This window comes from Podarcis raffonei, chromosome 3, assembly GCF_027172205.1.
Source record: "Podarcis raffonei isolate rPodRaf1 chromosome 3, rPodRaf1.pri, whole genome shotgun sequence".
Classification (NCBI taxonomy): Eukaryota; Metazoa; Chordata; class Lepidosauria; order Squamata; family Lacertidae; genus Podarcis; species Podarcis raffonei.
Window position 1 is genome coordinate 17,228,834 of NC_070604.1, and position 144,179 is coordinate 17,373,012.

The 144,179-nt window shown below is 43.1% G+C and overlaps 1 protein-coding gene across 5 annotated transcripts; it reads left to right on the top strand.

Annotated features, from left to right (window-relative positions):
• The first annotated feature begins 15,682 nt into the window (after positions 1 to 15,682).
• Positions 15,683 to 97,211, top strand: FBXW11 (F-box and WD repeat domain containing 11). 5 transcript variants are annotated; one of them, XM_053380674.1, is made up of 15 exons: positions 15,683 to 16,000; positions 29,174 to 29,253; positions 44,340 to 44,441; positions 64,234 to 64,296; positions 66,813 to 67,038; positions 76,454 to 76,640; positions 77,636 to 77,726; positions 85,974 to 86,111; positions 87,723 to 87,841; positions 89,602 to 89,851; positions 90,667 to 90,785; positions 91,687 to 91,797; positions 91,912 to 91,990; positions 92,890 to 93,077; positions 97,105 to 97,211. In XM_053380674.1, exons 3-14 carry the CDS (start codon positions 44,391 to 44,393, stop codon positions 93,049 to 93,051), a joined length of 1,596 nt encoding a protein of 531 aa, XP_053236649.1. In that variant the 5' UTR covers positions 15,683 to 16,000; positions 29,174 to 29,253; positions 44,340 to 44,390; the 3' UTR covers positions 93,052 to 93,077; positions 97,105 to 97,211. The 5 variants fall into 5 exon arrangements, with proteins under 5 accessions (XP_053236649.1, XP_053236652.1, XP_053236648.1 ...); XM_053380677.1 differs by lacking the exon at positions 44,340 to 44,441; XM_053380673.1 differs by lacking the exon at positions 29,174 to 29,253.
• Positions 97,212 to 144,179: the final 46,968 nt, after the last annotated feature.

The window sequence follows — 144,179 nt, forward strand, 5'->3', positions numbered from 1 at the left end:
GACAGGTCCACCACATATGATAGAATGTATTTTTTTTCCTTTGCATTCCCAACATAGATTATCACTCTTATGGTAAATCTTTTCTAGTTTTACAGGGGTTAAGTACCATCTAGACATCATTTTCATAACATTTTCCTTTAACACTGTACATGCAGTGAACTTGACCCCTTTCTTCCACAACCTTTCCCAATCTTCAAACATTATGTCTGACATCTCTTGTCCAATCTATCATCACAGATTTCACTTGTTCATCCTTTGTGTGCCACTCCAACAATATCCCTTCCATTCTAGGCAAAATTTGAAAGCAAAACTCGCATCTGACTCCATTCTTCCCCTCCAAGTCTGGTGATGTCATAGTGGAGGGTTTATGACGGAGGGCAACCTCTCCTCTTGCTCAGTGGTTCTGAGCGCTTTCTGAAGGAAGGGGCCGGGTTGCTGCACTAAGGCTGGGTATGTCTTTCTGGGGTAAGGACTCGGCGGGTTGGGCTTGGATGGTGTATGAATCAGTTTTCAGAAAGGCATGGTTTGCCCTCTGTTTCTGACACTAGCCACTGAATCCAAAATAAGGAGCCATGTAAGAAATGGTTTCCCCAAGAAACCATATTTAAAGCTACCATATTTTTCACTCCATAAGATGCACCCGACTATAAGACGCACCTAGTTTTTAGAGGAAAACAAGGGGGGAAATACTGTGGTACCTTGGGTTACACACGCTTCAGGTTACATACGCTTCAGGTTACAGACTCCGCTTCAGGTTACAGACTCCGCTAACCCAGAAATAGTACCTCGGGGTAAGAACTTTGCTTCAGGATGAGAACAGAAATTGTGCGGTGGCAGCAGGAGGCCCCATTAGCTAAAGTGGTACCTCAGGTTAAGAACAGTTTCAGGTTAAGAACGGACCTCTGGAACGAATTAAGTACATTGGTTATGTACTTAATTCGTTCCAGAGATCCGTTCTTAACCTGAAACTGTTCTTAACCTGAGGTACCACTGTATTCTGAATGAAACAGTGGATGTATGATTTTTGTGGTTCATGCTGTGGCCACAGACATGTGATTTGATGGTGAGTTTGGGGTAGTCCAATGCAAAAATCCTGAGAATCCATGTGGATCCGTGCTTTGTAACCATGTTTTTATGCCATTGCATCTTATGGAGTGAAAAATACGGTAAGTCTGCTAGAAGGTATAATTGGGTTGGTTGGTTGGAGGCCTTACATCTGCAGTGTACCATAATTATGGTGGGGTTATCGTCCACAATTGTGCGGCTGTATGATCAGACTTTTCCAGCAAAGAGCTTTGGGGTTCTTGAGCAGTGATTCCTGCATTGCACTAGATGACCCTTTAGGTCCCTTCCAACTTTACAATTCTATGATCTGCATGATGATTTTTTCTTCTTCGTTAAATGATAGCAACGCAGTTTTTTGGGCATTATGCAAGTCCACAAGGCGGGCTCTTCTATAACTGTTCCACCTGCTTGTCCTTTATTTCTATGGTAGTTTCCAAAAGAGCATTGCTAGTTTCCCCCATTCTAGTTTTCAGAAGCTGTAGCTGATTGATACACAAAGTTCGCATGCAAGCTTTAAAAAATCACCACCACTCTTGTTTTAGGTTCAAAATCAGGAAATTGGGCTACCATCCTATTATCCACATATCTCGGAGTAAGCCCTGTTGAGTTCAGTGAGTTGATATGCAAAGGACTGCACGGCTGGTTTTCTGAAGGTTTATGCGATGCTTGCTTTTGTACCAAACTTAGCTGCTGAAATGTGTTGTTGTCTGAAGTCAACCCGTTCCTCAGGCAGAATAGATGACACAAAATAGAAGAGACTGAAGTTGACAACTAAGCCTGTTTTTTTTTTAGGACACAAAGTAGCTCTGAGATCGAAGACAAATTTCCCAGAGGAAAGAGCAAGATGTGTTTTGATCCATCTGGCTTACTTACTGGAAAGAAGGCTGAAAGGGTCAAATTGAGACAAATTTCAGAATATTTGCTCGGTTTTTCATTTCTTTCTCATTACCCAGATATGGATAAATAGTGCCTGAAAAGTTTGGGGTCAGGCTAGGCTACTATTAGGTAGAGACGAGCAGCAGGTGATACTGAGGGGACAGGAAATGGTTGTGAGAGAGCTGTGAGTGTGTCATGTTTGTGCCCCTAAAGCCAACTGGCTGCCCTCAGATGGTGGGTGCATCATTCTTCTCCCATCTTATCCTTACAACAACTCTGTGAGGCAGACCAGACTGATCCTCATCCTTTAGCGGTGAGTAAAAACTACTACAACAACAACAACAACAACAACAACAACAACAACAACAACAACAATTTGTTTATACCCTGCCCATCTGGCTGAGTTTCCCCAGCCACTCTGGGTGGCTCCCAATCGAGTTTTAAAAACAATACAGCATTAAATATTAAAAACTTCCCTAAATAGGGCTGCCTTCAGATGTCTTTTAAAGATAGGCTAGCTGCTTATTTCCTTCACATCTGAAGGGAGGGCGTTCCACAGGGCGGGCGCCACTACCGAGAAGGCCCTCTGTCTGGTTCCCTGTAACCTCACTTCTCGCAATGAGGGAACCGCCAGAAGGCTCTCGGCGCTGGATCTCAGTGTCTGGGCTGAACGATGGAGGTAGAGACGCTCCTTCAGGTATACAGGACCGAGGCCGTTTAGGACTTTAAAGGTCAGCACCAACACTTTGAATTGTGCTCGGAAACGTACTGGGAGCCAATGCAGATCTCTCAGGACCGGTGTTATGTGGTCCCGGCGGCCACTCCTAGTCACCAGTCTAGCTGCTGCATTTAAAAGAAGTGCTTCGTAAGTGTCTGTCCCCGGGTGCTAGCTCAGAGCAATATCTGCCGGTGATCTCTGGCCAGTGGCGTAGCGTGGGTTGTCAGCACCCGGGGCAAGGCAAGTAATTTGCGCCCCCTAACCTGTGGATTTGCGCACCCTAACCCTAACCCCCAGATGTTGCGCCCGGTGCGGCCGGCCCCCCCTGCACCCCCCACGCTACGCCACTGTCTCTGGCAATTCTTGAGGCCATCAGCACTTGCTATGTCGACGGCATCACATTTCCTCCCAAGTGACCTTGGCCGTTCATCGTAGCACCTGAACTTTTAATTGCCATCGGCTTCTCTCCCTATGCTTATGAATGCACCAATCCATCCAACAGCTTCTCTCGCTGCCAAGGCCCATCGGAGAGCAAGTTCAAGCTGTCAGCCTACATCACACTGATGGAACGGATAAAAGATCATGACTAGCTGGCTGGGAGCAGGAGCCGACAGCTATGTTAGCTGACGGGCGTTTGGGAAAACAAGTCTCTGCTAACAATGCACTTTGCAGCTTTCGAGATCAGATGGGGCCCGCCTGCCACAACCTTGCTGTCAATCTGTGCATCAGAATTTCCTGGTGAGTGTGCTTTGCTCAATGGATCCTTTCCTCTTTCATCCGGGAGCATTCCATTGATACTTAACCAAAGATCTCTACAAAACTCCCAGCACCAGGGGAAGCAAGTTTCTGGTGCCCTTGACATGGGCTTTCATTAGCAAAATGAGGTGTTAGAACGGACTGTCCCACTTAAACTGCTGGGCTCTGGAGCATAGGGATGAGAGAATCTGTCGTTTTCAGTTTCTCCAAGGTTCTCATTTTTCCAGCCAAAGTCAGTTCTCCATAATCCTTTGTGATTTATTTTTTTTAAACACCCTCATAAACCTCTAAGTGTGAATTCCTACTAATATACACGTTTTTGTCTGCAGTTTTGCCTTTTGCAAACCAATCCATGAAGCATGTTTTGTACGTTGCTTTCCCTAATGTGTTTCACTAGTACAGTAGTACCTCGGGTTACTGATGCTTCAGGTTACAAACGCTTCAGGTTACAGACTCCGCTAACCCAGAAATAGTACCTCGGGTTAAGAACTTTGCTTCAGGATGAGAACAGAAATCGTGCTCCGGCAGCGCGGCAGCAGCAGGAGGCCACATTAGCTAAAGTGGTGCTTCAGGTTAAGAACAGTTTCAGGTTAAGAACGGACCTCCGGAACGAATTAAGTACTTAACCCAAGGTACCACTGTATGTTACTTTCACAAGCCATTGTGGTGTAATGGTGAGAGTGTTGGACTAGGACCTGGGAGCGCAGGGTTCGAATCCCCACTCAGCCATGAATCCCACTGGGAGTGACCTTGGGCCAGTCACTATCTCTTAGCTTAACCTACCTTACAGGGTTGTTTGTTGTGAGGATGAAATGGGGAAGAGAAGAACCATTTGCACCACCTTCAGCTCCTTGGAAGATAAGGGTGGTATATAAATGTCAATAATAATAATTTGTATGCACACTTTAGTATATGCTCTTCTGTGCACATTAGTTGGGGGGGGAGACTTGCATTGCAAAATTCGAAAGTGTGCAAATTTCGAAGGCTGGCTGTGTTTCGGTTCACATGCTTTTCCAGAAAATGTGAACTAGGCATGTTCACCTTTAAATACAAACTGGCTTGATTTCTCCCCCATCTCTACTGGAGGATTTCTGAATGTTCCCTTATGTAAACAATGGGGTGGTGGTGGAAACCACACAATTCCTGTGTAAGTATCAAATTAGCACAGGACAGATTGAGCAGGATTCAAGCCTTTCTCCCTGATATGCCAGGCTTTCCCACACCCCTCTTTGGTGGGAAATATTTTACAGACAATAAAGGCACCCCATGCATAGTGGACCAGTCCATGGTTGTTGTTGTTTAGTCGTTTAGTCGTCTCCGACTCTTCGTGACCCCATGGACCAGAGCACGCCAGGCACTCCTGTCTTCCACTGCCTCCCGCAGTTTGGTCAAACTCATGCTGGTAGCTTCGAGAACACTGTCCAGCCATCTCGTCCTCTGTCGTCCGCTTCTCCTTGTGCCCTCCATCTTTCCCAACATCAGGGTCTTTTCCAGGGAGTCTTCTCTTCTCATGAGGTGGCCAAAGTATTGGAGCCTCAGCTTCACGATCTGTCCTTCCAGTGAGCACTCAGGGCTGATTTCCTTCAGAATGGATAGGTTTGATCTTCTTGCAGTCCATGGGACTCTCAAGAGTCTCCTCCAGCACCATAATTCAAAAGCATCAATTCTTCGGCGATCAGCCTTTTTTATGGTCCAACTCTCACTTCCATACATCAGTACTGGGAAAACCATAGCTTTAACTATACGGACCTTTGTTGGCAAGGTGATGTCTCTGCTTTTTAAGATGCTGTCTATGTTTGTCATTGCTTTCCTCCCAAGAAGCAGGCGTCTCTTAATTTCGTGACTGCTGTCAGCATCTACAGTGATCATGGAGCCCAAGAAAGTAAAATCTCTCACTGCCTCCATTTCTTCCCCTTCTATTTGTCAGGAGGTGATGGGCCCAGTGGCCATCATCTTCGTTTTTTTGATGTTGCGCTTCAAACCATATTTTGCGCTCTCCTCTTTCACCCTCATTAAGAGGTTCTTTAATTCCTCCTCACTTTCTGTCATCAAGGTTGTGTCATCCATGGTACAGGCCCCTCAAGTTTCTACCCCCTCATTATGCTACATGCATAGACCAGGTCTAAGCTAGGGGTATTTAAAACCACTGGTCTGAATTCTCCTGGGGAATCCCATTCCTTTACCAACTCTGTAGGAGAGGGTAGCTCAGAAGAAGTCACCACCAATCATATTAAGAGACTGGCAAGTGGTCTCTCTACTCTACAATGGAGTTGTTGAAGAGTTGGTTGGCAATCCTGCCCACAAGCTCAGTGGTGAAAACCCCTATTTTCATTCAAACCTTGGCCAAGAATGGAGACCAGATATATAGGATGGATGAGCATGCTATGTAAATTCACTGCAGTTATTATTATCCGCACAATATTTTAAATATACTGACAGATGGAACATCACTGAACGTAAAGGTTAACGTTGCTAAAGTTATAACCACCAGTGGAATCTCTTTTAAACAAATTAGGTATCGGTGTAGAATTCAGACACTGAGAAAACAGAAAAGCATACAAAACAAAGCAAAACTTTGCCTGGGTACTGATGGTAGTCAGTGCACAGGCAAGCTGCAGAGACCTTTAGTTGCTTTTGTAAAAGAATTCAAATCAAACAATTTAGTAAGAATTAGCTCTCCCCAGACAGACTCTCTGACCTACAAATTCAAAATGGACACCTGGGATCAGAGAAATACTAGACTAGTAAAAAGCAAATTAAAAAACAGAAAACAAAACAGATCAAAGCCCAAAGTCATGGGACAAACTTGAAAGAAAGAAAAAGATTAAATAAGGGAGGGGTGACATAATTTTTAGCTAACTCCAGACCTCAGTTCTCAGGGAGCCCCAGCGTTACTTGATCGTCTAAGATGTAAAGTAATTTCTTGAACAATGAAGAGCCTTGTGGTACCTTAAAGACTAATGAATTTATTGTGGCATAAGCTATTGTCTGGTGCATCTGAAGGGGTCTCTGGTCCATGAAAGCTTATGGCACCATAATAATTTTTTAGTCTTTAAGGTAGCACAAGACTCTCTTTTATTTCTGCTATAACAGACTAACATGGCTACGCCTCTGGAAGTAATTTCCTGCAGGAACTTCATAGGTAATAGGATTACATCTCTAACAAAGAAATAAGCAGGAACACTCTGGGTGGCAGGTTTAGCTACCAAGACTTACACAAAGGAAGGGCTCCGAATTTGATGGGCCATTGATTTGGGCAAAGGAGTCATTGTAATAACCAGGAAGAACCATTTACACTTGGCAAAAATCATAAAAGGATGTTAATTAAATTCTAACCTACATTTTTTTCTATAGAAAGCACTCCCCTCCCCCTGCTCTGAACCAGATACATCAGATCGCAGCAGCTGTGATGCTCATGGTATATTAGCCAATAATATACTACAACTGTAGAATAATATTCTGTAGACAATAATATTCCACAGAGTACAACTAGAATTCCTTCATAACATGAAATATTTTTATGACGTGGAGCTTAATCTCCTCTTTCGATAGCGCCATCCTATGCATGTCTTCTCAGAAGCAGGCTATATTGAATTAAGTGGTATTTATTCCAACCTAAGTGTGCACTGGCAAATTGGGGGTAGTTCAGCCATTCATCATGTCAGGGAACAAAAATTAATGTAACATTTTAGGGATTTAGTGCAACTAAGAATAGCAGTGGATATCTGAAAATGTTTTAGTTTAGATTAAATGTGAAGTTTAAAAACAGGTGGATAATTTCAAATAGTCATTGAATATGGATCCAAAACGGTCCATAGTAATTTCATTTGCCAGAGTAGGTATGGAAAAAGGTTCTTTTTTAAAAGCAGACTTACTGTTACTCTTTGTTGCCTCAGGGGTGTTGCTTTTTCCTTTGGAAAAAGCACATTCTTTTGAAACTGAAGGGAGAACTGATTTAACTTTACTCAGTCATGTGATTCTGTCTTAAAATACCAATGAACTCCATCCATAATGCAATTTTCTCCTTATTGTGTGCAGATGCCCTGAAACACAAATATTCTATATATAAACGATGAACAAGCTATAACCATATTAATCACAGTGTCTGGAAATGAATCATGTGAACAGGGCCTAAAAGTTAGGAGTGGGGCTTTTGTTCAGCTGGAACTCAGCGGAACACAGTTCCGGCACCTTTCAGGTGTGCGCCATTGCCATTCTAAGAGAAAAAGGGAGGTGTTCATGGTGGGTTTGGTTTTTCTAGAAAAATAGCACTGGGAGGCTGCTTTGCTCTTCCCGGCTCATTCTGCTTCTGTTCTGTACTGAACCAAGACATGGTTTTGCTTGAGTGTCATCTGATTGTGGGCTCATGGTTTAGCTCTCTGCGCTGTAACCAAGCCTTGTCCTGTGGTTTACACTGGCAGGGGTCGGCAAAGTTTTTGTGGCTTGGGCCGGTTCACGGTCCTGCAGACGCCACGGTGGGCCGGAGTGCGCATGCACACACGCACACATACGCAAATGCTATTTCCAGTGCTTCTTCTGGTGCGGAGGAGGCATGTGCAGCTTCCCATTGGCTGCAGGAGCTTCCTGAAGCCAATGGTAAGCTGGCTAGAATAATTGAAGACGGTCCGTGTTCTGCTCTGTGCCGGTTTAGTGCGGCGCACGGGAGCTGATCAAGCGGGCAGCAGGCGTCCCCGAGCAGGTGGTGGGGGTCCATGGGCCAGTTAAACGACCCCCATGGGCCGCTTGTGGCCCACAGACCTTAGGTTGCTGACCCGGTTTACAGTCTGGGAGTTGTCTAGTAGAGCTAAGCATGAGCCTGGGTTTGAATGACACACTAAGCCAAACCATAGCTTAGCTCAGTACTGTGCAGCAGCAAAATGATCTGGAGAGGAGCAAAGGAACCTCAATTGCCTCTTTGGGAGACATGGGTTGGCACAGAGCGACATGCAAACTGGGCCAGAGTTTGATCAGAGACAAACAAACACCTTCCATCAGATCTTAGGATACAGGCAGGATATGGGAAATGTGGCTACCCAGGTTTAAATTCCAGCTCTGTTATGGACCGATGATGCTGGGAACTGCCTCCCTGTAAGGTGGTTCTGGTTTTTTTTGCAAACTAAGGATGAGTCAGACATGGTAGTTTTAGTTTCAGTGACTGTTTCGAGAAAAACTTGCAACTGAGATGTGGCTCTCACTTGTGGGTGGATCCATGTCCTAGAATCCATGTGGACCAACATTTTAGCAGTCTAGAGTTTGATATTCAGTGGAAGACAAGAGTGCCTGGAGTGCTCTGGTCCATGGGGTCATGAAGAGTTTTAGACAACTAAACAACAAAAACAAAGCTTGATATTATTAATGCAGAAGCACAAGTGAAGAACAAGTTTCCTGTATGGTAGTATATGACAATACTCTTTTCTTGATTCATTTCAAGTGTGTATGTGTATCATAATTGGACCAGGTAACATAAGACTACTTAATATGTGAGACTCCTCCCCTTCCTCCTTTATAGTGCGAAGGAAAGACCTTTTTGGTGTGGCATCTCTGAAGTTCCTCCTGCCAAAGACCTTAAGAAGCATGCCAGTCACCTTCAATCTTTTCAGACCCTGGACCTGACGTTTAGCACAAATATTGAGACCCTTCTCTTATTTTTTTTACCATACATTTGATGGCAATAGGGCTGCTTTTGCACTCCATGTTAGAGGACAACACTGTCCAGTTCACTTCCTTCTTCTTTTGATAAATCCACCTTCACCAGGAGAGGGCCAGGCCGCTTTTTCTTCTTCTTCTTTCCAATATGGAGATTTCCGCAGCATTTTTCTTGTCACACTAAAGTCAACGCAAATTGACTGGTTACAGTGCACTCAGCCAGCCTGGTGAATGGTTCAGATTCCAGAGTTCTCTTAAACACACCATTAGAAATTTGGGTAAAACTGGGTGTTCACGAAATCTGAGAAAATAATGAGTTGAAAAAATTATGCAGATACAGCTCTGAAAAAATGTTAAAAAATAATTTTCAGAGCTATATTGATTGCCACTTCAGCCAGTTTTTTAGAACAGGTATTTTCAGACCCAGAAGTCACTTTTAACCCAAACAGGTATTTGGAGACACATTTATTAATCTTCTACCATTTCGTAGTGGTCTGGTCATGACCCATTTTGTTTTTTTTTAAATAAAATATTTATTAAAGTTTTCAGTATTAATACAATAAAAAGAAAATCAAAAAGAAAAATATATCAAAAATACAAAACAGAAAATACTTAAAAAACACAAAATTTCAATAGCTTATTCTTCATTAACTTATTTCCCAGACCTCCTCGTACCTCCCTTTTTTGTATCCCAATTCAATTGTTAGTTCAGCAAATCCTTATCAATGTTTTGACCTACTTCTAAACCTTTTTTCCATATTCTCTTAAAACGTTACAGCTGAAAACCACTTAAATTCTATCCGACATCACTCTAACGTTCATTAATTTTATAATATTTCTGTAGATAGTCTTTAAATTTCTTCCAGTCTTCTTCCGCTGACTCTTCTCCCTGGTCTCGGATTCTGCCGGTCATTTCTGCCAGTCTCATATAGTCTATCACCTTCATCTGCCATTCTTCCAGAGTGGGTAGATCCTGTGTCTTCCAGTACTTCGCAATAAGTATTCTTGCTGCTGTTGTAGCATACATAAAGAAAGTTCTATCCTTCTTTAACACCAATTGGCCGACCATGCCCAGGAGAAAGGCCTCTGGTTTCTTCAGGAAGGTATATTTAAATACCTTTTTCATTTCATTATATATCATTTCCCAGAAAGCCTTAATCCTTGGGCACGTCCACCAAAGGTGAAAGAATGTACCTTCATTTTCTTTACATTTCCAACATTTGATAAATGATAAATTTTTGCAAGCTTGACTGGGGTCATGTACCACCTGTAAATCATTTTCATAATATTCTCTCTTAAGGCATTACATGCCGTAAACTTCATACCTGTGGTCCATAACTGTTCCCAGTCAGCAAACATAATGTTATGTCCAACATCTTGTGCCCATTTAATCATAGCAGATTTCACCGTTTCATCCTGAGTGTTCCACTTCAACAGCAAGTTATACATCCTTGACAAAATCTTAGTTTTAGGTTCTAACAGCTCTGTTTCTAACTTTGATCTTTCCACCTGGAAGCCAATTTTCTTGCCCAAATTGAATGCCTCCATTATCTGGTAATAATGAAGCCAATCTCGCACTTTGTTTTTTAATTTCTCAAATCTCTGCAATTTCAATCTGTCTCCTTGTTCCAAAATTTCCCAATATTTTGGCCATTTGGCCTCCATATTGAGCTTTTTCTGAGCTTTTGCTTTCTTTATATCTTATCCAAACATTAAACAATGCTTTCCTGACAATATGGTTTTTAAATGCTTTATGTGCTTTGACCTTGTCGTACCATAAGTATGCATGCCATCCAAAAACATTGTTAAAACCTTCTAAATCCAAAATGTCTGTGTTCTCAAGAAGCAGCCAATCTTTCAACCAGCAGAATGCTGCTGATTCGTAGTAAAGTTTGAAGTCTGGCAGGGCAAATCCCCCTCTTTCCTTTACATCAGTTAATATCTTAAATTTTATTCTGGGCTTCTTGCCCTGCCAGACAAATCTAGAAATATCTTTCTGCCACTTCTTGAAACAGTCCATCTTGTCCACAATTTGCAGTGTCTGAAACAAAAACAACATTCTAGGCAATACATTCATCTTTATAACTGCAATTCGACCCAACAAGGAAAGCTTCAAATTTGACCAAATTTCTAAATCTTTTTTCACTTCCGTCCAACATTTTTCATAATTATCTTTAAATAAATTCCCATTTTTAGCTGTCATATTATCCCCAGGTATTTCACTTTCTTAACCACAGTCAAACCTGTTTCATTCTGAAACCTCTCTTTCAATTGATGTTAAATTTTTCTCTAAAACCTTAGTTTTTAACTTGTTCAGTTTAAATCCTGCCACTTGACCAAACTCTTGAATTAATTCCAACACCCTTTTCGTACTAGATTCTGGCTCCTGTAACGTCAATACTAAATCATCTGCAAATGCTCTCAGTTTGTACTGTTTAACTCCGACCTGTATACCTTTAACCAACCGGTCCCTTCTAATCATATTCAGCAGGACCTCTTTTCATATCGGTCCTGGTCACGACCCATTTTGGATCAGGACTCACACACCCAATTGAAAACCAGCGTTTTAGCAGACGTACTTCCTTCTTTTTGTTGCCTGGCATGACTCCAGGTAAATGCTGCCTAGGGATCGCTGTGCCAATCTCAGTTGTGAAGTCTTTTCCTTTTAAGAATTTTTTGTAAGCTATGCAGAGAGACTCTGGCTGGCCGCTCCTGAGAACATGATGCTGGAATGTGGCCTGAATCACTGGAGCTCTTCTTGTTCTTTTGGGGCCTTTAAAACAGGATTGGAATTGCTGTTGTTTCATGTTGCCATTGTGTTATGCATTGGATATTTTCATTTCAGATTTTTACGCTGTAAACCGCCCTGTGAACTTCCGCTGAAGAGCAGTATTTAAATTTGATTAATGAGGGTTATGTACAAACGGCATATACCCAACTCTTGCTGTGGAGCAACCCACCCTGGGCCACTTTCATTTTTTTTTAAAATAATATTTTTATTAAGTTTAACAATAGAAAAATAAGACAATAAAAACACAGAAAAACAATATAAAACACAACAATACAAACTTTCACAATACATAAAATACAAACATTTAACAAGAGAAAAAAAAGAACAATCAACACACAAAAAATAAAATAGGAAAAAACACAAATCACTCTTTTCTAGATTATTTATCTTCAATTAACTTATTTTCCTGACTTCCCCACGCCTCCCTTTTTTATATCCCTTTTTAACAATTAGTTCAGCAAATTCATCTACTACTTTGTCCTTATATATTTTACCTCCCAAATTTCAAATTTTTATCTCTTATTACTAGAACCCCTTCATTTTATTTCAATGTCATCAGCATTCATACATTTTACAATACTTCTGTAAATAAATTTTAAATTTCCTCCAGTCTTCTTCCACCAACTCTTCTCCCTGGTCTCGGATTCTGCCAGTCATCTCAGCCATTTCCATATAGTCGATTACTTGCATCTGCCATTCTTCCAAGGTGGGTAATTCTTGTGTCTTCCAATACTTTGCAATGAGTATTCTTGCTGCTGCTGTAGCGTACATAAAAAAAGTTCTATCCTTCTTTGGCACCAATTGGCCGACTATGCCCTGGAGAAAGGCCTCTGGTTTCTTCACAAAAGTATACTTAAATACCTTTTTTATTTCATTATAAATCATCTCCCAGAAAGCCTTAATCCTCGGGCACGTCCACCAAAGGTGAAAGAATGTACCTTCAATTTCTTTACATTTCCAACATTTATTATCGGGCAAATGGTATATTTTTGCAAGCTTGACTGGGGTCATGTACCACCTATACATCATTTTCATAATATTCTCTCTTAAAGCATTACATGCCGTAAATTTAATCCCAGTGGTCCACAACTGCTCCCAGTCAGCAAACATAATATTATGACCAATATCTTGTGCCCATTTAATCATAGCAGATTTTACCGTTTGTTCCTCAGTACTCCATTTCAACAGCAAATTATACATTCTTGATAATATCTTAGCATTGGGTTCTAACAATTCTGTTTCCAACTTTGATTTTTCCACCTGAAAGCCAATTTTTTTATCTTGATTGTAAACCTCTCTTATTTGAAAATAATGTAACCAGTCTCGCACCTTCCCTTTGAGCTTCTCATAACTCTGCAATTTCAGCTTGTCACCTTCCTGTTCCAAAATTTCACAATACTTTGGCCATTTTGCCTCCATATTAAGTTTTTTCATAGCTTTCGCTTCCATAGGTGATAACCACCTTGGGGTTTTATTCTCCAAAAAATCTTTATATCTTGTCCAGACATTAAATAGTGCTTTCCTGACAATATGGTTTTTGAATGCTTTATGCGCTTTAACCTTGCCATACAACAAATATGCATGCCACCCAAATACATTATCATAACCTTCAAGATGTAGGATATCAGTGTTCTCAAGAAGTAGCCATTCCTTCAACCAGCAAAAAGCTGCTGATTCATAATAAAGTTTAAAGTCCGGCAGGGCAAACCCCCCTCTGTCTTTAGCATCAGTAAGTATCTTAAATTTTATTCTGGGCTTTTTGCCCTGCCAGACAAATCTAGAGATATCTCTTTGCCACCTCTTGAAACAATCCATCTTGTCAATTATTTGTAATGATTGAAACAAAAACAACATTCTCGGCAATACATTCATCTTAATAACAGCAATCCGACCCAACAAGGAAAGCTTCAAATTCGGCCAAATCTCTAAATCCTTCTTCACTTCTGACCAACATTTCTCATAGTTATCTTTAAATAAATTTGCATTCTTAGCAGTCATATTCACCCCCAGGTATTTTACCTTCTTTACTAATGTCAGATCTGTCTCTTTCTGAAACCTCTCTCTCTCCATCGGTGTCAAGTTTTTCTCCAAAACCTTAGTTTTTAACTTACCTGGCAGGGGAGATACCATGACCACCCTGGGCCACTTTCAGACCCTCCCAAGTGTCCCTATTTTCCAGGGACAGTTCTGGATTTATAGAAGCCGTCCCAGTTTCTGATCTGATCCCGCTTTCCCTTAGGACATCCATATTTTCATCGGAGGGTAAAGCAAATAATTTACACAGTGCCTATATGATATCGAGCAACAGAATAATCTGGCCACAATAAGGAAATTTTGTCCATGGCATGATTATTTTCCACCTGGTCATTTTGACACTTTGGCACCGTTTGAAAAACACAGATGCGCTTTCATTTCGCAAGATTGAGGCTGTACTTGAGGGTCGATTTCAAAAAATTCCACTGGAAAACGGTTACGTCCATGTGGAGATGGCAGTATTGAGTCAGTGGCTCATTTGCTTCTGGCTTGCACTCTTTATAGATTTGAGGAGTGAGGTTATTACCTCTCTACTATTGTCCATGACGGGTTGCTCAACCATTGCTATTGTGTCCTTTCTTTTAGCAGATCAAGATGATCAGGTGACAGCAAAAACTTCAAACTGGGGGCAATTAGAATAAGAGGTATTATTTTATTATTGATGTAAACCCCAAAAATGTAGTTTTTACCTCTATCTTCAGTATTGTATTTTATTGCTATGGCTAGTGGCTGATGCAAATAAAAGATTCTTCTGCTGCATCAGAGGGTATGCAGTTTTGCGACCCTTGAGTAAAGGAGATAAGGGACTATATTAGAAGATGTCTGATGGCAGCCCTGCGTAGGGAATTTTTAAAGAAACGTTGAATGTTTTATTCTGTTTTTTCATATGTGTTGGAAGCTACCCAGAGTGGCTGTGGCAACCTAGTCAGATGGGCAGGGTATAAGTAATAATATTATTATGATGGAATAGACACCCCTATTTTCATGGGAGAATACCTGTAGCACAACATATATAAAAAAACATTAAAAATAGGTTATGTTTTATATATGCTGGAAGCTGCCCCGAGTGGCTGGGGCAACCCAGTGGAATGGGTGGGGTATAAATAACACAATTATTCGTATTATTATGGAATAGGATGTCCCCATTTTCATGGGAGAATAACTATCCCCACAGGCTTATGCTGCAAACAGTCCGGTGAGGACGAATATAAATGAAGTGAGCCGATAAACATACATTGAGAACCGGTAAATTACGGAAGGTGGGCGGTATACCAATGTAATACACAATAATAGCAATAATATTAAAGGGAATAGCAGCGCCCACCCTCTAGCGCTGCCATACACCAACGTGGGGCCCTCGGCGCCCTCACGCCTGAGGTAAAGGCGCCCACGACGGAGCCTTTTGTGAGGAAACAGTGGCCTGAGGCGCCATGAGGCAGCTCCACTGCGCCTGCGGCCTAGGCCTGCTTTCCCGCCCCCGTCGCCGGCAGCAACCGGGACCCCCAAAAAGGGCCTCGCCCCGGGCAGCTGGGAAGAAGCAAAGGCGCAGCACGTTCCTTCTAGCCAGGTCTTAAAAAAAATTAAAATAATCCGCCGTTGGGGGGCAAAAAACCCCTCCTCGCCACCGCTTTGCATGCCGGGAAACGTAGTTTCTTTAGCCGCTCCGCCGCGAGGAGCTCGAAGCTCTCCCCACCTCGGCGCTATGCATGCTGGGCCTTGTGGTTCTTTTTCCCGCCGGCCGGCGCAAAGCCTGCCGGGAGCCGTAGTGCCTCTCCTCCTCCCCCCCCCCTTGGTCGCGACGGCGGTTCCGACGCGGCTGCTGAGGGGGAAACGGTCGCCGCCGTTGCTAACGTTCGCCCGCCCGCGCCCCGCGTCGGCCTGCTGCGTCACTTCCTCTTCCGGGCGCGCGGCCGAGGAGGCGGCGGCGGGTCAGTCGGTCGATCTATCGGCAGCCGGCCTCCTCCTCTGAGGAAAAAGGAAAAGGTGGGGGGGTCGATACGGGCTTTTCTCTCCTCAGCCGCCGAGGAGGAGCCGCTGCCGCCGCCATTCCCGCCGCCGCCGCCGCCGCCATGGAGCCGGAGTCGGTGATCGAGGACAAGACCATCGAGTTGATGGTGAGTATGAGGGGGCCGAAACCGACGCCGGAGCCCTTTTCTTGCCGCCTTCTTCCCTCAGGCCCCAGAGGCGCGGGCGAGGCCTCGCGAGGAGAGGAGACGCCACAACCGGGCGGGGGGGGCGAGGGGGGAACCGGGAGAGAGAGAGAAAAGAGAAGGAACGGGAGGCGCCGGCGCGGTGGGAGCTGGTCTTTGTAGGCCTCGGGTTTCGCCTGCGCATCCTCCACTCCCTCCTTCCTTTTCTTCCGTCCCCGCAGTGGGGAGCGAGGGGTGGAGGAGGAGGAGGGGGCGGGCCGGCCGGCCGGCCTCGCACTTCCAGGCCAGGTTTCTTTCTCTCCTGCTCTTTCATTTGCAAAGGGATCCTCGGAAAGCCGCCTTTCGCCGCTGCCCGTTATGTGTCAGCTGGGGAAGATGGGTGGGGGGTGGGGAGAGATCGGCCCCTTTTGCCCCCCCCTTATTTTCCCCACCACCCCGACCTCCACACCCAGGGTGTTTCGCCACCCCCCCTCCTGTTGTAAGCCACCCAGAGTGGTTGGGGGCAACCCAGTCAAATGGACGGGAGTACAAATAATAAAAATAAAATTATTATTATTATTATTATTATGATTATTATTATTACTGTCCCAAGCAACCAGGACAAAAGCCACGCAAGGTGTTGGGCATCCGCGCAGGTGAAAGGCCTCTGGGTACATGTGTCGCTCCTCACCCCCTAAAAAGAGAGAGAATATGCTGAAGGTGACATTTGCAAGCCAAGTTGTCTCTCGCAGCATAAGAACCCAGTTTCACAAAGCAAGGGGCATGGTTTGGAGGGGCGATGCGCTTGGGCTGTTGCTGTGTGTACATTTCAGCATCCAGGCTCTTGAGGACTGCAAAGCTTTGATCAATCAATCAGGGCGATTGAACAGCTAGTGGGTTTGATTCGGCCCCTTCTCTCACCCCTCCGAAAAAGATCATTGTTGGGGTGGATGAAAGGCAAAGACGTTGGGCCTCAGGACTTCTAAGTGGCCTACTTGCCATGCAGAGAGGCTTGCACAGATGTGCTGGTTAAAGATGGCGGGTGACTTAAGATTTCATAATCATAAGTGACCATCTTCAAGAGATGCTGACCTCTTCCTTTAGAGTGACTTTATTGAATGTTGTTGATTGTGTGCACTTTCAATTGTAATTGGGTAATTAAAATTGGTCATCATATAAACATTAAGATGGTGATGCTGAATTGATTTTAAATCCTTTGTATCAGTTGATAGCCTTAGTTCTCTTTGGGTACATTTGTCTTGGATGACTACTGAACTGTGCTCTACCACCGTAGAAAGATAGCAAGCTAGTGTTCTTCTTGCTTACGTACTTATTTATTTTGGTACTTTGAGTTTTTTGTTTGTTTGCTTTTTAATGTAAAAGACTCGTAAGCAAGCAACACTTTGACACTTTTAGCCAAAAAGGGGAAATGTCTGTCATGGGATATTGTGGAGCCGTGTTGTATATGCGCAATATGCAGTGGATTGAAATGTGGCGTGCTCAACATACTGTGGAGCTCGCTCCCAGCCCTCGTGCAATATTTCTATGTCCCGAGGCGGACACAGAAGGTGGTTAGTTTTGCTCTGATCCTTGTAAATATGTGTCCTTAATGTCAGCTATACACCTTCTGAACACTGAAGAAGTTGGAGGTTTTCTGTTCGTTTTGTTTTACAATTAACATAATAATGAAAGGGCTTTAAAAGAAATCTGTTTTGAGTGGAATAATGTTTATACAAAACAATGAAATTTGTTATCTTACAAATCTGCCTTTGCTGATAGAGATTCCCTGGAGATAAGTTCGGGTTTTGTGAGTTCAAGTATGGATCACAACCAAAGAAGTCCTTAGTTGCAGTCATTCTTTGTCAGAAAAAGGTGTATAAAGAAACTTTCCATTTGTCTCTGTGGTGGGGACAACCCTTCACATATGTTCTGGAGCTATTAAACTGGGGCCAGTACCTGATTATTACATTTCTAGTCACTTTCCTGTTGTCATATATACAAACATGGTTGATAATGTGAAGAATGTGCTTATTTATTTTTTCTTGGAAATTTTGTTTCCTTTTGTGTGTCAATACTAAAGCAGAAGCTCCTTTTATGAACTTCAGAAAGTGTGCAGAATCAATGTAGAATGTTTAATTTGTTTATCTTCATTTTACATTAATGTGCTGAATTTTCCTCAGTAGAACCATTCATTTTACAAAAGCAGTATAATTTAGTGAAGTGCAAGGGCAAGACTGCTCAATTCTACATTGTTGGAAAAGCACATAGCAGATAAAATGGCCACAGGGAAAATGAAGAGGGTAACATTGCTGTAACAAACCCAAAGGCCCAATAGTAAAATTTGGTTAAGTAGAAACATTTTTTAAAAATAAGAATGGGGTGAAGTGACTTGGCAATGATCAGGAGAGTGCTATGAATTATATGTATATTTTATGTAGCCTTCTCTGTAATGAACATTTTACTGAATTGTTGACACTAAACACTGCACTTTGCTACAGTTGGGTTTTGACAGCAGTTGGGATTTATTTAAGTTGACAAGCAAACTGCTAGTTTTAGGAAACATGTAAACTCTGTCTTAAGAATTCTAATCATGGCCAAACATTACAGTAATATGATGGTTGTGTGTTCTTGCATTTCTTAATCCATTAGTGCTGGTCACTATGCTATAGTAGCAGTAGAGCACTTGCTTTGCACCCACAGAGTACCAGATTCGGTGTCTGGCATCATTATTAAAGCGATTTTAGGACTAGGAAATATCTGTATCTTAATACTTTGGAGAGCTGCTCTTAAACTATGCCCTCTGATGTGACTTGAGTTAAGCAAGCTAGCACCTTTCCCTTCCAGAAGGCTGTGGCAAGGTGGGTGGGAGGGACTGAATCCTAATACAGGTGACTTTTTTTATCCTGGCCTTTCTCACCCATTGGGATCAGTGTACTAGTACAACAACTTGCAGTAGTTACCTTATAAGGTCCAGTCTGTTTTCTGGACAGCAACCCTCCCACCTGGAGCAGCCTGGAAACCAATTGGACAAACGGGGTTTCATTGCTGGGTAATAGCTTTTTTTCCACTCCCAATAAATTCTGTACTGGCGCAACCCCCACCCCATCCAGATATGCTATTAAATGTCAGGAGAATGAGGAAATCCCAGTAAGTGAGTCATGACAGTGCCATAGGGAGGAGGAAGTTCTCTGTCCTGCTCTGAAAACTTTAATAGTCCTTTTTGCACATTATATCCGGGAAGTCATAGCTGTTTGACAACTCAAAGAAAAAAAATGTGTAAAATAAGTACTCACAAACAGCATTGCAGATTCAAAATAAGTGAACTGAATTATAGGGCAGTATGTTGAATTTTAGGGTAGTATGTTGTAGTGCGGATCAAACTTACACTACATAGATATTTCCTGTAAGCACAGCCACATTTTTGTGGTGTTCTTGGAGCAGATTTTCCCCACTTGCTTCTTTTGGGTATGATTTCTTTCAACTCTTGACTGGATATTTGGTGTGGGAGTTCAAAATCAGAACGATGAAAGAAAACATTAAGATAGGTAAGGTACTCAAACAGGCTCTGCATTTGTCTTGGACAGCAAGTCGAAAGCTCTTTTTGTAATATGAAATGTGACACTGGATCAAGGCATTGTTTTTTTCAGTCTTCAGTGAGTTTGTCAGATGGCTGCAGCATTTACTTTCAGTAATTGAATCATCAATATGAAGAATAATTTGTTGAAGTGTTTGAACTTTTGACAGTGTGGTGTTGTTGTTGACTGCTGCTCTTCAGTTTTGATAACATAGCAAAACTTTTTCTAAAAAGCGCCTCTGTGAAAACATGTACTGTAAAACTAGCGTAGACAGGTATGATGAATCAAGCAGCCAATTCCAGGTGGCTTAATTTTGCCATTATTAATCTTAAGCATTCAAGTTATTACAGTGGTGCCTCTGGATGCGAACGGGATCCGTTCCGGAGCCCTGTTCGCATCCTGAATAAAACGTAAGACACGACCGCATGCGCAAGTCGTGTTTTGCTGCTTCCGCACATGTGCGTTATGTCATTTTGAGCGTCTGTGCATGCGCGAGCGGCGAAACCCGGAAGTTACACGCTCCATTACTTCAGGGTTGCCGCGGAGCGTAGCTTGAAATGCTCAACCTGAAGCACATCTAACCTGAGGTATGACTGTATTCTAAAAGTGCCAAAAATTATAGGCTTGTGGTGATCTCCAATATTTTCATGCTTGGAGTAAACGCTTTTAAATCGAAGTCCATTAATTTCAGTGGCCCTATTCTGTGACTAACGTTAGATATCACCCATTGTTTTACTGTCTTTGGATTTTAGAAAGGTGAAAATCAAGTGTTTTGAACCTGATGTTCAGACATGATTTGTTTTTATACCAGCTTATTTATGGTACATTTGCTTGTTGTCTGTTGACTTTAAGGTGAAAGCTTTTTTTGGGAGAGAGGGGGAATGACTCTTTGATTAATTACTTTTACAGATGTTTATAATTAAAATCGACATTATTTTTGTTCTTAAGCTTACTTTCTAGCAAAGCAAAGGAAGGAAACCTCTGAGGTTTTTTTAGATTAATGGGTTTAGAGTTTTTAAAACATTTATTATATATGAGAGGCATAATGCAAATATACATGGAAATTCCATCTGACCTGCAAAATCAAGCATACGAACTACCTAGGTAGATCACCAAACATTAATGTTTTCAACTGTGGCTGGTCTTGTGCATGCAGCTTCTCTTTCGCCCGCCCGCCCGGTCTACCAATAAAGAATTGCTTAAACATTAATCTTGCTTTCTCCACCTCTCACATACTTCTTAAGAATTGCATTTCTGTAGTGTTCTTATCCAAGTGAATCCCATTCACTGCCTAGAGCCCCTCCAGTTAGAAAATGTGAGCTGGGTGCGTGAGTTTTGCTCCTCTGTCACCTGGTGCCCTTCCTATCACAAAGAATTTGTCCTAGAGATCCCCACAATGGCTATTTCCCATTTCCTGATCTTGCACTCCTTATAATCCCAGCAGAGGCACTTGTGATCTGTTGCTACCCAGCCCATCAGGAAATAAAGAATGCTTGGTTATCAAACTTGAGTGCCTGCTGTATTTGCTTAGGTAGAGCGAGCGAGCAAGAAACTTTCAAATGTGCAGGACTGCCTCAAAAGTCAGCAGATTTCTGAGGGGGAGGGCACTCCAATTATATGTGGCCAACATTTTGATTGAGCTAAATACTAAACTAATTTAAGTTATATCTAAAATAAAATCTAGACACTGAGAACGCTCAGTTCCCAGTGGATGCGTACACAGAAACAACACAGCATAAGCATTGTTTTGTAATGCAGAGCATACAAAAATGAGTCAAAATGGGAAAAGACAGTAACAGTATATTTAGGAAAATAATAACTGTAGCTCAACACAAGTCACTGTAAACTTTGCTACTGCTCATTAACCAGGGCCTAGATTCATTTCCCTAACACTCCCATCAAGCTGATTGTGTTGGTCATGTGCATGATGAGAATTGATATGTAGAATTCATGTGGCAGTGATTACTGGAGACCTAGGTAAAAGATTTTTGTACCATATTGTGCCACTCTTATTATATATGAGACCTTTCCCGGATGTTGATCTCCACATGGTAGTGTGTTTTTGCATGCAGATGGTCCTTAGTGTATTGGGCTGCCACACAAGAGCAACTATGAATCAAAGTGGCCCCAAGCTTGATAGAGGACTCCAGGCAGGTCCCCATTTGCACAGGGATTGTGTTCTTGGTCATTGCGTGCATCAGCAGGGTAGGCATAAGCCCGCCTCACCTTGTTCCGGGGCCAAAAACGGCGCATGTGTCAGGGGTCATGCATGTCTTCAGTGCGTGCAAAGTGGGATTGGTCTGTACTTAAAATAAGTACAGCAACTATTCCCCCCCCCATATGTTTGATGAACATTGTAGTTGACGTTATGACGTTGGTCTTGATTTCTGCTAAGCATTCTTTTTCATTTTGATAATTTTCTTGTTTCCAGATCTTTAATCAATACCATATTGTTTTTGTTGTCATTCAGCAAATCCTATGCAATATTGTTTTTCACTTGTATATTTGCCATAGCTTGCAGTAGCCTATATATTTCCATTAATTTTAAATTTTCCTCCATATTCTGTTAGGTTGCAATTCTGCATGAAGGCACTCTAACTGTAGCAAGAAAATGTACTGGTTTTTACCCAATATGTGTGCATAAGCAGAACAAAGTTGCAATTTCTATGTGGGATGTCGTCCCTCTGAAGCCTTCTCTCTATACCCCCAAAATCTGCTCTGAATGGTCCCCCAGCCCTCTGGAGCAGATCTGAAGGAGATGTGGGGATTGCAGGATGGGGGAGAGGAAGGAAAAGTCCCATTGCGTGCACAGAAGTGCACTAATTTGCATTAATATATACTTTAGCAATAAGCGAAAATGAACAGACTGTAGCAGAGCATATTTCCATTTTCTCAGGACTGAAATTCAACAGAATTCGATGACAGTAATATTATGACCTTAGTTTTTTTATATGTTTCACAAGTCTTTGCCATCTTGAACATCTTGCTGTCTGTATGAAATAAGGTTGGGGAGAAGGAGAGCTTTGGGAATATATGTAAAATGAACATTATATGAAGTTCTTACTTCTCTGTGTGTCTCTAAATCAGTTGAAGGTTGTTGCCCAGCAAGAATGTAATTAACAAATGTTTAAACAAATGAAAAACCATAACTGAAATGCCTTCTTCCGTGTACCCGTCTCCATCCTCCTCCTATCTTTCTGTCTGTCCAGCATTGGCGAGAAAATTGTTTTGCCAGTAACCAGAAAGGAGTTACTTTCAAAGACCAAACCTACATAATACGTTGTTCTTGTACATTGTATGTCAGTGAATAGCAACCTAGTTAAAACTATCAGAAAGAGCTGATAGTTGCAAAAAACAATTTACGGCTAGTCTGCCATTTTGTGGGTTTCTGAAATTCTGGGAACAGTGTTGCCTTTTTACAATGTGCTACCAAAAGCTGGCTACAGCATTCTGTACCAATTTTTTAATGATTGGCTGTTAACAGCTAATCCCATGTGGGGTTTGCAGGTAGTCTAGTATAAAGATAATTGATGCTAATCATGATGTGTACCTGAGAGTAAGGATCTTCTTTTATTGCTATCTCTATTTTGGATAAGTAGATGTGACAAGCTATTACTTGAATTTCTAGACAAAACAATGTTGCGAAGTCTCCATCAGTGGCTTAATTTTCTTGGTCTCTGTTAAAAGTTAAATGAGGGTGGCGGTGATAAATTTCCATGTCCTAGTAAGTTCTAATTCAGGTTTTGTATTACAGCAAAACTTAACCACACCTATGATGACCACATTTAAAGTTATGTGATATGGCAACTTAGTCCATGTTTCTTTTTTTTGTTACAATTAAAAATTCAGCTTAACTCTTGCTCAGACATAAAACAACTTAAGTTGGAGTAATATACATTAGTATGAGGCAATGAAAGTGAGACTTATTGAGACTCATTCAGGACCTGTGGATGCTGCAATAGACAGGACAGCCTGATATAGAAATTCAAAGTATCACAGAAATCTATGGGGGAAAGTGATGTAATTTTGACGCTAACCATGCATGCCATGGAGTGAGATAAATTAAAAAATGCACTGTACAGAAATACTTTTGCTTTTAAAATTATGACTGGATTGCTCAAGCAAAGCTGTTCTTTGTATTAGGCACCTGTGGTTTATAGTAGTACCTGGTGGGTTGCTGTTTTTTTAGTAATCACTGCAGATATGATGGGCAAAATAGTCTCACTGTTATATTTATCGGAGATGGAAATTATACCGTTAATTTTTATATCTCAAACAGAAGTGCCATTCTGGATCAGGCCACAGATCAGTCTCCTTTCAGGGAGTCCTTGAGGAGGCATGAGGGTGACTGCTTCTGTTTGTTCCCTGCCTCTAGTGCTTAGGTGTATACTGCCACTGTTTTGGATGTTCTGATTAGTTTTATCAGCTAGGAGCACAATGGCTATCCTCCATGATTTGGATTTTTAAGTTGTCTATCAGTGCAATCCTCACTGCATCCACTCAGAAGCAAGTCGCAGGTAAGTGGAATTATGATTGCAGCCTAGTTGCACTTGGTGTTAGTGAGTTCTGAAAGTTAAATTTGAAGAAATGTCACTTGTCTGTCCTGAGCCTACTGCCAGTCAACTTCACGGTGTTTGGCATTTCTCTGCTGAAACACTTTCCCTGCTTAAACAAGTAGCAACATGGTTACTTGTTACGTTGCAAATTATAGATGCTGCACTTCATTGCACCTCGGCAGACTCCTTGTTGCAAATGGTTGGTGGAGCTATGGAGGTGAGTATAAGTTCAGGTTAGCCTACAATCATAGGCATGCTTACTGAAAGTATGTTTCAGTGAAATCAATGAGATGCTTGGTCATAACCAGTGAAGTGGGAATGAAAATTTTCTGCTGCACTTGCTTCTCTGCTGAAATTTTACCATTTATAGATATGTATGGTTTTATGAAATTAATTAGTAAAATTATGAATGTGTACAATGCCAATAATATTTGGTGATCTAAAATCAAAGCTTTTAACTTTTTTCAGGTGACTATCCCTAGGAAGTACTGTTTCTTTATACATTTAGCTCTTAAAGATTCAGTGCCTCACATTATTTACAGTTTAAGAAGTTTACATTATTTACAGTTTAAGAAGTAGAACAAAGTAAGGGAACTGATGGGAGTTGTAGTCCAAATATTCTGGAAGGCACTGGGTTGGGGGTGGCTGTCTTACAAAATTGTGCATCGTGTGGAAAAAGAGGACAGAGAATTTCTCTCCTTGTTCGTAACACAGAAATTTGGCATCAGCCAATGAGATTAATTGATAGTAGATTCAGGATTGGAAAAAGCAAGTGCTTCACAGATTGAATAATTAGCTTTACAGAATTTCCTGTTACAAAATGTGATGAGTGCCCTGAGCTTTAGTCACATTAAAAACAGCTTAGACAGGTTAATAACTGCTATTTAGCATTGTAACACCATTTTTTTTTAAAAAAAGGATTTGGGTATTTAGAGACTGGTTAGCTTAACATTTGTTCCAGGAAAACTGGTGGAAATCATTATTAAAGTTAAGATTACCAAGCATACAGAAGAACAAGTCTTGCTGAAGAAGAAGGAGTGTGTGTTCCACAAAGGTAAGTTGTATCTAAATTTTTATTGGAGAGTGTCAAGAACATGTGAATAATTAGTGGACATTGTGTACTTGGACTTCCAAAAAGTTTTTGATAAAGTTCTTCTCCAGAAACTGTTGACTAAGTTTAGCAGTCATTCTACAGACCCTCTCAGGAAGGTCTCTTAAAAGACCAAGATGCAGAGAGTAGGTATAAACAGAATGTTCTCACAATGGAATGATGTAAGAAGTGAGATCTCCCAAGGATTTGTCGTGTGACTGGTGCCTTCTAGGTGTTTAAAATGAAAAAGGGCTGTGAGCTGCTCCAAAAGGACTTATTCATACTGGGTGAGTGGGCATTAAAATGGCAAATATGGTTCAGTGTAAGGAAGTATAATGTGATGCTCATTGGATCAAAAAGTTCTAACTTCACATGTATGCCAGCGGAGTCTGAACCTGCAATGACTGACCAGGGAAGCGATATTGATTGGAGCCATGGTGGATAGTTTAATGAAAATGTGGACTTAGTGTACGGCAGCTGTGAAAAGGGTGAATTAGAAAAGGGATTGAAAATAATTTTGCCAATATAATAATATACAAATCTGTGACGCAGCCACACTTGGAATACTCTGTACAGATGTTGCCACCATATCTCAATAAGGTTATAGTAGAGCCAGAAAAGATTCATAAGAAGGTAACCAAAATGATCAAGGGCTGGAGCAGTTTCTTCATAATGGAAGGCTATCTGCATCATTTGGGGCTTTTTAAAAAAAGGTGTAGCAGGAAAGAGTGTGATAGAGGTATATAAAATTCAGCCCAGAGTAGAGAAGGTTGATATGAAGATGTTTCCCTCTTACTTTCAAAATATTCGAACCCAGGGTTAACCGATGAAGCTGAATGTTGGAAAATTCAGGACAGATAAAAGGAAGTTCTTCACACAGCATAAAGTTAAACTATAGAATTTGCACCCACAAGATGTAGTGATGGCCATCAACTTGGACAGCTTTAAAAGGGGATTAGACAAGTTCATGAAGTTTAAGACTATTCATTGCTGCTAATCATGATGTCTGTGTACTACATCCAGTATCGGAGGCATTGAGTGAAGGAGTTGGCATCCATCTGTCTCTGGAGACAATGGAAGAGTGCCGATGAAGAGTTTTAGCACATGTTGTGACTGTAGAGACCAATTGAGGCAGATGAAAGTGTTTTGGTTTACCTGCTACAAGTGCACCATGGCGTTCCTTCTGTTTGTGCTCCTTCCGGTGGTCATTCCTCCTTTGGTCACTGTTGTGGATACCTGACCTGACTGCCTCTCTCTAGGTACTGCAATCATTAGCAAGGGATTCCCACATGGCGGGGTTAATGTCGCCAGCCTTCATGTCAAGTTTGCAAACATCTTTATAGGAGTTGGTCTGCCACAGGCCTAGTGACTGAAGCCAGCTCCCTGTAGAGCATGTCACTGGGACAAAAGTGCGAACATGCAAGGAATGTGTGCTTGGGAGAGCATATCTTTGTTTGAGACTCTGTCCTGCCATGTGATGCCCAAGTCTTCCTGACACAGCACATATGAAAGGCATCTTAGGCGTATATCTCTGAATACCAGTTGCTAGAAATTGTAAGTCAGGTCCTAATGGGCCTTTGGCTTGATTCAGCAGGGTTGTTCTTATTTGCCAAGAATTGAAAATGAAACCAGTTGCTAAGAGGCAACAGCAGGGGAGACCTGCTGCTTTCAGGCCCTACTGATGGGTCGCCTGTGTAAGAAAAAGGATGACAGGATGTAGACCAGTGGTCTGATTCAGCAGTGCTGTACTTTTGCAGACACTGCATATTTTGACTTGATGGGGTTTGCGGAGAATCTGCAGCAGACTTGAATGAATATCTCTTCTTGGTGTGTCATGAGATGCCTTCCAGCAAGGCTTATTTATTGGACAAAAGGTTACAAAATGTGGAAGTTTCAATTGCAGTATCTTTATAAAGGTAACTACATGTCTTTCTATGAACATAGATGGGAATACTTCACATAACTGATAAATTGGGGAATATATATTAAAACCATGTGTTTCCATTCTCCTTTCTTAGCAAAGGTATGGGAGTAGATGGGATGCCGTTCTTTCCATACCTTCATACTTAATGTGCTGTTTCCCTCTCCATGAATGGCATTCAGTGGAGCTTTTGACCCTCTGCAGTTTATAGTGGGAAGAAGAAAACAAAGACATAACATGTTTCCTAACTGTATTTAATTTTGACAATAAATGTATCATGTGGTTAAACAGATCCTCTGGTGACCCAGCATCCATGCAGTCTTGTGCTTTACCTGCTCTGTCTTAATCTTACTAGTGACTTAAATCAACCCACATATATTGGTTGATTATGAGTAGCTAGTTGTGCAAATTCATCTGCAATGGTACTTCTGTTGTAAATATTCCATTCCAAGTGTTCTCTTGTTAGGAGAGGCTTCAGAATGTAAAAACCGGGCTTTTGTCCTAATCGCTAAGGAGTACCTAAAATGATTGATTATGCACAGAGTGCAATGAGTGGCAGCTGCTATTTTTCAATGTTTTTCCTTCATCCTGAGTTGATGTATCTGACAAAGGAGTTTCCATGAGGCTTCATTTGTCATCTTCATGGGCAGCACGCTAATAAGCATTTGGTGAACATTTATATCTGGATAATCTAAGCAGCATCCGACAAGGGAGCTAAATCTGATACAGTTGTCAAGGACCTGTGCTGTACCAGTTGGTTTCTAGTGCACTGAGAGCTGTTGACCCTACATTGTATTGAAATGTAGCCTTGAAGTGTGTGTGTCTTTCAGTTAAACCAGGTTTGGAGAACCTTTGGCCCTCCAGAAATTGCCAAACTACAACTTCCATTTTCCCATGCCATTTGTCCTGCTTGCTGTGGCTAATGGCAATTGTAGATAAGCAATATCTGGAGGGTCAGAGTTTCCCCACACCTGATCAAAAGCGAGGTTTGTGTTGGCAGTAAGAAAAAATAAGCACCAGAAGGCTTGTCAAGGGCAGGTAGTAAGGCCTAGCTGGTTGCATGCAAACTGGGAAATGATATAATTAAACTTTATAGGTTAAACAGAATTAGTTTGTCTGAGTCAATACATACAATAGGACTGCTTCCTTCATTATTACCATGTATAACAGTGTGTAATGATTGCATTCTCTATTGAAGGTGCCATTTTGTTCCCTTTTTAAATTTCCAGAGAAGTGTTGCCACTTTTACTTAAGCTGATTTTAGATGTAGGGTCAAATCATGGGCACAATGTCTTAATGCAGTCTTAAGCGTTATTGGTTAATACAAGCACCTTGGGTACATACATGACATTGTGATGAGAAAGATGTAATTTGCTATGATCCAAAGAACATAGAAACTAGTTCCATGAGCCCAAGGGAGCTTTGGGCTGGCGTATCTTGAACAGTAGCCCCCATCTTCTGCAATGCTATATAGAATGCCTATTGGGAAATAGAAGGAAATTTCAGGAGTTGTTTGTGATTTGGCATGGAGGAATGCCCTTTCAAAGAAGAAAAAATAAAAAATCATACTTGTCACACCAAAGTCCATAAGCACACTCAGGTTAACTCTTTTATTCCTGGCTATAGTTTGTGGGTCTGGCATAGATTATCTATAGGTACTTCGTATTTTAAGGAGAAATAGCATTTTTTATCCTATTGAAATTGAAGTTAATGCTTTCCTTAGGCCTGTACTGTTGTTTGAGATGTCATAGCTGCATGCATAGTGCATAACCAAGGTCATTTGCTCTGGATCGGTTGTCTCAGGTATGAGGAAGTACAATTTCTTGTCTTTAATGTAGTTTCTTGTCTTAGATCCACCAATCCGGTGACCCATCTGATATAATGGCTACCGGAACCCTGCTAGCTGTACAGGTTTCCTTGTCTTTCTAACAACATTAGGAGTGCATATTGGGATTTCGTTCAAGAAAAGAAGTAGATACACCAAGCTGAAGATGATTGGCTGCTCTCTTTTGACAGACAAGTGTGAAAAGGAAACCCCATTCGAATTTCCATTCATTCTGGATTGGTGGATCTGAAGCACAGAAACAGAGTTTCAGGTAAGAAATTCCCTGTACTCAGTAGTGTTACAAATGCAGAGTTTGGTTAACCAAAACTGGCTGCATAGAGTTTATAAAAACATTTAAGCCGTATATGATGGCAGGTCTGTTCAGTGTATTTATTTCACTATACCGCTTTCCTCATGGATAAGATTTCTAAATCATTTATCTCCAATGAAATGTCATTGGTAGATCTGAGTAAAATATGTGATTCTCTTAAATAAATAAGAAAGTCTGTTGAGGTCTAGTTTATGACTTTGTAGTCTAAGGGCTGGATTTTACTATCATTTTAATTTGAACAGCTGGTTGTAAAGTGTTCATAAACTTGGTAGTTCATGGCGTACAAAAACAACTTTTGGCCAAATGAAAGCAGCTTGATTTTTAAGTACAGTGGTATGACATGTTTTGTCTTACCTTCAGAGAGTTGGAAACAACTTTGACAAGCTTACAGTCACCAACAGTGTAATCCTATGCATGTTTGCTCAGAAGTAAGCCCATCTCTCTAAAGTGGAATTTACTTCCCAGTAAGTGTATTTAGGATTGCATCTCTATTTTTAAAGCTGTTTAGACAAAGCTCTGTACAAGGCTAACTTGTGTACCCCTTGTTTTCTGGTAGCAGTGACCAAGTTTTCATTTTGGAAACATTTTTTAAATTTAGCGTTGCATGATTCTCTAGTCTGGGCTGAAGAAAGTGAGAAAATGTTTAAAGATCCACAAAAATTGCTAGTTCACCATTTTTAAAAACGACCGGGTACTCAGTTGTAGTGAGACATTTTCCCAGGTCTTTTATTAGTTTTTTATGTGCTCCCACCGGTGTTTGAAATTTGGTCCTATTTATGCAAAAATGTGTGTGGTAAAATCTGCTCCACTCAGGTTTGAGTTCATTTTTCACTACAATAAGTCAGTTGCACACTATAAAGTCTAAAACAATAGTGTGGCAACTTGAAATGATTTGTTTTCACTTCCAGCAGTTACTACTCTGGAAGTTGTTTCATACAAAATCATTCTCCTGCCTCCAAGCCAATCCTTACTACTGGTACTGAAAGGGGTCTAAGAAAGAACAGTTCTTGATAACACTCCCCCCCTCCCCCCGCCAGCCATTTATTGTTATTTGAGAAAATTATTTCTGGCTTACAATACTGTCGTTCTGATCTCCTGCTTTCTGAGCCACATATTCTTTCTCCACTGGTCTCTGTTTGACACTGATCCTCATATATGTAAGTAACTCCATTTGATAAGGGGATGAATTGAGAGAACAGCCACTCTAAAACACGGAAAAGCTTGATTCAGATGCCAAGCCAAACAAAGTGTTTGGAAAATGGACCTGTGCTGGCACTTTTAAGTATCTGATAATTGCATCTAGGTGAGTTTTGAAATACCTTTTGCAGTTTGAAAGACAGCCCCCCCCATAGGGGGGAGAGAAGAGAGCAAATTGCATAATGTATTTTGGGGTGAAGCCTCTAAAGGCTACTCTGCAAAAGAAATTGAAAAATCAAATAGGGGTTGCAGAAATCTATTCTATATAGTTACTTTAAAAGCTATTTTGGCATTTGACTCTTAATTTTCAAAGGGAACAGTATTTTGGAAACATCTGCCCCATTCCCATTTTAGAGCATGATAGGCTTTTGCCTAAGGTCATTCTTAGATGCATGTTCTTACATTGGATGAGGAATCTCCTGATCCCAAGTGCTTCGCACTTTTCTGCTTTTCTCTTTGGCTGTGACAGCTGCATCTGTTGCTGGACAAAATTGCTGATTCACTGATTTCCTCATCCCTCTTCCTTCTATAGCATGAATCACGAGGCTGCATAAAAACTGCTGCTTACTAGCTGTGTTTTTGTAGACTCTAAACTCTTGGCTGTGCTATGAGTTTTGTTCCCACTACAACTTGTTCGGATTCCTTCTCTTGAGGGATCTCTTGATAGACATTTTACTATGTTTTTATATGTGTTGGAAGCTGCCCATAATGGGCATCATCATCATCATTGAGGAATCACTGTTTATCTGTAGTACTCCTCATCCATTTCCCATCTGAATCGTCCGTGTTTACAGCAGCATTTTTTGCAGTTGTGTTAGCCTTGAACAATGCTAAAGTCACTACTGGCCTTGAATGTATTCAAGTGCTTGAAGCCACCCCTTTCTGTTTGTTCTTTTCTAGACAGGGCTGGGGAACCCATGGCCTTCCAAGTGTTGTTGCACTAGAACTCCCATCAGCCCCAGCCAACATGGCCAGTGGCCAGGGATGATGGGAGTTGTAGTCAGCAACATCTGGAGAGCCAAAGGTTTTCCATACCTGTTTTGGACACTTATTTCTAAGATTGTCGTTTATTTGCTACACCCCAAACTTCTGCAGAATCAAATCCAGTCAAGTTGTTGTCTAAAATGGCAGCTTACCTGTACTCTAGATCACAGTTTCCCAAACTTGGTTCTGTTTTTGGATTACAACTCCCACCATCCCCGAACTAATTCCTGAAGTGGAGGAAGCTATATATACTTCTTAGATAAGCATGCTTTTGCATAAAGGTCTAGCAGGAGTGGGAACATTTTTCAGCCTCAGAGCTTCATTGCCTTCTGGGCAAGCTTTCCTGGCACATATGAGAGAGTGGGATCACAGGCAAATGTGAGCAGAGCAATGTGTATAAATTTTACCTTTGTACAATAGGCTAGTTTCTACACACATACTCACACACCTCTTTATCCTCCATCCAGGCAAGCAAGAGTCAATTGAAAGCATACATTCTTAACCAGGCAAAAACACTTTGGTAGGATGTGAAGCAGGGAAGAGCTATGAGTGAGGGGTGTGGCCTTGGAAGAGCATGTGCAGTTGGAGAAACTCAGGAGGGCCAGATAGAGAGTCCAGGAGGACCGTATTCAGTCCCCAGGCCCAATGTTCCCAACCCTGATCTCTAAATTTCCAAGGTTTATTTAACCCAGATCTTCACTCTGCAACCTGTGGAACTAGCTTTTTCTTGATGAAGAAAATTTTCTTGCATGCTTAAAGAAAACACACTTAGTTGATTCACTGGGGAAAATAAATTTACATATACTTTATAGATACAAGGATCTGTATATTCAGGTGGCTCCCTCCATCTGTCCCACTCCTGGCAGTATGGGAGTAATGACAGTGGCTTATCTTACAGAATTATTGACATGATTATAGCAGCATGTATGTTACATAAATGCCTGTATTGTTGTTAGAGCCTGCATCTGATGGCTCAGGGTTAATTGTTTGTACGTTCAGTTTAGATTTTAAATTTTATGGTAACACATACATGCCAATTAGACAGGATTAAACAAGTCAGGGTTTTTTTTTAAAAAAATCAGACAATCACGGAAACATTCTAGCACAGAACCATCAAATTAAGTGAAATACAGCTGTGGGCAAAATAGATTCCTTGACAATTATACGCCACATTTCTTGTAACATTGTACAGTCACAAAGAATGTCTATTTACTTGTACATGCTGAATCATTTTTCATATTGCAAAACACTAAAGTAGAAGTAAAACATCAGCGGCTGCTCTTAAGTTGGTCACATGCAGTCTGGGGATGGATGGAGTGTCTCTTGTGTCTTTGGGAGCGATCTGCCAGGTGTGGGTTTACATTGTCCAGCTGTGCATGCTTGCACACACACACACACACACACAAACACACACATACAGTATAAGTGACAGCAGGAGACAGACATGGAAAAGAATGGACTGATGAGTCTGGGCTTGGGGCCAAACTAGACATGATGGTGACAGGCCTATGACTTACCTCTCTGCAATCTGTCTCTCTTGGGTACTCCTCAGTGTCAGAGCTTGGCTGAAAATCAGCGAGCTCAGCTAGGAGGAAAGCATTTGAGAGGAGAGGGTATGGAGAGATGATTGACTGTTGTGGGCCACTTTCCTCACCTGCTTGCCCCATTTTCCTTTGAAATGCTCTGTAGGGGTGTGGCCTGCATTTAAACAGATAAATCAGCTAATATTGTGTGTGCCATTTGACCTGTAAGGGAGCCCTGGGAGCCTGCTTTTGGAGACTGTACGACAGAAATGAACAATGCATTCAGTTGTTGCATGTGAGAGGTGCAAACCACCAACACTGGCTTAGCACTATGTTCACACCAGGGATAACGGTTTGCATTGTTCCAAACAAGCCAAGGTTTGCTCTTTGCTTCCTGATCATGTTTTGTTTGATCAAACTAAACTAGAATTATTGGCTCAGACACAGCAAATCAAGCAATTACTGGTTTCACTTGCACTAGAGGAAGAGCAAAGGGGGGAATGACATTAGTATTCATGATAAAGCATATGATTAGCATATGATTTCATGTGATGTAAAAACTGGGTTACTAGCCATGCTTAAGAGATAGCGATTAAGGGGTTTAGGGGTCACCAGTGCCTTTCTCAGCTTGCTCTAGTTTTTCCATACTACAGAGCTGCAACAAGGAAAGAAATGTACCCATTGTTGCTTGAGCTGTTCCTAGATTTTGGTAGCATAACTCCTGACTGAAAGCTTCTGGAGGCAATATGCCTCCTGCTGCTGGTCCCTTATTGCTCACGATCCTTTGCAAAGAACATGTTTTTATATCAGTTTTACAAGGGACGCGGGTGGCGCTGTGGGTTAAAGCCTCAGCGTCTAGGACTTGCCGATCGAAAGGTCGGCGGTTCGAATCCCCGCGGCGGGGTGCGCTCCCGTTGCTCGGTCCCAGCGCCTGCCAACCTAGCAGTTCGAAAGCACCCCCGGGTGCAAGTAGATAAATAGGGACCGCTTACTAGTGGGAAGGTAAACGGCGTTCTGTGTGCTGCGCTGGCTCGCCAGATGCAGCTTGTCACGCTGGCCACGTGACCCGGAAGTGTCTGCGGACAGCGCTGGCCCCCCGGCCTCTAGAGTGAGATGAGCACACAACCCTAGAGTCTGGCAAGACTGGCCCGTACGGGCAGGGGTACCTTTACCTTTACTTTATATCAGTTTTAACTTTGAAACGTTACTGCGTTAGGTGATTTGCAAAGTTAAAGTTTTAATGCAAATACTTTATCAATTCAGACAATCTTACAGTTTCCATTCTTCTTACATACATAGAGGTTTTGTTTCTTTGTTGCCTTGGATTTGCGAATGAAACTAGAACCCAGTAGGTGACAAGGTGCACTCCCTATGTTATTGGACTCAAGCTCCCATCAGCTCTAGCAAGGATGGTCAAGGATTATGGGCGTTTTAGTCCGCAGCATCTGGAGGCAACCACACTGCCTATCCTCAATTTAGAAGGAACACTTTGAAAACAATGAAATTAGTACGTTGCTGTCAGTTTGTACCTTCCTGTGTTGAATAGCTAATAATAGAAACATCCTTAGTAATAACGCTCTAGAAAGACAAAAACATGTGCCTTAAAGCTGATGAACATAGTTGACCTTGAACATCAACTGTTATTTTGGGGTTGCTGGCATATTGCTGCTAAGAACATCACTTCTTGACTTTTTATTGACTTAAGACTAATCTTGAAATGTAGTTCTTGAAATACCTACTTGAATAAATAGTCTAAAACCTTTCATATTGAATTGCTTAGAGCAGCAGGTATAAACTGATTCTTGTGAAGTTTCTCTGCACTTTAGAGGGAAAGCAAATAATAGCTTAACAGAGATTTTTGACTGCAGGGTCTCATATTCTGTAATGGTATTTTGGTGTTCTAGATGGCTTGGAAATATACCAGGTCCTTGTATGCATATCAAGGTAAATCCAGGATTCCTAGTTTATCCTGGCATACTGTGAATGAGCAACCTGCTGGTCTCTCATGCTTTGCTTTTCCCTTTGTGTGAGCAGCTTAGACTAACCAGTAAGCTAGAGGTTTTCAACCTTTCGGAATTCATGGCTCCCTTGACCAACTACATTCTTTCTGTGGCACCCCTGTGGGGCTCAGGAGCCCATTAAGTCACCCCTTGCCTGCAGAGCCAGAAGCCCCTCACCCCTTTTTGAACACCCTCCTTTGTGGAATGTTCCTTCAGCCGCCTCTCTTCTCCCCTCTTCTTCAGAGTCCTCTGGGCAGCCACAGCTGCCACCCCTGGTCTCTGAGCTGCCACCCCCCCCCCCCCCGCCCCAAAGAGAGATGCCTTCTCACACCACCCAACAGAGGCCTGGGAAGTACCCCCTGGCCAACACCAGAAGCACCATTTGCCTGGGGAGCTTGTAGCCAGAGCTGTTGCAACAAACAGCTGTGCAAACTTTTGGGAGGCAGAGACCCAAGAGAGCATCAGGTGAGAGAGGGAAGGAAAGAAGGACAGAGGCCAGTGTTGCCTGTGGCACCCCTGACCATCATTCAGGGAACCCCAGGGTGCCATGTCACACTGTTTGAAAACCACTGCAATAAGCAATGGCTTATCATAATGTGCAAACCTAGCATCCTGGGTTGTTGCTTCCAAACAACTAAACCAGGGTTTAAAGTGGGCTTTCAAATTCTAGTTTGTGTGGGAGCAAGATTACAAATTACTTATTTGCAATGTGTAATATCTGCAACTGGGTCTGGCTCATCCGTACATTAACTGCACGATCCCCTTGCATTGCAAGTGTGGCATGTGCACACATGTATTTCCGTCAGGGCTCAACAGGTCACTACATGAGACTGACAGGGAGTTCCAGCACAAAGGTCTTTGTTTTGTTAAAAAACCAGATTGTACAGAAGAAGGAAGTGTTGATCTCCTGTCCCATCAACAGGAGGGATAGGGTGGACTCGAAACCCAAGTAAACAAAATGAAAAACAGATAATTTCCCCTGCTATTGTGCCCCAATGAACACAACATAGGACCGTTAGCTGAACTGACTGGTTCATTGTTGCATGAAAGGATTAATGAAATACATTTAGATGCTGAAGTTGAACTGACCCGTATGCTGCAATCCTAGATCTACCTATCTGGGGGCAAGCCCTATTGAACTCAGTGGGGCTTACCTCTGAGTAGATGTGCACAGGATTTCACTCAGTGTTAAATCACTATCCTGGATTCAGTGAAGTTGGCTGGAAGCTAAAGAGGAAAACCCAAGATGGTTCTGCTTACTTGCTGTAGTTTCCTGGTATTTGTCTCCTCAATGATGCTCATGTTGGAAGAAAACAACAGCCTCACTTTGAAGAACAAAACTGCCCTTTGTGACCTGAGAACAATGTGGCTAAGTACCATACTTAACCTTCTGCACTCTTGTGACTTGTCAACAAATGAAAATAGAATTGATGTAGTATGGCAGAAGTGTCAAGGAGCATATGCTTATCATATATGCAAAATGAGTCTGGTACTTCTTTCCCCATGTTTCACACATGACTTCTGGTGTGGTACTCCTTGGCCTTGAGTTGGGGGAGAGGAAGGGAGTCACTTTTATTGGGACAGTGGTGTGGGTTCCAGAAGCATGTTTTCCTACGTAGACCAATGAAATAAAATTGCTGTTGCTAAATTGGGTTGTTTTATGTGTGTTTGTATTATTTTTTTACTGCTGGTTTTCCAAGGTTTTTGATGGTTTTTGTTTCTAATAGTTATGAACTGCCTCCAGTACGGGAGGTGGGATTAGAAATAAGCTCTCCCATGAGTGGTCAGCCCCCATAACAAGGTTGTCATCATTTAGCAGTCAAGGCTTCACAGTTGCAGTGCACATGCAGTCAAGATTACATACAAAATACCTACCTTTGTATACAAAATCCACATCTTGACAAAAATTTCCTAGGGTCACCAGGGGCCAGTTAGAATTATTAGGGGACTGCATCTGCCTGTGGCCATCTCAGCTGTCAGGGGAAAAAAACCGTACTGAACTTTTGTGGCACTTTCCAGGCATTTTGCCCTTGTGCATTTGCAATCACGGAAGGGGAAGAATGGAGCTGAATTTGCTCCCTCGCCCTTGCCATTCATGCATTGGGGAAGGTTGGAAGCAGGAGAGTCTGCTGCATACATGTAGGCTACCCACACAATTTACTGCTCTGGTTTGCAGGATTAGAGATCCTAAAGGTAAAGGGACCCTGACAGTTAAGTCCAGTCGCAAACGACTCTGGGGTTGCGGAGCTCATCTCGCTTTACTGGCCGAGGGAGCCGGCGTTTGTCTGCAGACAGTTTTTCCGGGTCACGTGGCCAGCATGACTAAGCCGCTTCTGGCAAAACCAGAGCAGCGCACGGAAACGCCGTTTACCTTCCCGCCGAAGTGGTACCTATTTATCTAATTGCACTTTGACGTGCTTTCAAACTGCTAGGTTGGCAGGAGCTGGGACTGAGCAATGGGAGCTCACCCCATTGCGGGGATTCGAACCGCTGACCTTCTGATTGGCAAGCCCTAGGCTCATTGGTTTAGACCACAGCGCCATAAGGAAAGCCTATAAGTATACAGCAGGCTATTCACTTCAAATGTCCCTCTCTCCATGTGGATTATGGGAGTGGTGTCTGTGAGTACATGGCAGCAGGGGTAGCAAGTTCAGCCCTGCTCTCCCCCTTGCTCTTTTGTAAACACATGGAAGGGAGAATGCCTGAAAAAAGCTATGGAGAGCGAGGCATGTAAATGTGTTACATCAGAGGTTCTATGCCCAGAAATGTATTGTCACCATCAGAAGTGATGGTGCTTTACACTGGGTTAGGCCTTTCTCAATCGCTTCCCTGTAACAACTGTGTTGTAGCTGAAAGAGGCTGCTTAGGAAGCAGAGGCTATGGGCAGGGATTCAAGGAATTGTGGGATTAATTCCATGAGCCCAAGAGGGCTTTACACTTTTTCACTTAACAGCAGTTTGCCGTTGTGCCTGGCAAACTGAGTTTTTGAAAACTATGAAAGATTTCAAAAGCACTCTGTCACATGATGTGGGGTGTGTTTGTGTCAGCTGTTTTCAAAGAAGAATGAGAAGCCTAAAATTTCATGCAAGGCCATTCTGTGAGTCTAAGCAGCTCTTTAGATCTCAACCAGCAGCCCTGTTCCCTGCAATATGCAGTTTGTTGCTGTTGCTACAGGACTGGTCCATATGATCCAAGGGTTGAGACCTCTCAAATTGAATGGTGCTTTCTTAGTAGACTGGAAAAAAGGGTGCATAATACTGTCACCTGTAAAAGGAACCATCACTCCTTGCTGCTTAAGTCCTTGGTGATGTTTCAAGAAATATTTGATTTTTATATCTTGTAGGGTTTTTAAAAAAACTATTGATGATGCAGCCAACTTGCAGCCACATCTGTTACTGCTCTCACTTTTAGAGCAATTTTCCTTCCTGCTATGAAGCAATACATACAGTCCTTGTAAAATGGCCGTAATGATATGAACTCAGAAGTTGCCACTGATGTGACCAGCAGCAACCCATCATTTCCCCCCTCTCTCATTTTCAAGGTGAATTTTCTTTAGAGTGAGTTAAGGGGAGAGAAGTCTTCTTTCCACTACTAGCTAAGTGAAACTTCATTTGACTGGGACACTGTGTGTGCGTGTGTATGTGTGTAAAATGTGAATTGCACACATGTAAAATATGTGTGTGAAATATGTATTGTCTTTGCTCATCCTTTTGCTTCTCCGCTGTGTATGGAACGTCCTTTGAGATTGCCTGTTTGGTGCCATCTCTTTTCCCGTCTTCAAATCCCTCCTCAAAACCCACTTTTCCTGTGAAGCTTCCAGCTTAATTTCTCTCCAGTCCTTATCCCCCAGTGGACAAGTGTGTATTTACATGCTGCATTCATACTGTTTGCATTCATCCCTTGTTTGCAGCTGTCTCTCCTTGTTGCCTTCCTCAATGTCAAAAGTTAGGCGATTATGTCCTATGGGCAAAAATATGTCTCTTTTTGTTAGTTGTTCTGCAGAGGAGATGTACACTAATAGTACTGTGTAAATGATGCATCGCTGAGAGTGTGTTCCCTCCTAATAACACCACACTAATGAACCACTTGCAACTTCTGTCAAGAGAAATTGAGGGGCTCAACTAAAACTTAAAAGTCAAGCAGACAAAAGTCAGCCACGTAAGGCTAAACAAAACCTCCCTGGCCATTATCCTTAAAGGTAAAGGGACCCCTGACCATTAGGTCCAGTCGTGGCTGACTCTGGGGTTGCGGCACTCATCTCGCTTTATTGGCCGTTTACCTTCCCGCTGGAGTGGTACCTATTGATCTACTTGTACTTTGATGTGCTTTCAAACTGCTAGGTTGGCAGGAGCAGGGACCAAGCAACGGGAGCTCACCCCGTCGCGGGGATTCGAACTGCTGACCTTCTGATCGGCAAGTCCTAGGCTCTGTGGTTTAACCCACAGCGCCACCCGTGTCCCCTATTATCCTTAAGTAGGGTTAATTCTTTCTAGGTAAAAGGAGGCACCTCATCAAATGACCACAGGGTTCTTCTTGTTCAGCTGTTCATTTCTCCCTGCCCAAAGACTTTTTCCAGTCTCATCCTAGAGACAAATAGGGAGGGGATCAGAAGAATCAGACCAGAAGAATCTTAGCATATTGTTAAAGTTGTGAAGGAATGTAATGGCTTGATGAAACACACAGATGTTATGTTACTCGACTTCTATCAGAGCTGTGCAAGTTGTTAAATGCTTCCAATTCTCTGTTTTCAAATTTTAGGTTTGCGCTTTCTCCCTCCCTCCTTTTTTTCATTTTGCAAAAAGAGGGAGGGGGACCCTTTGCTCACTGATAGAGAACCTAGTTAGCACGTAGCTGGTGTCAGCTTCAGTACCCAACATCTCCAGTTAGAGCAGGAAACCTGTGGCTTTCCACATGATAATAAACTACAACTCCTGCCATCCTTGACCATTGCTCATGCTAGATGGGACTGATGGGAATTGGGAGTCCATCTGTGAACCAAATGATCTTGGAGAGCAGAATATAGAAGGTTCCCTGAGGGGTTGGCCAACAGAGTTGCCAGTACTGGTCTTGATGGGTCTACGTAACAGTAAGGCATCTTCAGGTGTTTGTTTTTTACAGGAGCGCTACTGTTCAAAGCGTTTGCTGAGCTTAAATGCCAAAATGCTCTAGCTTGAAGTAGTGTGTCTGCTGCCTACAAATGAACTGCCTATACAGTGGTGCCTCGCAAGACGAAATTAATCCGTTCCGCGAGTCTCTTCGTCTTGCGGTTTTTTTGTCTTGCGAAGCACGGCTATTAGCGGCTTAGCGGCTATTAACGGCTTAGCGGCTTTAAGAAAAAGGAAACAAATTCGCGAGAACTCGCAAGACGAAACGTCTTGCGAAGCAAGCCCATACGGAAAATCGTCTAGCGAAGCGACACAAAAACCGAAAAACCCTTTCGTCTTGCGCGTTTTTCGTTTTGCGAGGCATTTGTCTTGCGGGGCACCACTGTATTACAATGAAATAATCCAGTCAGTCTAAAAAGGTGCAGAAGGTTCGTGTTAGTAGCACACCAAAGTACACGAGAGCAAAAATTACGTTAATGTTTTAGAAAATGTCAGCCCATGAGTCGATTATTGGAACACATTGCTCTGTGTTAGGGTTTTTTAAAAAACGTTTTGACTTGATTTGAAGAAAGTTGTTGATCACACAGTCAAAAACAGGATGACCTGTACTGATAGGAATGCACTGGGTTGTGCACTGATCACCACTTGAAGCATGTCCAGTTTATGGCAATATGTTGTGATTGCAATAACAAATTCCCTAAACTATGTAATCACATTTAGATCACTTTTCAGGAAGTTCACATGTTCCATAAATGTAGCATTAAATTATTGTGTTTAATGTTTACTGCGAAATTAGTTTAGTTTGCTTTTGAACTGTGTTACCTTTAACATGTTTGCTTCCTGCTGTTCAATGCAAAATTTACTGAAAGTTGATCTACCCTATGTTTTTCCCCCTTACTGAAAGGACTGTAGTGATTAGACTTACTTAGCCAAGAATGCTGGCCTGCACATGAAGCACCAGTTCACTATGCTGTAAAATATGGGGAAATGTATGCCAGTAGTTGTTTAAATAAATAAGTTCTAGCTGGCCAGCATATGTTGTTCTGGGAAGACATGTTTTTCCAGGAAAGATTGACCAGCAATACTGATGCGCGGTGTGATGCCCTCTTTGCTTTCCTGTGCTATAGTGCTTGGTTTGACTTTATTGCATTGACATCTGTGCAAGAACCATCTTTGTCTTGTGACCCACTGTGATCTGGACTAATTGGGCAAAGGATTGTCTGTTTTGAGTAGATAAGATAAGCCTTTGAACCCTTCCAAAGTTAATTCTCTGGCTCATTTAAAAACAGACGTGATAGCAACATCCCCCCCCCACTTGCATGGGTTAGCACTTTTATTTAATTAATAAGCAATTTACCTATTTACCAAAGTTGTGCAGGGACTTAAAAGCCAGACTTTGTGCCCTCTTATTCACTAACATGAGAGGTAAATGGTAGTACCTGATGGCCTGCTTATGACCATGTGACTTGTGGCCTTAAATTGACATACAAGTACTTGATACGAGTCAGCAGTACTAATTTGCAGTATTTTAAAACACAAGCATTCTTGTATAAAGCAGTAGATTATTTGACCCATCCAGGGTAAAAAATTGACCAGTTTCACAGACACAGGAGCCACTTACACACAGTACATTTGTCTTACCAGGATTCAAGTTCAGCTTGTTTTTCCTCATCCATCTCAACATTGCTTCCAGGCACCAATCCAGAGACTGCATGTCTTCTCCCAATCTAGATGTAATTGAGAGATAGAGCTGAGTGTTATCAGCATAGTGATGGCACCTTGCCTCAAAACTAATGACCACTCCCATCAACTTTTGATTTGCATTTCTCAAACTGCAGCCCCAGTTTCTTCCAGTACAATAAACTGCTTTTGAAACTTGGGAGTTTCAAAAGCAGCTTATGGTATAGTGGTTTGTTCTTTGCAATGCAAAAGAGATACCTCATTCAGTGCATCTTGTCAAGTGTAAGGTAGATTTCTGTATTATATCCTTAACTTTTACATATTTGCTAATGTCAGAGGTGGTGTAAAATCTATTTACTATAAGTAAATATGCCTGTTTAAATTAAAGCCAGGGCACTCAATGCTCAGAGCTTCCCTGGTGTTTATTACTGGGGGGGAAGGGAATGGTTTTAGATTTATTTGAAAGCCTTTGATCCATTTTGAAACTTTAAAGTCTTAGGATTTTAAACTCATTTAGCTTATGACCAGGATGAATTATCCTTAAATTGCCTCTCTGTTAAGTATTTGTGACCTGGGTAGACTTACTTGGCCTGCCAAATTATGTAATCTGATGTTAAATTGTTTGGCTCATTAACAACTGATTGGGATTATGTGCTGTACAAGTTAATAAATCCTTAGTAGGGCTCAGTCCTCAACATCAACTTTGAGAAACTTCTATTTTTCTTTAAATAGTAACACTTTCTGTCCACTATAACAGAAGAGCTATGTAATAGGCTCATCATAACTGCCTGCACTATTCAACTTATTTTCATTCCAAGTTAAGTATATGAGACTTGGAATGAATCATTAGAAATAGTTGCAGAGAAAATAATTGATTCAACGACAAGTTACACACAATAGATCAGCAAGCTTTTTCAAACTCAGCAGTGAGAAACTTATGTGTAAAACACTGAATCAAGTTCCTCACTTGTATCCTAGTGCCAGATTTGTGATTCTCTTTGTTTGGGTAGTGTATTGGGAGTGGTTTTGTACAAAAAGCGATTAACACTCGAGAGCACTCCGGGCTCCACTTTCAAGGGCTCTGTTCTTATTTATTTCCTTTCGGAGCTCATAAATGCTGAAGTGGTTAGACCAATGAAAGTTACTAGATAATTGCAGCACTAAGAATTGCTACTCTGCAAGCTCCATTTCATTGGGGTTGTTGAAAACTCCAGTAGATTGGCGGATAAAATTAGTTGCATTTTGGTCCCGTAAGAAATAAACTAGTTTTGACAAATTTAGGATCCGTTTACATCAGTGAGATTCAAGAGCAACTAACTTGGGGCTTGTCAACACCAATGTTTACTGTATTACCTTTTAATTTGCATAGTCTACATGCAATACCCTCAAACAACACCTGTCTCAATACTTACCTGTTATGGAGATAATCTGAAAAACTGAGGGAAATTGGGTTCTAAACTACTCTCCTCAGGGTCACAAATGATTTTATTTGGGTGTTTTTGGCTGGGTGACTCAGTTTTCACTTTCTTCCATTCCCCTCTCCATGTCCACTACTTCCTTGATGCTCTCATTTCTTTCTGCCTGTGCTCATAACTATTTCCTGTGAGCTCCTGAACGGAGGTTCTCCCCTCCACCCTGGCCTTTGATCCCTCATGGTTTGCAGAAAACCAGAAGACTGCACAAGCAAATTTACAGTTGCTTGACTTGCCCACTTCATAAGTGGGTTGTTGGTTTTTTTTAAAAAGCTGTCTGTGCACATGCATTGGCATAAAACAGCGGTGGCCAACTCCCAAGAGACTGCGATCTACTTACAGAATTAAGAACTGGCAGTGATCTACCCCCATGGGGGGCGGTTCAGGTCAAAGTTGTTGAGATTTTTTTTAGGGAGGAGGAAAGCCCCGTTTTTAAGGGTTTTTTGGGGGAAAGAGGAACAGACACTCACTAACAAATTGCCGGGGAAACAAAACAGCCTCACTCAGTAAATGCCATCTTCCATTCTGCAGATGGTGCAGCAATGGAGGGCGGGGCAGGAATAAATTTTAGCACTGCTAAGGAAGGGGACCCAGCGATCGACCGCGATCTACCAAAACCTCCTGGGGATCTACCAGTAGATCGTGATTGACTTGTTGGACATCCCTGGCATAAAAGAATCAACAAATTAGACGGTAGGGACACATCCAAAAGGGAATGCCTATTAGTTGTTTCCCATGCACAGATTCAAATATAGGCATTTGTGGACCACACTAGCCTAATGTGAATGGAGAGATAGTAGATTAACAGCTAATTCATGCTCAAATGTGGACAATCCCTTGGTGTGAATTCAACCCAATTTATGCTTCAGATAGCGTAGGTTAATTGTAGTGTTTGGTGGATTCAGCCCTTGATTGATGATCTGGCTAAGCAGTTTGGAATGGGATTAGATGTTTTTGGTTGCTTACCTTTGGTTATCCACTTTAACATACTAATAAGTTACCTGCGTTCAGTAACTTGTGGCATCTAACTGCTTCTTCTCTTCCTTCCTTTTTGTCATCCTGCAGTGTTCTGTGCCAAGGTCTTTGTGGCTAGGCTGCTCCAACCTGGTAGAGAGCATGTGCGCACTGAGATGCCTGCAGAGCATGCCCAGTGTCAGATGTCTCCAGGTGCCTTTCTTCTTTCTTGTTGTAAATGTGTTATGCTTATGCTGTGGTCATTGTTAAAATCTCGCTGGGTTCAATTTAAATATTATAGCCTTCTGAATGTTTTCTGTATGATCCTCTTCAGTTTTCTGTAGGAGCCCTCTCTGCATGATAAAACTCCTAATTTGAAAGTAGTACGCATTTTGCTCTACCTGTTGCCTCCAGTTGCGATGCAAATAAGGCTTGCATGCTGCCTGTTTTTGTTTGTGAGTTTCCACAGTAAAATCATTGGAATAATTGATGAAGGGTGGTGTGAAAATACAAAATAAACAAATAAATCTGCCAAGCAAATACAATGATACATCAGTTTAATTCCTTTCTCGACTGCATTGAATCCTCCATGTATACAGCAAATCTTCCTGAGAAAGTTTTTGTAATGTTCAGGGAGAAGAGATTTTTAGATGGAAGAAATCAGGGGCTCTTTTGTGCCAGTGTTAAAATTCTTACAATAGTGCTAGCATGGAACCCAGTTAAATGGCTTGAGTTTCTTTCCAATGAATGAATTTATTTCTTTTTAATTGTGGAGCTTGAGAACATGTGTAAATAGCAAGATCACTAGCTCTGATTTCTCTTCACAATGGTACATTTGGGTATTGCTAAATAATAGCATATGGTAGTGGCGTTTCTTAATTTTTGAGGACTTTGTTTGTGGACATAGCTGAACTAAGTATGGTAAATGATTAGTAATTTATTTGGGCCACTGGGATCATTTTAAATTGTCTCTAGTGGCCAAACTCAGTGGCTTACCCACCAGTACCTTTGTGCACTTCTCACTCTGGGATTTCACTCTGTGGGCTTAATTGGTCTTTCCCAAGTATGAGAAAGAACTTTCACCTAAGTTAGGTCACAGGCCATGCAGCAGGAAGATGGGACTTGTATTTGTGCTTTGAGATTTGAGGCAGCCCTGTTCTCTCTCTCTGACTCTCCCTCCCCAACCCCTGCACCTCAAAATGCACAAGGAGAATAACTAGGGTTTTTAGGGTTTTTTATGTTGACCCTAATAAATCTCATAAATATGAGTTGCCCCAAGTCTTCTGAAACATGAATCCTCTATGCCCACAGAGAATAGTGGAATGTTGATCATAATGTAAATCTGTAATTCTCTATGTAGGATGCAAATTGTATGTGACATACTGGATTTGACAAGGTGATTGGGTATGTTGTATGGAGGCTTTCCTGGGAATTTAAGGATACAGCCCTCCTTCTTCCATGAGTCATACAGTATAGTGAGATAAAGAAATCAAATAGGTTTCCAGTCTAAATTGTTAACCAGAGCACAACAAAATGCTGACATTTGTTTTCTTTCTCTCTAGCTTATTTGCACCTAGGTTGTTGATATGAGACTTTACTAAAAAACAACAACAACCAGACAATTGGTGTTTTTTGTGGATGCTTCCACCAGTGTCATGCCTTAGGATCCATTTCTCAAACACCCTATATTATATGACCTCCCTGGATAGTGGCAGAACTAAAACCTTTAAAATACAGTGGTACCTTGGTTTACAACCATAATCCGTTCTGGAGGTCTGTTTGTAAACCAAAACAGGTGGTAACCCAAGGCGCACTTTCACTAATGGGGCCTTGGAAAAAAATTTGTTCGTAATAAAAAAAAGGGTTGTAATCCAAAAAAAGGTTGTAAACTGGGACACGCACTTCCGGGTTTGACGTGTTTGTAATCCAAAACGTATGCAAACCAAGACTTATGCAAACCAAGGTACCACTGTACAGCTATTGACCCTTATACAGTGGTGTCTCGGTTTACAAACTTAATCCATTCTGGAAGTCCATTCTTAAACCAAAACCATTCTTAAACCAAGGTGCGCTTTCCCTAATGAGGCCTCCCGCTGCCGGTGCCTTTCCACCATTCGGCTTCCGTTCTTAGACCAAGGTAAAGTTCGCAAACCGGGACACTACATCCGGTTTTGTGGAGTTTGTAAACCGAATCGTTCGTAAACAGGGCTGTTCTTAAACCGAGGTACCACTGTATTTCATTTAGTTATCATATTCTATGTAAATAAAATAGATTTCCTTCTGTATATTCTCTCTTCAGATGGCTCTCTTCAGTAAGTTTATAGAAATGTTAAAGCAGACAGAAAGCTGTCCCCTTGTCATTCTTAACATCACTGGGATAGCTCAGAGAGTAGATCATGAGACTTTTAATCTCGGGTCCATGGGTTTGAGCCCCACATTGGGTAAATAGATTTCTGCACCGCAGGGGGTTGGACTAGATGACCCTCGTTGTTCCTTCTAACTCTATGATTCCATTGCAAAAGTGCATATCAGCAGTTAAGTTATGTGTTAGAGAAATGCAAATATAATCCATTATTTGGTATCTTGATATGGTATAAATATAATACCACACTATCTCTTGAAAGTAAGTGTACAAGGTAATGTTTGAGTCTGCTTTGTAGCACTGGTAGCCTGCACTGAAAAGTACACCTTATGCAAAATGTGCACTATGTATAGAAAATAGTGGCAAAGGAGTAAACAACTGATGGTATATTTTTGAACTGACACCTTCTAGCTTTGTTAAACATCAGATAATAAACTTGTTACATATCAAGGGGGAAAATATTCTCTATTTTCAGTTATTACAATGGAAATAGCAATCTAAATATCCATTTTGGGATTGACCAGCAGAACCTTTATCCATTGGATGGCCAAATCTTTGAAGACTTCTTCTGCTAGTGTATGGGAGGCTTTCCTGACTACAATAAATCTAGCAAACCTCAAAAATTGAATTAATGCATACCAGGCAGTTACAGGGAACCAGGCAGAGGGCCTTCTCCATAGGGGCACCCTCCCTGTGGAACACCCTCCCTTCAGATGTCAAGGAGATAAAGAATTACACAACTTTTAGAAGACATCTGAAGGCAGTCCTGTTTTGGGAGGTTTTGAATGCTTGAAGTTTTTATTATGTTTTTAGATATGCTGTAAGCCTCCCAGAGTGGCTGAGGAAACCCAGCCAGATGGGTGGGGTATAAATAATAATTTTGTTGTTATTATTAGTATAATATCATTATTGAATCTGATATGTGTTGGACTACACATGATAAATCCACCCTTGATCATTACCTGAAAATGCATGAGCCTGCCTTTGAAATATGTATGGCTGTGTTATATGGTGGGAGTCTATTGCAAGCATGCTTCAGAGTTTGGGATGCTATGGATGACAATACAGGACTGCTTAGCAATGTGAGATTGTATGCATGAAAAGCAACCTTCTATTATCATTCTCCTTTGTAAATGATTATCTTTTTATTATAATTGCTTAGCTATGTATCTATTCCTTAGCTCTCATCATAACTCTTATCTGTGAGCTTCTGTCACATTTGTGTATTAAATAAATTGATCTTTGTACATGATGCTCTGTACATAACAAGGAAGGTGTCATTTGACTGAGAGAAAACTACAGAACCAGAGTTTTTATGGTGTCATTCTCTGTGGTGTAACATGGAAGTCTTTTGAGACCTTTTCTGTGTGTTTTTTAAACACAAATCTGTAGAGTGGAGTAAATTGTGATGATGGCCAGCTATTCAGAATAGTAAAATTCAAAGAAGATTATTCCCCTAAGGAGCTTTTGAAATTGGGCAAGAGAATGCAAAATAAAATTCAGTGCTGATCATAAATAAATGGCATTTGGAACCATTATTGCTACACATTCACCCCCAAGTGCACACACAGATATCTTAATTGACTTTAACTATTTGATAAATACTTTGCAGTCATTTGAAAATGTCAACTGAGCAGTGCGAAAATGTCAACTTTGAGCAGCGTGATAATGAAGAAAGCAAACGTAATATAAAGAATTTAAGAACAGATAAAAAGCAAGAAATTGCCATCTTAGTTGTAGATTATTGGAATCGTAGGTACAATTTGGCTACACGTACCTGCATTTCGTTGACATTGACATTCGTTGACCTCTAACAGTATATCATATAATTGGGAAAATTATGTTTAAGAAAGGCAGGTTAAAATGATAATCCATTTATAATGGAGAAAAACTTAAAAGGTGATAAATTTGCTGTTGAGGATGTGGTAGGTGCTTTTAAAATTGAGTGGCAAAAGTGAGTCGGGGAAAGCTATTACCTCAAAATGCAAGGATCCAGGGTTATCCACAAGAATTGTCTGACTGCAAATTGAGCAGCAAAATGAAGTTCTTCACTGTCACAGGAAGCTATGGTAGACATTGGGATAAACAACTATAAAAATGTTACATCAATACATAGAAGTTATAAACTCTGTTAATCTGGAAGCAACCAGTTTCCTCCTTGCCCTTCCCTTATTTGTTGTTGTTACATTCCTCCACTACCAGGCAGTCCCCATGGCTCTGTTTCTGTGGCTTTAGGCGTTTTTGGTTTTTTTAAAAAAAAAATTTTAAAAAACGCTATCACTTGAATGCAGCACTAAGAAAACTCTCAGTTCTGGTGTTCATTCTGTCAGAACCAACTGTCTCTGGCACAGTGGAGCAGCTTAGATTAACTACCTCTTAAACTCATTTTTTGCTGGGGGTCGAATACTAGGTTTTATTCTTTTGTTATGTAACAGTCCAGTCCAGTCCAGTCCAGTCCAGTGGGGAGTCAGGAGGGGCATATCAACCACACTTCCATTTTGTAAGAATTTGCCTCCATTGTAATAAGGAGGGGGGAATTGATTAGCCTAACCCTGGGGCCTCTTGGAAGTACAAAGGAGCTTTGCATCCCAAGCCATCATTGATCTGTCCCTGCCTCCCTAAACACACTGTTTGAGGGCCGTTCCTTTTCAGTGGACATTGCCCACCCAGTGGTGAAGCTCCTGCTGCCTGCTGGCAGAGATGCACCTTCTTCCACATACAGTGGTACCTCTAGTTGCAGACACGATCCGTTCCGGAGTGCCGGTTGCACCCCGAAAAGTCCGCAACTAGAGTGGCGCTTCTGTGCAATCGCGGAGTGCGATAGAGCACTTCTGCGCATGTGCGAAGTGCGCAGAATGCTTCTGTGTGCGTGTGCGCGGCGAAACTCGGAAGTATACTATTCTGGGTTTGCCGTGTTCGCAAGCTGAAAAGACGCAACGTGACCCGAACGCAACACAAGGCATGACTGTACTAACTTGATCTGGCTATGTCAATTCTTTGGGGTGTTTTTAGTTCAGTTATTTGTTTAGTTTTCAGTTTTAGTGGGTATTTCTAAATTAGATCTATTTTGCCTTGCTATAACATGAGCTGCCTTGTGAAGGCTTGGACACTGAAGAGCAGGCTACAAATATTTAGATAAATAAAAAGTATGTGCCTATTTTTTTGTTTTATAGCATTCTACAGTCCTGTTGCAAGTCTTGATGGCTATTAATCTCTGTACTAGATTTGTTACTATGTCTGTGTTGTCTCTGAGCTCTTAGCCCTTAAATATAAGGCAGTCTTGCGAAGAAACTTTCCTCCCCCTCCAAAACAAATCAGTGGTCTGCCTGCCCTTGTCATAGGGCATAGCTTAAGGTGATCAGTTTGGGTGGTACTTCACATCAGAAGCTAATTGCAGTGCTGTTTTCACACTCTTTGATCTGGACTATATAGTAACATTTATTTCCCATGCTGTAATGTGCCTATGTGAAAGACAGAGATGCAATTTTAAATGCGTAGCTTTTTTAAAAAAATGGTTTTTGGCCATACTGGAAGATGGATATACAATTGCAGGCATTACCTGTAATGAATAGACAAGTTCTATCTCAAGCACATTTTTAGCCCACCCATCATTTCCCCACTTGCACTTTTTAAACTTTTATTGATGTATGGTTGGAAAACCTTGTCACTTGTCAGTTGCATCAGTTCTAGTTTCTTCTGCCACAGTTGAAGCTGCTTGGAAATGCAGGTGGATTTTGTTTTTCCTGTTCAAAAGGTCATGCACACTGCTGCTCAGCAATACTTTTAAAAAGAAAAGAGAGAGAAGTCATTGGTGAATCTGACTTCAGCAGTTTCTGCTGAGCAGAAGTTGGACAATGAACTAAGGACTCAGCTAGATTGGTTAAATAAAAGTGTTTTATATGCGTTGTATGCGACACCACATGGTGCTGTGGAACCCCGTCTTTCCCTACCAGATTTCCCTATATGAGTTAACAACATGTTTAACTGAATTGCTTCTTTGACGTCTCTGGATCCAGCCTAAATGGCAATGGGGCGCATTAGAAACATCTATGTGAGATTTCATCAGAATCCAGATTGGTTTTTACCAGGATAGGTAGGTGGGAAGGAGTGGCTTTATCTGCAACAGCTGAAAGGAATCTGTTTAAGCAGGGAAGATAGTAAGTTATGATCTGGCTCGTTTGCATTAACAGAAATGGTGAAAGATTCCTGAGTGATGATGAAAACAGTAAAAGGCATGAGTGATTTCAGCACTAGAAATACGTTTTTCTTTTCATAAAGACTTTCTGAAGCCACCATAGTTTTTCTCTACCAGCTAATACTCTCCAGCCTCTTCTAACTGAAGTTTGTCCAGTCTCCTTTTTGGTCCTGTTTCAGTTTTAGATGATATGCCTTCTGGGCAGCAGTTATATTAGTTTCATGGCTTTGCACACTGCCTGACACCTTAGTGCTAAATAAATATTTTAAAATAGTAAAGTGCTGTAAACAGCAAAGAAATACAGGAATTAAATCCAAAGCAAGTAGTTGTTTTTATCCTTGGTTTCGAGGTGTGTGTGAGTAAAGTTGGGAGGTGCTGAGTGATAACCTGGTATTCTACCTTGTAGCTTACTTGATGTTCTACTGACCTACATTTGCCTCAGCCGTTGCGTGACAAAACTAGGTCAACTTCAGTTTCAGTTCCTAGGTTTTGTCCCATTTGGGAAAGAGGTGTGTTGCTTTTCTTAAGTTTCAAATACTACAGAGAGGAAGATGACAGTAAGCACATGAATAGAAATCTCTGTGCACTGAAAAAGAAAAGAGTATTTTACAGGTACTCAGGAAAGATATTTAGTCTTAATCTAAGTTTGCATACATTGTGTATGTAGAGTTTTGTGGAATGTATTTCTTTTAACAGTGTTTTTCTTAAAAAACCGGGGTCAGACTTTGAATGGTAAGGTCCCATATTGTTCCCCAAAGTGGCGAAAAGTCTCTCACTTTAAATTATTGCAACAGTATCTGGACTGATCATATTATGCTGAACAAAACTGAACTGCTGTTATGTCTGCCCCATTTGGCTGACTGTTTGGGCAGGAAGCATGCTTTTATATGGCTCATTCATGCTTCTCGCTCGCTCATGCGAGACCCTGGATGAATGAATGTGCTTTCCCCACCCCAAAGGCTTTGATACCATGGTGAGGGGCCCTTCAGCACAGTGTTGTTTAGGCTGACAATTCTCTTTGCACTTTGTGTTTCTGTGTTTGTTTGGTGCTTGCTCCCCAAATTAAAATAGAAGGTTGAAGAAATGTAAAATTTAGGAAGATAAAATCAACTGTAGACTGATGATAAAGATTAGGAAAGAAGTAAATTGTTTTAGGGAGAAAAGGTCGGTTTTGTGCATAGCACATTTTATTGCACTGGTTTTGGCCACTGTGATATAATGGGTAGTGTTGGACTTCGATTCAGGAAACATGGGGATGAAATCTCCACTAAGTCATTTCACCATTACCTTTCAGTCTGAAGATCAAATGAAAGAGCCCGGTATATGTTGCCCTGAAGTCATAAAAGCTTGGGTGTGATTCGGATGTAATGAACTGGATAATGGGATTGCAGTCGAAAATGTACTTTTATTGGATAATGTTAAGGGACTTTTAGACCTCTACCCCGTCCCCATTTCTCAACTACAAATATGACTACTTCTTCTTTTTTCCGATAGTTTGCAAGCAAACATGATATATGCTGTATACAGAAAATTGGATCCATTTGTGTCCTCTTATCAGTTGTGAAAGAATTCTCTTTGAACCAACAGAGGCTTCAGTGAATGGAAAGCGGGGTGCGTACAGGCAATTTTCTCTGATCCCACCTTCCCTCTTGCAGCTCCCTTTGCCATGCCAATACGTTCCAGAGGGTTGGGGGACCCTTTGGAACAGCAATGAGACGTGATGCAAGGGCCTGCAGGAGAAAAGAGGGAATTTGTGAACCCCCCCTTTATTGCTCACAGGCGCCTCTAATTGATCAAAGAGCCTTCCATCAATGGTGGGACACAGTTGGATACAACCCAGAAAGCTTGAATTTAATTCTTTCTCTTCTACCTGCATTTGAAATCTCATGTCTGTCAATCCCCTCTTCTGTGTTCGAAAATAAAACTTTGTAAAGGCTTGAGGTTGCATTCTTCTGTACTTTGAAGACTGGTTAGGGTGTTAATATTTATAAAACCTATTTAACTATATCTGTTGGATTTAATATAAATGGCTAAAAGTGTTACTTATGCTTTTGGGATTTGTGTTGCTTTACTGAGTTAGTAATTATAATTCTCAAGAGACCCTTTATTCCTGTTTGCTAGGAAAGGCTGCATGGAGTGAGTAAAACTTGCAGTTAGGCATTTCCACACCATTCTTTCTCTTATAATCATGCACCAAAAATTAAGATTATTCAGCACTTACATCACATTTTTAATTGGAGGGAATCTGGTTTTGAAAAGGTCATGACATCCTGGATTTTGTTTTTCCTGCATGTTGTAGGAATTTTTTTTAAACAGTAAGGTGCAGTTCTAAAAGGCACATGTTTTTGCCCAAGCTTTCCCTGACCTATAAGATCAGACCCTATTTTTGTCTATAAATTCCCTGAATTCTTGTTTGTGTTCTTATATGCTTTTATAATACTATTTTGCTGGTTTTATGTTGTATATTGTTTTAATTATATTCTTTGCAGTTTTCTGTTGTACAGTATTGAGATATTTTTTAAAATATTATAACCGTTTATAAATGTTTTAAATAAAAATAAAAAATTTTCCCTCCCCTCTGTTGTTTTCACCTGGTGCCTAAAGATATGTAATGGAGACACCAGACAAGCCTCTACTGGGCTATCAAAGCAGTTTCTGTGCCAAAACCAGGCCTAAAGCCCCATTGATATGGAGCTACAAAATCAGTTGAGGAAAATAAGTTCTATCCCTTGCACTTCCAGTCTGCAAGATTTGTTACAGGTGTCTATGTGACAGCTAGTGCTGATGCCTGTAGTTCCAATGACTTGCAGCACACAAAAAATGAATTCTAGTGCACATGCTGTTTTGGAGAATAGGGCCATTGCCTGGAAGCTTTCCAACATTATGTTTCAATTGCACTTCACATGTTAAAAGTATTTTGCAAGCCTTCGGGCAGGCACGGCCAAACTCGGCCCTCCAGCTGTTTTGGGACTACAATTCCCATCATCCCTGACCACTGGTCCTGTTAGCTAGGGATTATGGGAGTTGTAGTCCCAAAACAGCTGGAGGGCCAAGTTTGGCCATGCCTGCCTTAGGGCTTTAATCCAGTCTTGGGTTCAATTTTTCCACTTATTCAAACTTCATGCATTTGGGGAAAGTGCTTCCACATCGTACGCATAAGAGTGGCAGTGTCACCCTCAATTTCAGGGGGTCATCACCCTCGGGTCCCTTTGCCCAAGGAACCAGGTGGAGGTGTTTGGATTCCACCCATTATCTCTCTTGATGGCAGCAGCTCTTCTGGTAAAAAGTGCCTTTGGAGACTAATTGCATAGATAGTAAGGAAGAGTTGCTACTCCGGTGAATAATTAAATGTGTGTTTATAGGAAGCCTGGTGCATACAAAATGGCAGATTTCGTGTTTACTGTGAGCCAATGAATAGTGTTGGATAGTAGCCTTTGAAAGCAGTTGTTTATTTTGCTTCAAAGCCTTAGGGAGCTATTGTGTACAAGAATTATGAGAAGGAATGAAATTAAAACACTGCATGGGAAAGTATATCATGTTCACAAATCGTTCAGATTTTTCAGGTTGTGGGGCCGAAACAAGCTGCTTAAGCTTATTGATTAAGCTTCATTGGCATACTTTGATCCATGTCTCCGCCCTATTGATGAAGATTGTAAGAAATTAGGATTTGCAGATCGCAGTGGTTGCCACTGAGGAAGAGAAGAATAAAGGAAAAGGAGATCAAGAACCAGAAGACAAGATAGCTGAATATAGATTAGCAACACAGCACATGTTTCAATATTTGGACTTGGAAACAAGGTGGTTCTTGCACTACATGTTTTAGACAGTCTGCAGATCCTAATACTTGTTAGTGCAGCTTTGCAAATACCTATAGGATATGAGCCCACATATTCCTATTGTGGTTCAGTAGGAGGTTGTGGCCTAAAAGAAACAGAAGTTTTCCGGGTCCAAGACCATTTTTCCGGGTCCAAGACGATGTTTTGTTTCGGCGGTGACATTCCCCACAGAAGCCAAACAACTCCACTCTAAGAAGCTTAACAACTTTGGGTGATCTCTGCAGAAAAGCTTAACAACTCAAGGGCAATCTCCCCCCCCCCCAACAGGAAAGCTCAAGAACTCAATACTGGCTTTGTAATTTTTGCTTCAAAAAAAATAAGAATAGGGGTCGTCTTATACATGGGGGCATCTTATACACAGAAAAATATGGTAACTTTTGTAACAGTTATGTGGCTGTTCTTTGAATACCAAGCCAGAGGTTTGGAGAGAAAAGGAAATTAATCTAGAACAAATTTAGATAGAAGACAAAGTGAGGGAAGATGTATTTTCTATTGAAAGTGCAGAGAAAACAAGAAATAGTGGGTACCGGTGGAGGGAGGAAAATAGAGTGTCTGGCAAATTTTGAGAAGTATGTTCTCAATTTAGTCTTAAGACGCAGCATCTGAGGAGAGCCCTTGGCCGGTATGTAGACTCAGGATCCCAGCTCTTGTTCTTTACAGGTAGACTAGTTTGGACGAGGTATGCTTATTGATACTTGAAAATGGTAGATCTTAACTAAGGCCTGGTTATTGATTTTGACATGTTAAATTTTAATCTGTAATGTGGTTTTCCTGCTTAGTTGAGCCAGTTCTAGATTAGATGAGGTATTCGTGGATACCTTGCCACTCTTCTGTTGTATTCTTTATCATAAGATAGTACAATAACTGATGGTCTCTGCAGCTACTCATATAAAACATTTAATAAAACAACATGCGTAAGATTCACAAATGTGTTAAATAGCTATAGTTTTTAGACTATTTAACTATAACAACAATACGGTTCTGTTGTTAACCACAAAATATGAATAGTTAGTACCTTTGGTTTGCTAAATGGGCTTCCCTTTTCTTACTTCCATATTTTTCATGGTAGTTTGACAAGGATCCTTTGTTATTTCACTTTCCAGAGGCCTTCATGCCTTTTACTTCCTGTTGTTAGATCAGATGGTGCTGGTGCTGTGCTGTGCTGGCCACAGAAAGTAAGAATTCCGCAATTTCTTGTGGTATTTAATGGACTTACAAATGGCATTTGTCAGATCGCCTAGGGCAGGGGTGCCCAAACTTTTTTCAAAGAGGGCCAGATATGATGAAGTGAACATGCGTGAGGGCCGACCAAACTTGTTGAGCTTTTTTTAGAATTAAACTGCCACAGGGGCCAGATAAAACCAGCCGGGGGGGGGCACATTAGGACCCCAAAACGGACTTTGGACATGCCTGGCCTAGGGAGATTTAAAATTACATCCTTCATGTATGGATAGATTTGTGTGCAAGCAGTCTCCAGGCTGTTGCCCTTGTGTTTCCCTCTGAGTTGTGTTGTGCTTTCATGATTGGTCATACGGTTTTCTCCCTCCTTGCCTTAAAGGGCCACGTGCTAAAATCCTGAAGGGAGTCAGAAAGCCTCACATGTAAACAGTAGCAGCGGTATGGCACCTGCCTTGGCATTTCTTCCTTCCAGTCGTGGAGCTTATATCTCTTAAGTGTGGGAATGTTTCTTGTTCCCACTTAGCAGGCACACTTTGCGGAGCAGTCTGGTCCATTTAGGGAAAATAAACCTCTGCATTCATCCAGACCATGTACTGCCCTTGTACTGGACATGTGCATGGTGGGGATTGGTTACTTTCCTCGTGGTGACCAGGAGCCAGAAGCTCTTAGTATCTTAGAAAGGGAGGTGTCAGCCATATTTGCAATCAATACGGTGTCCTGTCCAATGTAGAAGCCCCATTCAGCAGAATTTGTGTGGAGTGTGGGGCGCATTGTGTTTGGGGGTAGAGAAGTGTACTTGGAAGAGGAGGAAAGGAGGCAAAGCTAGGGTTATTGGAGGAAGAAGGGCAGGCAGTCAAGGAGTTCAGGGCTTACGGCTCCAAATAATTGCTTGCAAGACTGGCATTTAAATTTGTACTGTATGCCTTAAAATACTGTACATAACAGAGCATGTTTGACATTTCAATTAATTACAGTATAAGTGTGTGTGTGTGTGTGTGTGTGTGTGTGTGTGTGTGTGCTGTACTTCACTATTCCCAAGCTATTCCCAAGCTATTCTGCCATCCAAATGAGAAATAATATCTTGTACAGTCATACCTCGGGTTGAAGTAGCTTCGGGATGAATATTTTCAGGTTGCGCTCCGCAGCTACCCGGAAGTAACGGAGCGTGTTACTTCCGGGTTTCGCCACTCGCGCATGCGCAGAAGCAGTGAAATGCGACACGCACAGACGTGCAGTCGCGTGTTATGTTCGCTTCAGGATGTGAATGGGGCTCCGGAACAGATCGCGTTCGCATCCAGGAGTAACAATGTATTTCTGAGGGTGTTTTTTTCAGCTTACTTCCAATTTCATGTGATGCCTTCCTCCCTCCAATTTTTTCCTCTTCCCATCAGCTCCCTAACTGGGGCCACTACCTTAGTACAGCCCTTTATTTTATTTATTACATTTAGGTTTTTCATCTAGTCAACATACTGTGGCCAAAAGCTCTCTACAGACCGTTTTCTTCTGCCACCTTTTCTCTTCTTTCGTGTGACAAGGTTCATAGTTCCGTATGAAAACAGAGAGATTTCTTTTTTTTACAGTAGATCGTGCCCACATTAAAATAATTTTAGATTAATACAGTTTGAAAGTTGCACTAGTAGAACTATTCTGTGAACCTCTGATGTTCTTCAGTTATTAGCTGCTAATGTTATTACTTGATTATGACAAAGGGCTTTCCACTCTTCACAGCATTCAAAAATGTTCACTCTTCGCAAATGAATAGAGACTTACATTTATTCTAGAGGCTGTTTTTAGGGAACATTGTATTTGCTTAGGTACATAGTAACATGTTTCCTCAGATACAGTGGAGCACGGATAATTATTTTTCATAAAAATGAGTAACTAGATGAAATGGAGAGGTGCTCTCCAACCATATGGTATGAATATCCTTAGACCTTAGCAGTGCCCCTCTCCACATCAGTTGTGTTCTTCAGAAAGGTGCTTCCTTTTGAATGAACAAACAGCTAGTTTTATAACCAATCTCATTTCCACTGTCTTCTGTGTTACTGTAATTGAACCTTCCTTGTTGTCCTTAAAAGCTTAAATAGTCCAGGCAAAGCCATGATTACAAACAAAACAGAGCAATCATGAATATCTCAGTAAAACATAAACTTGTATTTAGACAGTTTTTTTAATAAGCATAAATTAGTGCATTGTAGCCATAATTCTTTAGGCTGCGGAAATGTATAATTGCCTTATTTACTCTCAACATGGAATAAACGCCCAGTCTTTCTAACTGGTTTTGCCTGATTCTTTTATTCTCTCTAGCCTGCAGTCATACAGTATACCAGGGCAGCACAACTTTTCAAACCAAGTGGGCCACAAGATTACTTGGACATGGAACTTGCAGGCCTCACACTGCCTTGTCTTGCGCATATGGGGTGTGTGTGGGGGGGAGAGCAAGCTCAAAAATTGATGCCCATCCCCACCAGGCCCTCATGCTGCCTTCCTAAAACTGGTTAAGCAAGGTGCTGGGCTTTGGGTGAGAGGCATGAGGCTCTGGCAGGGTCCTAGAGCCTTCCCATCTCCTTCCCAAAGCTGGGAAAGCACCAGCTAGGCTTTAGGAAGGGTGTGGGAGGACTCTATGAGCCCTCCAGAACCCTCACACCTTTCTCAAAGCACAGAGCCTCACTTACCTGGTTTTGGGAAGGCAACATGAAGGCTGTGAGGGTGGGGTGGCTCAAATGTTACTGAGGGCTGCCAAAAAACAGCCTCAGGGGCTGTGCATTAGACCACTTTTCAGTATACTAAGAGTCTTGATATCTTAAAAAGCAGAGACATCACCTTGCCGACAGAGGTCCGTATAGTTAAAACTATGGTTTTCCCAGTAGTTATGTATGGAAGTGAGAGCTGAGCCATAAAGAAGGCTGATCGCCGAAGAATGGATGCTTTTGAATTATGGTGCTGGAGGAGACTCTTGAGAGTCCCATGGACTGCAAGAAGATCAAACCTCTCCATTCTGAAGGAAATCAGCCCTGAGTGCTCACTGGAAGGACAGATCCTGAAGCTGAGGCTCCAATACTTTGGCCACCTCATGAGAAGAGAAGACTCCCTGGAAAAGACCCTGATGCTGGGAAAGATTGAGGGCACAAGGAGAAGGGGACGACAGAGGACGAGATGGTTGGACAGTGTTCTCGAAGCTACCAGCATGAGTTTGACTAAAGTGCGGGAGGCAGTGGAAGACAGGAGTGCCTGGCATGCTCTGGTCCATGGGGTCACAAAGAGTCGGATATGACTAAACGACTAAACAACAACAAAGTGTTTTGATAATTCCATTATGAACACACACAACTAGTCGGATAACTCAGTAAAGAACTGTGATTTTTGGCTGAAGGAACTCCTATGCCTCCGCATTCCTGCTGTTCATAGGAACGCTGCAGAATGTCAGAGCAATGCCTAGCATCCATTATAGTTTGGCTAGCACATTTTAATTGTTGCCTCTCAAAATCCTGATTTATTTATTTTTTTAGTCGTCCCCCCCAGATAATTAGCACTCTCTTGAGCCAGAGGCTCCTGTGCTTTAAGCCAGTGGTTCTCAAAGGGTGTGGCACATCACACTGGTGTGGCAGGAGAGGATGGCAAGTGTGGTGGGAAGATTCAAGGACAATCAGAGAAACATTTAAACATTTCAGTACAGTATGGTATAGTGTCAAATTAAAATTGTGTGTGTGTGTACATAAGCACAACCAGAAACAGTATCCATGCCTCTTCAAGAGCATTGCTATAGTTCTCTATGACATATTGTTGTGAACACGGATTTTCAATTCTGATGAATATGAGATTACCTGGCAAAAGCAAACTCACACCTTAAGAGGCTTGTTTATACAGTGGTACCTCAGGTTAAGTACTTAATTCGTTCCGGAGGTCCGTACTTAACCTGAAACTGTTCTTAACCTGAAGCACCACTTTAGCTAATGGGGCCTCCTGCTGCTGCGCCGCCGGAGCCCGATTTCTGTTCTCATCCTGAAGCAAAGTTGTTAACCTGAAGCACTATTTCTGGGTTAGCAGAGTCTGTAACCTGAAGTGTATGTAACCTGAAGCGTATGTAACCTGAAGCGTATGTAACCTGAGGTACCACTGTAATTATGTTTTCGGAACGATTTATGTTCTTATATAGCTGCATTGGCTTATACTTTCTGGATGTTCCATGATCATATTATAAAGTAGTTGTGTTCTTTGTTATAAATCAAGCACTGCTAGGAGTTTTCTTTTTGTTTTCCAATGTATTTCTTATCAATAAAAAAATGAGGTGTGGTGCAAGCAAATTATTATTCTGAAAATGTGACCCATAGAATTTTTTATTTTTTTTTTGAGAACCACTGCTTTAAGCACACCTTGATCTCAACATATGGAAACAGAAGGGATCAAAGTAAAAGTCCTGATATGATGAAAAGTTCTTCCAAAGAACTGTGGAGTACTTTCATATTGCTCTGAATTGATTTAGCTCAGGTATACCCTTCTGGAAAGTCTAGCAAATAAATAATGCAATCTTTTAATTTATTTATTTTATTAAATTTCTATTCCACCCTTCCTCCCAAAGGAAGGAACAGTGTCCTTTTAGATTGCCTTGCCAACAAAGGTCCGTATAGTAAAAGCTATGATTTTCCCAGTAGTGATGTATGGAAGTGAGAGCTGGACCATAAAGAAGGCTGATCGCCGAAGAATTGATGCTTTTGAATTATGGTGCTGGAGGAGACTCTTGAGAGTCCCATGGACTGCAAGAAGATCAGACGTATCCATTCTGAAGGAAATCAGCCCTGAGTGCTCACTGGAAGGACAGATCGTGAAGCTGAGGCTCCAATACTTTGGCCACCTCATGAGAAGAGAAGACTCCCTGGAAAAGACCCTGTTGTTGGGAAAGATGGAGGGCACAAGGGGAAGGGGACGACAGAGGATGAGATGGTTGGATAGCGTCTTCGAAGCTACAAATATGAGTCTGACCAAACTGTGGGAGGCAGTGGAAGACAGAAGTGCCTGGCGTGCTCTGGTCCATGGGGTCACGAAGAGTCGGGCACGCCTAAACGACTAAACAACAACAACAACAAAATAGATGGATGGGTAAATAAAGAATAAAAGTTGCTTTATTTTCATGATTGGGCCGCCTCTTGCAGAATAATTTATTTCTTTTTTGACATAGCTATACACGTAAGCTATATTTGGGCAGACAGGTAAATTTTGAGTGGGTGCCTACAAAGCTGGTTTTCCTAAATAGGCCAATATTTCATGCAGATTTCTGATGTTGCAAGAACAGAGCCCACAACTGTTGACGAGAGGAAGAAATGTGTTGGGGAATCAACCATAACACTTTCACAGAAATTTATCTCCATTTGGGACTGTGATTCTGGTTTGGCTTTAAGGAACCCTCTTATGGCCAAATTACATAAGATGCCAGTCTTGTTTCATCAAGCATGCTTAAGCTAGCTGTTGTTATTTTGAAGAAAACGCAGTTACAGTGGTACCTTGGGTTAAGTACTTAATTCGTTCTGGAGGTCCATTCTTAACCTGAAACTGTTCTTAACCTGAAGCACCACTTTAGCTAATAGGGCCTCCCACTGCCGCTGCGTGATTTCTGTTCTCATCCTAAAGCAAAGTTCTTAACCCAAGGTACTATTTCTGGGTTAGGAGAGTCTGTAACCTGAAGCATCTGTAAGAGAGCCAGTGTGGTGTATTGGTTAAGAGTGGTAGACTCGTAATCTGGGGAACCGGGATTGCGCGTCTCCGCTCCTCCACATGCAGCTGCTGGGTGACCTTGGGCCAGCCACACTTCTCTGAAGTCTCTCAGCCCCACTCACCTCACAGAGTGTTTGTTGTGGGGAAGGGAAAGGAGAATGTTAGCCGCTTTGAGAGTCCTTTGGGTAGTGATAAAGCGGGATATCAAATCCAAACTCCTCTTCTTCTTCTTCTGTCTGTAACCCAAGGTACCACTGTATAGGGTTCAGATTAGGCCCCTTACCAGTTTTCTGCTGAAGCCTCCGTCCTTCCTAACCTGACTTCTTTTTGCCCCGAATGGTGTTGTTTGCATTAAACAGTACTCTTGGGGAGCAAAAAACAGCCAGGAAGGAGTGGTTTTCATTAGAAAACCAACAGGGGACCCCAGTGAGGAGCATGTTCTGGGTTGCAGCCCTGCGGCTGCTTTTTCTCCAGAAAGGTTAAAAGCATCTTTTCTGTCCAAGCTGAGAACCTTTATATTCAACTTGAGTGTTTTTTCAAATCTGAGTGTCCCAGTTTATGGCTCATGTTTTATTGTACTGTATATCTGCCAGAAAGTACCAATTTTGATGCAGCTTTTGTTGTTTTTGTATTTTCAATGTTGTGGTTTGTTTGTTTATTTTGTGAGTCACTTAGAGAACATGTGCTGTTGGGCAACTTACAAATGTAGACAATAAATAATACCTACAATAATACTGCCTTTCCTGGTATGCCCCGCGGAGGGCCTGAAGGTCCACAAATGACAACATTTTGGAGGTCCCAGGTCACAAGGTGGTTAGATTGGTCTCAACTAGGGCCAGGGCCTTTTCAGTACTGGCCCCGACTTGGTGGAACGCTCTGTCACAAGAGACTAGGGCCCTTCGGGACTTGACATCTTTCCGCAGGGCCTGCAAGACAGAGCTGTTCCGCCTGGCCTTTGGTTTGGACTCAGTCTCACCCTTATGTTTCCCTCCCCTTATGGTCTTGATTTATCAGCTATTTTAAAATGCATTTTAAATTGCATTTTAACCTGTATTTTAAATTGGGGTTTTTTTGTCCCTCCCCCCCTTTCCCCCTATTATGTTTTTACTGTGATTTTATTGGTGTTAGCCACCCTGAGCCCGGCTCTGTCCGGGGAGGGCGGAGTATATTATTATTAGCATGCTTGTTTTAAGCACATGACTAACTTCACATGTAGTTTGGCCCTTAAAGGTAAAGGTAAAGGGACCCCAGAGCATTAGGTCCAGTCGTGACCGACTCTGGGGTTGCGGCGCTCATCTCGCTTTATTGGCTGAGGGAGCCGGCGTACAGCTTCCGGGTCATGTGGCCAGCATCACTAAGCTGCTTCTGGCGAACCAGAGCAGTGCATGGAAATGCCGTTTACCTTCCCACAGGAGCAGTACCTATTTCTCTACTTGCACTTTGACGTGCGTTTGAACTGCTAGGTGGACAGGAGCTGGGACCGCGCAATGGGAACTCACCCTGTCGTGGGGATTTGAACTGCCAACCTTCTGATCGGCAAGTCCTAGGCTCTGTGGTTTAACCCGCAGCGCCACCCGTGTCCCACAGTTTGACCCTTAGCACCCTGCTGTTGCCTCTCCATCATTGGTCTGCTGCTCTGCAATAATGCATTATGAGGTCTCATAGCCAATGGTTGAGATCTTTGGCAAAGTAGTGCCTGGGAAGGAGATCTGGGAGAGAAGAATCTGGCTTTGGGACAGTGTTGTTGTGTAAGGCACAACAGATTCCTGCCCACGCAGCAGGATTTCTACTTCTCCTCCTCTCCCCTACAGCCCCCACTGCCACATGCCCCCAGAATCAGCTCCAGAGGGTTGGATGACCCTTGAGAGAAGATGTGGGTGGTGGTGCAGATGGCTTCACCGGTGAGGAGTAGATAGAGAAATCCTGCTTCATGAGTTGGAACTGCAGTTGTTGTTGTCATCCATCTGTCTTGAAATATAATGGAGTGCACCTCTGGGTGTATAGTTTTGGATGCAACTCACAGTTGCATTTATCTTCTTACTTGAAATATGCATAGGTTGAAGAATCTGATATGTAGGAAGGAAGTAGTACTATATAGACAAAGGCTCAGAGTTCAATAACTATTATAGGTTCAAAGTTTTTTTTAAAGACCTTTGTTTTCGTACAAGGAAGTGTGTTGCTTAACATTTTTTTCATTATTCTCGGATGAGAAACTGATGTCTGAAATGGACTGTTTCCACTAAAAAACCAAATGAGAAGTGATCAAAGAAATTCCATTTCTCTTACTTTCTTACTCTTTGGTTTACTAAAACACTAAGCCCGCAACTTATGTGGGGGTTCCATTTTGGGGGTTGTGCCTAAAGCCAAAACTGCATATTCTCAAAACACATTGGGATCTGTGGTGGGTGGGTTTGCCAAATTCATTTCCCCCGGAACCCCACCTCCTTTCTGGCCTCTTTTTAATTTTTCGCCACATGCAGATTGCTAAATGCACACAAATTAAATGTAAGTTGCAGACTTACTTTATATATCAGTACATGGCGAATCTACATAGCTGGGTATCAGTATGTAGAAACACAACTATTGCATGTATCTTATAACTATGAGTAGGATTGTATAGTGTTCTGAATTTGTTTTCTGAAATTGGTGTAAAATTTTCATAATAATGCAGAAAAAATTTCAGTTTATATGCCTATTTAGTTTATATGTGTATTCTTTTCCTAGAACACATCAGTAATGGAGGATCAGAATGAAGATGAGTCTCCAAAGAAAAACACACTGTGGCAGGTAGGCCCCTCTGATTTTCTTTAAAATGCAGCAAATTGATGTCACCTTTCAATTCTTTTTCTTTTATTATTGTTTTGGGATTATTACCTTTGGCATTTCCCCAGCCATAGTGTCTTCAGATGCTATTGGTATGCTCTTAAGTTTGGCATATGCAAGAGCTACCAGACAAAATTCAGGGCTGTATCTCCATTCCTGGAATGCCTCATCTTGTGAACCATCCTGAGATTTACAGGTGTGGGGCGGTATACAAATATAATATTAAATTATGGCTTGGATATAACGTATTTTTCTGTCTATAAGACGCCCCCCATGCATAAGACACCCCCTATTTTGGGGGGCTCCTATTTAAGAAAATGGGGGAGATGGCCCCATGAATAAGACGCCCCCAAATTTTGGACATTTTTTTTGAGGGGGGAACCTAGTCTTATATGCAGAAAAATACGGTAATTCAACTTTTGGGTTTCTTGGTGGTCTACAACAGGGTGGCAGTTACAGAAACGCAGGTGGATAATATAATTACTTTTAAGTTTCATCTTCACTTTGGGAGGGTTTGCTCCTAGAACTGTTAATAATTACAGCATCAATGCTCTGTTGGCCAAAATCCTTATTTTCTTTGCTTTGGGCTCCCTAATATCAAATGGCACTTTGCTCAGCTACAAATGCAGCCATTTTGGAAATGGAGTTCATTCAACATGCCACTGTCACTTGGCATTTATCATTGGGTGAGCATGAAGGTGTGTAGTGGTTGTGTGACACTAGCTGTTCTGGCTATAAGATGGAAAGCGGAACAGCGCAGAACCTGCAGAGCTATAGCAACTACACTTTTAACACATCGCCCTAACTCATTAAGGCTCAAAGGCCTTGGGTTGTATGCAACACCGCATAAGCACTGTTCCCCTTGTGCAGCAGAGCTTTCCCTTCCTCTCCCTGCCTGCAGATTTTGGAGTGTGCTCAGGAGGAGAAAGAAGTTCTGTTGTGCAGAACTGGAATGGTAGTGTTGGATACAACTCAGAGCTGCAAGCTGATGGATTGTATTTTCTTGGCCAAGAAATGTGGTGTCGTATTTTTTGCTCTGTAAGACTCACTTTTTCCCTCCTAAAAAGTAAGGGGAAATGTGTGTACGTCTTATGGAGCGAATGCAGGCTGCGCAGCTATCCCAGAAGCCAGAACAGCAAGAGGGTTCGCTGCGCAGCGATCCCTCTTGCTGTTCTGGCTTCTGGGATTCAGAATATTTTTTTTCTTGTTTTCCTTCAAAAACTAGGTGTGTCTTATGGTCTGGGGCGTCTTATAGAGCGAAAAATACGGTATATTGCTGTGTGGCTATGGAAAAGTGGCAGGCTCAGTTTGCCACTTGGTTATCCACGCATGCCCTCATTCTAGGCAAATATAAATTGCAAGGATGTTACGTGTTTCTCCTAATATTTGTTCTACTTTTTTAACAACCCTTGAATAAGGGGTCAAGGAACAGTTGTAAGGTTCATATTTATAAGTTTCAGGAGGCTTTTTCTGAGTTCTGAGGTGGACTGTCACTGTTCTTGCTTGATGTCTGAGGCCCCTGTGGGCTATCGCCAAAGTTCAACAGTCAATGGGCTTTGTCTAGTGCCTTTATGCATGGTACTGTGAATTAATCTTTTTCTCTGTGGATTGTGAATTTCGGGTTCCTTGTTCACAAGTTCTGGGCGTCTGTTTTGCCTTTTGCAGTCACTAGGTGGTGCTGTGAGTGCAATGATTGAGATTCTCATCAGAGATTAGGAAATTAGCTGACATGCTTGCTTTTAGTAGCCTAAGATTAATAACTGTGGAAATTACCCTAACAGCTCTCCTGTCTTTGCTGAATCTTATTTTATTTTGTGGACAACTTGTAGAGATTAGAACATTTTTCACAGAATACAGTCTAGTTAGGATAGGTGCCTGGCTTGATGCAGTTTCCAGATGCACTCAGATATTTGATTTGGTAGCTGACCCAATTTGTTCAGGTTGGCTTTACGTGAAACCACACTCGTTATGTCAGACTGCAGCTCTTGCAACAGTTTCAGTTTATGAAATTGGATCAAGCTGTTGTGAAAACTCTTGTGCCTTGTTCATGCTGTACATCTTAAAGGCAGCAAGCTTATCTGTATCTAGCCACTTAACTAGCTAGTTTGTCTTTATCACTGTGTACGTCAATCAAAAGTATTGTTTGTTCAAGAAACTGATCATAAACAACTGCTGGAATAATGTGCACAACTTATTCCTTTATGGGGCAGGGGGGAGATCAATGGACAGCAATTCAGATGCTGAAATCCATAATAGTACCCACATAGAAATGAAATGTTAAAAGAATGTACCAAATGTGTGCAGGCTAATGTTTAATGGGGAAATTCTGGTCCAGAGTGCAAAAAAGGTGCTCCAATAGCTGTTTTGTTTTTGATTGGTTGGTTGGTTGTTGTTGTTAATTTTAGTTATATCTAACCTTTTTCCCCAAACGTAGAATTTGAAATGCTGATATAGTTTAATTTTGTGTTCTTAAAAAACAGATAAGCAATGGAACTTCATCTGTGATAGTCTCAAGGAAACGACCATCTGAAGGAAACTACGAAAAGGAAAAAGACTTGTGTATTAAATATTTTGACCAGTGGTCTGAATCGGATCAGGTTGAATTTGTGGAACACCTTATTTCACGAATGTGTCATTATCAGCATGGACATATTAATTCTTACCTAAAGCCTATGTTGCAAAGGGATTTCATCACTGCTTTACCAGGTAAGCTGCATCACATATAAAAGAAGGAATGTACAAAATGGGTGTGTGCTATGATCTAATATCATTTCTTGTTAATGGAGTCAGTACGGTGCATATTTAAAAAAACCAGTCAGCTGTGTCTGAATAATTGCAGTGGCCACTGGATGCCAGTATTGTTCCATCTAAACATAGAATGTGCCTTGTTTGTCTTTAAATGGGATTTTATCTGAAGTGCAAACTATATTTTAAACTTCTCAAACTTACATGCAAGACTTGTGCTGCATTTTTCAATGCTGTGTTTCCTGGCTACTGTTAGAAACTGTCTCAGAGGTAAAACAAGGTCCATACTTTTTCAACTAACCTACTTATTTTGGTTTTCATGTACCAGGTGCGTTGTATTAAAACTAGCCTAGTAGCTTTTCTTTCTAAAAGTTTTGTTTCAAAACTGGATGGGTAGTTAAAGAAACTGCTTCATGCACTTGTTAATTATGAGACTCAGTATTATTGTGCTAGATGTTAACGCTTCATTGATCCTAGACAGATAAGCCCACTGAAGTTGTTGTGACTTCCTTTGACAGCCACCAGGACTTGGATTGTAATTACCGTATTTTTCACCCTATAGGGCGCACTGGCCCATAGGGCGCACCTAGTTGGGGGAGGATAAAGAAAAAAATCTTATCCCCCCCCCCCCGGTGCGGGGCTGGGGCGGGGGAAGCCCGAGCTTCCCCCGACCCCAGCCCCCAGAACAGGCTGCTATCTGCAAGCCTTGGGAGCCCGGCGGGAACTCCCGCCGGCTCCCCAGGCTTGCGGATAGCTTCCTGAAGCCTGCATTCGCCCCATAGGACGCACACACATTTCCCCTTCATTTTTGGAGGGGAAAAAGTGTGTCCTATAGGGCGAAAAATACGGTAGTTTTAGACTTATTTATGCTGATATAGTCTTCCTATTCCCCAACATATTGATTAGATATATCGCTGTTTTGTGCTAGTATAATATTGATATGGATGTCTTTGAATATTATAAAACCCTAGATAAAAAGGGAGCAAGGAATGGACTGCTGCAGTGATGCTTGGCTTCCTTTTGTAAACCTGAAGACTTTTATGACCATTGTTCAATGAGTACATTAAATTAGCTTTCCTGCAGTTCTGGTATCTGAGCATACTGTCTGTTTCTATCCTTCTCAGGGAGCTCAAAGCAGTGTACTTAAGGTGCCCAGGCAATCCTCTCATCCCAGACACGGGCCAGAGGCACTCCTAAATGACATATGAGTAACGATTCCTGTGAGTTTCGCCCACACATCCCAGCTAGTTGGAAACTGTAATACAAAACAGGCATGAGAAACTGGCTGTGTATCTCACGGCCTTGACTCATGAGGAAGGACCCCGTAACCTAGAGGGATGCTATAGGACAGAGAGCTTTTTATGGTATGGGGAGAAGAGTGGGATTTGGGGAGGTGTTACTGTTGCACCCAAAGCTTGAGGATCTGTCTTTGAACCTGTAGTGGGTCGCAAAACTCTCTATGGGAGGCACGTCCAAAGTCTATTTTGGGGGTCTAGTCCAGCCCACTGGTCGGTTTAATCTGGCCCCAATGGCAGTTTTTTTCCTGGGGTAAAATCCTAAAAAAATCTCAACAACTTCAATCCTCAAAAAAGGTCAACAACTTTGGTCAGCCCTTTGGTCAGCCCTCACGGCCATTCACTTCATCAAATCTGGCCCTCTTTGAAAAAAGTTTGGACCACTGCTCTATGGCATGGAATAAGTGAAAAGGATAAGTGACAAGTGCTCCATGGGCTGCTGTCTGAGAGTGGCAGGTTGATGCAGCAAGCAAGCAGGTTCTGAATCTAAAAACAAGCAGAAGGTCAAAGCTGTATAAATTGGTAAGCGGTTAGACTCATCAGTATTAGGCTCACCAGACAGGCAATTTTTTTCTTTTTAAAGGTAGCCTTATGGTTGGCAACGGGCTGGCATAGTTTAGTTGAGTCTGCAGAAACACTCTATGTGACCTTGAGGCTTTGCTTTGTTCACCCGAAACCTCTGCATGCCTTTCTCAAAATTGTAGGGGCTATTACTTACAGAGATGTTGTAAAGAGAAAGAGCAAACATAAAAAAAAAAATTCTTATACAATGGCGTGTGTCCTCCAGAGGCATCCTGAGAGATCTATTTCTAGTATATCTTTCTAAAACATTTAGTCAAGAACAGGTCTGTAGGCGTGATAATGGGCTTACCTGAAGAAATGAATTTTTGGACCTTTCCTTCTCTCTGCTATACATAAGGGTACCTGCTGTTAGCCTCCTTTGTCACTTTTCCTCACTCCTGATTCCATAGTTTTTTTCCATGCTCTTTCCATAGCCTGGATCTAGCTCTAGATCTAGTTGGCACTTTCCCATCTTTGGTAAGAAGGTGGGAGGGGCTTTTTGCAGGCTAATACAGTGGTACCTCGGGTTACATACGCTTCAGGTTACATACACTTCAGGTTACAGACTCCGCTAACCCAGAAATAGTACCTCGGGTTAAGAACTTTGCTTCAGGATGAGAACAGAAATTGCATGGCGGCAGCGGGAGGCCCCATTAGCTAAAGTGGTGCTTCAGGTTAAGAACAGTTTCAGGTTAAGAACAGACCTCCGGAACGAATTAAGTACTTAACCAGAGGTACCACTGTACAGGCATAGGCAAACTCGGCCCTCCAGATGTTTTGGGACTACAACTCCCATCATCCCTGACCACTGGTCCTGTTAGCTAGGGATGATGGGAGTTGTAGTCCCAAAACATCTGGAGGGCTGAGTTTGCCTATACTTCTGTGGCCTTATTTACAAGGCTGGCCTATGCCTATTTCCTGGCTGGATGAGCCTTGCAGATATGGACCATGCCAATTTAGTAGTCCTGAAACCTTACGCCTTTTTAAAGCCAGCTGTAATATTTGTTCTCCTGTTTTCCACAGTCTTTTGTATGCAAATTTTAGACCATCCATAGCAAAAGGCACTTGGAATTGCCGGAACACCATTGATCTCTGGAGATATTTTACCATCTGACATGTGCCAGCTTTGATTAAATATTAAATGTCTTGATTTCACATTGCAGTATCTAGAATCTTCAGTCATGTGCTTTAGAAAATTTCCATTGCCCATTTGGGGGAGGGAAGATACTAGAATTTAGGATCTTCTAACACCTGGCCTTTCAATATACTTTCTGCAAAGGTTTTGTTTGGTTTATCTTCACTGAGCAATGAAATGCCTGTTGTTTGGGCTGCATGAAACCTTGGTATATGATACAAATTGTGCATTCTGTATGAAGAGCAGTTTCCCTTTCCTGTGACATGTTTGGTTAGTTTGCAATTGTAAGGATGGTGTTGTAATACTAGCACTGTGAGCAAGCACCAAGTGGCATTGAAAGATTTGTGTTCTGGGGCAATCTTAAAATCTTACAAATCAAGAGGGGGGAAAAGATGTTTGCATAATCTTGATTATGGCACACACATGGCCTTGGCCGATTATCCTGTCAGCTGTTCTGAATTAATCCCATAATTGGCTAATGCCACATTAAAATAAAATGTTCTGAAAAAGATAGTCTCATATAAACTTAAATAACGCTCAAGTTGATCTCGCTTGCTACCATCCATTCTGGATTTTGCACCTGTCCGCATGCAGACAAGATGGAAAATAGTTGTGGTCTCTGGCTTCCTTTGAGTGGAAAAAGTGATAATTATGATATGAACTTTCAAAAAATGGTGGTAGAATGTTTAGTTTGCATAGCCTGTTCTTGTCAAGTTAGTTTGTGGTTAGCAATGAAGGCGTATGCTTCAGACGAGGCAAGATGTATTGTCATGCTGTGAATAAGATGTTGTTGAAATAGAGCCTGGAATTGACCCTGCAGGTGTTGTGTTTAGATAGCCTCAACTTTTCTTACTGCTGGGTTATATTTTCTTGAAAGTTTCGCTGCAGTGTACTTTTTCATAGAACATCAGACAGAAACAAAGTCTTGTGGAGAAGGAGTGCTGCAGCCTGAATAACTGTACCCTTTTGCATTTTTAGCTGTTCTCCACTGCTTAGTTTGCTGTATGAAAAGGCAGTTTGCAACAGTCTCTCTTAGCACCTAGCAGGCTTGGATTGGAAAGACCATTTTGTTCATTGAGTTAGCTCTTTGCCCTTGAGTCCCTGAGAGAGCATTATGTGACCCAAGTGTACCTTTTGTTGTACACCAGGGTATAAGTTAATGGTTTGAGATATCTGCCACTAGGCAATTCTTTCCTTTACCATAGTAGATGATTGTGTTGGACTCCAGATTCCCATTGGCCATAGCCAGCATTCCCTGTGGGTAGGGGTAATGGAAGTTGAAGTCCCAACAAAAGCTGGATGGCTATAAGTTACCCACCCTCGCTTTATAACCAGAACAGTGTTAGAAATTCACCAGGCACATTTTGCACCTGGCTATCAACCACTTAAGGGACGCGGGTAGCGCTGTGGGTTAAACCACAGAGCCTAGGACTTGCTGATCAGAAGGTCGGCGGTTCGAATCCCTGTGATGGGATGAGCTCCCGTTGCTCGGTCCCTGCTCCTGCCAACCTAGCAGTTCGAAAGAACGTCAAAGTGCAAGTAGATAAATAGGTACCGCTCCGGCGGGAAGGTAAACAGCGTTTTCGTGCGCTGCTCTGGTTCGCCAGAAGCGGCTTAGTCATGCTGGCCACATGACCCGGAAGCTGTACGCCGGCTCCCTTGGCCAATAAAGGGAGATGAGCGCCGCAACCCCAGAGTCGGTCACGACTGGACCTAATGGTCAGGGGTCCCTTTACCTTTATCAACCACTTGTCATCAAGTGAAGATGTCCACATGGCATCTGACGTCTCCACCATCTGGAGATGCATGCCTGTGGATCCTTGGAGCTTGACTGTTTTCATACACTAGCAGCACACCTTGTAGAATTCTGTCTGTGATATTTTATCTGCACGATCAGAATATATTTGAGGAATCAAAAAGTCGTAGTGAAGAATATGACTCTAGAGCTGTCTGGCCCCAAAATGGCAACTAGACATTCTGTTTTGATGACTGTAACCCTGGTTTAAGAAGCTATTTGGCACCTAGTTTATATATCTGAGTTTCTAACACTCAACAAGAAGGATAAAAAAAAAATCCTTATGTTTAAGGAGCAAAACTGACCTGGGGCTATATATAACCTGCACAGTTAACTTTGTTGACTTTGCAGTTATCCTGTTTAGGTTTTATCTGTTTTTATATTGAGTAACTTTCAAACATGGTCTTTTGTGGCCCTAGGAAAGAGTTATTGAGAATATAAGGTAAATCAAGAATTCTAATACAGTGGTACCTTGGGTTACATACACTTCAGGTTACAGACTCCGCTAGCCCAGAAATAGTACCTTGGGTTAAGAACTTTGCTTCAGGATGAGAACAGAAATCGTGCTCCGGTGGCACAGCAGCAGCAGGAGGCCCCATTAGCTAAAGTGGTGCTTCAGGTTAAGAACAGTTTCAGCTTAAGAATGGACCTCTGGAATGAATTAAGTACTTAACCCGAGGTACCACTGTAAACTAAAGTAAGTTATATTTAAGGGGGGAAACCAATAATTTTAGGTATGGAATACTGTTTTCTGTTTCTATATGTAATACTAAGTGTAATATATTAAATATTGTCAGAAGCCAGTCATGTCACCAGCAGTGTGTGTTCTTTTTTTAGTACTACAGCAAACCAGGCACACACATGTCTGTGAACACTAATTTCAGTAAAAATACATCCTTTAGTTCTGTTCCACATGGGATAAATCACTACACTGTAACAGTCATCAGGATTTATTTGTTCTGATTGGTTCTTTCCCACATGGGAACTTTTGTTTTAAAAACGATTCCGTTAAGATAAAACATGGAGAGGAAGGCAGGAAAGGATATAACTAAAATCTAACCAACAATACTTTATGTGGAGATTTTATAACCGGCTCTTCAATTTCCAAAAGTTCCCAGAGCAGGAGCATCCAAAAAATATCTGTGCAATACTGTGCAATCCAAACCAATCTGACATAATTAAAATCAATACAAAATTGAAATCAATAAAAAGTGAGTGTAGCCTGATATAATGGATATAATGGATAACTTACAGGTATGCTAACAAGTACCTTGCTCAAGTGTGTGTGAGATGAAAGAGAATTTCACCATCGTGAGACCAACTGTCTTCAGGAGCAGTCTTCAAGTAGTTTGGTCTCCCCTCCAAAGAAGTTACTGTGTTCTGGGGTCTGGACCACATGTTCCACTATTTTTGACTATTGTCCATGCTGGCTTCGTATGATGGGAAATGAAGTCCAACAATATCTGCAGAACCCAAGGTTGGAGAAATCTGTCTTGAGCTGTCACTCAACTTCTGAATACATCTGCATGGCTACACTATAGTGGATGAAACATAAACTGAGTATTATAGCATTTTAATTAATGTTTATTATCTTGTCCCTCAAGTCTGCTAGAGTCGGGAACTTAGCTCACTACCACTTTGATCTGTGGGATGCTTTTGATACAACTGTTCATGCAGGCTATAACATCTGTTGCAGTTTTACCTTCCTGTACGCAGAGAATTAACTGGTGATAAGGAATGCTCCTTAGTCTTTTTCTGTGAGGATTCTGGCAGGTCTGCCTCTTACTGGCCAGAATAGGTAGACTCCCATACATTATAACGCCTGGCCAATACCTATAGGAGGATGGATTGGTCTACCTTGAACTGTAGAAACTGAAGTGTTTAGCTTTTTAATTTGGGCTCTGATTACTCATAAACTGCAACCTCAGCCTATATAAGCAACCAAAGTGTCCAAAGGTTGAATGTTGCTATTGGAAAGTGAGCTGCTGCTAGCTTCCATTATAAAGTCTTAGTTTCATCCATTAACTTTGGATTATAGAATTGTTTTGGCCTGCTCCACGCCAATTTTGCTTTACCACAGGAGAGAGGATGCTTGTGAAGTCTGAAGGAAATTAAACTGTTTTTGAAATGCACAAGCTGTTAACATTTTTAAAATTTTTCTGTCATCTCTCAAAAGCTCATTGCCACTTCCGTCTTCCCATCTAATAAAGTCACCACGGTTAGATGCCGCTGGCGCACTTCATTATGAATAGCTTTTGTGGTTGGTACTTTTGTTTTTGTCTTCCATCTGTGTTGAGGAGGAAGCTTTGCCCTTTGATTTCAGCTGCCCCTGAACTATATAATGTGCAAGAGCACAATAGTTTCCTCATCAGATGCCAGAATAGTATTGACACAGGGTTGTGGGTACTCTGTGCATCAAGGAAAACTGACTGGCCAGGTATTGAACAGACATGGCTCATGCCATCCTCGCTTTATTCTGACACTTCAAAGCATGGAAGGGGTTATAGTTCTGAAGCCTCTTCACTGACCACTGCAAATCATACTTAGCTTCTTTTTCTGGCTTCCAGCGGGGCATTAGCCACACTTTACCAAGCTTGTCTTTGCAGCCGTAACGGCTTGAAACGTCTTGAAACATCAAAGCCGGGATTTTCAGGCTACTGAATTCTGCAGCCATTGCCAAATTATGTGGTGGTTTTCCTTTGCTGGCGTAGAAAGTGCATATTATTGGTTGCTAGGCTTGTACATGTTGAAACTTTAGAGCAGCGTGTCTAGTTCAGGATGGTAGCACCAGCTACTGAGCTGTTACTGCAGGGATGGCGTCCCCTGCTCCCGAAATCAGTTTCCAGCCAAGCAGTGCAAAGACAGAAGAAAATGCACCAAGAACCAATACATCAAAGAGCTCCGAATCTCTTTCAAGAGACCAGGAGAATACTTTCCCATTATATCCACCTCCACACTTTCTCAATGTTACCCTAAAAATGTGTCAGGAATGAAAGACCATGACTGTCAATCTCCTGCCTTCCCTAGTACTATGTTAATTGGTTAATAAAATATCAATAACAGTTGAATCCTTTTGGACAATTGTCTCCTAATTCTAGTGGAGAAGACCATGACATTTTCCTGACCCAAAGAATTTATCCCAGGACTTCTTGCTGGAACAGTGCTTGGGGGCTCCCCACCCCACAAAATAGTTATCTGTAGGATATGGGAGAACCTTGGGGCTCCCTGCCCCCCCAAAAAGAGGCTTGGGTCTCTGTTCTACAATTTGGGTGGCTTTTCAATTTGTTGGCCAACCAGCATTTCAGTGTTCTAACTAGTAAAATACCATGTTTTTTAGATAACCAGTAATGGAGTTTGAAAAGCCAAGAAAATAATAAGCTTGCCAAGTTCTATCCATAACTCACTAGGTTCCTGGGAAGAGGGTTGTTAAGAATCAAAACACAGGCAGTCCACATGGTGGTTAATTCAACCATGCTGACTCTTCCAGGCAAATATACTAATGTGTTAGACTGAAGGTTTGACACGTAAGAAAAGACCAACAAGTATGTAATGTATGTGGATGTTATGTGTGTGGATGCACAGTTATTTTACTTTAGACAAATGCTCTGGAGAGAAAATGGCTTGAGACTTCTAGTTGAATGTAGATGCTAGTCTGATCCAGCCTCTGCTTGTGGGCATGCCTTTGATAAAATGTTTTTTTAGAAGCCTGGTAACCAATGTTACCATAAAGAGCGAAGGCCAGGATCCAGAGCAGTATGGAGCTTTGAACTGGAATGGCAAGCTCCTAGCCATATGGCATGCCACTTTCAAAACAGTTTTTTTTGGGGGGGGTGATGGGATCTGTTCTTAGGGGGGGGGTAAAAACTTCACTGGGAGTAAGTGAGCCTTTGGGTATGCTTAAAGTAGCTCTTTGGATCCCAGTCCAGGCATTTTTTTCAGATAACATCATTTGGATCCATAGGCACTTTGTCACATAAGCCCAAGAGCTCCTCAAAGTCTATCACAGTGCTGTGCAATTTGCTATATAGTCAGTGTTACATTGCATTTATCCAAAACTGTGCAGTAATAAATTGGATGTAAAGGTAAAGGGACCCCTGACCATTAGGTCCAGTTGTGGCCGACTCTGGGGTTGCGGTGCTCATCTCGCTTTATTGGCCGAGGGAGCTGGCGTACAGCTCCTGGGTCATGTGGCCGCATGACTAAGCCGCTTCTGGCGAACCAGAGCAGCACACGGAAACGCCGTTTACCTTCCAGCTGGAGCGGTACCTATTTATCTACTTGCACTTTGACGTGCTTTTGAACCGCTAGGTTGGCTGGAGCAGGGACCGAACAATGGGAGCTCACCCCGTCGTGGGGATTCGAACCGCCGATCTTCTGATCGGCAAGTCCTAGGCTCTGTGGTTTAACCCACAGCGCCACCTGTGTCCCATAAATTGGATATAAATATGTGAAAAAAGGCTAAATCTGTTGTGTGTGACTTTCCCCCTGAGGCAGTACAGCTTCATAGCATGCGCAGTACATTTGCAGGCAAGAGAGTCATTGGCTATGAAAAGACTGACAGTGATTTCTTTTTCTTTTCTCTCTTGCTAGAGCAAGGCTTAGATCACATAGCAGAAAATATCCTCTCCTACCTTGATGCCAGGTCACTCTGTGCAGCAGAGCTGGTGTGTAAGGAATGGCAGCGAGTTATTTCGGAAGGAATGCTATGGAAGAAGCTTATTGAAAGAATGGTACGAACCGATCCACTTTGGAAGGGGCTATCGGAAAGAAGGGGCTGGTAAGTATCTGTGCAAAATTTGTTCCTTTGCTTTAGAACAGAAACAGTTCCAAGACACACTGGGCACATCTGGGCAACTTAAACTCTTAGTAGAAAGATTACATGACAGTAAATGACTTCAAAAATTGGTACTTGTGTGCTCTTACTCCCCCTTTTTTGGTCTTCAGCCTTCTTGCTCCTTGACTACCTTTCTGCTGTAAATAGCCATTATGCCAACCACCTTAAGTGTGCATTTCTATGAGGTGGTAGAATATGTTAAACTCCATATGAGCAATGTAACTTGTATGCAGCAGAAATGCTGGGAGTGGTCTCCCAGAATTACACCCATACCCGGGCATGCTCCCCTGCGCCATCAAGATACGGGAGGAGCCATGCAAGCCATAGATGCTTTAGGCCCCACAATTCTTTGGGTGGAATTTAACATTGTACTATTGCAAACATTCTGTCTGCACAAGCATATTAGCTTGCCAGGCAGACCGATCCTCTCCCCTTACCTTCCCCCACCCGCTTTTCTGGATGGTCTCCTGACACAAATCCTGAGCCAATTTCAGGGGGGTCACACGAGGGGGTGGGAAGGCCTGTTGTGCAAGTGGAAGCCTTCACACAGGTCTTCAGCTGGCAGGGTTTGTTGGGTGACTCCTGCCCTTTGGTCTTGCTTGGGAAGTTGAGGTGGGTCCGGCTTCTCTGCTACTATAGGAAAAGCAAATCAGGAGGTATGCAAGAGCTATGCAGGCCCATCCTTATCCATGTCACTGCAGTTGTACGTACTCTTACCCCCAGCTCAGGTGATGCGCAGGGTTGTGGGTTGGTGGGGCGTAAGAAGAGACGGGCAAATATAACTGGACATCCTCCACTCGTGGTTTGTTCTTGCCATAGCAACAGTTGACTTGTCAAGTAGCCAGCTTTAAGGACTATAGCTTTTACCCTTAGTGCATTTTGCAAGGCTTGTTGTTTCTAAACGCGAAATTTCACCTCTCTCTTCTTTATTATTATAGGGATCAGTACCTGTTTAAAAACAGACCCACAGATGGCCCTCCTAATTCATTTTACAGGTCACTGTACCCAAAGATAATACAAGATATAGAGGTATGTTTTCGAAAACCTTGTTTTAAACTGTACTGAGTTTGAAGCTGCGTTTTCATGAAACTTCATTCTTTTGCCATGCTTTTTAGAAATGTGTTTCAGTGTTATGAGGATCTTCGGTAGAAGTATTTAAAAAAGAATTATGAGAACGAGCAGCCGTGGATTTAAAGAATTGTGGATTTAAGAAGTGTTACCGTAAAGTAAGGAATTGAGAAATGTGAAAGTATCAAAGCAGAGTAAGTAAGTTGATGTGATAAACTCACAGTAACTTACTGAGTTGCAGGGGAAGAAGCTAATGTATTCTGATCCAGGTTTTCTGTGCACATGGAGCTGCTCTGCAGATGGTGGCCACTCCATTTATTACAGCAGAGGCAAAAGATCCATGTCTGCGTTCTTTTGTTCTCTCTGAGTTTGGTGTATACGTCAGCATTTCTGTGCCCAGAGGATCAGGACTCTTGGCCTTACCGAAAGCTGAACAGAGCAAAGCTTCCAATATTTGCAAATCTCTTTACTCAGTTACAATTACTCAAATAGAGCACAGGAGAATTTAGCTTAGCCACTAATCCTGCCCTGTCACTAGAATAGGGCCAAGTAACTATTTCTGCTTTAAAATAATAAAAGTATTAGTAATATAAGTTTAGATCATCAAATTTCTCCTTAGGGGTTTCTTTCTAATAGCATATTGCAAGCCTGATGATAATTGGAGTACATAGGTCTCAAAGCTTTATTAGCATGAGAATTTCTATTCTATCTAACCTTTGTGCTTTGTGCTTTTCTGGTGGTGAAAGCAAGGGAGAGGGCAGTGGTTCAAAAACTGGGAGAGGAGGTTTATTCTTTTTCGCCCATTCCAAATGGGTGCTTAAATTGCAGGGGCGGGAGGGCAAAAATGATTGGCAACCTCTGCTCTTTGTTACTTACCCAGCTATAATAAATAAATAAATTTATATAGTATAAGTGAACATTCCATTACAACTTACAAATTAAATTAATTAAAGACAAGGTGCTGATAATGATTGACTGGATAATGCAGCCTGCAACATTTCAGCATGTTGTGCTCCCAGACTTCAGTAGAAAGAACATTTTTGTACCCTACCCACACTCAGAATAGTCATACAGTGGTACCTCGGTTTTTGAACGTAATCCGTTCTGGGGGACTGTTTGATTTCCCTCCCCCAAGGAAAAGAATTGATAAATTTAGAGGATTTTATTTCTTATTTGAAGGGAACGGTCTCTTCAGACATCTTTGTTTATGAGTAAAAGGAGAGCATTTATAGCTTTTTAGTAAGCCTGGGCGATATATCGCCCAGGACCGGTATGAGAAGCAGACCTCAGTGTCGGCTTCACTCAGCAGTATATATCGCTGAGTGCAACTGCCTTCACGCTCTGCCCTCATATGTGGCAGAGGGAGAAACAAGCTGTATCAGTGAGGCGCTGATACAGCTTGTGCCTCCCTGTGCATCTTGAAACTGCTTGACTGAGGTGCGTGCAGCTGCCCTTGTCTCAATCGAGCAGCATAGCTGTCAACTTTCAGATTTGAAAATAAGGGATCAGCAGCCTCGAAAATAAGGGATCAGCGGCCTCACCTGTCCCAGGGACAGTCTACGGGATATCTAACAATCCGGGATAGCAGCGGGAAACAGTGGGAAACGGCGCTGGAATAAGGGAATTTCCTGCAAAAAAAGGGAAGGTTGACAGCTATGTCGAGCAGTCGGCACTGGCTCCAGCCGGGTGGGGGCTCCCTGAAACTGCTCAGCTGAGGGGAGCGTGGTTGCCGCTCCCCGCAGCGAGCAGTTAAAGGAACCCCAATGTTCCGCCCGCTTGCATGAAATGCACGGGGGCTGTCTCAGCTGGGGAGGGGGAACCTTCTCGATCCCCAGCTGAGCTGTGCAAAGAAGTTGCATCATCCCAGCCTGCAAGCGCCTCTCAAGGTGAGAGCTGGGGCAGTTTCACCCAGTGTCTCATGAGCAGAGGCCAAGGCATCTTGTTTTTTTCAACACTGCAGTATTATTATTATTATTATTATTATTATTATTATTATTATTAATAGATAGATAGATAGATAGATAGATAGAATTTATATACTGCCCTGTAGCCGGGGGTCTCAGAGCAGTTCACAGAATAAAATCAAGATATAAAACCACAAAATAAAAATAAAAGCAACAACCCAATAGCCCCCCCCCCCACAAAAGAACACATTTATATAGCCAAACCGCAATGTTTGGCTGGCGATACACCATGATGTTGAAAAGCTGGTATCGCCCAGCCCTACTGTTTAATGGCTACAGTAAAAAGATTGGCAGTAAGGTACAACGTAATACAAATAGTTTTATTAAATCTGTTATTTCCCAGCAGTCAATCTTTTTTTATTTGTTTAAATTTGCAACCTGCACAGTTTCCAAAAGGTTGGGGCCGCTCATTCATTTTAAAAATGTTAATAGAAGTAAATCAGACATGAAAAATGCTAAGAACCTTTCCTAGGCTCTCCCCTCCTGCTGCTAGAAGCTAACAAAAAGAAAGTTTTTCAAAAGATGCTTAGGCTTGGACGTCAACAGATCACCAAGGAGCAAAAATTACACTACCGTGGAGCAGCTATTTCTAGTGGGACACAGAGATCTGAGGCACATAATTTTTCTTGCTACTAATGTGAGCGGGAAACTGTTTAATTTATTGTGATTAGGTACATCAGTGCACTGATTCAGTTTAAAAGGAAACTGTTAAACTCAACGGCAGTGAGGAATTATACATAGCAGAGTTGTAACCTGGCCTTTTTGACCCCTCTTTAAATTTGGGGCCAAAAATACATGCAGCTGCAAGGAGGAATTGGCAAGTGACAGTGTAGACTTGACATCAATGTGTGTTTAATCCCCAGCAAAAGTCTTATAAGAACACAGTGTTGTGCCTAAAACGCACAACATTCCATTGTGTTTGGGAGGGGCAATTATTGGAAATAGGTAAACGGTTTCTCTGCTTCCACAGTGGCAGGCAGTTGAGGGCAATAGTTTTATGAAGAGGCTTTCTTGCATTCAGGGTGGTCCAATAACTTCTGGTACTGCCTGGACCCATTGTGCTGACCTGCCAGATTTAACTGTTTTAGGAACTCCCTTAAAGGGAAGACTACTTTTGGGTTCTTCCCAGGAAATTTTATTTAGGTATGCAAAACTTGTTTTTGTGGAAATCTGACTTGGTTCAGTTAATCATGTGCTTGGACACAGTCCCAAAATATTGTAGTACAATTTGACTCTTATTAGCAGACTGTGTTAATAGGCAGATTGCCAGGTGTACTGTTGATCTCCCAATTCTAAATCCCTGGGCCTTTTCCATATTATCCATGATGCTGGGCCAAATTCTTCATTATTCCTTTAGAATTAGTACAGATATAATTTATTCCTCATGAGCAGTTACAAACACTATTTTTTGCTCTCCTGTCTTGTGACATCTGGAAGCTCCCTGTCTCTCCCCTCCCCTGCAAGATTTTGAAGTGAGGATGGAGAATGTGGCCAGACTATTAAAAAGATTCCACTTATTGGACCCAAGGAAGGGAGGGTTAAAATATCCACCTACATTCCCTCCGTCCGCCGAGACAAGATAGAAAAATGGATATATATCCAAGAAATTGACCAAGAAATTGAGGCATTATTCACTACAAGGACTTCTGGGCACATCTATTGCTTGATTTTCAGCATATTTGCAGCCATGCTGGAAAGATAACACCATGAGCAATATGCTTACTCGGAATAAGTAGACTAAAATGGAATTGCAGCCCTGTGAGCACTTGATTGGAGAATCTCTGCCCCACTTGCCCTCAGAGTTCCTCCTCCTTCCACCACCACCACCACTGCCACCACAGATACTCTTATAGCTGCTATGGAGCTGTTTCAGGTGCTGTCTAGGGCAGGGACCAAAAATGAAAGTTAAGAGCTACACACATGCAGCCTCCTTAGTGCTGCCTTGCGTTATGGAGATCATTATTCCTGCTCCTCTTGTTCTTCCTTCTAATCAAAGTGACAGTAACTATTAAGGCTTACAACGAAGACCGAGAGCCACTCATGCAGTTTCTGTGGCCGTATTCTTTTTACGTAGTATGGTGCTACGAATGTTGCAGAAAGGCACCCTTTACTTCTAGGCTGATGTCAATAGCTCTAAGGATTAGTTCTCCGCTCTGATGTAGTAGATCTGTTGTCCGGGTGACACCACTCACCAACTGCAGGACAGGCACATATGACTTGACCATTTGTCAATACAAAAAACAAGCTCAGTGAAGAAAGTGAGAATATCAAAGAGAAGGCTAGGCTGGATTTCTCTTTCGCTTAATATGCTTGTTTCTCTATGGAGGGTTTTGATTTGTTTTGTTGGTAAGAGCATGATGTCATATTAACCCTCAATTGCACTGAAACAGTATGGTCCAGACACGCAGACTTCCCACTTTAGTAAGAATTACATGTCTGGCTAGAAGCCTTTTTTTAAAAAAGAAAACCCACTTGTTATTGTCATAGTAGGGCAGTACAGAACATAGTACAGCAGTACATAGTACAGCAGTGGCCCTAGACTCCTGAAGGCAGCTGTAAATTACAAGGCTGATAAATTGGAAAGACCATCCAAGGTCATTTTCCATAGCTGATGCTAGAACTGCATGCATTCAATACTGAAATAAATAAAATAAGCAATCAGGCAGCTCAAATTCTGTACTAAGAAAAGCTGGATTCCATAACCCCTATAAAGTCTGCAAACTTTGCATAATTTCCCTCCACAATTCTGCCATTTTCAATATGGAGGATGCAGAAATCTTGATGCACATCTTAACGAGAGGGGAAGACTCGTGTGGGAAAAGGTGCTCCCTAGGGGCAACGCCATTTAGGTCTTCATAGATCGCACCCAGAGCCTTGGAATGAGACCAGAACTTAGCCAATACAGCAAGAAGATGACTTAATACGCCCCACCTGAGCCCAACTCCTGCTAAAGGCCAGGCATCAGGATTCTATCTGTACAATCTTCAAGGGCAACCTCAATTAGAGTATGTTGAAACAATCCATGAGGCATCACAAGGCATCAGTCACAAGTATGGCAAAATGAAAGTGCAACAGTGCTAGGTGCTCCTGGTTCTTGGTTTTGTGATTGGCCTGTCATGCCTGCATCAGATCTGCATATATTAGAAATATGCTTTATACCCGCAGCCTCCAATGTGCCTGGTTACAGAGGGCTGCATTCAGCAGGGCCTTTTCCTGATGGTCCTCAAAGGGCCCACCCACTCAGCTATATTTAGTTCTCTCGAATCCTTCTGCTTTGTAGTCGCATATGTTTCTACTCCTGCCAATTTCTGTGCAGCTGTATACTTTTTGTGTATTGTGGCTACTTTCCCAGTATACTGGCAACTGACACGGCAAAGGGGATTTTACAAATTCTCAAAAATACAAAATATTTTCCCACAGTAGCAACACCACATTAATGTGTCTCTGAAATCACATCTACTCATAGAATTAAACTGTGCACCTGCATGGATCTTACTGATTCACAGCTCTCTGGCCCGAGGATGAATAACACGCTCCAGTTGCTTTGATTTGCAGCCCACATTTTCTTCTGGTAACTTTATAAAGGAGCTTTTTAAAAATCTGAAAATTGCACAAAATGGAAAGCATGTTTCTCCCTAAACCCTTAGGTAGAATTGTTTTGACTGGTGTTTTATTTGGTGAACAGGCGCTTATGTGCAATACCTCAAGAATCAGTGGCATGCCAAAATATGTGACCGATTCAAGTGCCCACGTGGCCGGTGTGGGGAACTGTAAACAACTGAAGCACATTTGTATAACCATATGAATTAGCCAGTTAATACTAATCAACTGGGTTTCTGTGTTGAGTACAACCTGAGTCTTGCAGGGCTATTTTATGCCCATCCAACACAGACTGAATTTATTTTAAATCTATGTTTCAATCAGTGGTTTGAAGGGGAGAAAAGACAGGTTTATATCAAGTTCCCCATTTTATAATAAATGCATTTCCTGGGAGTGTTTATACTACCTAAGAGCACAGTCCAGAACTTGTGGTCATGCAACTCCTGTGCCTTTTGTACCACCCATTTGTAGTGGGGAACAACTGTGAAATTTACAGATTTCTCCTTGGCTATGTGTTCACATGCAGAAAACAATGCAAGGTTACTTGTTTTAAAGCAAAGTTAGGTGTGCACAATCTGGAATTATGGGTGATTAGCTACAGGGCAAAACAGTGTTTCCCCATGAGAGGGAAAGTAAATGTCCACGCTGTTTGGCTGTTTGCCATACTAGTAAATATATAACCTACTGCAGAGCTTTCCAAACTTTTCATGTCGGTGACACACTTTTTAGACGTGCATCATTTCATGACACAGTAATTCTGTTTTACTAGCAAGCCAGAGGTTAAACTAACCCCTTTCCAGCCCTGTTAGGAGCGCAGGGAGAATTCACAGACACATCTATACACTGCAGTCGACGCACTAATGTTTGGACGCAGTCGACGCACACAGTTTGGAAAGCTCTGACCTCTATTCCCTCTATTTCCCTCTAAGTTTGGAGAGGAGTTAAAAAAATTTTGTTGCCAAAACTGCACCACTGCTGCACCTGAGAGACGTATAAGTAGACATGGGGGATACTGTAATGTTTACAAACCCCCCTTTTTGTGGGATGGAAAACCTCTGTAGGGAGTTGCAAACCCCACAAAACAATCCAAGACACCGAACGTTGAGTTAAAGCAGGTAATTGGGGGAGAGAGAGGAATTAGCGGTCTGGTGGAAAGTTACTGATGAAGAAGAAGAAGGTGTGGTCATGGCACAACAAAATGCTACTGATTACTTGGCAGGCAGAAAAGGCTAGTGAAGACTCAAGACAAGGGGTACAGGAGGCAGTTATTTCTCTATGCCTCTTCCTCCATTGAATTGTGCTCCATTATTCCCCTTCTCTTTCTCCCTCCCAGGGAATTGAGCAAAAGAGGATGACAAAAGAGGCACATAGATATAAAAAAGGTACAGAGAACCATTTCATAGTTCACACCTGGAATTATTTATGTGTCTGTGTGAACCTCCCAGCAAATTGGATGGGTGATGCATAAATAAATATTAAGGGTTGCGTGAAACACTGTGCAAGCAGAGTTCCGCTTGTGCAGTGGGACTTCCCCTCTTCCCTGCCCCTCACACTCCCAAAATCTGCTCTGGAGCATTCCCCAACACCCCCTTGACTTAAGAAGAAGAGCAAGTTTTGTTGGGTGCACAGATGTCTCTTGTGCAAGCCTAGCTGCAGTGTTGAATACAGCCCTAAATTATTTTAAAATGTCCCCAGGAATGGAAGTGAGAGTTGCCTATAGAAATTGGGGGAGAAATTCAAGATTTTAGCATAACCCAAGATTGGCCACCCTCCAAAATATCGCAGCAAAAAGAAGAGTTGTGCACTTTCTCAGTTTTTATTTAAAACAGACACATTTAAAAAATAGTCCTGATTATGCAAATGCCTAAGAACATTCAGTGCACTCTCTCAGTATTTCAGGTTTGAAGAGACTCTTCCTGTGAGACAGTGACCATGAAGGCCTGTGGTGCCACACTGAATATTTCAGGGTAGGCTCTGAATGGTTTACAACAGCCCTGTGGCATTTCCTAGAGGAATTAACCTTCAATAGAGGGACTAAGTTTGGGCTGAGAGTAGCTTACGACGACCCTTCCATTAAATCCACTGCTTTTAATCCCCATGGTGCAAGTTGGGTTGAAAACATAACATGCAGCAGCAGGGTAGTCCACTGTTAATATTGCAAGTTAGAGATTGGGCAAAAGCTGACCGGTTTGGATTCCCATTCTAAAAATCCCTCCTACCTCTCAGGTTGCTGTAACAGCCAATCTGTTCAAATTATCACATAAGTTCTCTTTCCAGGTTAATTCTGGCATTTAGGTGTCTCACACTACAGTGACTTGCATGTAGACGTGTGGTTTTCCTTTGGACAAACTGGGTTTGCAGACTGAATCATCTTTTGCCACAGAATTCTATGTTCATTAACTCAGATGCTGCTTTCTACCTGATATGACAACTCTGAGGGGGGTTAAGGGAAGGCTTGGGATAAGTTAGAGAACAATCCTCTTCATATCTACTCATAGACATGTCTACTCATATTCCATTATGTTCAGTGAGGCTTCCTTCCAGGTAAGTGGGTATGGAATTGTAACGTAGTCTTAAACATATGTGATATGAAAACGTATCGGGATTCTACATCACCCACCCCCTTTTTTGTGGTCTCTTTTAGACTATAGAGTCTAACTGGCGATGTGGAAGGCACAACTTGCAAAGAATTCAATGCCGTTCTGAAAACAGTAAAGGTGTTTACTGTTTACAGTATGATGATGAGAAGATTATCAGTGGCTTAAGGGACAACTCCATTAAGGTAAAAAGGCCTTTCTTGACTACTTTTCGTCTTGTTTCTGGTGAGATCATTTGTTCACGTCTGCCAACTCTACAATTCTATGATTCATTGCTGCACAAAAGTAGAATATTGCTTGGTTGAAGCTGAAGAAGTCTTGAGCCCTTATAGTCTAGAATTCAACATGCTGCCCATTGAACTCTGCTACATTCTGCTTTTCGCAAGAAGAAGAAAGAGCAGATCTGAAAAAGCAGGATGTAATTCTTAAAATTTCTCTTTTGTTCCAGAGGTTTATGTATTTATTATTGATTAAGCATGTATTAAGGGACGCGGGTGGCGCTGTGGGTTAAACCACAGAGCCTAGGGCTTGCCGATCAGAAGGTCGGCGGTTCGAATCCCCGAGACGGGGCGAGTTCCTGTTGCTCAGTCCCTGCTCCTGCCAACCTAGCAGTTCGAAAGCACGTCAAAGTGCAAGTAGATAAATAGGAACTGCTCCGGTGGGAAGGTAAACGGCATTTTTGTGCGCTGCTCTGGTTCGCCAGAAGCGGCTTAGTCATGCTGGCCACATGACCTGGAAGCTGTACTCCAGCTCCCTCGGCCAATAAAGCGAGATGAGCTCCGCAATCCCAGAGTCAGCCACAACTGGACCTAATGGTCAGGGGTCCCTTTACCTTTAAGCATATATTAAACCCTGTTATTCAATTTAAAAGAGAATGCCCAAGGCAGCTATCACAGTATGAGAGCACGTCAGAGCATAACACAGATGAATACAATATATACCTTCTAAAAAAATTTTTTTTTGAACACGTGCAAAAAATCTGTGCTTGTAGTCTGCCTCATTTCCTTGAATTAAGCATTCCTCATCACAAGAGAGGAGAATGAGAACGTGCTCATTGACACTGTCTCTTTCATCGTGTTCTGGCGGCCTGTCTCTGCAGCCCCTCGATGTGCTAAGGCTGAAACTCTACAGTGGGGAGGCTCGTATAGGCTCCCCATACTGTTCATTCAGGGTTCTAAGCGACATGGGCACCCTATAGGGAGTATAGTGAATGTGCCCTTTCTGCGGATGTTGAGCCTCAACATGGGGAGGGTGGCATTGCCAAGCTGCTAGGAATGTGGCAGAAGATACAAGGCAAACAAGCGTGCTCCCCATGCAGTTGGGAATGTGTGAACACGTGAAGAGTGTTTGGGAAGGAGGAGAAAAGAGGTTTGGGGACTGGGGGCCATTAGAGGACTATAGATCTTAATTAAGTCACTTTTGCACCATCTTACCCAGTTCTACTTTCTGATGCTTCTGCAAAAACCACACGTGCATTCTCAAGCTTATTTGTAACCAGGGGAGCCAGAATATAATTTTTCTTTAAAATGTTGTAATGCTGGGGTATTAAGGAATAATGGCAGTCAGGATTCTGTGATTTTCTTTTTTTAAAAAAACAAACAAACCTCCCTCTGCACAACGCTATAATTCAGATATTCAGGTGAATTATGTATTTCTGTGTTTCCAGAAAGGCATAGAAAGTATAGAAGAGACAAGTGGGGAAACCCATGTCCACAGGGACTATGGACTCATTTCGACATGGCTTTACAGATAGTGATTCTGCAGTCATATAATTCTCTTGGGTTTCTGTTTGGCAGATCTGGGATAAAACAGGATTGGAATGTTTGAAAGTATTAACAGGACATACTGGCTCCGTTCTCTGTCTGCAATATGATGAAAGAGTAATTGTAACTGGATCTTCTGACTCCACTGTGAGGTGAGCATTTTTGTAGCTGCGAAACTGGTGAGAAGGATGGTGCAAAGGGGAAATTGACAGCCAGTGAAAGGTACAAGCTTTCTTGAGAAAAGAGGGATTGCCCACCTAAATCTGGAATTCTCTAGATTCTCCCATGTTCCTGGTACTAGTCAGTCTTGGGTTTACAGGCCAATTAAGGACTGTATCCAACTAAGCAGTTCTGCCAGCACAACAAGGACTTTTAGCTGTGCAGTGGAACGTCCCTGCCCTCCTCCTCTCCTTGCATGACCCCGTAAATCTGTTTTGGAGGGTTGGGGAAAACCCCAGAACAGATTAATTAAATACTGTGAATTATGGCTTCTGTCGTTACGATTGCAGAAACACTTCAGTCTCTGTGCAACACCTAAAATGTTGTTGGATGGGGACAGTTGGCAGTGGATAATGGGTTGGCGTGAGGAAAAGACATAACCTTCTTCTGCCAGCCACATTTCCTAATAATACAACCAATATGTTGAATTTGGGAGAGACCTTGGGAAGACAGTTACAGAAGCTCCGTAGAGGAAGGGCTAAGCACCCTCTCCCACACACCACTGCTGCCTTACATCATCCCGATGGCTTATAGCAGTTTGAGAGCCAACATTGCTTTCAAGACCTGGGTCTGCCCCTAGTCGTGCGGTTTTGTCTCCTAGCAGCCCTATAAAAGTGACTTCAAACAAAAAATGGGCCTTAACCACCCTCGCTTAACCAAGACTCCACTTCCTCAGAGTCTTGTGAAAGAACAATGTTAAACAACAATTGCTGACCTCCTTCTACCGGTCCACAATAGAAAGTGTCCTCTCATATTGTATCACAGTGTGGTACGTTGGCTTGACAGCCACGGACAGAAAGTCTTTACTGAGGGTGGTGAACACAGCACATTATATCATGGGCTGTCCCCTGAGCCCGCTAGATGACATCGCAAGGGATTGTTGCCTTAGGAGAGCGAGGGAAATGCTCAGGGACAATTCACATCCCGGCCAGCTCCTATTTAATCTTCTACCCTCGGGCAGGAGATATAGAAGTATAGTCAGTTGTACCAAGAGGCTAAAAAACAGTTTCTATCCGTGGGCTGTTAGGCTGCTGAACGGAAAATAATACAGTGCAACTGACTTTCGGGGTTGGGGTGTTGTGCGAAAAGCACACAGAGTGCAATGAGACTGAGTGTTTGTGGGGGGGGGGGAGGGAGGCTCGGTTAATTTCATTGTACACAGGTACATTGACAATAAAGGTATTATTATTATTACTACTACTACTACTACTACTACTACTACTACTACTACTGTGGTACCTCAGGTTAAGTACTTAATTCGTCCTGGAGGTCCATTCTTAACCTGAGACTGTTCTTAACTTGAAGCACCACTTTAGCTAATCGTGCTCCTGCTGCCGCCGCGCCGCAGGAGCATGATTTCTGTTCTCATCCTGAAGCAAAGTTCTTAACCTGAAGCACTATTTCTGGGTTAGCGGAGTCTGTAACCTGAAGCGTATGTAACCTGAAGCGTATGTAACCTGAGGTACCAGTGTATTATTAACCGCTGAAAGTGGACAGGGCTTTCTGAGCACTTGAACATGGAGATGGACGGTGGTGTGTCTTTGCAAGAATGATGCCCTGCTACTGATGATATTTAGCAGTTTGTGGTTTGAAACAATTAAAGGCTCACCAGTACCACCACCCATGAAACTAGCTTTTGATCGCATAGCATTTGATCCCAAATGATTTGATGTGTGTATATGTGCTTTTGCAGAGTTTGGGACGTGAACACAGGTGAAGTCCTCAACACACTGATTCATCACAACGAGGCTGTGCTCCACTTGCGTTTCAGCAATGGCTTAATGGTAACCTGTTCAAAGGACAGATCTATTGCTGTCTGGGATATGGCCTCACCGACTGACATCACTCTGCGCCGCGTATTAGTTGGCCATCGGGCGGCTGTTAACGTCGTTGACTTCGACGACAAGTATATTGTATCTGCTTCTGGTGATAGGACCATTAAAGTAAGTGGACAACCAGTTTCTCAAAATTGCAAATTCAGAAAGGAGTTATGGGAGAAAAAGTTTGGTCTCTGACTAACGTGTTGCTGAAACACCCATTCAAGTAGTTTCTAAGGATTGTGGTTGTATGTCTGGCATTCCCCATATGCAGCCTTTCTCAACCAGGGGCCCCTAGATCTTGTTGGACTACAACTCCCATCATCCCTAGCCAGCTTGGCCAGTAATGATGGGAGTTGTAGTTCAGGAACATCTGGGAACTATGTTTCTGGGAAAGCTCTTGAGAAAGGCTGCTTTAATGGCTTTAAGCTTTTTTAGATATTTCCCTTTGTAGCACACTGTTGTCATGAGGTTAAGTAGAGCAATTTAAGTGGGAGTGGGGAAATCCTTATTCTTGCCCAGGGGCAGAATGTGACCTTCCAGCTCTCTCTGCCTGGCCCTTGAGATTCTCCCCAAGCACATCCTCTCCTCAAGGACTTTTGCTTGGCTGGTGTGTGCCTAGATGAAGGATGGGGAGATGGCGGGCAGGGTGTGTAGAATCCTCTGACTTTTTGCATACCTGAAATATAGCCCAATGTACTAAGATTGGAGTCACATCCATTACTTTGGCCTCTGACCACGCCCACCATTGACATATGTGGCCCCCCTCCAATCTTCCCGGGGGGGAATGTGATCTATAGTCGGGGGAAAAGGGAAGGGTTTCGGAATGAAAACTGTATTTTGCTATCATCTCATTTCATCTCTGTCTTTTAATGCAGAATTTCAAAACGTGCCAAATTGCCATTATATCTTTTGCAGTTAAATATTTATTTTCCTCTTAGGTCTGGAGCACAAGCACATGTGAATTTGTTCGCACTCTTAATGGGCACAAGCGAGGCATTGCCTGCCTGCAGTATAGGGATCGGCTTGTTGTGAGTGGATCATCAGACAATACCATTAGGTAAGGGGTGGGTGGAATCTGTGAAGACAAATGGAAACAGTATTGTTTCATTGCAACCCCCTTTTCATTTGACTGCCCAAGCACCAGGTTCCAGTTTTTTGTTGTCTTGTCTTGCTGGGTTTCATTTTTTTTAAGGTTTTGTTTTTTATGTATGGCCTACCCAATCTTTCTTCCGTTGTGGAACCAAGGTGATACGCATCTAGTTCGCAGGAGGGCACTGATCAGACCAAGGAATGCCTAGCTTAAACTAGGCAGCAGCCTCACGTGCGTTCAGATTACCCCCCAGGGATCTGTGTGCTTTTCTCGGCCATTCTTAGTTCGGTTAGCTGTTTGTCACAAATTTGATCCCCTGGTGCAAGTAGCAGTTGGCCGCAGGTGAGCTTCTAGAAGGGGAAGATGCCATTGCACATGTACAAAGTTGCTGGCCTGTTATGTATGGCCAGTGTTGCACAGAGTTTGGCCAAACAACAACAACAACAACAACAACAAAAATTATTTATTTATACCCTTTCCAACTGGCTGGGTTTCCCCAGTAGCATCAGCTGGGGAGACAGTGCTAGGGTCAAAAGCAATTGGGACAGGGAAAGGCTGTATGGAAACTCACTTACCGTTTTGAAGAATGGTCTTAATGCAAGCTCTGCTTAGTACATTAAATTACTTTGAGCCAAGTAATCAAGCTTAACCACTGGTGCGAGAGGGAAGTAGTGAGCCCTACTCCAGGGAATCTGTCCAGCGTGGCCCCCAAGTGATTCAGCATCCACAACCAATATTGTGTTGAGTATAGCCTTTTCAGAAATAATTAGGTCAAGCTGTGATGGAAATTGCAAAAGGTATATAAGAAGGAATACATGCTTGTTGCTTTTATTTTTTTGAAAAAAGTTGTACGTGTTCCTTCTTTCAGGCTTTGGGATATCGAATGCGGGGCCTGTTTAAGAGTGCTAGAAGGACACGAAGAACTGGTTAGGTGCATCAGATTTGATAACAAGAGGATTGTAAGCGGAGCCTACGATGGGTATGTGCTTGAAAGCAAAGTTCTGTTTTCATTCGGGAGGTTGGTTTTCTGTGGTTCTTAGTACTCAGTGGGTGTTGTAGTTTTCTCACTGCCTTTTCTCTCTTTGCTTCATAGCAAAATCAAAGTTTGGGACTTGCAAGCTGCTCTTGACCCCCGTGCCCCAGCAAGTACACTATGCTTACGTACATTGGTGGTATGTACATTAACTATACAGATATTACTGTGCAACAGTAGTACATGTTGACCATACTTTTGTCTGCTTGTTTCTAAATCTACTACCTTGTAATGGAGTGGAAATTTGGTGTGTTTTTGCCAGAGGATGGCAATACCAGAATGGGCCTTTTCTGCGATGGCTCTCTTTTTTTTTAATTCCCAGGGAAACTCACCTTGCACCTTCATTACATATCTGTAGGCACCAGGTGAAAACGTTTCTCTTTAACCAGGCTTTTTGCTGATTAGCATTCTATTCCCTTTTAAACGTGTTTGTAGGCAGGCAACGGGGGCATTACTGGTGTGCCTTGTTTTTATTGTGCATTTTGTGTTCTCATTTTAGATCGTGAACTGCCCTGTGATCTTCACATGCAGGGTGGTACACAAATTAAATAAACCAATTAAATGGATGCAGTAATTGTTGAAAGCAAATATTTGGCATGTTGTCTGTGTGAAATTCAGCTCTTCCTGATTAGTCTCTAAAATGTCCCAAGGTGTCACTATTGTGCTAAATTACTCCAGTCCCTTTGTCTTCTGAATGATAACCTACACGCTTCCTCCTTCCTTTAAGAAATCCTTTATGACACGGGGCTCTTTCTGATGTTAGTCAAACCCAGAGTAGATCCATGGAAATTAATTGTAGAATTGGGACCCTACGGGTCACCTTGTCCAACCCCTGCAATGCAGAAATGAATGTGACTAACTTAACATTAAATTCAACGGGGCCTACTCTGAGTTTGACTAACATTTTATAAAACTCATGATTGTCGCATTCATATTTCCTTCCAACTACAAGTGGAAATGAATATTTGAGTGCAAGTATGAACACGATAAACAGAGTCTTCTGCCCTCCTAACTGCAAACTCTTTTGCCATTTTTCAGGAACACTCAGGACGTGTGTTTAGACTCCAATTTGATGAATTTCAGATCATTAGTAGTTCCCATGATGATACCATTTTGATTTGGGATTTTTTAAATGTGCCCCCCAATGCACAAAATGAGACACGCTCTCCATCAAGAACATACACTTACATCTCCAGATAACAGTCTGCAATGTACTGCTCTCCAAGGTAAGCCTTGCTATCTTAAGGATGCCCTTTTTGTATCCACTATACCGCCAGCCCTGGCAGTGGGCCTGGCAAAAGTGAATTTTCGTTCATGCTTTCAGTGAGATTTTTCAGTAGAACAAGTGCAAACCATCTTTAGATAAAAAAATTTAAAAAATTTGTCCAGTAGCACCTTAAAGGTAAAGGGACCCCTGACCATTAGGTCCAGTCGTGACCGACTCTGGGGTTGCGGCGCTCATCTCGCTTTATTGGCCGAGGGAGCCGGCGTACAGCTTTCGGGTCATGTGGCCAGCATGACTAAGCCGCTTCTGGCAAACCAGAGCAGCGCACGGAAACGCCGTTTACCTTCCCGCCGGAGTGATACCTATTTATCTACTTGCACTTTGACGTGCTTTCGAACCTTAGAGACCAACTAAGTTTGTTCTGGGTATAAGCTTTCGTGTGCATGCACACTTCTTCAGATACACTGAAACAGAAGTCACCAGACCCTTATATATAGTGAGGGGGGGTGGGGTTTTTCTCAGGATGGTAGTAGGAGGTGGGTGATTGACTCAATGGGTATGGTAAACCTGTTGACGACTTAACGACTGCAATTAGTCCTACAGGAAAAAGCAAGGGGTGGTATGCAGATGATTAACATATGTAATGAGACAGGACTCCAATATCTCTATTAAGACCAGGTCTCTCCTGGACACAAAAGCTTATACCAAGAACAAACTTAGTTGGTCTCTAAGGTGCTACTGGACAAGGTGAATTATCACTAGGGTATGCTCAAAAACTTGTGAGTGATAAACACACCTCTCCTCCTCTCTACCCCTCTTTCCCCAAAGAAGTGTATATGCCTGAAATGAGAGGCATACTTCTTTGAGGAGGACAGTAATTGTAAGGAATGGGGATCTAATGTCCCCTTCCCAGGCTCCTTGAGACAGTGTGTTATTTGGCTAGAGCAGGGGTCAGCAAACTTTTTCAGCAGGGGGCAGGTCCACTGTCCCTCAGACCTTGTGGGGGGCTGGAGTATATTTTGGAAAAAGAGGAAGAATGAATTCCCATGCCCCACAAATAACCCAGAGGTGCATTTTAAATAGAAGCACAAGTTCTACTCATGTAAAAACACCGGGCAGGCCCCACAAATAACCCAGAGATGAATTTTAAATAAAAGGACACATTCTACTCATGTAAAAACACAGTGCTTCTCAGACTGTCTGTGGGCCAGATCGAGAAGGCGATTGGGCCGGATCCAGCCCCATGGGCTAGAGGCACATGTTGGAGGAGTGAGCAATCACCAGTGAAAGGATTTCAATCCCATGCTTTCATATTGGGCATCAGTCATCTGAGAGGCATGATCTGCCATGGTTGTGGGGATCATGTACAACAGGAGATAATTGTGGATGGGGGTGGGGGGCAGTTGTAGGCAATATCTCTTTGCTGTTGCAGGCCTTGGGCAATTTCCAAACCCTGGCTTAGGCTTGAGTTGCCCTGGAAACATAAAGCTGTGTCTCCCTTAAGTAGAGAGAGAGGTAGGCAAGTCATTGAACAGCTGTCAGAAAAGTGCAAAACTCTGTAGCAAAACAACGTCCCCTGGAAGCTGGAGGTTTCAGTTTCTGATCCATGGCATCTTCAGATGTCGAACTGCAACTTTGGGTGCCAGGCAAAAATATTCCTCTTCTCCCAGGCTTTTGGCTAATTAAACAGTCTATGGTCTTTTAAACTGTTGAGGTGGGGGGCAATGTTTCTGCTTGTTAATATGTTACCTACCGCATTTTTCGCCCCATAAGACGCACCTGACCATTAGACGCACCTAGTTTTTGGAAGGGGAATGCAAGGGAAAAAATATTTTTAAAGGGAGCGCTGAGCAGAGCATGTATGCATCCCAGGCACTGCACAGCGCTCCCTTTCACGAGCCGCGTGGAGCGTGTGTGCGGCGCTTGCAGGCTTTTCCCCAGGAGGGAGAAGGCCAGCCCGTCACTGACACGCAGAAGCCGCACACCCTTTAAAGAGCGCACGGCTTTTGCGTGCTTTTCTATGAGGAGGGAGAAGAGACTGACGCGGCCAGTCAGTCCCTCCTCCCTCCTCAGGGAAAAGCCCCCAAGAGCAGCGCACCCTTTAAAGAGCTCATGGCTTTTGCGGGTCCCCCACCTCGTAGAAAAGCCCGCAGGAGCCACACACCCTTTAAAGTGCATGGCTCCTGCGGGCTTTTCTATGAGGAGGGAGAAGGGACTGAAGCGGCCAGTCAGTCCCTTCTCCCTCCTGGGGAAAAGCCCACAAGAGCCGCGTGGAGCATGTGTTGGGGGCTTTCCCCGCCTGCCTCCTGTCTGCATTCGCTCCATAAGCCGCACACACATTTCCCCTTGCTTTTTAGGAGGGAAAAAGTGTGTCTTATGGAGCGAAAAATGCGGTACTTTTGTGTTTTTATATTGTAAACTTCCCTGTGATCCTCAGATGCAGGGTGGTATAGAAATAAATAAAAATAAATCATCCTTGCCTGCTGTCCATGCTAGCTGGCGTTGATAGAAGTTGGAGTCCAAAAACATTTGGAGGGTCGCAGGTTTCCCTGGAGAGTAGAGCCACTGCCAATCCAAGTGGATTGTGCCGGACTGCCAATGATCAGGCTCTGTTTAAAGAAGCTTCCTATTCTCTGCAGTGTTTCCCACATCACAGGGCAGAAATGTTGCTCCATTTTATAAAGCTGTAAAATAACAAATACTACTAATGATGGAGGAGCCGTTTTATGTGCTGAGCTCAAGTAATGTAGGTTTCTAACTTTTTAACCAAATCCTGCACCTTTTCCCTTCTCGTTGTCCCAAATGAATATGCCTTTTAAAGTCGATCATTTCTGACAACTCTGGCGCTCTTGGCCATAAGAGAATTTTATTGCCTTCTGTTGAATTCCTTTTTTTATTGTAACAGGATCAAAATTGTTACCATATGATAATCTTAATATAATCCGCTATTTAAACACTTTAGTGGAAAATAAAATAAAAAATGTTTTAGCCCCTTAGCGGCGAAACTCCCATGTCCATAACTGAGCACCAAAGCTTGCCTCTCTTGGGAAGAAAAAAATATATAGAAGATTAGGTTTAATTACTTTGTGCTTAATTTCAGTAAGTTGCATTAGTTTCAGGAGAGCCAATAAAACACTGCACTTGTATAACTGTAATATTGCAGAGAGAACTTAACTCTTGCCTGCATTAAAAGGTCTTCCTTTAAATCAGTTGAATCTTTCTTGATAATGCCCTAGATCCAGAGCTGTCTTGTGTGGACACAAAGACACTTTTATGCAAGATAGCCCTATAGATGTCCCCCTTCCACTGTAGCTTTTTGTTCCTCATAACACACCATTCCTGCTTTTGACGGGTTGGCTCTGCTCAGGAGCTGCCAAGGGAGCTGGTCCCTGCTAGGCTTGCAGAGGAAAAATTGGGGAAAATTGCAGCCACAGCTTTACCTGGCTTACACCTGACGTCATACGACGTCGGTTGCAGGTCAGGTGAGCATGGCTGGAAGATGGGAGAAGACACCATCTCACCAGCAAAATATCAGCCACAGAATGTATTGGTTAGAAGTGGACAGAATGGCAAATAACCAAATAAAGTACAGTGGTACCTCGGGTTACAGACACTTCGGGTTGCAGACTCCACTAACCCAGAAATAGTACCTCAGGTTAAGAACTTTGCTTCAGGATGAGAACAGAAATCGCGTGGCAGCAGTGAGAGGCCCCATTAGCTAAAGTGGTACATTGGGTTAAGAACAGTTTCAGCTTAAGAACGGAGCTCCAGAACGAATTAAGTTCTTAACCCGAGGTACCACTGTACCAAAAACAAGCCAGCCCTAGGGAACTTAAAAATACTTGCCAGACAAACTGTGTCTTTAAATAGTGGTGAAATACCACTGAAAAAGCAGAACATCCGAAACAAAGAGTTCCCTAAATGACAACTGTGACCACTGGTGTTTGTGGATGTGTGCACCGTTGCCTAAAATCTGACAGTAAGCAACTATAGACTGTTGAAATTAATTCAGACTTCTTCTTTTTTAGGATTCCACAGTCTTTGAACTACTGGACATTTGGCAATTACACACCTGAAGACATCAGCCACCGCTAAAGTCAGAAGTGGTTCTAGATGCTGTGTAGATGCAAAGCAGCACAAGTCTATATCTAAACTTACCTTTTCCAGTCGTCCTCCACTCAGTCTGGTCTCCTCTGAGAAATTGACTAGGAATTCACTGAGTCCAGCTAGAAGAAATTCAGTCTGTCCTTCACTGCAGTGCAAGATCCAAAGCTTCATGAGTAAATTGCCCATATACACTGAACTGATGGCTTGTTTTTCCAGGAGTAAATCAGATGTCAAGGAAGGACTTGGCCTAATTTATATTTGCTTTGCACTTTTATCTGACTCTGAAGAAGAAAAACATTCTCAGTGAAATGTGGGTGCCAAACATACCCAGAATGTACAGGGCTTTGCTCTCAAAGCCACCCTCCTCCTGTAGACTTTACGTTTCACGACTGATGCGGATCCTCTTCTGTTGGCTAGGAGTATCAATTGGACTGATAGAGATATTTCTGAATGGATCAGTAATATTTTGGATGATTGTTTACTTATTTCTGCAACAGTAATTTGCTTTAATTTAACGATTGTAAATTGGGCTAGAGTATCTAAACTAGGTGTACAGCACTGTCCTTTCTTTTAATTGTGCTTTGTACTAAAGCCGTCCTCCTCCTCCTCCTCATGTTTGGTATAGTCGAATCATTCATGTGTGCTTGCCTCATAATTTCCAATACCGTAACTGTATAAGCATGTAGATATATTGTACATAAACATTGTAACCTCCAAGTGCTGGGAGTCAGGGTCTCCTGATACTGTATGCAGATTTCAAGGAATAAGTTTTTAAGCATCAAGGCATTCTTACTACTGGCACCATAATGGGGTTGGGATGAATTGCTTTAGAAATATTTCTCTGTGAATAGGATGATTTTGGTATCCATTGGGATTTTTTAAAAAAAGAAGAAGAAAAAATGAGGTGAAACATCTTAATGTTAAGCTTCAAGAACGTTTTTTTAATTTAAGAAAAAAATTAAAGTTAAAAGTGGTTCTGATTTTCCATGCTGCAATATTTGCAAACCATCTTAAGCCGTTGGCCAAAGTTGCATACCTGGAAACAACTTTTACAATCCATTCAGATAGTCCTTGATCTTACCATGCTTATGTGTTGAACTGAAGCAGAAACTGCAATTCCACTGTGATCTTGTAAGAGAGATGGTCTGTGTTCCTTAACAGTTCTGTTGAGAAACCCGGCGGATTATGGCAACGCGTCATTGGAATGTCTTCTCCTTTGAAAGTATGACTGGTGGTGGCAGTTAGTCATACACTTCCCTGTACAAAAGCAAACTTCCTAGACTCTCTCTCCTCTTTTTAAGTTATTGCTGGGCAATATTGTTTAGTGGCTTCTTCTTAATGCTAGTTTTGAAAATTATTAACTAATAAAATATAATACTGGATGGTCTAAGAACTGTGTAGTTGGCATGGATATGGATACTGTCATTCCTTAGTCATATGGTTTTGTATTTGTTTTTCCTTTGCCGCCACTCCTGATTTCTCTTTCCCTCTCCCTTTTTTCTTTTGGTTGAGGGGTCAAGGAATGTTGATAACCAATATATAAAAAAAGACCAATGAATGAATATCGCTTATTTTAGTGGAACAGCTGCGGCTGGATATTTCACTTGCACACCTGCCAGCTTGTCAGTCAAAAGAAAGCACACGTGAGATGTGAACAAAAGGCGCAACTTTTTGATCTGCTTCTGGTATTCCACTCTTTGCCTTCCTAGATGTTACAAATCAACTGCTTTTTGCATTCATGAATTCCCCCCTCGGAGCACTGCTTCAAAGACTTAAGACATGGATATGATCAAATCCATCAGAGGATGCCTTTCCCATGTTCTCAGTTTTTAATATGGTGGACAGTCACACAACTGTCTTATGATAGCTGTAATATGAATGACCCCTCCCCCCTCATGCCATTGAATGGCTGTCATGTGAAAGACTTTCTATTGCAGCCCTGAAGAAAAAGGTATTTATGGAAAACTATCCTTTTTTAATGCATGTGTAAGATGAAATTCATGTTTTTTTCCATGGGAAATAATGGTATTTGAAGATGCAGCCTAAACTACTTTTGATTGTGCTTGGTGTAACATAGCTGTGGAGTTTGTGACTGGCACCCAGGGAGCTTGACTCTTGGGATTTAATGATAGTGATCCTGGCTGTACTCTGGACTTTGTCTCGCTAATCATTACTGAGCAGCTGTATGTTACTGCTAGATTAATGTTTCAAAGCACTGGGATAGTCTTATTCTAACTTGTAATTATGTTTGCCAGTTACCTGTTTGGAAAGTTTGTGTATGAACAGCTTATTGGACAACTGTTGAATTGTACAGATATTGTTCATGATATAAGGCTTTGTACTGTGGAATGTGCTTAATAAAAAAATTCTAAACACCTTTTTGTCCATATTACTAAGCGAACATTATTATACTTCAATCAAGTTCTAATTCTGAATGGCTGAAATTTGTGTTTCCTGTGTAGTTTTGAATGGGCTTCTGTCATCAATCCTACCATCTCCAATATACACAAATGATAGTAAAAGTAGAGTTATGTCTTGATAAAACATTGGTAGATCTGAGCCAAATGGCAGCTTCACAATCCTACATGAATTGAGGCATTGCTAAAACCTTAGAGACCAACTAAGTTTGCTCTGGGTATTAGCTTTTGTGTGCATGCACACTTCTTCAGATACACTGAAACAGAAGCCACCAGACCTTTATATATAGTGGGAGGGTGGGGTTGGGTTTTTCTCAGAAGGGTAGTAGGAGGTGGGTGATTGACTCAATGGGTATGGTAAACCTGTTGACGACTGTTAATGACTGCAATTAGTCCTACAGGAAAAAGTAAGGGGTAGTATGCAGATGACAAAGAATAGCTTTAGCATATATAATGAGACAAGAATCCAATCTCTATTCAGACCAGGTCTCTCCATAGTTTTCAGTTTAGTAAGACCATGGGTAGGCAAACTTAAGGCCCAGGGGCCAGATCCAGCCCAGTTGCCTTCTCAGTCCGGCCCACAGATGGTCCGGGAATCAGCTTGTTTTTACATGAGCAGAATGTGTGCTTTATTTAAGATGCATCTCTGGGTTATTTGTGGGGCCTGCCTGGTGTTTTTACTTCAGTAAAATATGTGTTTTTATTTAAAATGCATCTCTGGGTTATTTGTGGGGAATAGGAATTCATTCATTCCCCCCCCCCCCAGAATATAGTCTGGCCCCCCCACAAGATCTGAGGGACAGTGGACCGGCCCCCTGCTGAAAAAGTTTGCTGACCCCTGAGTAAGATCATGATAGACACTGGACGTCCTAGTCCGGGGGGGGGGGGAATGCATGAGGAGCACTGTTTGGTTGGCTCTTCACAATGTGGTAAGCCAGCCCTGCTGCATTTGGGGGCCGTCCACCTCATTCTGAGTGGGTCACCTGACGTTTGTCCCCCAAGTCTTGCCCTGATGGCACCACTGAGAACTTGGGTGCCAGGCGGGAGCTGAGGAGATCTAGGCTCAAATCCCCATTCTGCCAAAAAAAATTGATCGGGTGAGCTTGAGTCAATCACTATAGGCCAGGCATAGGCAAACATGGCCCTCCAGATGTTTTGAGACTACAATTCTCATCATTCCTGACCACTGGTTCTGTTAGCTAGGGATGATGGGGGTTGTAGTCCCAAAACATCTGGAGGGCTGAGTTTGCCATGCCTGCTATAGACCTAATAATAATAATAATAAATTTTTATTTATACCTCGCCCCTTCCTGGTTCAGAAAACCAGGCTCAGGGCGGCTAACAACAAATTTAAAACACTTAATTGATGCAACAAAAAACAGCATAAAATACAGTCTAAAATGTGAATAACAGTAACAGTAGGGGGAAAACCCATCCAATAAACATTAGATGATCACCAGAGCTAGCTGGCTAAGTTAGTCCTTTTGGGCCAGCGAGGAGACCAGGGGAGAATTAACAATGGGATCCCAGAGCAGGTAAGATATATATATATATTTAATATTTTATTTAGGATTTTCTTTTTTTACAGAAGTGTAATGCCTCGTATTTTTTCCCCCCCATGTAACATTTTTACAAATCCGTTTCATTTGTTGAGGCATTAGGGGGAGAAGAAGAAAAAAAAAGGAAAAAGAAAGGGGGTGGAGGGAGGGAAGATGGATGGGGGTGGGGTCAGGTAGTGGTGTTCAGAGCGGGTAAGATAAAAAGCAGAGGGGGAGGGAAGGAAGGGGAATAAAAGATCATCCTAAGTTCAAATTGAAAGCCAGGCAGAATAGATCTGTCTTACAGGCCCTGCGGAAGGAAGTTAAATCCTGCAGGGCCCTGGTCTCATGGGACAGAGCATTCCACCAGGTCAGAGCCATCACTGAGAAGGCCCTGGTGGAGGATAATCTGACTTCCTTAGGGCCCGGGACCTCCAAACTATGATTATTCATGGACCTTAAGGTCCTCTGCAGGGCATAAAGTGAGTACAGGAGAAGTGTGGCTTACTGGCAAAGGGGCAGCGGCAGCTATCAAGGTAATACAGGACAAGAGTTGGACTTGAGGAACCTCAAAACCTAAGAAACTTTGCGTTCATGTAATGCTCCCATCGATTCCTGTTGGTTCCTTCCACCAGCACCCACATAGTACATAGTTTAATGATTCCTGCTCCAGTGACAAATGGACAGCCAGAAAGAAAAGAAAAGAAAAAGCGAGCCTCACATTTCGACTCCCTCCTGCCAAAAACCTTGTCGTTTGGCTCTGTCTTGGGGTGTTTCCCCTCCATCTGCACAAACAGAAATGGGCTAGCTTTGCACCTCAGGAATGAGAAGATAAAAAGGGAGATTATTTATTTTTCCACCAAAGTTAGAAATATTTTATAGAGTTTGCAAAAAGTTTTTTGTTTCAGGAAATTTCATCATGTCTCCAGGAAAAAGAACCCCTAATTGGCCTCAGATTTACTAACAACCTTTTCATTTTTGTAATCTGAGGAGTTGTAGGTCATCTCGAGGTGACTGTAGTTAGGGTTGGTTTAGTTCCTCTGTGAATACCTAGTCTCTACAGCAGTTCCCCCACTTTAAAGAGAGCGAGAGAGAGAACCACTCTGGCCTGCTGCTCTAATAGCCAGTTTTTTTGGCAAAAGCTTGCATACCTTTAGCATATGGAAATATTTTCAAGAACACATACCAGGCTTTCAGTCTTAAAAAGTGAAACGCTCCAACAAATGAACAAATGCATATATAGGAGTTAAACAAAATGTTCACAATCCCCCCCTTTCAATTTTGTTTTAAACCCTCCCAAAGATTTAGCCTTTTATAAGAAATGGTGGCCTTTTATAAAGTGTTAATATGCAAAAAAATTAGTAAAAATCATGAATGAACTGAAGAACATAAGCAAAACCTTGCTAGATCAGACAAAGGGCCTATCTGGTATTGTATCCTGTTTCCAACATGGGTTAAAGGTAAAGGTAAAGGGACCCCTGACCATTAGGCCCAGTCGCGGACGACTCTGGGGTTGCGGCGCTCATCTCACTTTATTGGCCAAGGGAGCTGGCGTACAGCTTCCGGGTCATGTGGCCAGCATGACTAAGCCGCTTCTGGTGAACCAGAGCAGCGCACGGAAATGCCGTTTACCTTCCAGCCGGAGCGGTACCTATTTATCTACTTGCACTTTGACGTGCTTTCGAACTGCTAGGTTGGCAGGAGCTGGGTTCAAACAATGGGAGCTCACCCCGTCACGGGGATTTGAACTGCTGACCTTCTGATCAGCAAGCCCTAGGCTCTGTGGTTTAACCCTCAGTGCCACCCATGTCCCAACATGGGTTAGTCAGATGTTTATAGGAATCGCACAAGTAGGATGTGTAGGCAATAGTGTTCTCCTGCTACCAGATGTTCAGGCAGAACCAGGGTACTCTTGCATACCGAATCAGGAGCTCAGGGATTTGACTCGGTTTAAGGCTCCAGTCAAATGCACATTTATGAAGAACTCTGGGGAATCAGACCCAAGGCCAATCTAGTGCAAGATCCAAGTTCCCCTGCTGGTGTGCCAAATGGGGTATCCAGAAGGAGGACCTTTCATTGGTGGCTTCCTGCATATGGAACACCTTCCCTACTGAGGTGTGTCTTCCAAAAACCACCACCTTCCCGACACCTTCTTGGGGCCCTCTTGGTCGTTCCCCTCTTCTCAGAACTCCAGAGTGCCAGTTATAGAGTGACTCCAAGTACCTGTTTAGTTGTTTTGCTTATTTCTTGTAGGACTGCAGTGCAAAAGGGTTGGATGTGGGGGCATTCCCACCACATGGGGAGGTATGTGCCTGTAGAGGTACAGCCTCTCCAGCATTTAGGCGAGGTTCCTGGGTGTATCCTGGACTCTTGAGAGTCCCATGGACTGCAAGAAGATCAAGCCTATCCATTCTGAAGGAAATCAGCCCCGAGTGCTCACTAGAAGGACAGATCCTGAAGCTGAGGCTCCAATACTTTGGCCACCTCATGAGAAGAGAAGACTCCCTGGAAAAGACTCTGATGCTGGGAAAGATGGAGGGCACCAGGAGAAGGGGACAACAGAAGACGAGATGGTTGGACAGTGTTCTCAAAGCTACCAGCATGAGTCTGACCAAACTGCGGGAGGCAGTGGAAGACAGGAGTGCCTGGTGTGCTCTGGTCCATGGGGTCACGAAGAATCGGACACGACTAAACAACAACAACCTGGGTGTATCAGCGCTAGTTTCCGTAGCATTAGGTACCACCTGTAGGTATGTTTCATAGTGGGTTCCAGCCAACCACGCCCTGCCCTCCCAACCTATCTCATCACCAAGGAAATATAATGTTGTTTTTTCAGAATAAATTTTTATTATTTTCTCAACACAGTTTTATACAATACATCAAACCACATCCATACTTTTAGCTCTGCCGAGCTTGTGACTTCCCTCCTTCCCTTCAGCAGGTATCCCTTATTCTTTTTAATCGCGTATTTTGATACTAAACCTCTTATCTATTACATTGTAGGAGTTATTTCAGTCCTGCCAGTGTTGTTAAAGATTTACAATTATCCTTTAAATACACCATGAATTTACTCCAACTTTCTATGAATCTCTGAACGTCCTGATTCCGAATCCTGCCGGTCAGCTTGGCTAACTCTGCATAGTTCATCATTTTCGTCTGCCACTCCACAATGGTCAGAATTTCTTGTAATTTCCAATTTTGGGCCAGCATGTTTCTTGCTGCTGCTGTGGCGTACATAAACAGTCGTCGTCCGATTTCTTGATCTCTTTCCCCATCAAACCCAACAGGAAGGCTTCTGGGTTTTTTTGGAAAGGTATATTTAAATATTTTCTTAAGTTCATTATGAATCACCTCCCAAAAATTCTTAACTTTATCGCAAGTCCACCACATATGATAAAAATCTCCACCAGCCTCCTTGCATTTCCAACATTTTTTATCCCTCATCCTATACATTTTCGCCAACTTTACAGGTGTAAATCATCTTCATCAAATTTTCTTTTAAAGCTGTGCATGCATTAAATTTCATATTTACATCCCATAATTTATACCAATTTCATATTTACATCCCATAATTTATACCAAGCATCCAATTCAATATTGTGACCAAAGTCTATTGCCCACCAAGAAAATATAATAAACAAATAGAAAGAGAACCTACCCAAGTGACGCTGACACAAAGCCCCCCCTAAGCAAATGGATGTAAGTTCACCCCCCACCCCTTTCCCAGGAAGAAGGCCTTCTCGGTAGTGGCGCCTGGCCTGTGGAACACCCTCCCATCCGATGTCAAGGAAATAAGAAACTGTCTTACTTTTAAAAGACATCTGAAGGCAGCACTGTTTAGGGAAGTTTTTAATATTTAATGCTGTATTGTGTTTTTAATATTTGGTTGGGAGCCACCCAGAGCGGCTGGGGAAACCCAGCCAGATGGACGGGGTATAAATAATAAAATTATTATTATTATTATTCCCCAGCCTTATACTGTATATCAATGTCTCACACTGAAAGTAACTGATCAGTAGAAACGATGCACGTACTTATGTAAGCCAAGAAAATCCTTAATTTTTTTTAAAAGAAGTCCAGAGTGGGTTGACTACAACCCTAGAGAGGGCATTCTCTCTGCCACACCTCATTCTCAGACACACATCGCCACAGAGGTGTGTGGGGCACTTTCATAATGGAGTTTTCATCATATGCTGAAGACGTGCCTCTTAATTCTGGTGGTTGACACCCTATACTCTTGATTTTAATTTGTTTTAACTGTTTTAATATTTTATTTTTTAAAAATTGTTACCATCTGCCCTGGGACCTTATGGTGAAGGATGGGTAAGATGATAGATAGATAGATGATAGATAGATAGATAGATAGATAGATAGATAGATAGATAGATGATAGATAGATAGATAGATGATAGATGATAGATAGATAGATAGATAGATAGATAGATAGATAGATAGATAGATGATAGATAGATAGATAGATAGATAGATAGATAGATAGACAGATAGAGATAATACACACCTCTTCCAAGTTTTTCAAAAGCAGTGGCGTAGCGTGGGTTGTCAGCACCCGGGGCAAGGCAAGTAATTTGCGCCCCCTAACCCGTGGATTTGCGCCCCTAACCCTAATCCCCAGATGTTGCGCCCGGTGCGGCCGGGCCCCCCCCTGCACCCCCCCATGCTACGCCACTGTTCAAAAGAATTTAGGGTGGTTTGGATTAATTTGTTGCATCTCCCTCTGTTGTACTGTTTTGTTTTGGTTTGGATTTTGCTCTTTTTGTTGCTGCAGATTTAATTTTGTGTAGTTTTTATCAAGACTGTATTTGTTTTATTTTTCTACACTGCCCTGTGACTGGCACAGGAGAGACATGTTTTGTTGCAGGTGGGGCAGATGAAGCCACCCAGTTATGCTGCTGTAGATGTACCATAACGTAAGCAGATGGTATATCAATATTCAGATGAATGGTGAATAAAGGAATAGAGCACAAGAGCCCTTTCCTGCTCATGATCCTCAGTGACTGGTGTTAGGATGCATTTGACTTTGTCTAACCCCTTTTTGGGAAAGGAGTACGACAAGGCTGTATATTGTCTCCCTGCTTATTTAACTTATATGCAGAATTCATCATGTGGAAGGCTGGGCTGCATGAATCCCAAGCCAGAATTAAGATTGCCGGAAGAAATATCAACAACCTCAGATATGCAGATGACACAACCTTGATGGCAGAAAGTGAGGAGGAATTAAAGAACTTTTTAATGAAGGTGAAAGAGGAGAGCGCAAAATATGGTCTGAAGCTCAATATCAAAAAACCCAAGATCATGGCCACTGGGCCCATCACCTCCTGGCAAATAGAAGGGGAAGAAATGGAGGCAGTGAGAGATTTTACTTTCTTGGGCTCCATGATCACTGCAGATGGTGACAGCAGTCACAAAATTAAAAGACGCCTGCTTCTTGGGAGAAGGGCAATGACAGGCCTAGACAGCATCTTGAGAAGTAGAGACATCACCTTGCCAACAAAGGTCCGTATAGTTAAAACTATGGTTTTCCCAGTAGTGATGTATAGAAGTGAGAGCTGGACCATAAAGAAGGCTGATCGCCGAAGAATTTATGCTTTTGAATTATGGTGCTGGAGGAGACTCTTGAGAGTCCCATGGACTGCAAGAATATCAAACCTCTCCATTCTGAAGGAAATCAGCCCGGAGTGCTCACTGGAAGGACAGATCCTGAAGCTGAGACTCCAATACTTTGGCCACCTCATGAGAAGAGAGGACTCCCTGGAAAAGACCCTGATGTTGGGAAAGATGGAGGGCTTGGGACTAATAATAATAATAATAATAATAATAATAATAATAATAATGTTTATTTATACCCCGCCCTCCCCAGCCAAGACCGGGCTCAGGGCGGCTAACACCAAATATAAAAACAATTGATTAAAATACAGCTTTAAAAACAAGATTAAAATACAACATTAAAACATTAAAATGCATTAAAATGTATTTCAGTGGAAACTTAGTCAAAAACTTTTGGGGGGATGAAAACGTCAAGTCTTCACCAAGGCTAACTATCCAGACTGGTCCTACATGGGCCAGAAAAAAGCCAGGGAAGTCCCCAAATAGGAGTTCCAGCACAGAAGGAGAAAGGAAAAAAAGAAAGAGGGGGAGGGAATCAAATTGATTCCAAGCCAAAGGCCAGGCGGAACAACTCTGTCTTACAGGCCCTGCAGAAAGAAATCAGATCCCACAGGGCCCTGGTCTCATGAGACAGAGCGTTCCACCAGGCTGGAGCCAGAGTTGAAAAGGCCCTGGCTCTGGTTGAGGCTAATCTGACTTCCTTAGGGCCCGGGACCTCTAGGGTGCTGCTATTTATGGACTATTTGTGCTATTTATGGACTAGGCGATCTCTGGGATTCCTGCCTTCTATAGCAACAAGCTCAATATCGTCACTCCATTTCTGGGGCCCTAGTAATAAGCCCTTTGCCAGCTGATGTGCTGTCGGTGAGCACCATACGCCTGGAGGGATGTTTTCAGCTGTGATACAGTAAAATAATATGGTCTGACTTAGTAAAAGGCAGCATCCTATATTCCTGCCATGGCTGTGTAAACATCATACACTTAAAACACATTCTCCCCTGCCCACCCCCACAAGAATCTAGAGGGCTGTAAATTGTTGTTGTTTAGTCATTTAGTGGTGTCCGACTCTTCGTGACCCCCTGGACCAGAGCACGCCAGGCACTCCTGTCTTCCACTGCCTCCCGCAGTTTGCTCAAACTCATGCTGGTCGCTTTGAGAACACTGTCCAACCATCTCGTCCTCTGTCGTCCCCTTCTCCTTGTGCCCTCAATCTTTCCCAACATCAGGGTCTTTTCCAGGGAGTCTTCTCTTCTTATGAGGTGGCCAAAGTCTTGGCGCCTCAGCTTCAGGATCTGTCCTTCTAGTGAGCACTCCGGGCTGATTTCCTTCAGAATGGAGAGGTTTGATCTTCTTGCAGTCCATGGGACTCTCAAGAGTCTCCTCAAAAGCATCAATTCTTCAGCGATCAGCCTTCTTTATGGTCCAGCTCTCACTTCCATACATCACTACTGGGAAAACCATAGCTTTAACTATACGGACCTTTGTTGGCAAGGTGATGTCTCTGCTTTTTACTTTCTTTTTTTTTGCTGTAAATTACCATGCTACAATTCACAGCACCCTCAACACACTACAGTTTCCAGGGTTCTTTGGAGGAAGCCATGTGCTTTCAGTGTATGCTTTGTACCCAGCCTGCACCTAGTTACAGAGTTAACTTTTGTTGTGTGTGTGTCTTTGTGTGCAAAGCCATTTCCGACATGGGAGGAGAGGGGGTTGCGGGCAAAAACCCTCCTCCCACCCACGCGGGGGCGGGACCTTGCCCCCGCGTGAAGAGGGAATCCCCGGGCGTGCCTTCTGACCCACCCGCCAATCGGCGAGCTGGGGAGGCGTGGCGAGCTTCGCTCGAGTGGCGGTTAGGCATTGGCAGGGGTCAATTGTTATGCAAATGAATGGGGGGAAGGAAGCGCCATCACCTTCCCCAATGGAAAGGGTAGCCCGGTAGAGGACTCCGGGGGGCGTTGCCTTGTCCGAAGCCTAGGGAGGTCAGGGCCCCCGGCACGCCCCCGAGCAGTGACACCCGTGGGATCCTAGTTGGCGTACTTCAACAGGACTCCCACGGCTTGTGGACAACCCTTCCCGGTCTCCATGCCGGGTAGTCGATAGGAGCCAATGCCTAAGGCCAATACCTTCCAATTCTGTAATCAATAAAGTTGTGGCCTTTTTATGCCCATTAACCTTACACAATGTGTCCTGTGTCTTTATTTCTCTTGGGGGAGGGGACTTGCCACGCAACGCTGCACATTTCACAGACGGGCGCACCCTCCCCCTCTCCTGGATAGGAGCTGCTAAGTCACGCTGATGAGACAGATCCAACACTAACACATTCACACTCTGTCAATGGGAGGAAGTGAAGCCGATGATTAAATGACCCTGCTAAGTTATTGGCGTTGGCTTTGCGGCTGTACGTTCTAAACGTACGTTAAGATTCCAGCTGATGGGAGCACCAGACGGGCAAGCAGGGACAGGCAAAAAAAGGAAAGAAAGAAAGAAAAAAACAAGAACTCAATTCCTCAGCTCAGGTTACGGACAAAGGCATGAAAGCCTCACCCCTTAATACATAAATTATGATCTATCAAGTAGACTAAAGCAATAATGAGGAGGGAGGGGTCACATGAGTAAGGCGGTGGAAAGGGGGAAAAGTAAACACAGTGACTAATGCCCAGACAGAAGTCCATGTCTGACCACATGAGATAGCACAGCTTAGTGCCTTCGTCTGAGCTGTGAGTCTAGACGATAAATCAAATGGGTTTTTTTGTAAAAAGTTTTGTTGATAAAACACATTTTCTCCACAGCAGTTGGATTTAATATTTCCTGGATCCATAACAGTCTCTCGGCTCAGAATGGCAAATGCAGTTCCAGGACTGTGTTAATGGTGGCTACAATACCACAAGGGAAACATGGCAAGCGTTTCTTGTGGGGCGTGTTGCGAGAAACCATAGTAGGAGCTTCCCTTCCCTTCTTCCTTCCTGTTTCCTGTTTCCTCATCCCCACTCCCCTTTGTCCTCTCTAGAACCTGCTTCTCCTGCCGACTCACCCTCACTGGTCTTCCCATTTGTTTCTGTACATTTTTTTTAACTGGATGCTTCATTCCCTTGGTCTCTTTTGGCACAACTTCGCAATCCAGCGACAGTTTTCCTGTAGCTGGAGATGACAATGGTCACAACAAGGGTTTGTGTGCATCCCTACCCCAGCGAGGCAAGGATGTGTGTGGCTGGAGCATCGCATACCAACACCAGCTGATGACATGGCTCCCCAAATCAACACAGACTGTGGAAACTTCACACTGGACTTCAAGCATCTGGCATTGTGTGCCTCCCCATTCTTCCTCCAGACTCTGGGTCCTTGGTTTCCAAATGAGATGCAAAAGCTGCTCTCATCAGAAAAGAGATTTGGGGAGCCATGTCATCAGCTGGTGTTTGTCCACTGTGCTTCATTAAGTCCAGGGTCAATGCAGCCGTCTACCAGGAGATTTTGGAGCACTTCATGCTTCCTTCCGCAGACGAGCTTTATGGGGATGCTGACTTCATTTTCCAGAAGGACTTTGGCACCTGCCCACACTGCCAAAAGTACCAAAACCTGGTTCAGTGCCCATGGGATTACTGTGCTTGATTGGCCAACAAACTTGCCTGACCTGAACCCCATAGAGAATCTATGGGGCATTGCCAAGAGACAAATGAGAGACATGAGACCGAGCAATGCAGAAGAGCTGAAGGCTGCTATTGAAGCATCCTGGTCTTCCATAACACCTCAGCAGTGCCACAAGCTGACAGCATCCATGCCACACCGCATTGAGGCAGTAATTGATGCAAAAGGGGCCCAAATTAAGCACTGAGTACATATGCATGCTTCTACTTCTCAGAGGTCCAATACTGGTCTATTTGCAATCCTTGTTTTGCTGATTTCATTTAATATTCTAATTTTCTGAGATTGTTAATTTGGGGTTTTCATCAGCTGTATGCCATGATCATCACAATTATAACAAATAAAGGCTTGACATATCTCGCTTTGCATGTCATGAGTCTATCTCATATATTAGTTTCACCTTTTAAGTTGAATTACTGAAATAAATTAACTTTGCCATGATATTCTAATTTTCCGAGTTTCACCTGTACAAACTTAAGAAGAGCTTGCTGGATCAGGGCAAAGGCCCATTTGGTCCAGCACTCTCTGGTCTCAGAGACGTCAGCCAAATACCCATAGAAAACCTGAAAGCAGAACCTGGCCTCAACAGTCCTCTCCCCACATGAGAGTCCCAGCAATTGGTCTTCACAGGCCTACTGCTTCCAACAGTCCAGGCAGAACATAGAAATTGTGGCCATAAATAACAACAACAACAACAACAACAACAACAACAACAACAACAACAACAACAACAATTTATACCCCGCCCATCTGGTTAGGTTTCCCCAACCACTCTGGGCTGCTCCCAACAGAATATTAAAAACACGATAAAACGTCAAACATTAAAAACTTCCCTAAACAGGGCTGCCTTCAGATGTCTTCTAAAAGTCAGATAGTTGTTTATTTCCTTGACATCTGATGGGAAGGCATTCCACAGGGTGCCACTACTGAGAAGGCCCTCTGTCTGGTTCCCTGTAACTTGGCTTCTCTCAGTGAGGGAACCACCAGAAGGCCCTCGGCGCTGGACCTCAGTGTCCGGGCAGAACGATGGGGGTGGAGACGCTCCTTCAGGTATACTGGGCCGAGGCCGTTTAGGGCTTTAAAGGTCAGCACCAACACTCATCTCGCTTTACTGGCTGAGGGAGCTGGCATTTGTCCACAGACAGCTTCTGGGCCATGTGGCCAGCATGACTAAGCCACTTCTGGCAAACCAGAGCAGCGCACGGAAATGCCATTTACCTTCCCGCTGGAGCGGTACCTATTAATTGTGGCTCAAAGTAGCCAAGAATCATCATTTGCACTGGAATTTGAACACTCTGTTCTTGTCTCTGCGTACTTAAATCAAGGCTTTGTTGGAAGAAAAGAAAGAGAACTCCCCAAATGTAATCTCTAATGATGTATATACTATACATCTGCAAACTAAATGTCTGCAAACTAAATGTCAATATGTCATGAAATATTGTTGTTTTTTAACAAGGTGTCTTCCAGTAGGGAACAATGGCAGAAGGATCACTGGGGAAGCGTGGAGTTGCTGAGGAAAGTTGTTGGATGGGTTCAGATTGTCTCTGAAGTCATTGTTCCTGCCTCACCATCTTGTACCCTTCAGAATTTATTTCCTAGCACCATCAATGTCCACACCACTTTCCAGAGTATCAAGATCTTAAAAATCTTTATAAAGTCCCCTGCCCTGGATATCTTACAATCTTCTCTTACCCTTTAAATGCAAGAGTAAGCCTGTCTCCCCTATCCCCATAGGCAACCTCTGCTGGTTGACAGAAGATATTGTTTAACCCCTTTGCAAGTGTAAGTACCAGAAATAGGTTGAAACCATTATGATTAGGGAAGACAGTATTTCCATTTGTAGGTGTGCACCACCAAAAGGAAGTCTTTTGTCCCTGAGAGCAGCCTTCGTCCTGTAGCAACTGATATCCTGAAGCTGAGGCTCCAATACTTTGGCCACCTCATGAGAAGAGAAGACTCCCTGGAAAAGACCCTGACGTTGGGAAAGATTGAGGGCACAAGGAGAAGGGGATGACAGAGGACGAGATGGTTGGACAGTGTTCTCAAAGCTACCAGCATGAGTTTGACCAAACTGCGGGAGGCAGTGGAAGACAGGAGTGCCTGGAGTGCTCTGGTCCATGGGGTCATGAAGAGTCGGACACGACTAAACAACTAAACAATAACAATCAACAAAAGGAAGTATTTTGTCCCTGAGAGCAGCCTTCGTCCTGTAGCAACTGATATTTGCATGCAATTGCGGGTTTTATCTAATATTGCTCCCACCCATTCTGTTTAACATCATACAGGAGACCCCCAAACCCTTTCTGATTTTGTAAAGGACTCAACATGCTTCTGCCTGAACACAGTTTAAGGAGGGGAAAGTGGTTGTGTTTATCTACCTTGAGGCAGAAAACATCCCAGCCAGAACAAGGATCCTGAACTCTCCCTCACCATTGGCACACACACATACCCTGGAAAGAGAAGTTCAATTTGTGTTTTGCAACGCTCCAGATGAACTGACCTCTGACACAAAATTAAACAACCTGACATTTCCCAGAGAGCCGTCTCCCAACTTGACCTTGGCTTCACCTGAGGACTGGGAAGTGGCTCAGACACAGGCAACTAAGCTCAATCACCAGTTGCCCATAGTTTGGGAAGTGTTCCAAAGCTTGACCCTCGAAGTCTCCTGTTCTCTGACCTCCTTGCAGGCCATCTTCTGCAGCAGACAGGAAAAGCGAGAGTTCACCGAGAAGCAATAAATCTCCGCACCAACTCCAGGAGGATGTGGGATGCCAGCCTAAATTCCTGACATATTAACACCACCGCCAGTCATTGGCCAATGCCTGTCCATCCAGGCCAGGCCAAACAGAAAAGTTCCTCTCAGAAGTTAAAATTAGAAACCAGATATTGTTCAGCTGGACTTCGTGATAGTAAAAATTGCTCATAGACTGGATCCTGCTTAACAGATTTAAAAAGTGGACTATGTGTTACATACAGATGGAAAGAAAGACCGTCAATATGCTGATGACACCCAGCTTTCTCTCATTGTTCCAGGAGAGGCATTGAAGGCCCCAAATTGGTGCCTGAAGGGAGAAGGTTTGTATTTTTGGGGTGCTCCTAGACCCCTCATGATCACCTGAAGCTCAGAAGGCCCAAGTGGGGAGGCATGCCTATGTCCGTCTTCAGTTGGTGCATCAACTATAGCTTTTTCTCTCCAGAACTGGCCCTACTAAACATCTTCCAAGATAATAATGCCCACTCACATCATAAAGAGCTCATAACCCACCTACTCTCGGCAGCCAGAAACATCATAGCCAGACACTGGAGAGACCTGTCAGGAGTAAGTATGGCCCAGTGGTATCAAATAGTATGGGAAACAGCCTTATGAGAAAAACTAACCAATAAACTGAAACTGGTAAGGGACCCCTGGCCATTAGGTCCAGTCGTGACCGATTCTGGGGTTGCGGCGCTCATCTCGCTTTGTTGGCCGAGGGAGCCAGCGTACAGCTTCCGGGTCATGTGGCCAGCATGATTAAGCCGCTTCTGGCGAACCAGAGCAGCGCACGGAAACGCCGTTTACCTTCCCGCCGGAGTGGTACCTATTTATTTACTTGCACTTTGACATGCTTTTGAACTGCTAGGTTGGCAGGAGCAGGGACCAAGCAATGGGAGCTCATCCCGTTGCGGGGATTTGAACCGCCGACCTTCTGATCAGCAAGCCCTAGGCTCTGTGGTTTAACCCACAGCGCCACCCGTGTCCCCTAAACTGAAACTGACATGAGGACAAATAGAAAACGCCTTCACCCTGGAATTGCCCCCCTTTATCACACACACAGCCCAACAAGACAATGACAAGAATCCACCAACAGCATACAAATCAATCTGGCTAACCTGATCCAAACACACCCACCCACACCCACCCGCCACCCACACACGAAAATAAATTTCACCACAGCCAATCAAAGACAACCAACCACCCCCAAGGCCACCCCAACCCCTCTCACCACCAAAGAAATACAAGCGAATAGTAAAGAGAACCCACACAAGTGACACTGACACAAAACCCCACACATACACTAAGTAGAAAAATAGAAGCATAACCACCTGACCCCATGCCACTCACCTCATTTCTTCCTAACCTAACACTGTAGGTGTCTCACAACAAATGAAATTGATCTGTAGAAAACACAAGTTGAAAAAAGAGACAGTGCACATATTTTTGTAAACTACAGTGGTACCTTGGGTTACATACGCTTCAGGTTACAGACGCTTCAGGTTACAGACTCCGCTAACCCAGAAATAGTACTTCGGGTTAAGAACTTTGCTTCAGGGTCGAATTGCAGTTATAAAGATGAATGTATTGCCTAGAATGTTGTTTTTGTTTCAAACATTGCAAATTGTGGACAAGATGGACTGTTTCAAGAAGTGGCAGAAAGATATTTCTAGATTTATCTGGCAGGGCAAGAAGCCCAGAATAAAATTTAAGATATTAACTGATGCAAAGGAAAGGGGTGGATTTGCCCTGCCAGACTTTAAACTTTACTATGAATCAGCAGCATTCTGCTGGTTGAAAGACTGGCTGCTTCTTGAGAACACAGACATTTTGGATTTAGAAGGTTTTAACAACGTTTTTGGGTGGCATGCATATTTGTGGTACGACAAGGTTAAAGCACATAAAGCATTTAAAAACCATATTGTCAGGAAAGCATTGTTTAATGTTTGGATAAGATATAAAGATCTATTGGAAAATAAAACCCCAAGGTGGTTGTCCCCAATGGAAGCGAAAGCTCAGAAAAAGCTCAATATGGAGGCCAAATGGCCGAAATATTGGGAAATTTTGGAACAAGAAGGAGATAGATTGAAATTGCAGAGTTTTGAGAAACTAAAAAACAAAGTGCGAGATTGGCTTCATTATTACCAGATAATGGAGGCATTCAATTTGGGCAAGAAAATTGGCTTCCAGGTGGAAAGATCAAAGTTAGAAACAGAGCTGTTAGAACCTAAAACTAAGATTTTGTCAAAGATGTATAACTTGCTGTTGAAATGGAACACTCAGGATGAAACGGTGAAATCTGCTATGATTAAATGGGCACAAGATGTTGGACATGACATTATGTTTGCTGACTGGGAACAGTTATGGACCACAGGTATGAAGTTTACGGCATGTAATGCCTTAAGAGAGAATATTATGAAAATGATTTACAGGTGGTACATGACCCCAGTCAAGCTTGCAAAAATTTACCATTTGCCCGATAATAAATGCTGGAAATGTAAAGAAAATGAAGGTACATTCTTTCATCTTTGGTGGACGTGCCCTAGGATTTAGGCTTTCTGGGAAATGATTTATAATGAAATGAAAAAGGTATTTAAATATACCTTCTTGAAGAAACCAGAGGCCTTTCTACTGGGCATGGTCGGGCAATTGGTGTCAAAGAAGGATAGAACGTTTTTTATGTATGCTACAACAGCAGCAAGAATACTCATCGCAAAATACTGGAAGACACAGGATTTACCCACTCTGGAAGAATGGCAGATGAAGGTGATGGACTATATGGGATTGGCAGAAATGACCGGCAGAATCCGAGACCAGGGAGAAGGGTCGGCGGAAGAAGATTGGAAGAAATTTAAAGACTATTTACAGAAATATTGCAAAATTAATGAATGTTAGAATGATGTTGGATAGAAACTAAGTGGTTTCCAGCTGTAATGCTTTAAGAGAATATGGAAAAAAAGGTTTAGAAGTAGGTTTAAATTTATTGATAAGGATTTGCTGAACTAACAATTTGAATTGGAATACAAAAAAGGGAGGTATGAGGAGGTCTGGGAAATAAGTAAATGAAAAATAAGTAATGATATTTTATGTGCTTTTAATCATTTTTATTTTTTGTATTTTTGTTACTTTTTCTTTTTTCTTTTTGATTTTTATTGTATTATTGTATTATTATTGGAAACTTTAATAAATATTCTATTAAAAAAAAAGAACTTTGCTTCAGGATGAGAACAGAAATCGTGCTCTGGTGGCGCGGCAGCAGCAGGAGACCCCATTAGCTAAAGTGGTGCTTCAGGTTAAGAACAGTTTCAGGTTAAGAATGGACCTCTGGAACGAATTAAGTACTTAACCCGAGTTACCACTGTATAGCTTTTTCTGGACAGGGATAGCATGCCTACAGCTATCGATGCTCTGGTAGCCTCCAGGATGGTTGGTTAGAGTATACAGTGGTACCTCAGGTTACATACGCTTCAGGTTACAGACTCCGCTAACCCAGAAATAGTGCTTCAGGTTAAGAACTTTGCTTCAGGATAAGAACAGAAATCAGGCTCCGGTAGCGCGGCAGCAGCAGGAGGCCCCATTAGCTAAAGTGGTGCTTCAGGTAATGGCGCGTATCAAGTAGATACTGTGCAAAGATTTTAGACAAAAGTTGGATCAGGATAGTTAACCCTTTGGCCTTCCAGATGAGTTGGACTCCCATCCCTCCCAGGTACTGTGGTCAAGGGTCAGGAAAGTTGGCGAAATGAAGACTGCTTGTTGGGGCATAGCTAAAATTTACAAGCCAATGCTTGCCACAGGTCTCACCAGCACTGCACAATGGTAACTTTGATTATGGGTTCATGTGATTTTGAGCAGAGAGGAAGAAGAGGGGAAGGGCTGTGCATTTAGTCTTGTCTCCTCACGCGGGTGGTGCTGTAGGTTAAACCACAGAGCCTAGAGCCTTGCCAATCAAAACATACCCCTAAACATTTTGTGAATCTTTGTACTTCTGTGCATTTACTGTATTTATTTTTCCCAATTTGAACTATAAAATGTTGATTTTCTTGTGTCAAAATGAGAGTACCCCTAAACGTGTGTTTTTTTAACAGAAAAAAGCACTGTGTGTGTTTGTACCTTCCACATAGAAATGAGTATAGGAAAAACACACATTTCCTTAGAAAAATTGACAAGGCGTATTTCTTTCCCAGTTTCTACAGTACCATTTGGAGCAATGGTATCAGCCTACCGAGGACAAGACTTGTGGACAAGACTTAATTGAGAAGAGGCTTTCAACACTGTCAACTGAAAAAGAAAAAAAGTCCTGTTGCAGCATGGGAGCAATTGCCCCCCGCTGCCCATTTTGCCAGCCTTTCAGATCAAAACAGAGAGCTTCTAATACGTTTGAGGTTTGCGCATCACTGCTTAATGCTTCCCAAGAACATAGATGTTCATTATAAAATGTAACCAGACATGTTCCTGACTACATGATGGTTAGTTTATAAGGCTGTGTCCAAAATTGCTGGGAGTGTGCTCTTGGAAAGTGGCTTTTGCAGAGATGGGGAAACCTCAGACGTTTTGGAGGTTTGTTCTGGAAAGCTTTTTTGGCTTGGAAATTGGACAAGAGTTTGCCACAGGATGGTTAGAGGTCTGGGCGGGGTTGATGTATGGGGATAAATTGCAGAGGCTAAGGATTGTTTTGCTTGGGAAGAGAGAGGCTTCGATGGGAAGTTATGGACTGCATAAGCTAGCAGCGAAAACGTGTAAACCATCAAATCCCTTTGTTTTAAAACTGTCCGAAAGTGGCATCCAACACCATCAATCTCTCTCAAGTCAGGAAGGAAGTTGTGGGGGAAATGCTTGAACTAATATGTGGGGTGCTTAAGTAAGGGACAAGAGACCCAATCTTCTGTACCTATTAAGTGGGGTCTGAGGAGTTGTTGTCGTTTAGTCGTGTCCACCTCTTCGTGACCCCATGGACCAGAGCACACCAGGCACTCCTGTCTTCCACTGCCTCCTGCAGTTTGGTCAAACTTATGCTGGTAGCTTCGAGAACACTGTCCAACCATCTCGTCCTCCGTCGTCCCCTTCTCCTTGTGCCCTCCATCTTTCCCAACATCAGGGTCTTTTCCAGGGAGTCTTCTCTTCTCATGAGGTGGCCAAAGTATTGGAGCTTCAGCTTCAGGATCTGTCCTTCCAGTGAGCACTCAGGGCTGATTTCCTTCAGAATGGAGAGGTTTGATCTTCTTGCAATCCATGGGACTCTCAAGAGTCTCCTCCAGCACCATAATTCAAAAGTCTGAGGAGTTAGGCAACTGCAAATAATGTACACAAGAGGAGCCCCAAGGTTCATACAGTAGAGGCCACCATCCTATTTTCACAGAGGTCAACTAGGTGTTTAGATGTCTAAAAGCAGGTGCAAAACGGGCCTGATGTGCCACACTAGGGAGAGAGGTCCATGTACTGCCACAACAAAGAGTTGCAACGTGGAGTGTTCTTGCTCCCTGTTCCAGTCTGCCAGCCATGTTGTCCTGGATACTCCATTTCATTCCAACACAACCACCCGGTTTTTCATATTCCTGACCCAATGTTTAGTCCTTGGTTCCCCAAACTTGGGTCTGCAGCTGTTTTTGGACTACAACTCCCATCTCGCCTAGCTATCAGGACCAGTGGTCAGGGATGACGGCAGCCGTAGTCCAAAAACAGCTGCAGACCCAAGTTTGGGAAATTCTGATTTAGCCTGTAAGCATTCCATGAATGGTGAATTCTATGGCAGGAGACATTAAGGTAGGAACTGAAAAGCGTTAGCCACTGTTTTTGTAGTTTTGTTTTTTCTGAGCCTGCTGATACTTGTGCATTAGTGGCGCTGTTTTATAATAATAATAATAATAATAATAATAATAATAATAATAATAGTAATAGTAATAATAGTAACAACAACAACAACAACAACAACAACAACTTTATTGTCAATGTACAACCTGTGTACAATGAAATTAACCAAGCCTCCCTTCCCTCCCCACAAACACTCAGTCTCATTGCACTCTGTGTGCTTGCAGCACAACACACCAACCCCGAAAGTCAATTGCACTGTATTATTTTCCGTTCAGCAGCCTAACAGCTCACAGATAGAAACTGGTTTTTAGCCTGTTGATCATACTTCTATATCTCCTGCCTGAGGGTAGAAGATTTTTAGCCTGTTGATCATACTTCTATACTTCTATATCTCCTGCCCGAGGGTAGAAGATTAAAGAGGTGCTGGCCGGGGTGTGAATTGTCCCTGAGAATTTTTCTTGCTCTCCTAAGGCAACAATCCCTTGCGATGTCATCTAGCGGGCTCAGGGGACAGCCCATGATATCATGTGCTGTGTTCACCACCCTCTGTAAAGACTTTCTGTCCGTGGCTCTCAAGCCAACGTACCACACTGTGATACAATATGAGAGGACACTTTCTATTGTGGACCGGTAGAAGGAGGTCATCAATTGTTGTTCTTTCACAAGACCCTGAGAAAATGGAATCTCTGTTGGGCCTTCCTAACCACCTGAGTTATATTGTTTTTCCAAGTTAGGTCTTCACTAAGGTGAATTTAAAGGAAGAGACTCTCTCCACACAACCCCCCCCCCCGATACACAATGGGGCTAGTTCCCCTCTCTTCCTCCGAAAGTCCAACACCATCTCCTTTGTCTTGCTAATATTTAAAGGTAAAGGGACCCCTGACCATTAGGTCCAGTCGTGGCCGACTCTGGGGTTGCGACACTCATCTCACTTTACTGGCCAACGGAGCTGGTGTACAGCTTCCAGGTCATGTGGCCAGCATGACTAAGCCGCTTCTGGCGAACCAGAGCAGCACACGGAAACGCCATTTACCTCCCCGCCGGAGCGGTACCTATTTATCTATTTGCACTTTGACGTCCTTTCGAACTGCTAGGTTGGCAGGAGCAGGGACCGAGCAACGGGAGCTCACCCCGTTGCGGGGATTCGAACCGCTAATCTTCTGATCAGCAAGTCCTAGGCTGTGGTTTAACCCACAGCGCCACCCGCATCCCTTAATATTTAGGTGCAAGTTATTTTCTAAGCACCATGTAGATACTTTTTGAACCTCCCCCCCCCCGTACGCTGATTCATCTCCACCTGTAATTCGACCCATTATGGTAGTATCATCTGCAAACTTAATAATTGCAGTGGATGGATCAGATGAAATGCAGTCATATGTATACGATGAGTACAGGTAAGAACAGGTAACCACGTAAGAAATGGGACTCGCCTTCAAACATTGGAAATAGAGGACTATGATGACAGATAAATGAAAAAGCTTTGTGTTCAGTGTTTCAGCAGGCTTGCTGCTGAATAGGAATTCCTGGAGAAGGGCTGTTGCTTTCATATCCTGCCTGGGGTCTTCCTTGAAGCACCTAGTTGGCTACCATCAGAAACAGATGACTGGACTAGATGGTCATCTGCAGCAAGGCAATTTGGCTATTTAGGGCTTTAAGTTGAGTATGACTTAGAATTGCAGCTTGGAGCTAACCAGCAACTGAGGATGGAGCTCTTTAAATGTGTGTTTAGTGGTGCTCCCTGTGTTAGCTAACCACCCAGCTGACAAAGATAATAATCTGAAAAGGGGGGAGATGTTTCTTAAAGAGTCAACTTCAGGCAGCGTGAAAGTCTTAAAGTTTTGCAAGGGATGGAGCAGAGCTGGGAATGGGTGGAAACTTCCTTTTCGGGAACTGGATTAGGTGGGGCTATTTTTTTATTTTATAATTAGAAGGCATTCATCAACGCCCCCCCCCGCCTTCTGCAACACCCCTGTGATTAACAGAACTGTCCGCTGGATGTCATTGTTCCGCTACTGAAAAGGGGCCAAGGAGTTTTACCGGCAATATGTTTGGCTTGACGAAGGCATATTATTAGCTCGGTATTTAACACATGGCATTTTCAGGTGTTTGGCACCTTTTCCACTTGGCTGAAGCCAGCTCAGGAAGCAGGTTATGCTGCTTGTTTGCTTAGGGTGGGGAAGGGGGTTGCAGTCTTGACATTACTGAAGTTCTATCACTTGGCCCAAATCCTCAGCAGGTGTAAACCCAGGATTAAGCGGCACTGCAGCTGTGGCTGTTGGTTCCAGATGAACAGATTTTTTGTTTTTGGTGTGTATTCCTTCCTCATCCTTCCGAAAACATGCTTCACCCTCTCCCTTTTCCTTCTTAGCATGTGACTTACTGTCTCCTCCATTCCATATGCCATAGAACAGGGCTGGCCAACTCCCAAGAGACTGCAATCTACTCACAGAGTTGAAGACTGGCAGTGATCTACCCCATTTTGGGGGTGTGGCGTTTGCCCATTCGTTTAGAGCCTTTCTGTACATGGGAAAAAGAAAGGGTTAAAGATATAGACCAATAGGAAAGCTGGAGGCGGAGCCTGCATGTGTATAAAAGGTCTTAGCCCAAGGTTTGTTAGAGTTGTTGTTGTTGATGGGTAGTTGGTTAGTTTTAGTGGGTTGGCTGGTTGGGAAAAACAGTTGGAGAAGCAGTTGGTAGGCAGTTGGTAATAAAGAGACAGGGCAGTGGGTTCTTGAGTGAGGAGAGGTAGAAGAGATAGAGAGAAGAAAAGAAGACTAAGAAAGTAAAGAGTAACAACGTTTGGAATGCCGGAAAAGTTTGTGTTTGAAATAAAACACATTCTTCTTTATTAATTGAGAACCTGACTGAGACTGAAGTGATCTTACCAGGGAGGACCTGGTTGGTGGCAGTGGATTAGTGGTGTACGTGTCAATAGTCCGTGAGATGACCGGGGGCTCCGTACGAACGCCACAGGGGGGTTCAGGTCAAAGAAGTTGTTGAGTTTATTTTAGGGAAGAGAGAAGCCTGTTTCTTGGGGGGTGAAGGGCTCAGCTTCTTTGGGGGGAGCCACTGATCTGCCAGTGATCTACCACAGACGTCCAGTGATCTACTGGTAGATCACGATCTACCTGTTGGACGTGCCTGCCATAGAATCATAGAGTTGGAAGGGACCATAGTTGTCAACGTTTCCCTTTTTTAAAGGGAAATTCCCTTATTCCAAATAGGATTCCTCGCAAGGAAAGGGAAAAGTTGACAGCTATGGAAGGGACCCCAAGGGTCCTTTAGTCCAGCCCCCTGCAATGCAGGAATCTCAGCTAAAGCATCCATGACAGATGGCGATCCAACCTCTGCTTAAAAACCTCCAAGGAGGGAGAGTCCACAACCTCCTGAGGGAGACCGTTCCACTCTCAAACAGCTCTTATGGTCAGAAAGTTCTTCCTGATGTTTAGCCAGGTCCCCTTCCTTGTAACTTGAAGCCATTGGTTTGAGTCCTACCCTCTAGAGCAGGAGAAAACAGAGCTTGTTCCCTCTTCTAGAGCTTGTTCCCTCTTCTGTGTGACAACCCTTGAGATATTTGAAGATGGCTATCATATCTCCTTTCATTTCCCCCTTTTCCATACATATCCCTGTATCCTTGAATCTGTCATAATAATAATAATAATAATAATAATAATAATAATAATAATAATAATAATTCATAGGTTCATAGAGGCCACCATCCTATTTTCACAGAGGTCAACTAGGTGCTCATGGGAGGCCGTCAAGCAGAACCAGATTCATGGGAATCTGTGATTCCCAGCAACTAGTATTCAGAGGCATACGGCTCTGAAACTGGACAATGGCTAGCAGCCATCGATAGTCTTACCCTCCATGAATCTACCTAATTCTCATTTAAAGTCATCTACATTTATGTCCCTCATTAGATATCGTGGGAGCAAATTTCACAGTTCAACTGTGTGCTGTGTGAAAAGGTACAGCCAAGGATTCTGGGGGAATGACATGGAAGTTGTGGATAATGTTATATTATAATAATAATAATAATAATAATAATAATAATAATAATAATAATAATTTATTATTTATACCCCGCCCATCTGGCTCAGTTTCCCCAGCCACTCTGGGCAGCTTCCAACCGAATATTAAAAACAATACAGCTTCAGACATTAAAAACTTCCCTAAACAGGGCTGCCTTCAGTTGTCTTTTAAAAGTAAAATAGTTGTTTATTGCCTTGACATCTGATGGGAGGGCGTTCCACAGGGCAGGCACCACTACCGAGAAGGCCCTCTGCCTGCTTCCCTGTAACCTCACTTCTCGCAGCAAGGTAACTGCCAGAAGGCCCTCGGCGCTGGACCTCAGTGTCTCGGCTGGATGATGGGGGTGGAGATGCTCCTTCAGTAATACTGGACCGAGGCCGTTTGGGGCTTTAAAGGTCAGCACCAACACTTTGAATTGTGTTCGGAAACGTACTGGGAGCCAATGAAGATCTTTCAGGACCGGCGTTATATGGTCTCGGCGGCCACACCCAGTCACCAGTCTAGCTGCTGCATTCTGGATTAATTGCAGTTTCTGAGTCACCTTGAAAGGTAGCCCCATGTAGAGCACATTGCAGTAGTCCAAGCAGGAGATAACTAGAGCATGCACCACTCTGGCAAGACAGTCTGCGGGCAGTAGGGTCTCAGCCTGTGTTCCAGATGGAGCTGGTAAACAGCTGCCCGGAATTGACCTGTGCCTCCAAGGACAGCTGTGAGTCCAAAGTGACTCCCAGGCTGCACACCTGGTCCTTCAGGGGCACAGTTGCCCCATTCAGGATCAGGGAGTCCTCCACACCAGCCCACCCCCTGTCCCCCAAGAACAATACTTCTGTCTTGTTAGGATTCAGCCTCAATCCATTAGCTGCCATCCATCCTCCAACCGCCTCCAGACACTCATGGCAGCCATGTTGGCAACCCCCAAATTGCACCATTCCCTCAGAAGCTTCACCACATGGATAATTAATTTCTGTCATGCTGAACTGCGGTGAAAGTAATATATAACGTCTAGGATCTAGCAGGTTTTCAGTTATTTTTAGCGTCTATTTCCTTTTGTTGTATCTGTTCATCTCCAGAAGGTTTGTGTGTTTTTACATCTGCTTTGGTCGATCCAGAAAGGATTGTCTTGGGCCTGAGCCGTGATCCAAATTAAAAATGGGCAAAAGGCACAAGTCCACGATGTCCTCCAGAGTTTTCTTTTCTCGGTGACACTGGCTATCTAGGCCTGGCAAAGCTCCAGAAAGACTCCTGGAGGGTTGTTGAGAGAGACTGAGATCAGCTACGGTGTCAGGCTCCAAATTGGCTGTGTATTTTCCCCTGGCTGAGGACAGTGTTTGGCATTTAGCGAAGTTCTCTTTGTATCTGGAAACTGCTGAATAAGTACAAGATCAGAAAGCAGCTGAAAACATCCCTGCTGCAGAGGCAATCTGCAAATGGAATAGATATCCTGGGACAGTTGCCCCGTTTAGGATTAACGCTCCAGATGTAATCTAAACAACTGGTGCGATGGGGCTGCTTTGTCGAGCCCGTCACACAAACAAATAAAAGAAATCTGAAGAGCAAAAAACAAGCACCCGCCGCCCTTTGCTAAAAAGGTTTTTATTAAGCGCTGTTAGAGAGCCAAGATACTGTGACTGGTCTTTGTTATGGTAAGACTCAATAGAATAATTTCACGTCTCTTTTGCCTTCATGTTACCCTTTCCCCTCCTCTTTGGTTTAATGAAGCCACTCTATTACTTCAGCTGTTGCCATGTCACTCCCTGCTACAATTTTCGCTTGAATTTCTGGTGAGCTTTTCAATACTTGGCATCTTTTCTTAAAAAAAAACCCCAGCAGTTCAGGTGATGTAACGTATGCTTCTCATTCCAGAATTGCTAACATATGGACGTAGAGGGCTGCCTTGCACTGCGTCAGACCATCAAGACATCTAAGCTCAATGTTGCTGTATGATTCCAGTCTCTGAGCAGGGGTGAGATTCCAGGGGTTCCAGGCATTCACCCAGGGGTCATGTTTTCTTCGGAATGAGGAACAGCAGAGACTGTGGTGTCTTTAGGATATATGGTTTATTTACACATATATACAAGCTGAGCCTGCGATGGAGGGGTTCACAGCACTAACACCCCAAGAGGGTCTTGCTTCTCCCATAGCCAGAGCCTTGAATTCCAACAGCTCAACTCTCCCGTACTGAGCTATGGCTCTTCTCCAATAATAATAATAATAATAAATAAAATTTTATTTATATCCCACCCTCCCCAGCCGAAGCCGGGCGCAGAGCGGCTAACAACAGTAAAATGATACAAGATTCTAAAATCATTTCATTATAAAATCAGTTCAAATCAGATTAATGACAACCATTGGGCTAGAGTTCTGTGAAGATTGCCAATGGAGGGAGTCAGGCTGTGCCTTGGCCAAAGGCCTGGTGGAACAGCTCTGTCTTGCAGGCCCTCCGGAAAGATGTCAAGTCCCGCAGGGCCCTAGTCTCTTGTGACAGAACGTTCCACCAGATTGGTGCCACAGCTGAAAAAGCTCTGGCTCTGGTTGAGGCCAGCCTAACTTCTCTGTGGCCCAGGACCTCCAAGATGTTTTTGTTTGAAGACCGTGAGGTCCTCCGTGGGACATACCAGGAGAGGCGGTCCCGTACAAGTGCAATACTTGGTTACACCTTAATGGGCAGGATTCAGCTCATGGATCCAACCTACGGCAGCCCTGCATGAGGATTTCCACTTGCTCAATGAGTTTTCCTCCACCTCCTCCCTCCCACACCCCCAAAATTGGCTCGGGTGCGTCTGTCAGAAGAACCCCTGGGACAGCATGCTGGGGGAAAGCATTTCTCTAGTGCAGCACTGAATTTCTCCCAATGTTATTAAACAAGAAATAACCGGGTATGTGTGTTCCCCTTTTTTAAAAAAGAGAGGATATAAGTAAAGGGAACAAAGGTCCTTATAGTAAAAGCTATAGTTTTCCCAGTAGTGATGTATGGAAGTGAGAGCTGGACCATAAAGAAGGCTGCTCGCCGAAGAATTGATGCTTTTGAATTATGGTGCTGGAGGAGACTCTTGAGAGTCCCATGGACTGCAAAAAGAACAAACCTATCCATTCTGAAGGAAATCAGCCCTGAGTACTCACTGGAAGGACAGATCCTGAAGCTGAGGCTCCAATACTTTGTCCACCTCATGAGAAGAGAAGACTCCCTGGAAAAGACCCTGATGCTGAGAAAGATTGAGGGCACAAGGAGAAGGCGATGACAGAGGACGAGATGGTTGGACAGTGTTCTCGAAGCTACCAGCATGAGTTTGACCAAACTGCGGGAGGCAATGGAGGACAGGAGTGCTTGGCGTGCTCTGGTCCATGGGGTCACGAAGAGTCAGACACGACTAAACGACTAAACAACAACAACAAAGTAAAGGGAACCCAGTTTGAATGATGCCTGAAATCTAATTGGTTGAAGCTCTGTTTTGAAAATGTTTGGTTATCTCAAATCCTCCAGTGCGCCCATGAACTTGATAAGATGCCTGCATCAGCACATTGGTTAGTTCAGAAACGTGTTGGATACCACTGATGCTAAGGTCCCAAAGGGGTTGTGTTACATTCAAACCATAGGCTGTTCATGACCTTTCAAGGGCAGCATCAGAGGAATGGTCTAAGTGTGCCTTTCTTTGCGCTTGGTTTTAAGAATAATGAGTCTGTTACTTACTATGTCGTTTGTGAAAGATTGATGATGACACTGGTAATTATTCATTTCCTTTCTTTTAAGTGCCTGGACATTGTAAATGCATCATTGTCACTTAGCAGCTGAGCCTATTGATTTATAACTATATAGATTAAACGAAGACAGCTAGTTTGGGAGAGAAAAATAGAAAGGTGCCGATTTGCATTTGTGATAAAAACCAAACCTGGGCAGCACAAACAATTTGCTCATGGTAGCAAGCCTGTTCCGAGGGAGGAAAATTTCTCTAACAGATCAGATCCTTTGAGTTTAGTTTTTCTAATCTCTGTGTCTATACAGTTGGGGGCAGGATTTGGCCATGCTGACAGTGAGTATGATTAAGTGAGCCAAGACAGGTTTGGTTTTTCTAAGTGCTATATTTCCGCTAACTGCACAAATGTTGGTGTCCCCTCCTGCTGAAATCACCCATCTCTGTTCCTGAACTGGAAGTAACCCTTTACTGCTACAAAATATAAGAAATTATTCAGAAAGAGGATTTCTCTGATGGATCAAAGTCTTTATAGCCATGCTGGCCCCAGACAGAGCAAGAAATAAACAATAAGAAAGGCAACAACTGTTATGTTAGCTCTACCTCTCTTTCAAATCAGAACCAGTGAAGGCGGTGAAGGTCCTGTGTGAGTGCCTGGAGGCGGTTGGAGGATGGATGGCGGCTAATGGATTGAGGTTGAATCCTGACAAGACAGAAGTACTGTTTTTGGGGGACAGGGGGTGGGCTGGTGTGGAGGATTCCCTGGTCCTGAATGGGGTAACTGTGCCCCTGAAGGACCAGGTGTGCAGCCTGGGAGTCATTTTGGACTCACAGCTGTCCATGGAGGCACAGGTCAATTCTGTATCCAGGGCAGCTGTCTACCAACTCCACATGGTACGCAGGCTGAGACCCTACCTGCCCGCAGACTGTCTCACCAGAGTGCTGCATGCTCTAGTTATCTCCCGCTTGGACTACTGCAATGCGCTCTACGTGGGGCTACCTTTGAAGGTGACCCGGAAACTACAACTAATCCAGAATGCGGCAGCTAGACTGGTGAATGGGGGCGGCTGCCGAGACCACATAACACCAGTCTTGAAAGACCTACATTGGCTCCCAGTATGTTTCCAAGGACAATTCAAAGTGTTGGTGCTGATCTTTAAAGCCCTAAATGGCCTTGGCCCAGTATACCTGAAGGAGTGTCTCCACCCCCATTGTTCTGCCCGGATGCTGAGATCCAGCGCCGAGGGCCTTCTGGCGGTTCCCTCATTGCGAGAAGCAAAGCTACAGGGAACCAGGCAGAGGGCCTTCTCGGTAGTGGCGCCCGCCCTGTGGAACGCCCTCCCATCAGATGTCAAAGACATTCAGAAGACATCTTAAGGCAGCCCTGTTCAGGGAAGTTTTTAATGGGTGACATTTTAGTGTATTTTTGGTCTCTGTGGAAGCCGCCCAGAGTGGCTGGGGAAACCCAGTCAGATGGGCAGGGTACAAATAAATTATGATTATGATTATGATTATTAGACCAAGTGTTTAAATCTAGGCTGCATCAGGAGCACCAAACTGAGCAAGTTGGAGTCAACTCTTTATTAGCAAAAACATGATCTGCTGATTGTCAGGCCTAATGAACACAGGAACTCCTCCCTGATATGTCTGGCCCCCATGAAGCAGTTGTTGAGACCAAAGGTCCTCACCTCCCCAGAGCTGTCTAACTCTCCTCCTAAATCTCTCCTCCATCCTTCTCATGCCTCTTCTGGTTTTGGGAGACCAACGGGGAGAGAAGCTTGTCACACCTGTGCCTCTTCACCTGTCTGACCCATCTCTGCCCCTTGGCCTCCCTCCTTTCCTGCTTCAGCTTCTACTTCTGATTCTGGGCTTCTCTCTGCATAGGCAAACTCGGCCCTCCAGATGTTTGGGACTACAATTCCCACCACCCCTGTTAACTAGGGATGATGGGAATTGTAGTCCCAAACATCTGGAGGGCCGGAGTTTGCCTGTGCCTGGCCTAGACTCTCCCAGCTCACCAAGCCCTCTTTCCTCTTCAGCTGCCAACATCTCCCAGTCTTCTTCTTCTGACCACTCATCATTGTCCCACCACCACTCCCTAGGCTCTGAGCCTTCTTCCCTTGGGGCTTCCCCAGCTAGTTCCTCCCACCACTCCTCTGAATATATTTGAGGCTCAGCCTCCTGAAATATTTTATTGGGAGGAGGGGGTGAAGGGACCTTGGCCCCTAGGAGTTTACTCCCATGGTGGCAGAACACTAGTTTGTTTCGCCCTCTGTTTTCTTGAGCTCATTTGAGTTTCCCACTCAGCATTTCTTAAAACACACAACAATTTTGCAGGATACAGTTCTCTCTCTCTCTCTCTCTCTCTCTCTCTCTCTCTCTCTCTCTCTCTCTCTGTGTGTGTGTGTGTGCATGCGCACGCATGTACAAATAATACAGCACAAAGTGGGGCAACCCTGCTTGGGTTGTCATTGAAGGAGTCGTGAAACCTAAAGAGTGCTGCTGCTTCCTTTTTACCAGCCATCTTCTCCAAATGCATACATGGTTATTTGCATTATAAGAAATCCTTATGTAATAATAACTTTTATTTATGCTCTGCCCTCTCCAGCCAAGGCCGGGCTCAGGGCGGCTAACAAGCAATAATGAAAACAAGTTGAATGAATACAACTTAAAAACAAAATTAAAGCACAACATTAAAATATTGAAACATTAAAATATTAAAATGTAGCCTCATCGCAGGAGGAGAAAGGTAAAGAAAAAAGAAAGAGAGGGAGGGAATCAAACTGGCGCCTTGCCAAAGGCCAGGTGGAACAACTCTGTTTTACAGGCCCTGCGGAAAGAAATCAGATCCTGCAGGGCCCTGGTCTCATGAGGCAGAGTGTTTCACCAGGCTGGAGCCAGTGTTGAAAAGGCCCTGGCTCTGGTTGAGGCCAATCTAACTTCCTTAGGGCCCGGGACCACTAGGGTGTTGCTATTTATGGACCTTGAGGCTCTCCGTGGGGCATATTGGGAGAGGCGGTCCCGTAGAGGTGGTCCTAGGCTGTAGTGGCTACTCCCTTGTGTGGGATCTAGGTTTGTCTATAAAGCAAATCAAGATGGCCAAGCTGCTTGATCTGCAACAACTCTGCCACCTCCAGTCTCTTTTTCATCCCGGCTGAGCTACAAGTGTATGATGCAGCCCTCCTTTCATATTCCTCCCTTGCTTAATATCCCCAGATTTTGCTGACTCTGCTTTCCTTGTTTTGCTTCTTTTGCTGACACAATGTTCTCCCTTTCCTCCTCCTCCTCTTTCCTCTGTTCCTCCTCTGTACTCGACACTCTTGTAATTTAATCTCTCAGTCAATGTCTTGCTTTAATCAAGTCTCTGTCATGCCAATTATATCACACGTCTTCCCTGCCACATGTGCTTCTAATTCAGCCACATTATTAATGCTCGGCTAGCATTTCTATGAAATGCATTGTGGGACTAATCCCTCCTTGGCCGAAGCTGGCAAAGAGTAGCCAGGAATTGCCCTGTCCCCTTTTGCAGATGGATCTTCTGTTAAAGGAGGCCCAATGGCCACCGGGAACTCCCTCAGCACTTTCTTTGCGGGCAGGATTCGATCCTCAGCTATCCGTAGACACATGCATTTTAACCTGCTGGGTAATTGTGTTGGATCACGCTAGACTTGTGTGGTTTCCTTTACTGAGGATAAGAAACATGCAGCATTTAAAGCAAATGAAACCGAGGAGGTCAGGTTATCCTTCTCTTTTACTGCTCTCTACCGTCACCGAAGAATTGATGCTTTTGAATTCTGGTGCTAGAGGAGACTCTTGAGAGTCCCATGGACTGCAAGAAGATCAAACCTCTCCATTCTGAAGGAAATCAGCCCTGAGTGCTCACTGGAAGGACAGATCCTGAAGCTGAGGCTCCAATATTTTGGCCACCTCATGAGAAGAGGAGACTCCCTGGAAAAGACCCAGATGTTGGGAAAGATGGAGGACACAAGGAAAAGGGGACGACAGAGGATGAGGTGGTTGGACAGTGTTCTCGAAGCTACCAGCATGAGTTTGACCAAAGTGCGGGAGGCAGTGGAAGACAGGAGTGCCTGGCGTGCTCTGGTCTATGGGGTCATGAAGAGTCGGACACGACTAAATGACTAAACAACAACAACAACAACCTAATATATTCTGCACACGCTCATTCTAAATTTCATTGTATTCCGGAGACAGATGCAGGCAGAAGCTGCGGTTCCATTCCAGCCTTTTTACGCTGCCTCTGCCTCTCTCCATCTGCTTCCCTTGGTCGCCTTTTTGGTGGGGAAACAGTAGGGTGTATCTGGGAACATCTGGCACACTCCCTGCACGTGCATATGCTTCTGGATGTTAGGGTTCATCTGATATGGGTTGGGGAGTTGCCTTTATGTTATGTTATTGGAAGTTCTGTAAGTCCATTCTACAGTTCTGAAATTGGCAGCTGAAAAAGTCCTCTCTTATTAGTTCTCTTTGATCATTAAGGGAGGAATTCAATATAACACTCTTTTGACTGTTCTGTCAGTGCAATGATTTCTGCCCCTCCTTTGCCCCGAGGTGGGAACTTTCAGTCTTGGCAACTGATTTTCCTGGAGTAGGCCCCACCAGGAATGAGCTGCTCTGCTCATTAGGCCTGACAACCAAGTCTGTGGAGATGATGTTTTTTGTTAATAAAGAGTTAGCTCCAACTCTGAACTGTGCGATTACTGACTGGCACACTCCTGTGACAGCTAGGGAGTGGTGGACTTCATGCTAACTACTAAGATTTGTTGTTGATGATGAAGCGCTATATGAATCTTCTTCGGTCAAGAAATAAAACAAAAATAGCCAAGTACTGTTGACTCTCAGAGCAGCTTTTCGTGATCTCAGCCAGAGACTGTTCCCTGTTCTGCTACCACAGAACCTTGAAAGATGTGCTGGGATTGGAACTCAGGAGCTTCTGCGTGCAAAGGAATGTGCTCTCTGCCACTGAGCAATGGGCCCCTTCTGAGTTGCGGGTAAGAACGTCGGGAAGTAGCAAAGAGGCGAAAACGCTGCCGGATCGCTCAGACATCGTTGACAACGCGCATTGCGCAACTGAAGTATTGACAGACTTATCTGTAGGCTTCAAATCCCAGTGCCATGTTGCATTTACCATTTTACGCAAGCTAGCAAAATTTTCCTGTGCCTCGGCGAATTAGTGTAATTGCTGGCAGATGTGGGTTTTCGATTAGTATTCCCAAATTACTCACTATTTCAAGGGGTCCCCTGAAACCCAGCTAGAACACATAGCTGAGAGATGGGAGAAGAAAGGTTGCACTCCTGGTTAATGGGAGCTGACAGGTGGGAGTGACTTTCCTGCCCCTTGGAAGAGGCCAAAATCTGTAATACTTTTTAATGCCTCACCAAGAAAAAAGGGGGAAAAAACCCCAAAAACAAAAAACCTGGCAAGCATCTAGCTGTTCCTTGTGAAATGACACCAGTCTGACAGCTTCTCTTACAACTTGATCTCCAGATGTTAGACTGGTTTCAAATAGATGCCACAATGGTGTTTTTAATAGTTGAGGATTAGTGTTGAATTTGCAGCCTGTCACTCTCCTATTCCATGACCTTGTTGTTTATGCAAAGATGCATCTCGTATTATGGCAGGCGCATAAGAGTGCAGTCACACGGCAAAGAAGATCACACTACAAGAAGATCAAAGTCACACTACAAGAAGATCAAACCTATCCATTCTGAAGGAAATCAGCCCTGAGTGCTCACTGGAAGGACAGATCGTGAAGCTGAGACTCCAATACTTTGGCCACCTCATGAGAAGAGAAGACTCCCTGGAAAAGACCCTGATGTTGGGAAAGATGGAGGGCACAAGGAGAAGGGGACGACAGAGGATGAGATGGTGGATAGTGTTCTCGAAGCTACCAGCATGAGTTTGACAGGAGGCAGTGCGGGAGGCAGTGGAAGACAGAAGTGCCTGGCGTGCTCTGGTCCATGGGGTCACGAAGAGTCGGACACGACTAAACGACTAAACAACAACAACAACATGGTTCCCACCCCCCTTCATGGATCACTGCCTTGCCGTGGCGAAGGGGCTTGAATAACTCAGAGAAGCTATGAACTATGCCGAGCAGGGCACCCAAGATGGACAGGTCATAGTGGAGAGTTTTGACCAAACGTGATCCACCTGGAGCAGGAACCGGCAAGCCACTCCAGTATCCCTGCCCTGAAAACTCCATGGACAAAGACAACAGGCATATAAAAGTTATGACGCCCCTCAGGTCTGAAGGCGTCCAACATGCTACTGAGGAAGAGCAGAGGACAAGTACAAGTAGATTCAGAGCTGATGAAGCGGCTGGGCCAAAGCCGAAAGGACGCTCAGTTGCGGATATGCCTGGAAGTGAAAGGAAAGTCCAATGCTGTAAAGAGCTACCAGCATGAGTTTGACCAAACTGTGGGAGGCAGTGGAAGACAGGAGTGCCTGGCGTGCTCTGGTCTGTGGGGTCACGAAGAGTCAGACACGACTAAACGACTAAACAACAACATGGTTCCCACCAAACTTTTCCATCCCAGGTTGTCGTTGGGAACTGCTGGGTCCCTCTGTGGCTACCCAGTGTAGTGCGCCACCAAACTTAAAATGGTAAGCGTAGTGCTGGTGGTCAACAAAAGGGGTTCAAAGACTCTCTCAAGGCAAATCTAAAAAAAATATAGTATAAACACTGACAACTAGGAAACACTGGCCTGCGAGCGCTCCAGTTGGAGAACAGCCTTTACCAAAGGTGTCATGGGCTTTGAAGACACTCAAACTCAGGACGCAAGGGAGAAACATGCTGAGGAAGGCACACTTGGCAAACCCTCACTGTGATCAACTCCTGCCTGGAAACCAATGTCCCCACTGTGGAAAGAAATGTGGATCCAGAATTGGCCTCCACAGTCACTTACGGACTCACTGTTAAGACCATGTTCATGGAAGACAATCTTACTCGGTTATGAGTGACCGCCAAAGAAGAACCACTGAACTGCAGGGGTCAGCTTCTCAGTTAAGTATTTCTTCAGTTCCCAAACTGACTCGTCCCACCTGACCTCAGGCAAGAAAGGTGTTCAAGGGCTTACTGTCCCAGCCAAGCCTTGCTCAAGTAACAAGATATCCCTGAGCTTTGTCATGTTCCTTGCTTATCCTCGGGTCCTGAATCCTGGCTTGCTTCTTTCTCCTGCCTCCTCCCTTGGTCCTGGCTGGCTCTTCAGTCCTGACTACTGGCTGGTCTCATGGTTTCCAGTTCACCTCCAGCTGCTGCCCAGAACCTAACTCTGACGACAGTCTGGCTCATCACTAGGGATGGGCGAAAATGTCAGTTTTAGTTTCTCTCCGTTTTCATATCTCAAATTCACATCTCCACATTTCCACATCAGTTTGCATTTTTAAGAAAAGTCTCCATGAAAATTCACCAGCATCTGAGTGCAAGTCCAAAATGTGTGCAATCTTGCCTTATGTACAGAATTTTTGCATGTTCTTTTTCACCAACGGATGAATTTTTATCCACATCTACATGCACGATGCTTGGCTGTAGAAATGCACTGCAGGAAATACAGTGAAGTGAGAATTTCAAAGGAAGGACATGTTTTGGTTCACGTATTGTTTCGGAAAAATGTGAATTAGGTAAGCACACCTTTAAATGGAACCTGAATCTAATTGGTTTCCCATCTGTACTGGTGAATGATGCTGCGAGTTTATAGGAATTGATGTGAGAGATCAAATCAGAAACTAGGATGGCTTTTGTAAATCTGGGACTGTCCCCGGAAAATAAGGACACTTGGAGCATGTGTCATACCCTCCAACATTTCTCTGATGAAAATAGGGATGTCCTATTCAATGATGATGATGATAATTTTTTTTATTTCTCGACCATCTAACTGGGTTGCCCCAGCCACTCTGGGCAGCTTCCAACATATATATATATATATATATAAATAAAAATAAAATAATCATTTAAAAAACTTCCCTATACAGGGCTGCTTTCAGATGTCTTTTAAAGGTTGTATAGTTCCTTATCTCCTTGGCTCAGGGGTTGCAAAACTCCATCCCCTCCAACATTTCTCCAATGAAAATAGGGACGTCCTAGGGAAAAGCGGGACATTCTGGGATGAAATCAGAAACCGGGATGCCTTCTGTAAATCTGGGACTGTCCCTGGAAAATAGGGACATTTGGAGGGTCTGTGGAAAAGGTATTTGCTAACCTGATCCTGTTTCGCATTGAGTGGAGTGAATACTCACACAAATCAGGTCTTTGAGTGGTCCAAAGCATAATGAAGCCTAGATCAGATGCTTGTGTGCCTTGCCTTTGTTTCTGTGCAAAGTGTTGGCACCTGATCCAGCATTCCAAAACCGGAATCCTAAATAGGGATGAGAAGAGCAATCCACAAACATTGTTATCGGTGGGAAATTGACGGGTGCTTTTAGTGTGATGTAGATTCTGCTCAAGCACACGAAAGAGACATGAAAGACACAGCATTGTGGGACATCTTGGGACCACAAATGGAAATATTTTTTTCAGGCTGCTGGGCCGTAACTCACTGGTTACCATATAACACCAGTCTTGAAAGACCTACACTGGCTCCCAGTACGTTTCCGAGCACAATTCAAAGTGTTGGTGCTGACTTTTAAAGCCCTAAACGGCCTCGGTCCTGTATACCTGAAGGCCCGTCTCCACCCCCATCGTTCTGCCCGGACACTGAGGTCCAGCGCTGAGACCTTCTGGCGGTTCCCTCGCTGCGAGAAGCCAAGTTACAGGGAACCAGGCAGAGGGCCTTCTTAGTAGTGGCACCCGCCCTGTGGAACGCCCTCCCACCAGATGTCAAAGAGAAAAATAACTACCAAACTTTTAGAAGACATCTGAAGGCAGCCCTGTTTAGGGAAGCTTTTAATGTTTAATAGGTTATTGTATTTTACTGTTTTGTTGGAAGCAGCCCAGAGTGGCTGGGGAAACCCAGCCAGATGGGTGGGGTATAAATAATAAATTATTATTATTATTATGGTAGAGCAACTGCTTTCTCTGCAAAAGGACCCGACTGCAACTCCTTCCAGGGCTGAGAAATTCTGAGGGGCAGCTGCCAATCAGTGCAGACAATGCTGGCCTAGACGAACCCAGCGGCCTGACTCAGAATCAAGCCGCTTCCTAGGTTCCTACTTGTGGCAGAATGGAAATGAAAGAAAGTGAAATGAAGTTGCTGTTTCCTCTGAACCCACACCTATAAATCCAATGTTCTACTGCCACGAGGACACTTAAGATGCCTGGGGGCAAGTTTTCGCAGCTTAAGCTTCCATACAAGTGATTATTCACAGCAAATTACGACATTTCTTTTCTGGAGTTCCTTTAATCTGCCGTCTTTTCTGTTCTCCTACTGCTTGCTGTTAAGTGCTGAGTGGTAACTTTTATGTCTTTATAGGAACCTGGAGCTCATGTTTGGTTTTTTTTTGAGCTGGCTGACACATGCCTGGAAAGATTTAAATGTATCAAGCTCTGATCCCACTGCTGGGAGTTTAACAAATTCTTCTCTGACTTAAAAAGGGTCAGATCCGTTTGGTTTCGTTAGGAAGCAAATATAATCTGTGGGAGCATTTCCTCCCCCCCTCCAAAAGAAGACGATTATATGAGACTTTTGGCCCACAGGTTAGCATTTTCTGCCTCCCCCTCTTCATAATTGTTGTAGAGCTATTATTGCATCACTGACATTTGGGCCCAAAGGAAGAATTTGATGTAAATACCTCCAGTCAACAAGCCATTGTGTCATAGGGAACTCTCAAAGATGTTCAGTACTGTAATTAGCAAAGCCAGCCTGGAACAAATGCCCGTGATTTATAAGTGACAACCATGAAGTCTTTAGGAAAAAATGGTGAAGTACTTAATGGGTCACCTTTATTATTTTTCCTACCATAGATACCCTTGACTCAGAAGTTATGTCACTCTGCCTGTATGCCTTGGTATTATTTACACGGAATAAAAATGTCACTGTGCAATTGGCTGACTAGTATTCTTGAATCTGTTTTCTGGTTCTCAGTCTCAAAGGAGGCAAACTGAAGAAGCAACTGAGCAAAAGAAAATTTCAGCAGTGATGAGGGCACCAGAAAGTATTTACTCAAAAGTTCCTGGAAAGGATAAAGGTCAAGGGGCAGCCCTTATTCCCTTTGAGGACAATCCAACATTCAGGAGGATGCATCTTGTAATGTAGTTGGGTGACTACTCATAAACCAGAAATACACTACAGGTTTGGCTGAGGGAACCTAATATTCTCCACAATATTCTGTGCAAAATATGGTTTGAAGCTCAACATCAAAAACATAAAAAAAAACGTAGATCATGGCCACTGGTCCCATCACCTCCTGGCAAATAGAAGGGGAAGAAATGGAGGCAGTGAGAGGTTTTACTTTCTTGGGCTCCATGATCACTGCAGATGGTGACAGCAGCCACGAAATTAAAAGACGCCTGCTCCTTGGGAGAAAGGCGATGGCAAACCTAGACAGCATCTTAAAAAGCAGAGACATCACCTTGCCAACAAAGGTCCGTACAGTTAAAGCCATGGTTTTCCCAGTAGTGATGTATGAAAGTGAGAGCTGGACCATAAAGAAGGCTGATCGCCAAAGAATTGATGCTTTTGAATTATGGTGCTGGAGGAGACTCTTGAGAGTCCCATGGACTGCAAACCTATCCATTCTGAAGGAAATCAGCCCTGAGTGCTCACTGGAAGGACAGATCCTGAAGCTGAGGCTCCAATACTTTGGCCACCTCATGAGAAGAGAAGACTCCCTGGAAAAGACCCTGATGTTGGGAAAGATGGAGGGTACAAGGAGAAGGGGAGGACAGAGGACGAGATGGTTGGACAGTGTTCTCGAAGCTACCAGCATGAGTTTGACTAAACTGCAGGAGGCAGTGGAAGACAGAAGTGCCTGGTGTGGTCTGGTCCATGGGGTCACGAAGAGTCGGACATGACTAAATGACTAAACAACAACAACAATATTCTCCAAACATTGAATTCACGGAAGTCCCAACGGTGGAGGAATGGCAGATGAAGATGATGGACTTTTTGGAGCTAGCCGAGCTGACCGGAAGAGTCTGCGACCAGAGGGAGGAGGAGTACCAGGACGACTGGATGAAATTTAAAGACTATTTAGTTAAATATGTAAAGATAACTTAATTGGAAAAACTTGCAAATACCAGATAGGTTTAGGCTTAGGATTGAAATACGTGATGTTAGAGAATAATATGTTTAAAGTTAAAATGAAAAGGAAGAAAGATGTTAAGTGACTAAGTTGATTTTATGAGAAAATTGGTTTTGGAAACCTGTTACAATGAAACTCAGCCAGGGGGATTTGAGGAAGTCATTTAACAATGTCACTACGATTGGATTAAGTATAGTTAAGATGTTTGTTTGTTTAAAATTCTGGAAAATCAATAAACTTTTTTGAAAAACAACAACAACATTGAATTCACAGTCACTCAGGTCCAGGGTTAGTAGCTGGCACCGTTGAGCCTTAATAGAACATAAGCCCCACACGCAGTGCTGATGCTCGTCCTGACCCCACACTGCAGGCCAGGGATCTGGGTCTGCAACCTGTTATTTAAAGTTTCACAAAGTGCTCTGGTTGCACCCATGAGGAGCAGTGTTAAAGTCACAAAGTTTCATAAAATGTGATGTCTGTATGCACTGAAGTTAAAAATTGTGTACAGGTTTGCATTTGCAAAGCAGAGAAGTTTGCATCGAGAGAGAGGTTCCACTCTAGGTGAAAGCGGAAAGCTAGCATTTCTCCATTCCAGAGGTAATATTTCAAAAGCTTGCTGGACCCATTTGACTACACAGTAGGACAAAAGAGATCTGCATATACCATGGGGAAGGCACCCCCAACCTTCGGCCCTCCAGATGTTTTGGCCTACAACTCCCATGATCCCTAGCTAACAGGACCAGTGGTCAGGGATGATGGGAATTGTAGTCCAAAGCATCTGGAGGGCTGAAGGTTGGGGATGCCTGCCATGGGGGAAGCAAAGCAGCTCTCAGCTGTCTTAAAAGATTGTCTGTCTCCAGCCTCTTACAAATAAGCACCTGTATCAAATATAGGCTGCGAACGTTTGGCAGAATATTCATGGAATTTCTGCAAATCACTCTTTTAATACAATAATCTGCAGTAATCTTTTTTTAAAAAATAAAAAGCTCTTACTATGGAAAGATGTAAAGGAAATTTGCCACATGGTGTTCCGCCCCCTATTGGATTGTTTTTCAGACACAGCAAAATGTTAAGCCAATGAACACAAAAAGAAGTGTAGCAGAGTGATGGGAGATGATAATAGACAGCTTTAGGAAAATAAACTAATGATAGCAATCTTTGGGTCTGCTTCAATTTAGAGATTGTTTGCTATAACCCTCCTTGTTTCCTGGTCCCTCTGTTCCAATGTGAGCGGTACAGTCAAAATTGTACGTACAGCACACCACCCATGTGCTCGACGGATGCTTCCTTCCTTTAATGCTGTCATTGGTCGCTTCCTTCCGTTGACATGCTTGAACCACTCCCCACATGCAGTTCATCTGTTGCAGCATCATCAAAACCCATTGCGTGGCAATTACCCTCCCCCTTGTGAAATGAAGACACGGGACACATTATTTTAGGTTAATGGGCAGAAAAGGCCACAACTTTATTGATTACAGAAATTGAAAGGTATTGGCCTTAGGCATTGGCTCCTATCGACTACCAGGCATGGAAACCGGGAAGGGTTAACCACCAGCCGGGGGAGTCCTGCTGAAGTATGCCAACTAGGATCCCCCGGGTGTCACCGCTCGGGGGCGTGCCTTAGGCCCACACCTCCCTAGGCTTAGGACAGGGCAACGCCCCCCGGAATCCTCTACCGGACTACCCCTTTCTTTGGGGGAAGGTGATGGCGCTTCCTTCCCCCTTCATTTGCATAACAATTACCCCTGCCATTGCTGCTGAAATGGAATACACAAGATGAAACGGTTAAATCAACTATGATTAAATGGGCTCAGGACATTGGTCATAATATTTTGTTCGCTGACTGGGAAAAGTTGTGGACCACCGGGATGAAATTCACGGCATGTAATGCCTTAAGAGAAAATATAATGAAAATGATTTATAGGTGGTACATAACCCCAGTCAAGCTTGCAAAGATCTACCACTTGCCTGACAATAAATGTTGGAAATGTAAGGAAAAGGAAGGTACATTTTTTCACCTCTGGTGGACGTGCCCGAAGATTAAGGCATTCTGGGAAATGATTTATAATGAACTGAAAAAGGTATTTAAATATACCTTTCCTAAGAAACCAGAGGCCTTTCTCTTGGGCATTGTCGGCCAAGGGGTGTTAAAGACAGATATAATTTTTTTTATGTATGCTACAACAGCAGCTAGAATACTCATTGCAAAGTACTGGAAGACACAGGTTCTATCCACACTGGAAGAATGGCAGATGAAGGTGATGGACTACATGGGCTTGGCAGAAATGACGAGCAGAATCCGAAACCAGGGAAAGGAAGCGGCGGAAGAAGAATGGAAAAAGTTTAAGGACTATTTAAAGAAATATTACAAAATTAATGACAGTTAGAATGATGTTGGACTAAAGTAAATGGTTACTATTAGTAATGGTTAAGACAAAGAGAATAAGGATGATTAGCTTAAATTTATAGCAAAATAAGGGAAGATTTGCTGAACAATTGATTAGAATTTGGAATACAGAAACGGGAGGCATGAGGAAGTCGAAGAAGAAAGGTTTAAGAAATTAGGAAATGAAATGGTACTTGTTTCTTGTTCTGTTTTTGTCTTCTGTTTGTTTATTTATGTTTTGTTTGTATGAATATAAAAATTGTTTAATAAAAATATTATAAAAAAAAAAAAACAATTACCCCTGCCAGTGCCTAACTGCCAATACCGGGAAAGTTGTGACGTTTGCTACGAAGTAGGCGAAAAAACCAAATGGCAGAAGATTTGCCAGATTGGAAAAATTCCTACCAGGTCCCTTGCGGCGACCAAACGAAGTCCATAGCAAGGTCAGAGCTAGCTAACCTATGGGTGGGTGGGATGGGAAACCGGATCAGCTGGCACGGGGAAAAGAGGGCGGACCCCGGGCACGCTGGCCTTAAATATGCTAGGCCACACCTCCCTGGCCCGCCGGTTGGCTGGCCGGGACAGTGACATGCCCGGGATTCCCCTGCTCTCGCGGGGGCTAAGAACCAGCCCCCGCGAGCATTTTGTGACAACTTGTCCCTTCTCAAACAGTTGAAAGTTTTCAAAAGAGAGGTAGCCAACAAGAGGCCATTGAGAAGGGTGGCTTGAAGGCATGCAGGCAGCAGTTTGGAAGCCAAGACCAGATCTACATGGACCTGACTTCCAGGTTTTTGCTCTCTTGATTTCCTGTTTGGTCAACCCATCCACTGGAGCACATCCAACCAATCCTCTTGGGTCTCTCCATGTCTCACTTTGGCCATCCTCTTGACAGTGCTAGCAGAGGCAGGGAAATGTGGTCAGCCTCCATCACTGTGCTATTGGCAAGTAAGTGACAATACTTACATCACCTCTTCTCTGATGTTTTCACTTCCTGTGTTTAGTTTAATGTGACATGCCCAGAGTCAATTTCAGATGAGAAGAACCAACTTTTTAAACATTTCCTAGTTCTCCCTCTCTCTTTCTCTCCCCCCCCCAATTTTTTTATTCATTTTATAACACAAATAAAAAACACAAACAGAAAACACAAACAAACAAATTCTTATCATATCCTTAATTTTCTAAACATTGTTAAGTGGGCTTCCCCAAGTCCCACCTATCTGATTTTCATTTTACTTCATCTTTAGCAGTTTACATATATCATAATTTCTCACCATCATTTTTTTTTTTAAAATCACACTTAACTTCACATTTTATCACTTACAAATAATACTATTTTAAAATACCCTATCTTCTACTTCTAACTCTACAGCCTATATCCACTTCCAAAGTTATTTTAAGGTTTAAATATTAACATATTTTTTCAAATATCCCCCTTAAACTTCTCCCAATCTTCTTCCACCGTCTTTTCTCTCTGGTCTCGGAGTCTTCCGGTCAGTTCGGCAACTTCCATATAGTCCATCATCTTCATTCTCTTTCTCTTTCTCTCCCAATCTCTCCATCTCTCTCTCCTGCCATGACTATGGATGAGGGAGCAAATTTGATTTGAAGTCAAACTGACCGAATTCACAGTTTCCAAAACAACATACGAAATGAACACACAGTTATCCTTCAAAATGTGCACTTACCCAAATTTTGCTGTTTGGTTTGCCAGCTAAACCACCTTTACAAAAAGAAACCAAGCACAAACAGTTCTTCAGAATCTAGAACATCTCAAAACCATATTACAACTTGGGAAGAAGAATGTTTCTTTTGACCTCAGAAAGTATGCCAACTAATAGTACACTCCTTAACCAAGTCTACTGAGAAGCTAACCCTACTGATTTCAGTGGGGAATACTCCCATGTAAGTGGGATAAAGGTAAAGGTAAAGGGACCCCTGCTCGGCATAGTTCATAGTGTTTTCGAGGTTACCAGCATGAGTTTGACCAAACTGCGGGAGGTAGTGGAGGACAGAGGTGCCTGGCGTGCTCTGGTCCATGGGGTCACAAAGAGTCGGACATGACTAAATGACTAAACAACAACAAAAGGGACCCCTGACCATTAGGTCCAGTCGTGACTGATTCTGGGGTTGCAGCGCTCATCTCGCTTTACTGGCCGAGGGAGCTGGCGTACAGCTTCCGGGTCATGTGGCCAGCATGACTAAGCCACTTCTGGTGAATCAGAGCAGCACACGGGACTTCCGGGTTAGTGCCATCGGTAATGGCGGATTCCCTCTGTCTCTCTGAGGGACCAGCTCCGCGGGATCGGGTCTGACCGCTGCGGCGAAGTGGGGACCCCTCTAGAAATCACAGGCGGGTGAAGCCTGTGAGCGTGGGACTCAGCGGGCACCTTCAGCGCCCCCCCCCCCAATCTGCAAAGGCGCTGGCCTTTCTGGGCTCCGGAGCGAAGCGGGGTGAGTGGCGCAGTGCTGTGAGTGGACTGCCTTCCGCGGAGCGAAGCCGCACAGCCGTTATTGGCTGTTATCTCCGTTATCGGAGAGCGCTGACTTTTTCCTGGGACAATTTGGCTACAAAAAGCAGCTACCCATGAGTAGGAAAAAATTGGATTTAAGTGAAGGAAAAGAGTCAATTCGGCACCGAAACGGGGAGGTATAAACAGGAAGTCCGCCTCCCGTTTCTTGTATATAGAACAAAGCAAAGAGACTGTGAGCTAGAACTTTGAAAGACGTTTTTAAAAGGGCTCAAATCCTAACATCGAATAGAAGATTTCCCCTCCGGATGGCAGGAGAGGAGGGGAAAAGGTTTGAACTGTAATTTCCTGTAAAAAAGTGTGGAAAAGAAGTTAAAATCCACCGCTTAGACCCTGGGAATGGACTGCCTTGAGACAATGAATGCCGTACTGTGAAAGGCACTATCGGTAAATTGAGTGCTTTTGACAGCTAACTAGATATAGTTTTTCTGACTGACTTCTCCTGGTTTGAGAGTAACCTTAAAGTAACTGGAATTGATACAGTCGTCTTTTTTGATGAACTGGGGGACTAAAAAAGGTTATTTTTAAAAGCTACAAGTTTGACTGTTACTGTGTCCCCCTAGAGGAAGTTGGGTATTGCTACAAAAATAACTGGGCAGGGGGAATTTTCCACTTCATAACAAATCCCAGCTGTGGGACTGACCTTGGACTTATCTAGAGTGTTATGGCAGAGGGAAAAGAAAAAGAGTTGCTTCAAGAGAAAACAACGAGGTCTGGTAAATCTTTTCGCACAGATATTGGGCTACAGAGAAGAGCATCAGCATCCGGCTCTTCTGGAGTACCTGGATCATCAGGGGCCGCACCTGTTCAAGTGAAGTTAAAAGGAATGTCGTCTGAGGATGTTTTAGCTCTGGCACTAGGGAGAATTAATGAATCTTTGGAAAATTTAACCAAACAAGTAGCTGAAACGAACAAACAGGTAGCTGAAACAAACAAACAGGTAGCTGAAACAAACAAACAAGTAGCTGAAGCATCAGTTAAAATTGACCAAAACACTACAAGCATAAGTAACTTGGGACAGAAGGTGAATACTAACACAGAGTCTATTGAGAAATTGCTTCAAGAATCCACCCAGACTCGAAAGACTGCTGAAGAAGCAAAGGAGATAGCAACTGCCACTGAAGAGAAGATACCACCGATACACAGACGACTTGACGACTACAGGTTGATGTTTTCTATGGTTGAATTGAAGGAGAAACAAACGAATTTGAGGATCAGGGCTGTACCTGAACTTGAGAAAGACAACATGGCTGACTTTCTTACAAAGGAATTTACAGAATTTTGGCAATTAGACTCGGGGAAGGAAGAATTTAAGATAGTGAGTGCATTTAGGCTTGGAAGAGGAGGAAAGAAGAATAAGGTGAGAGACTGCCTCATTA

Excerpts from the sequence above, each read along its gene's own strand:
- FBXW11 (XM_053380673.1), top strand. The coding sequence starts at position 15,956 with ATGGAGCCGGAGTCGGTGATCGAGGACAAGACCATCGAGTTGATG. Across the intron at positions 67,039-76,453 it reads TTTCATCACTGCTTTACCAG|AGCAAGGCTTAGATCACATA; the intron begins GTAAGCTGCATC and ends CTCTCTTGCTAG. Across the intron at positions 90,786-91,686 it reads TCATCAGACAATACCATTAG|GCTTTGGGATATCGAATGCG; the intron begins GTAAGGGGTGGG and ends TCCTTCTTTCAG.